Here is a 144,179-nt window from a genome sequence, read left to right as displayed (position 1 = left end):
TCAATTGCCTTTTTTAAAATGTACTTTACTTTACTTTACTTATTTCTAGAGTTTCAGAACATGTTTTTGCAGCCTAGCATTTACTCTGCGCATAAATTAGGTGTGCCAAACAATCCTACCATCAGGGCCGTACGCAGGGTTTCATTTTCACAAGTCACAAAATAGAGTTTGCCAGGGGGGTTCGGGAAAATTTAGATTCCCCTGATGTTAATATGTGCATTTTAAGATGTTTGAGGTATTGAGGGACAAAAAAATTGCATAACAATAGCTTTAAACCCATGTCAGTATAGCATTATTGTCAAGCACATCCTGATAACAGACACTTAAACTTGAGAATAATTTACAGTTATGCGTTTGGCAGACGCTTTTATCTGACTTGCATTGCATTCGAGGTACACATTTGGTCAGTTCTTGCTTTCCCTGGGAATCAAACCCATGACCTTGGCATTGCTAGCGCCATGCTCTACTGTTTGAGCAACAATACAAACTAGAAATACAGAAGAAACTGTTTAATTCTATTGATATTGGTGAAATATTGGTGAACTATAAGTTGGAAACACTTTACAATAAGGTCCCATTAGGTAATACTTGTTTATTACTAACATTAACAATGAGCAATGCATTTTTACAATAGTTATTATTCTTTGTAAATATTAGTTAATAAAAATGCAAATCTAATTTGGAGTAGCTTCTTATGAAATTGGGAACAAAAAGTTGTATTGTTATAGTATATTACGTGATATATTATGTTTAATATTCTAGTTCCCTTTCAGTCGGTCACGTTCGACGTACATCTCCGTTCCCTCCTTCAGGGAACGAGGGTTACCGTAACCGAGACGTTTTAATGTATAACCAGGTGACCCCCAAAGGTCATTTTTTGGGCCTTATGGAGGGTCCCTTAATGTTTATGTGAGGTCCAGGACCCCCCAGAGCCCCTTCATTTTCTATGGTTATCATGGAAATGGTGTTTATTCATATTGCTCTTCATTGTATCATACTATAAGTGTTAACAAGCATTCGTTGGGATGGGGAAGTGAATGAAATTGCCCAATGTGTCACATCATGCCATAATTGCAATTTCCCACCATCTCTGGAGACGTGTGTTCGTGAGGGAAAACCGATTTAAATATGGTACAATGGAGCCAAGAGACTGAAAGCATAATCAAATTAGCCAAGATATTTAATCAACAGTTTCATAAGTGGTGTTTTTCCCGCTGTCTATGTTCTGGTGTTTATCTTTGGCTTGTTCCTGATGACTCCTCTAGGATCCCGGTAATCCACACACAGCTGAATGGAGTCTGCTCAGTGTCATCCTGCCGACAAAAGCCTCCGCCGGACGTCTCGTTGCTTACTGAGGGCTGTCAGGACAGGATGGCAAAGCCCAGATCCACCATCCACACAGAAAGAGTTTGATCCTCATAACACTACTGCATATCCAGGAATATAAATATATATATATATATTTAAATTATATGTAACAATTACATTCACCAAATAATTAATTACGATGTATATTTATAAATATAATAATAACATGAATATATTTAATTATTTATTTTGATTGAATTATTACCTTTTTATCACTTCTATATAGGCCTATAGTACTTTATTGACAAAAATGTAATAATTTAATCAAAATAAATAATCATTAAATATTCATTTTATAATTAAGTTAATAATTTTATATATATATATATATATATATATATATATATATATATATATATATATATATATATATATATATATATATATATATATATATATATATATATATATATATATATATATATATATATATATATATATATATATAATAATAATAATGATAATAATTTTAACAATAAATAAGTTTCATACATATATGTGCATGTGTGTTTAATTATTTATAAAATAATATAATAATAAATTATTTATAAATAAATCAAAATAAATGAAAAGTAAATAATCTTACATTTAATAATTATATACACATCATTAAGAATTTATAAATATAATTATATAATAAAATAATAATTTATTTTCATTTAAATATTACCTTTTTAATCATTAAAGAACTTCTAAATATAGTACTTTATTGATGAAAAGGTAATAAGCAAATCAAAATAAATAATAATTTTATATTTAATTGAATAATTATATTCAAATAAAATAATTGTAATAATAAAAAAAAATTGTAATAATATATATATAATATAGTTTTATATTGAATAATTATATACACATAAGTAAAAAAAATAATTAATGATTAATTTTCATTTAATTATTACCTTTTATCAATAAAGTACTTCTATTTATAGTGCTTTATTGAAAAATAGGTAATAATTAAATCAAAACAAATAATTCATTTTATATGTGTATATTAAATGTAATAAATATGTATAATTCTAAATTAATACTAATTCATATTATTTTATTAGTACATAATTATAAAATAAAAACAATCCAAATAAAACATAAAAAAAAACGATATTTTATTTTTACGTGCATTTCATGTGATAACAAATAACAGTGATTATGCATGTTTTTAAATTATCGAAGTAATAATTATCTCAGATAAATTAAAGTATATTCAAGTAAATATTTGATGTCAAATGGGTTCAGCTGACAAAAAGAGATTGTGGGTCCCTGATCTAACAGATCATATAATGGGAACAACTAAGAGTTAAACACTGTTTGTATCCGGTGTAGACGCAACATTATACTTTTATAACGCTGATATCACATTTACACGCACTAGGGTGGACGCCAAGACCAAAACATTTAGTCACATTTCATTACAGTAATTGTAGTAATTTATTATAGTCTTTTGTGTTTCTGATCTAACCTGTGATGACTCATGGAAAATCATTGTTCCATATATGATTATTTAGTCACTCTTTACTATAATTCATCTGAGAGACCTTCACACATTCCGACCTTGATTTTTCTTTTTCTTCAGAAGCAAAACCCAGTGAAGTGACTGGATGCTGCAATATTCCTAAAACCGCAGTCATTTCCTGTGCGAGTGTATTTATTACTGCAGGTGGGCAGGTAATGGTGGTGATGGTAGTCGCGAGAAAATGGAAATCGTTTATATGATGTATAGTGGTTAGATCCTGAAATAAAGTTGACAGCATTATGAATCTTGTGCGATGCAGAAATGTTAAGAAAATTAGGTGTCTTAAAAACAGAACTGGTGTGGCATGAGATCCAAGACAAGTTCAGTTAAATCAGACGTTTAAAACTTTTTAAAACTTCAAGGTGTGCAAAGTCTGTTCTAGAGCCAGATGAAACTCCTCATACATTTACATTTATTCATTTAGCAGATGGGTATATCTAAAGTATTCTTAGGTTGGAAAACAATAGCAGTTATGGGGTTTTTATTAGGAATATTCTGTGAATCTGATCCCTCAGGGGGCGTCACTAGGCCCATTTTAGGAGGGATTTAGCCCCCCTAAATTTCCACCCAGCCCCCCTCAAAGCTTGCATTATCTCTGTAATCTGTACGCTAATTCATGATCGCCTTGATCTCCTTTAAAACTCATATGAAACCGGCGACAGGCTTCATCCCTGTATTTCAGTCTGCATTATCCAGCGTGTTCTTCAATCTGTACACACTAAAAAAAAGTGTTATATGACACTAAAAGTGGTTCTTTGGCTCGTAATCATAGGGGAATCACTTTAAGTGCTGTATAGCACCGAATCTTGGTGCGTCAGCGGTTCTTCAGCGGTTCTTTGGGATGACTGAGGTGCTATATAGCACCGCTACCCTATACAGATGTTAAGATATGGTGCTATATAGCACCAAAAGTGGTTCCCCTATGATTACGAGCCAAGAACCCCTTTTAGTCCCATATAGCACCATTTTTTGGTGGGGTTTACAGGTGTTTTACATCTATTTTGAATTACACATTGCATTAGGTTGTGTTTTAAAGGATTAGCTTACTTCAAAATGAAAATTTCCTGTTTTTTTCTCACCCCCATCTCATCCAAGATATTCATGTCTTTCTTTCTTCAGTCGAAAATAAATTCAGTTCTACTAGAAAGACTCGGCAGCCCAGATGAAGTAACAAACGTTAATGTATTGACAGATCAGCAAGTATGATATGAAGAGTTCTTTGGCCCCATCCGTAGCTCACGTCTGGGGTAATGGACTCTGCATTTCCTCCCTGAAGATGAAGGCAGGGGCGCAGCCGACCCCCGAGAGGTATGGCAGGGACCGGCCTGGTGGTGGTGGGGAGGATGGAGGTAAACGTTGGCGTCTGCATCTGAAACTCAGACATGTGTAAGTACCGATCTTTTATGCTCCCGGTATTAGACCATGATAGGTTAGATCTGACGGTAATAAGTGACGTAACATTTGAGTCTTCCTGGCAGAACTTGCGCTAGAGCTTTCATTTTTTTGAGGAAAACATTCCAGAATTTTTTTCCATATAATGGACTTCGATGGCAACCAACGGTTGAAGGTAAAAATCAATGCAGTGTCAAAATCAATTCCTTCAAAGGAAGGGCTTCAGAGGATCTGCACGATCCCAGACGAGGAATAGGGTCTTATCTAGACAAACCATCGCTCATTTAAAAAAAAGAAGAAAAAAAAACCATTTATATACTTTTTAACCTCAAATGCGCGACTCGGTGTTGACGTCTTCACTGCGTATGACGTCATGGTATGTTTTCCTCAAAAAACGTAATTTCTTTTCGACTGAAGAAAGAAAGACATGAACATCTTGGATGAGATGGGGGTGAGTAAATCATCAGGAAATTTTCATTTTGAAGTGAACTAATCCTTTAAGGCTTAACGGAAATGTCCGTAAAATTACTATCATAATTACATGTCATAGTACAGTTACTATGATAATGTCCTGGCAGACAATTACCAGTACATTTTCCGTTATTTTTTTACAATGTATTTAATAATGATATAATATGGCATTATATAATTATAATACATGGCGACATGTGTGCATTTATTAATAGGTTTTTATGATATCTGCATCTGTGTAATTCTTTGTCATTAATGCAGTTTACATAATATGATGCCGGAGCTAAATGACATGAGACTTTGTCTCCTTCTCTTGCTATACTTCTTACTTAAGTGCAATAAAATTGCTAAAAATGTGTTAGAATATTCATTTTATAATAAATCCACTTTTTTCATATTATCTCCATGAATGAAAATGACAAATGTAAATATTTAAAGTCACATGTGTTTTTACACAAATATTTCAGAAAATGACAGTAATAGAAAGGTTGTCTATATTCATAAAGGGGTGGTAAAACACAATTTCACTATTATAACTTTAGCTAGCGTGTAATGTTGCTGTTTGAGCATAAACAACATCTGCAAAGTTACTATAGGGACAGGGGAGTTTGGGATCCATGGTTAAAATTTATTTTTAACTCGGTCCCTCATAATTATTACCCAAATCTCGCTCTCTGTGCTGCACATTTCACGGAGGAAAGCTTCCACAATCTTCGCGAGTTCAATGCAGGATCCGCACAACGGCTTGTCCTGAAAGTTGGATTTAAAAACAAAAGCTGTTTACGGGCCACAACCTTTTTCGTCGATGTGTTTTCCTGTAATAGTTTGTATTGTTAATTGTACGCAAGGAAGTAAACAGATGACAACACTGTTTGGCTCTGCAAACCAGTTTGTTAAATGCTCATTCATATTTAACGTTATCCGACAAACACCTAACGTAACAAACTTTTTTTAAATCTCAACAGCGAACTTAGTGTATCAGTGTAAATTATTCTTTGATTAGAGCTTTTATGTATTGTTTATCTACGGGAATGCTAAACATGGTTCTGTGTTTGATTTGGCTACTATAGTAAAGCCAGTGTTTAGTGTTCGTTTTGGGTTAATAGTTCTCGCGACAGATATTTGGCTATAATCGTTCTAAAAATACAAAAGTAACAGTGCCATTCAGTAGCGATCACTATAGATCCGCAGTCTTTACTCTTGAGGACTGAACAGGTTGAACAGGTTCTGCTCGATCATCTTCACTAAAATTGTCTGGGTCTGATTCGGGCTCAAATTGGTATGGTTTTATTGACGCCATTGTTTCTAATACTACCAAAGCACAGTCTACTGGTAAAGGTAGGGGCGTGACGTTTCCGACAAACGTGCAGGCGGTTAGCGAATAGCCAGCGAATAGCCAGCTAACCAATCTGAGCCCATTGCGTATTTTTGAGGCACCCGCTTCATAGAACCCAGAAACTATCTGACCGTTTTTACAAGGAGGGACAGAGCAGTGTAGAATAAAGGTAAAATATATGAAAAATAATGCAATTTTCTAAAAACGAAGCATGAACACGTTACAGTGCACCCCACAAACACAATCAAGCCTTCGAAAGAATGTGTTTTACCAGCCTAATATTAGATGGTTATTTAAAATGATTCGAAATTAATTCAGTATTTAGGGATGTACTTGATAGGTAGTGTTGAACCTATACAAACAATATATTCATTGTTTATTTTATACCCTCATTGGGGGCTGAGCCCACCTAATATTGAAATCCTAGAATCGCTCCTGTGTTTAGTACAGGAAACATCCGAAAAGGGCTTTAAACCTTCGAAAGACACTCAAAATGTGTTTGAAATAAACTAAAGAATTTTCCTCAAATTTGGGTCAAATATGTACAAACCCAGCCGTTTGGTTACATTTTCCAATTAAATTTTTAACCCAATGGTTGGGTATGTCCATATTTGGGTTAAAACAACCCAGCATTTTTTAAGAGTGCAGATGCATGGAAATTCTGATCATAATTTCCATGACATATTTTGGCCTAAAATGAGCTCTAATATGGGCCAGAATTTATGTCGACAGTCAAGCGTCTGGAACTGAAATGAGAGGAAACCAGAGCACTTGTGTATATGTGATGAGTCAAACATCCTTCCACCTCGCTCTTTATTATTACAGAATTTGCCTCTGAACTGGAGCAATAACTTTGTATATCATGTTTCCTGAATGATGCTCTATAAGGAACTAAGCCAAAGGTTTTCCACATGTGCTCCTCCTGGATCTGTACATACACTCCTGCCCAGCTCAGTAGTCAGAGACAATAACCCTTTGTAAATATTTGTCTGGTTTATTACAGAGACATGAGATTAGTGGTTAATAGTTATTATGGGCCGAGAGGAAATATGCCATAAAGTGTTTATGACATAAGCCAGGATGAAGAAGGACTCCAGATGATTCAAACGTTCTGGCACAGTCGTGCTCTGATCTGAAATACAATGTTTTATTTAATGACACTTCTTACAGGTTCTTTAGAGGACCTGGTTTTCATCAATATGTACAATAATAATAATACATTTACATTTTATTTACATATATAAATAATGCATTTAAAGGTGAAGTGTGTACGTTTTGTGCCACTAGTGGTGCCAAGTGGAATTGCAAAAACAATAAAGATACTTTCAAACAAACCAGTTTATTTCAATGGTCCACTTTAGACATTCAACTTTGCAACTCTTTATTTTGATGCTCCTTAACTGACTACATGTCAACTAACTCTCATTAGAGTATTAGTAGACTGTAAGGTTAGGGTTCGAGTTAGTAGGAAAGGTTGACATGCACTTGCAAAGTTACTCATAGTCAGTTAGGGAGCATCAAAATAAACACTTCATTTTGATGCACCCTAACTGACTATAAGTAACTTGGCAAGTGCATGTCAACTTTTTCTACTAACCTGAACCCCGGTCTACTAATAGGCTACTCTAATGAGAGTTAGCCTACTTGCATGTAGCTACTGTAAAGTTACTTATAGTCAGTTACGGAGCTTCAAAATAAAGTGTTAGCAGATATTAATCAGACAGTCTACTAATACTCTAATGACTGCTAGATGACATGGAGTTGCAAAGCTACTTATAGTCAGTTAGGGAGCATCAAAATAAAGTGTTAGCATATGTATTAGTAGACTGTCTTATCTGCTAACACTTTATTTTGATGCTCCCTAACTGACTATATAAGTAACTTTGCAAGTAGTAAATCTTTCCTACTAACTCAAACCCTAACCTTACAGTCAAAAGTTATTTATAGTTTGTATAAAACTGTGTAGCCACAATTTTCCTCAAAAACTCAGGATACAATGTGTTGAATGCAGCACAAAACCAGTCTTAATCTATAGACTGGCTTATTTTTTACATCAAAAAAAGACACTTCAGCTTTAAATAAATCGGAAATAACTGTACAGAGCTTGATTTCTTAATTTCTACACTCAGAAGAAAATGTTCTATTCTATCATTTACACTCTAAAAAATCTTGGGTTATTTTTTCTACCCAAATCCTGTGTTGAGCCTCTTTTGGGTTATTTTTTCAGTAGGCTATTTAGGTAATTTTTGTGATACTCAAATCCTGGGTCAGACATAACAAACAGGTGTTTTTTGCGACCTCTTCAGGAGAGAGCAGTGCTCCGTCAAATTGGTGCATGTCTTCGGTAAAATACAGGTTTGTGTACATTTTATTTTATCTATAAACTCGTTGTTGTGCTGCATATCGTTTAATTTTATGCAAAGCAACATAGGCCTACAGGGGCGCGATGGGAGTCACCTAAACGAGTCTAAAACAGCCGTGCATAAAATTGTATGATTTTATTATATTCAAGATAGGCTCTGAATATAAAAACTTACGATGTTAAAACATGTTCTCAGAACTGTTCACTGATTACGGACAGGTTATGGAGTCAGTCGCCGCATATTTCGGCTACGAGGGAAACGCAGGGCGGCGGTCTAAATTTAGAAGTTCTCCCGCTGAACACGATACAAACTCCGGCACGAGATCCAGCGCCGTTACGGTGGAAACGGGACGACAGAGACCGGTCGATTACACTTGAATCACTTCTCTAAATGTTACATTTTTTACTTATAATATTTGTTAAACGACCTTAAATGTAGACAATATGTATTAAAAAAAGGATATAAAATATGCTATACTGTAAAACATGATCGAAAATAAAGGAATTATCATGCAAATCAGCGGTTATGTGGAGTATTTTAGAGGATTAAGTTAATCCGGAGACATTAATTCATGTATGAAGTTAAAAAAAGAAGAAGCTAGTATTATAGTAAAAAATAATCAACCCATATTATGCTAGTTTAAATCAACAACCCAATTTCCTGGGTAAGAGTTCAGTAGCCTAACATGTGTCCTGATATTTACCCAGCCCTTTGGTTAAAAACGAGCCAAATTGAGTTGTTTTTAACCCAGAGTTTTTTAGAGTGTAATTTTAACTAGCAACTTTATTCATTTTGTTTTAATGAATTCAAAATGTTATGAATTAATCAGCTCGTAAACATTATCACTAGGGGAAAAATTGCAATAACCCATTATACATTATTATACAATAATTTCTCCTTATATTGAACCATTTTGGCATAAAGCGTTCTTTAAATGTCAAGAGTCCTAGGGTTCTAAATCGAACCTCGAACAAGAGCGCATCATTTCATCATTCATTTATGTGTTGCAAGTTTTACCGCTTCCTGGACACCAAAAATGAAGAAGTTTCTGTAAAGCACTTTCAATCAAACACGTATACACAAACCATCAGAAAACCACACAGTCAGTTCCCAGACAAGCATCGCCCTCAAAAGTGTAAACCCTTCAAATATTTACGTGATAGTGTTTGAGCGCTGCTCTTCTGTTGACCTTCACATGGCTGGCGACTGTGGCTTCTTTATCCCAGTGATCAATGTCCTCATACTGCGTTCTGTTTATATTTAATAAAGTCAATGATGACAAGTTTGTTATTAGGATGACCTCACGCTATAAACACTCTAAGGAAGCTGATCCTCTGTTTGCAGACACTTAATTTTGCCCCTTTGTGTACACCATGTGTTTCACCACCGTGTTTTCCTCTTCTTACAAAGATAACACTCCACACGTTATGTTGTTTTGGCATTCCCCGTAATCTTACAAGGAAGTAGAGCAAGGTTTACCCAGTATGCATTTGTGTACAAAAAATAATTACACAGTCTGGCCTAAATAAAACTGTCGGTCAAAGTGCGTTTGAGATCTCCTGTGGTTTCGGGAGGCTGTTTTTCTCGGTTTCAGGAGGTTCCTTCTTGGAGCTCCATAGGATTTGTGGGCATTGGCACCAGAATCTACCCCAAATGCCCTTTGTCATCGTACTAAGTGTGTTTCTAACGGCCGCGGAGGTGAAGTAAAAAATAAACGGGTCCAAGCAAGCATTAAACGTGCTGAGAAGAAGGGCTTTGTCTCTCCAATCTGGGTTTTTCTTTGTTATGAAGCCAACCACGTGGGACACGTTGTAGGGTCCGAAGCAGAGCGCAAACACCAACAACGTCCCCAAAGCCAATCCGATCGCTCTCAACTTTCTCCGCCGGCCGATATTCGGTAGCCTTGAGAGGATGCGGATGAAGTTTATGTAGCAGAAGCTGCAAATTAGGAAGGGGACGCAGAAGAGGACAATGCACAACTCCAAACGCACGGGCAGGAGGATCTCGAGCTGAGCATTGGTGAAATTCTCATAGCAGACATTGCGGGATGGCGGCACCGTTCCGGACGGGTTGTAGTAGGGCACGATGTAGACGATGCTGAGGTGAATGGTGGAAAACACCCACATGAAGATGCTGGCGAACACGGCGTATATGGGTCTTCTCCGTAGAGAGTGTTGGATCGGGAACGCCACTCCGAGATAGCGCTCCATGCTCACCGCGGTCAAGACAAAGGTGCTGTTGTAGATGGTCATGTAGAAGACGAAGCCAGATAGTGGACACAGGAAGTAGTCAATATTCCATTCCATGTTATTGACGACCTCTTGCATTTTGAAGGGCAAGAAGATGAGGAAGAGCAAGTCTGAGATGGTGAGGTTGAGGAGGAGGATGTCGATGGGAGCCGGCTTCCTCCAAACTTTGCGGCTGAGCGTGTAGAAGGCCAAGACGTTGGCCGGGAAGCCGGTGATGAAGGTGAAGATGTAGACGGTGAGACACAGATGATAATCACACATTATCTCGGCTCTGTTCCATACGGCCCACAGGAGAAGGAGGCCTCAGTATAGAGCTGGATGTCTCAGTCCTGGAAATGTGATATTTTTAATATCTTTATATTTGAATAATTTCACAGTTACTCTCCAAATTTATGTAGAAACAATTTTTAATGGCATCCGATCTTTTTATCAATGAAGGCAAGTATCACTGATACTAATTCTGATGTGTCTATGAATCATTGATGAGAGACATTTAACATTACAGTATAATTGAAAGCTATATCAATTTCAACATTTATTAGGCTTTAAAAAATAACTTTTAATTTAAGTGAACTTAAAACAGTCTTCACATAAACCCATTATTTACCTGAGACATTCCTACCTGTCTAACAGAAATACTGAAATTGAATGGTTATCAAACACTTTACAGTCTTAACTGTATTAAATATAGATGAATCCTTATTAAAGCTAGTATGTCCTCTGTTCCCTTTGTTCTGTGATGAGCATTGTTGACAGACATCATTAGCGGCTGCTGTCACTTTAAGATCTGCCGCTGTCGAACATGACGTAGATCTGACGCGCTGTCACGCGCATCTCATTTCCTCAAGTTCATTTAAGACATTATTTAACTAATTTAAGACTGCTCTCATGAGGATATGATGGTCTACTATTTCTGGTAGGTTTTCGGTGTGGATCCGTGCACACTATAACGACTAATATTGCCCGAAAACCATTACACTTTGGAGGAGGATTCGGTTTACTATATTTCATCTGCAATAACAATGTGAACTTTTGTAAAGATCAGTTTGGCCATTAACTTTTAAATGCGTCGTTATCCATTAATATGAGGAGAGTATCCGCATGAAAGACCTGCGAATGCAGATCAACATGCTACTGCATTTCTCTCTGATACAGTAGGGAATTAAATGTAGAGGATTTTAACTGTGACAAGATGATTGATAGCCTAGTTTACAGTGACAGGATGCACACATCACATTATGAAATAAATGTTTTTCTCCAAAACACATTGGCCACACTTATTGGCATCCCTAAATTATTATGAGTAAAATATCTCTGAAGTATATTCCCGTTAATATTTAAAAAAAAATTTGCACACCAGGGTGACCAGGAACGTGACACTGTCCAGCTATGACTTCATGTTTCACAGGAGTAAATATGAGGAAACACAAAAGCCAAATTCCCTTAATCATTCACCACAATGAGTAAAACCACAGAATATAGTTCTGATGTGCAGCAAAAGATCATTGAGCTTCACAAAATAGAAAGTGGCTGTAGGAACATTGAAAACCATCAGGGCAATAATTAAGACGTTCCAATCAACTAAAGATGTTACGGCTCTGCCGAGGACGTGTGTGTATATCGTCCTAATGCACGAGAGCAGGAGAGTTTGAGTGGACAAAGACTCTCCAAGGAGCACAGATGGAGAATTGCAGAGATCAGTTGAGTCTTGCGGTCAGGAAGCCTTAAAAAATCAAACAACCCCTAAATCACCACAAGTCGTTTGGGAGGGTTTCAAGAAAATTCCTCCTCGCTCATCCAGAAACAAACTCCAGCATATTCAGTTGTCAGACACAACTGGAGCTTCAGACGGGACCGGATTTTATGGTCAGAAGAAACTATAAAATTTAGCCTTTTGGCAGCAAAATCAGATGGTTTGGTAAAAAGTACCCACGGTTGCCCACAGTTAAATATACCGCTGGATCTTTAATGTTGTGGGCCTATTTTTTGTTGGAGGTCCCGGACTTCTTGTTTCCGATACATGGTATCATGGATTCTAGCAAATACCAACAGATAAAAAATCAAATCCTGACGGCCTCTGCTAGAAATCTTATAATGGGCCGTGGTTGGATCTTCCATCAGGACAGCGTTCCAAAACAAACATCAAAATCAACACAAAAAGGTGTCACTGAGCACTAAATGAAGCCGTCCCAGTCCCCTGACCTGAACCCTATACACTGTAAAAAAAAAAATCAGGTCTCCAACTGAAAATGTTCTTGTGACCGATAATATCTACAATTTTTAGTTGGCCAAATTGAATTAAATTGGATCAATTCACATAAATTAAATTTGGCCAACTGAAACATTTCGTTGTGATCGGTCACTAGAAATTTTTCAATTGGAGACCTGATTTTTTTTTTACAGTGTGGAAAATGAGTGATGAACTGAAGAGAAGAGCTGGGAATCTGAAGGGTCTGGAGAGATTCAGTATGAAGGAATGATCTCTGATCTCCAAACTCATCAGGCATTATAGGAGAAGACTCAGATCTGTTATCTTGGGAAAAGGTTGCAAAAAGTATTTAATAAAAGGGTGCCAATAATGGTGGCCAACGTATTTATTTCATAATGTGATTTCCCCCTCACTTTCAAATCTTTTACTTCAATGAAAGGTTTGATTTTTTTTTTTTTTTGATCATATTTACCAGGGGTGCCAATAATTCTGACCACAACGGTATATCCAACTTTATTTAAAGATCTGTGCTGTTTAAATTAATAAGTCGGTAATATAGATCATGAGTGTTAAATCCTGCTTCTGTTGGACCAATATTATGCAGAGTTTAGCTCCAACACAGTTTCCAGTAATCCTGAAGACTTTTATTAGCAGGTTCAGGTGTGTTCACAAAACAGTGGATCTCCAGGTGCCGGACGTAGATCAAACGGAGCGTAAGAACTGTAAAACAATAACTAGACTCAATAAAACTATGATGACCAGGCCCAAAAGGAATCTGCGGCCACAGAAAACTCAGCGAAAGATCAACAAACCCCCAATTCCTTGCGTAAATATTTTGCTGAATTTGGATGATTTAAAAGGCTAGCACTATTGTCTCTGTTTAAGATGATTTGCTATGTTTAAAGTACATTGCATTACACAGATTTCCTAAAGATTATCCTCACAAATAACGACACACTGCTACCAGAATTAGTAGTTATTACTGGAATACGTCTACAGGAAGTATTCAGACATTCACTGCTTCATGAAAAAGGAAAAACAAAGTTACGCAAGCATCGAAAAGTGACAATAACGCAATAAGGGAACAACTTAAAACAATCCCTGCTTTTTATGTTGAGACAAATATACGAACTCACCGCAGAGCACAGTAGACCTCTCAGCTGTACTTTTGTATTGACTCTCTCTTGCTTTTCAATGGAGACTAGGGTCTATGTGCTGACGTCTTCCGCACCAGCTGTTTGCTTTCCATTTTCAATATTGAACACTGATAAGGGAAAATTATTAAATGAGGACTGGATCCAACCCGACGTGCTCCTCACGCAGTCTCTGGCGCTCTGTGTACATGCGAGCAAGTCAATGCAGTCTTATCGGGATTTATACTCCTTCAGGGAGTGTGGGAGATGTGTTTAGAGATGATGGGTGTGCGCTTGCATACGTGAGTGTCATTGGTAGGGTAATGAATCAGTCGGGCCTCTCCTTCACCTTAACACTCAGCTATAGCCTCTCAAAGCTAACCATGTGACTGCATTTACAATCCCAATACATCCCCAGAAATCGAAAATGATAAGGCTGGGAATAATATCTAAAGTTGGATGTGGGATATCCCTGCCTGCTTTTATTGGTTCCATGAAGGTCCTTAAACGTCCATGGAAGCTTTCTGTTTCACAAAACTACCTTCAGATTACTAAAATGTTCTTCACACTAAGAAAAACGGTTCTTTTTAAGAATTTGTTGACTGAAAGGTTGTACAGTGGCTCTTCTATACTCGTAAAAATAAAGTATCCAAAAGGCTGTTTACTCAGAGATGCCATAGAAGAACCTTTCAGTAAACAGCTCTTAGATCTTAATAATCGAAAAAACTTTTCCCCCCACTATAAAGAAACCTTTGTGCAATGTAAAAGCTTCCAGGGATTTTCCCAGGGCTTCCATCTATGTTTTTTCTTCATGAAACCATAGATGCCTCACAGCAACACATTTGGTACGTGTTGAATCCGAATGTTGCTGTCTGGGTTGATGCCAACTTTTATTTTTAAGAGTAATAGCATTTTTATTTAAACAGAGCTTTTCAAAATAGATACACTCTTGGAAGAAAAGGTTCTTTATAGAGACAGAGCGACACGCGTCATAATCTGAAGACCACTCCCACCGGATCAAACCGTCTCCATTGACTTTGTATTGGTGAAGTGGCCTCCTTGTCATTTTTGACTTATAACAAAAAACAGAACAATGTCTAAAAGCTGATATGTGACAAGGTGTACAGCAAACAAGCTAAAAAACCCAGAACCAAAAAACAAGAAATTTTTATGAGCTGTTGACCCCCAAAAATACTTGACTTACCAGTGACAACATGTTTACTGCACACATAGGCATATTGAGGCATACTGAGTGTCAGGATCCCAAAATTGACCCATTCTTCCTGCTGAAGCTTGACGTCTTATTGTCTGTATCCCCTTTTGTCTCCTTAAACGCTCGTTTTTTTGGGTCGACAGCTTATAAAAACATATTTCCGGGTTTTTTAGCTTGTTTGTTGTACACCTTGTCACATATCAGCTTTTAGACATTGTTCTGTTTTTTTTAAATAAGTCATAAATGACAAGGAGGCGCTTCACGCAATGCAAAGTCAATGGAGAGCGTTGGATTGTCCCTAGGTGTGGGCGTGGCCTAAATACGCTCTGTCTCTATAGAACCTTCAGGAACGTCATATATAGAACCTTTTATGAGTTCCCATCGTGGAATTCATTTATGGATTTAGCTTTAATCAATTAATTTTGTCATTAAATAAATGTTATGAATCAAACAGCTCATAACATATTTTATCACTAGAAAAAAAAAGTTTAAACATAAAAAATATGCAATTTCTCCTTATATAGAACCTTTTTTTTGGAATAAAGGGTTCTTTAAAATTAAGTCAAGAACATTAGGGTTCTATTTTATGGAAGAATAAACAAGGTACTTGTGACCTTTCATCATAATTCAGATTTTTTTTCTCGCAATTCTGACTTTTCAGAATTGCATGATAGAAAGTCACAATTGACCTATCGGTAAAAAAAATAATATATATATATATGATTTTTGAAAAATATAAAAAATGTATACAAAAACAAAAAACGATAAATCATCATAACGTCTGTGACACAGAAGGACCACCTCTCGTCGAGTAGCATTCAAGTGGGAGTTAACTATATAAAAGATTTTAAAATAAATATGGTGAGAGATTAATATGGAAGCGAGGGTTTACAGATCTCAGTGCAAACGGGAGACGCCTCATGTTACAGTCGTCACGATCGCAGATGACAACATCCAAACATTGAACCAGTTTAATATGGAGAGGCACTGAAATGTAGACCTTCGTGTTTTTGACCTACAGTGTTACATGACGTGAGAACAGTTAGTTATTACGGTTTGTATGTTAGCAGGGACTTTAATCGTAACTTAACGAGAGTATGACAAACAGAAAATCCTCTCAGGATCCCTGGAGTCAGTGTTACAGTACCTCAGGCATGACGTTTAACCATTTTTGTAGCATAAACACCATCAAACCGATGAGAGCTTCGGATTTTCCAATGTTTCTCAATGGCGCTGAAACCTAAAGATGTCCGAGCTCCGGTCCAAGCGCAACTGATACTCAACTGCCATTGGCTCATCTGCGTTCGAGGGGCGGGGCTTACCGACAGGTCAATTGTGAGATATAAAGCCAGGATAGTGAGATATAAACTCGCAATTCAGAATTATACTTTATAGCTCGCAATTACAAGTGTATATCTCACTACTCTGAGAAATAAAGTCAGAATTGCAATTGCAGGAAAAAAGTCAGTAATGATCTTTTAAAATGTTTTATTCTGTGGTCGAAACAAGCCTCCATACTTTTCATTGAAGAGAGTATGTTGCTTCAAATCAGCAATACATGTGACGTAAGTTTCGCAGGTGTCCGAACGTCAACAAAGACGTCTCCTAGCAATCAAACTGTGATGGATGAACGGTGCAAGCATTTATTCTACAGGTGTTCGTTTATCACCAGAGGATCATTTACAGTGTTTTACACTCCTGGCTCTGCAAACGTTTGCTAAACTGCTTTTATTATCATCTGCTTTGACTGACCGGGGTAGTTTTATTGCTTAAAAGTGAACACTTATCATCAGCTATAACAATCTCCCTGGATGCCGCCATGTTTGCATGACGTTACACTTTCCAATCTTGGTGAAATCAGCCTTTTCTGTCAGAGTTTGCAAATTGGAAGCGTTTCAATTGTACATTTCCATTAGGAAATCTCAATTGTCCATGTTGAATGGAATACAGCAGAAGTTCACTATTAACAAATATTTCAGGTCTATTCATTAATCAGCAGGCAAAATCATGGAAAATCCCTTTTGTCAGCATGGCACTCCCATAAAGTAGGAAATTCTGTCCTTTCACAATGACGTGCAATACACTTTACTACACATAACAAAGTTGCGACTCACAGCAAAAAGTTTGATTGCGTAATGATCTGAAAGCACGTGCTAGTTCCCTCATTCATTATTAGCTTTTTTGGGAAGGAATAAGTGAAAACTGAGTCAGCAAACATGAACACTAAAGTAAAAATAGCTCATCCTAGCTGGTCAGACTTTAACTAGAGAAGAGATGACAATGCATCATCATCATTTACCCCTAATGCATTAAAAACATAATCTGATTAGACACATAAATATCACCATCCACCAGATTATCATTATTCAATTGTTTAAACAACAAAAGGCATGAAACGGTATACATTAATTGCTGAAAAATTGTCAAAAATTAAGCATACCTCCATAAACCCAGGGTCGACACCGGACGCTGCCTCCACACACATACACACTTCACATTTTGGCCAGTTTCACGGGATTGCGCCTGGTCTCCTTTTCCCAGAGCAGCTCCTTGTGCTTTACTCTGTCCTAAATTCACTCTCACTTCGGCACCAAAGGATAAGTGGTCTGTCTATAAAAAAAAGTATTTGCATGCCAAAAAAAAGAGAGAGATGGATGATAATTTCACTGTACAATACAAATCAAGTTAATCGCATATTAAAAAAGCAATTGTCGTCATCGGTACGAGACAAGGAATGTTGTGACGAAAAGGGTGATGAATTATAGCCACGGCCTTGCACATGCCTGATATGCACTATATTGCCAAAAGTATTGGGATGCCCCTCCAAATGATTGAATTCAGGTGTTCAATCACTTCATGGCCACAGGTGTATAAACATTCGTGAGAGAATGTGTCGCTCTCAGGAGCTCAGAGAACTCAAGCGTGGGACCGTGATCGGTTGACACCTGTGCAAGTCCATTCGGGAAATTTCCTCACTACTAAATATTCCACGCTCAACTGGTGTTATAACAAAGTCGAAGCGATTGGGAACAACAGCAACTCAGCCACGAAGTGAAATCTCAGATCGGGGCCAGCACATGCTGAGGGTCACAGAAGTCGCCAACTTTCTGCAGAGTCAAGAGCTCCAGACCTCAAAACTTCTGTGGCCTTCAGATGAGCTCAAGAACAGTGTGTAGAGCTTCATGGAATGGGTTTCCATGGCCGAGCAGCTCATCCAAGCCTTACATCACCAAGTGCAATGGAAAGCGTGGGATGCAGTGGGGTAAAGCGCGCCACCACTGGACTCTAGAGAAGTGGAGACGTGTTCTCTGGAGTGACCAATCACGCTTCTCTGTCTGCCAATCCCATGGACGAGTCTGGGTTTGGTGGTTGCCAGGAGAACTGGACTTGCCTGACTGCATTGTGCCAAGTGTAAAGTTTAGTGGATGGGATATATTGGGCTTTTTCAGGGGTTGGGCTGGGCCCCTTAGTTCCAGTGAAAGGAATTCTTACCAAGACATTTTGGACAATTTCATGCTCCAAACTTTGTGGGAACTTTTTGGGGACGGCCCCTTCCTGTCCCAGCATGACTGACCAGTGCCCAAAGAGTCGCTCCATAAAGACATGGATGAGCGAGTTTGGTGTGGAGGAACTGGACTGGCCTGCACAGAGTCCTGACCTCGACCCGATAGAACACCTTTGGGATGAATTAGAGCGGAGACTGAGAGCCAGACCTTCTCGTCCAACATCAGTGCCTGACCTCACAAATGCACTTCTAGAAGAATAGTCAAAAAATCCCATAAACACACTCCTAAACCTCGTGGAAAGCCTTCCCAGGAGAGCCTAAGCTGTTAGAGCTGCAAAGGGTGGGCCAACTCCATATTAAACCCTACGGATTAAGAATGGGATGTCATTAAAGTTCATGTGCATGTAAAGGCAGGCGTCCCAAAACTTTTGGCAATATAGTGTACATCCACTGACAATGATATATACCAGTGAGCAACCCATTGACAACCACTTGCTGAACATGTATTTATATTATGTTGAATGTTTAGCATGATTTAGGGTTACACATATGCATGTTTAACAATGCCATGAATTGTTCTCTCCTTTAAACTGGAACAATGTAAACATAGCATGCATGGACTGTTAAAAAAACCTTATTTAAATAATTCCAGAGTTAGTACATCTGTTCAGACTTCATATTCCTGTTTAAACAGAAAATGTCAGTGTTTTTTTTTTTAAATATGTGTGTATTATTATTTTTTTACTTGATGGTTTGGTTAAAGGTGCTGCATGCATCAGTGAAACGGGTGTCTTGAGAAATCACAGAACTGGACTGAAAGTGATGATGACATCATTATTGTTTAGCCAATCAGAGGACTTTGAGGCGCTTTCTGAATGTCAGTCATGTTCGGGTGAGATTTGTAATATGGCTAACATCACTCACAGCACCTTTAATGCAACCACACACTGTAAACATTTGTGTTATTTTAAATTAAAAAGCAAGTTTTGTGCTACCTTAGAATTTCAAGCTTAGTCAAATTGAAATGTGAAGTTATAATGACAACTTGGAAATTTGAGTTGACTAAACTTAAAATTAAATTTTTTAATTGAAACAATGTTTTCTACAGCATACAGAACAAAATGCATTGCATGCATACAGAACACTCATGAATTATATTTGTAGAAAGCAAGCTTATTTATTTATTTTTTGCATATTTTTATTCAGTAGAAATGACACATGAAGGCATTTTCTAACATCTGTCTCCTACAACAGAAAAAAGTGCCTAGGCTGCAGATATAAGCTTATCTGTTCTTGCATAAAATATAGAATAACTTAATTACATATTTACATACAAATAACACTAATATAACCAAATCAAAAATATCTAGTTTCTTAACAAGAACACACATTTAAATCTTGACATGCAAAAAATAGAAAAGTATTCTCCTTGTTGAAAAATTCAAGGTGTGAACATGAAAAGAAAAAACATCAATACAATTGTACAGAATATTAACAAAACTGTTTACATGACAGTCAGAAAAAAACAATAAACTATATTTTATTAGCATCCACTGCATTTTTCAGCAACTTATTCATGCAGTGTTTATACAGAACCATTAAAATAAAACAAAAAGATGTTCATGAGTAATGTTAAAACATTCAGTTGGCTTACAATCAGACTGAACTGTCCAAATGGGCAGGATGTAACATTGGCTCAGCCAATGGTGTGAATTAGGGGGCGTGGCTACCTGCTGCAATGGAAGACATGGGCGTGTTTGAAATGTCAGTGCCACTAATGCCAAATCCCACTCTTCACATTGAATGCCCAGAAATTGCTAAAAGATAACAGAATCCCCAGAAGGTGCCTGATAATGATCCTGATCCTGACGGAAACAAGCAACCCTCTTGAGCATTTTCCATTACACCATGTCCTAACCAGACGCGTCTCAATGTTGCAAAAAGCAATAAAAGGAGTCTTTTCCATGTTAATCAGAGTTTTTGTCTTCCTAACCAGCCGCGACAGTGACTATGATCATCTCAGGTACTGATTATGTGCTTTATTTAATGTTACAAGGGTCTAATGTGAGTTTGAACATTATTTTGCGTGAAAGCGAAAATGTATAATTTATCTCAGATCTTGAGTACATTCAAACCGTGAACTCATGTGAAAAAACAAATGTATTAAGACAAAATTGTATCATTCATGCACTTTTAACAATGTTAAAATGGTGTAATATTTATGAATTGTGCGTACAAAGAGACTCCGCCCACATGCTCTTCTGATTGGCTGTGATATTTGATTAATGTCGCAAATTGCATGTCGCTGAAATCGTATCGCGTATAGTTAGGATATGGTGTCGATCTATATCGGACAGTGCATTAAAAAAAAACATGGTGCCCGTTCTAGGCTGGGAGACTTCATTGATACATTGACATTGAGACATTGACATTGGTAGTCTTCACCAGGAAGACTATACCAATGTCAACCAGCTTTTCAAGAAAGTACAAGTTAAGGGCACTTTGAACCCCAATAGATGCAAAAGTAATATTATAATACAAGTTATAAACTCAAGTCAATTGAGTGCAACAGTCAGGTTCCGAAAGTTTACAACAAAATCCTCTCATTTTCTCCATAGGGAAATTGATTTAAAACAACCTTTAAAGACAGACCTGCTGTGAGATACATGGTTGTTATATATATCGGTGGCATATGCTTTTGATGAAACCATCCGTTCACATATTTCAACATATTTTTTAAATAATTGTGTTTGACAGCTTCATTGGTGGTGAAAAACTACATTACCCATAATGCTGTACAGAACATTTCACCAATCAAAGCTAGCAAATGGTGCCAAAAGGGCTTACGGTATATACAGCATATACATATTTTGCATTGCACTTAAAACAAATTGTTTTATAGATATAATCAACAACTTTAAGTTAATAATTTTACCTATTGCTTTTAATTCGACTATATCATATTCAGTGCTTCATAGTTTCTTGTATCTTTGACTTTTTGTCTGATTTTCAAATACTTTTTTTGCTTGAAATACAAAGTTTGTAATGCTGTGATTCACCTCATAGTTTGATTCATGACATGTTGTGCTTTAACTAAGACATTTCTAAAATCCCTATTGGAAAACTTGAATGGAAAAAATTCTTCCGGAAGTATAAAAAGTGGGCGGGTACCAATGCACTCTATAATGATAGTGGTCCATTATACAAGTCCGCCGTGGCACATCAGAATTACAGTCTATTGCTTTGGACTGATCAGCATGTGCTGACATTGCTTGACTTCATTCAGAAGAAAATACTGGCCCATTTGACGCTCTACTTCACTAGATACCTCAAAGATTGAGTCTCACATTCATGCATTTAGCAGGGAAACAAAATCCTAGCTTATGGTGTTACAGGGAGCTGTCTGTCGTGCTCTGAGGTTTCTCGTCTGTACTCGAACAGCTCAAGAGAGGGCAGTAGAGAACCGAGCGGCAACAGGGCACGATCAGCCGCCTCGTCAACTCCTGCAAGACGTTCTTAAATGTTCCTCTGAGAGCCGAAGACGAGAAGTAGAATATGAAAGGATCGAGGCACGCGTTAAATGTGCTGGTGAGTAGAGCATACACCCGCCAGTCGGGGCTGTAGTTGTCTACGTATCCAACCACATGTGAGATGTTGTAAGGCATGAAACAGATAATGAAGACCACAAGCGTTCCCAACGCCATCCCGATGGCTCTATACCGCCTCTTGGCATTGATGTTGGGCAGATTGGTGAGGATGTGGATGAACCGGATGTAGCAGAAGCAGCAGATGAGGAACGGCGTGAGGAAGAGCACTGCAAAAAGCTCCAGGCGAACCGGCAGGAGTATCTTGAGCTGTTCGACACTGAATTCTTCATAACAGGTGTTACGCATGGATGGATCGGTGAAGTTGGGGTTTGAATGATCGTGGTATTGCATGATGTAGACGATGCTGCAGTGTGCCATGGAAATCACCCAGAATAGGACGCTGGCTATCAGGGCATTACGAGGGTTGCGTTTCAGCTTGTATTTAATGGGGAAAGCTACACCCAGGTATCGCTCCACGCTGATGGCTGTCAGGTGGAAGGTGCTGTTGTAGATGGTGGAGTAGAAGATGAATCCCGACAGCGGGCAGAGGAAGTACGGCATCGTCCATTTCATGTTGGCCGCCTCCACCATGCGAAATGGCAGGAAAAAGAGGAAGATCAGGTCAGAGATGGTTAAACTGAGTAACAGGACGTCCATCGGGGCGGGGCGCTGGCGGACCTTCTGGAAGAAGGTGTAAAAAGCCAAGATGTTGGCAGGAAGGCCTGTGATCAGTGTGAATCCGTAGACCGCTAACACCAGGTTACTGAGAGCCACCGTCCACACCATCGTCACTGTAGATGCCAAGTATGCAAACCTGTGCAAGAAATAGAAAGATTTAATGCAAGATAAGGATTTTAACCATGCATAAAATATCAAAAGCACACTACAATAAAAGTGTTGACCGTTTCAACTGTGCATAATTACAAAACTCCCGAGAGCCGTGCACCACTCAAATTTGCATCACCACAAAAATATTTTTATAGTAACACCTGTTGCATGCTCACGAGAAACTATTGAGTGCTCACAAGACACTATTAAGTGCTAACAAGACACTATTGAGTGCTCACGAGAAACTATTGAGTGCTCACGAGACACTATTGAGTGCTCACGAGAAACTGTGTTCACGAGAAACTATTGAGTGCTCACAAGACACTATTGAGTGCTCACAAGACACTATTGAGTGCTCACGAGACACTATTGAGTGCTCACGAGAAACTATTGAGTGCTCACAAGAAACTATTGAGTGCTCACGAGAAATTATTGCATGCTCACAAGAAACTATTGAGTGCTCACGAGACACTATTGAGTGCTCACGAGAAACTATTGAGTGCTCACAAGAAACTATTGCATGCTCACGAGAAACTATTGAGTGCTCACAAGAAACTATTGCATGCTCACGAGAAACTATTGAGTGCTCACGAGAAACTATTGAGTGCTCACAAGAAACTATTGCATGCTCACGAGAAACTAGTGAGTGCTCACGAGAAACTATTGAGTGCTCACAAGAAACTATTGCATGCTCACAAGAAACTATTGAGTGCTTACGAGAAACTATTGAGTGCTCACAAGAAACTATTGAGTGCTCACGAGAAACTATTGAGTGCTCACGAGAAACTATTGAGTGCTCACGAGAAACTATTGAGTGCTTACGAGAAACTATTGAGTGCTCACAAGAAACTATTGCATGCTCACGAGAAACTATTGAGTGCTCACGAGAAACTATTGAGTGCTCACAAGAAACTATTGCATGCTCACGAGAAACTATTGAGTGCTCACGAGAAACTATTGAGTGCTCACAAGAAACTATTGCATGCTCACAAGAAACTATTGAGTGCTTACGAGAAACTATTGAGTGCTCATGAGAAACTATTGAGTGCTCACGAGAAACTATTGAGTGCTCACGAGAAACTATTGAGTGCTCACGAGAAACTATTGAGTGCTCACGAGAAACTATTGAGTGCTCACGAGAAACTATTGAGTGCTCACGAGAAACTATTGAGTGCTCATGAGAAACTATTGAGTGCTCACAAGAAACTATTGAGTGCTCACGAGAAACTATTGAGTGCTCACGAGAAACTATTGAGTGCTCACGAGACACTATTGAGTGCTTACGAGAAACTATTGCATGCTCACAAGAAACTATTGAGTGCTTACGAGAAACTATTGAGTGCTCATGAGAAACTATTGAGTGCTCATGAGAAACTATTGAGTGCTCATGAGAAACTATTGAGTGCTCACGAGAAACTATTGAGTGCTCACGAGAAACTATTGAGTGCTCACGAGAAACTATTGAGTGCTCACGAGAAACTATTGAGTGCTCATGAGAAACTATTGAGTGCTCACGAGAAACTATTGAGTGCTCACGAGAAACTATTGAGTGCTCACGAGAAACTATTGAGTGCTCATGAGAAACTATTGAGTGCTCATGAGAAACTATTGAGTGCTCACGAGAAACTATTGAGTGCTCACGAGAAACTATTGAGTGCTCACGAGAAACTATTGAGTGCTCATGAGAAACTATTGAGTGCTCATGAGAAACTATTGAGTGCTCACGAGAAACTATTGAGTGCTCACGAGAAACTATTGAGTGCTCACGAGAAACTATTGAGTGCTCATGAGAAACTATTGAGTGCTCATGAGAAACTATTGAGTGCTCATGAGAAACTATTGAGTGCTCACGAGAAACTATTGAGTGCTCACGAGAAACTATTGAGTGCTCATGAGAAACTATTGAGTGCTCATGAGAAACTATTGAGTGCTCATGAGAAACTATTGAGTGCTCACGAGAAACTATTGAGTGCTCACGAGAAACTATTGAGTGCTCACGAGAAACTATTGAGTGCTCATGAGAAACTATTGAGTGCTCATGAGAAACTATTGAGTGCTCACGAGACACTATTGAGTGCTTACGAGAAACTATTGAGTGCTCATGAGAAACTATTGAGTGCTCATGAGAAACTATTGAGTGCTCACGAGACACTATTGAGTGCTTACGAGAAACTATTGAGTGCTCACGAGAAACTATTGAGTGCTCATGAGAAACTATTGAGTGCTCACGAGAAACTTTACACGTGCACACAGGAAATTTTTTTCCATGCTCACGCCTTCTCACACGTTTATCACACGTCTCACAAGTTAATGCACAGTGTTTATATAAGTGATAAGTCTTTAGTTGTGATAAAATATTGTTTTTGAAGAAGCAATCTCTGTTTAGTCCAACTGTCCTGTACAGGCACTGTAAATTTTACAGCAAATAAAAACCTTATGGCAGTTAAAAATTAGCCAATTTATTAATGCCAATAAAAAAGTTAATAGTACAAATATAGTGCAAAACATATGAATTTAACTAAACCAACTGTGTGTGACACATTCAGTATGCAGTACTCGGTCAGGGGTCAAATGCTAACTAGAGAAAGCAGCACAGGAAATGCATCATGGAACCTCTAGAGATATTCTTCAATCCAGAATGGTAGCAGTGTTGAAAGGTTTGTTTGAGCTGCTGTTCAGGCATGAATTTACTTCTCCTTCAGTTTGAGGCTTATAGCCTACATTTCACTTTTGGGACCAGCTTGCGCCAGCTCAAACCGTCTTTTGCCGTTAAAAAATACTCTCAGGGTTTACTAAAGACATGTAGCATAAAAATTAGCGCTGAAAAGGCGTGGACGGGGTTATTTTGCAGCTGATCTTATTGCATATACATTTGTTGAAGATTCCTTTTCAGATGCAGTATTTATTTGAGGAGAGTATTTAAATGAATCACACAAGGTGATTTACTATGGTTTGTGCTTGTCAATTTACTGGTGTTTGAGCCTTTATTTACCACTGAAAAAAGCACGTCTTAAACCAAACGCTGACTGGTATATTGTGTTGATCCTTATGGAAATAATCCGGCTACGTCAGTAGATCACGTACAGAACAGTCCACATCTGCACTTTTTTGGGATTGCGCTCTCATGCTAATTTGCTCTGTTTAGTAAATCTGGCCCCTGGTGTGAAAGGGACTTTACATGTCCCAAAAATATAACTTTTGTTTTTCAAAAAACAAACGTGCAAGCCCAGACCACATGAGAAAAAGTAACACAAAAGTAATGCAATGCATTATTTTCCATAAAAAATAGATAAGTAACGCAATTAGTTAATTTTTAGGGAGTAATGCAATATTGTAACTAGGGCTGTAATCTCCCAGTTGATTAGTCGATTATTAGTCGATACGTTCTGGCTCGACCAAAATTCTGATTGGTCGATTCCGCGTTCATTTGATCAGGTGGAAAGCACTAATTGCTAATGGGGGTGTTTTCAGGGCACCCCTGTGTCACAGGTAACAGTCTGTCTTCAGAACACCCCCCTTGTTTTCACTTATTTTGGATAAGCCCAACCCACTGGAGAAGAGAGACAGATTGAAGGAGGCTACTTGTATATTATTTATTTAATTGTGAGAGCGTTTTCCTAGTCAGTCCTCTTTTACCATGTCAACAAAGACATTGGCAGTGTGACAGCATTTTTTTAAAATAGAAAATGGGAAAAAAGTCGAATGCAAATTATGCAAGCAACAGTTTGCATTTCACAGCTCGACGACAAACATGTCAAATCACCTAAAAACGGTAAGCTAACTTGTCTGCGTTAGGTCGCCTCGTCTGCTTTGAGTTGCCCCGTCCCTTTTATTATTGTGCAAACTGCAAATTTATTTCTAGTATTATTTATTGGATTTGGGCACTTTATTATTTAATTTTTTATTTGGAGCCTAATGCGCGATGCGCTCTACCCACTGTTTGTATTAGTTTTGAGCCTATGCTTTATTTTTTAGTTATGCACTTTATTTCGTTTCTGCTCTTGATCTGGCTTGTTTAATAAATATTCCTTTTTTATTAAAGTGGACGTGCCTTTTGTGTTTAAGAGTAAAAGCTTCAAGTTAATAGTCTATTCGTGTCTCAGCCGCGAAGCTGAGCTGAGCTCCTATGTTCGAACTGCACAGAGAAATGATAGTGTCTGTCAGTTATTATAAAACATATGACAAAAACAATTGTCTAAATTATGTTGCATATTCCTCAAAAGTTCTTGTGATGATATCACTAGTTGACAACATAGTACTAGTACTATATTTTGGGAAATCATAGGCTATGATGGTGCACGTGATGCAATGCTGTCAGAGCCAACAGACTTGTGTGTCCGACTCATTTCAGTGCAAAATAATCAGGTCAAAACCGATTTAATTTACTGCAAATAGCCTACTAGTTTTTTTATGCTTATTTATAATTCATTTAGGCAGAAAACAAGGCTACCAAGTACTGTGCACAGTGCACAGCTAATTTATTTAACATTCCTAACTTAAATTTTTTCCTGATGCCATTTTTAGTCGAAAATTTCAGGACTTCAGTCGACCAAGATTTTCTTTTGTTGATTACAGCCCTAATTGTAACGCATTACTTTTAAAAGTAACTTTCACCAACACTGATTACAATGTATTTCTTATTTAATTATTATTCTTTTATGGTCAAATTAAGTGAGTAAAAAACAGTAGGAATGTGGCATATGGAAGAAAAAAATTATCTCGCTCAAAGTTTTGCACTTTAATGAATGGTTACTGAAAGAGGTTTGATATATGGTTCTTGTGAAGAGTAAACGCAAGTATGAAATTTTCAAGTTTTTCCCAAATCGTTTAGCCCTAAATGGATATCTGAAAAAGTCTACAATACTGTGCCATTTTCCCCCCAATATCATGCAGATCTAATTGAATGTAGTTGTGAAGTTTTTATAAGTGATTAAGTTAACATAACTCTAACTTCCACACTAAACCTAGCCAGACTCTTAGCTGGTCAAAATCACAATTTTGAAAGTCATAATAATGATGTGATGGGTGTTCAAAAAAGTAGTTTTTTGTCAGGAGATGAGCAATATCATATTAGACAAGCAACAGGCTTTTAACATTTATGCAGCAAAATAAAGAGCCAAGGATGCAGATTATATGTTTAACTGATGATTTATCTATGCATTTTATCCTTCCTATGAGTCCCCAGAGAATCATGGGACATGCAAACTTGAACATACAAAACGATAAAATGAATTCTAGCAGGTCCAAAACCTGACCTGGCCGCTGAACTGAACAGCTTGTATGGTTTTCATGATCTAAGCTATAGGGGCATTTTCTGTGTTTAACAGGACAAACACCCCTCTGTGAACTCTAGATGCAAATCAACATACCTTTGAACATTTAACATGTTTGTGTTAGCCGTAGAAAATTATTTCTGTTGATTATTTCAGAAGTATCATGCTACCATTTTAAAGTCGGCGAAGGAATGACAAACTACAATCTCAAACTAAACGACACAAAACAGAATATAAATATAATTCATTCATACCTTAATTCAGTCCACTACCACAGACTCAGACGTGACCGTGTCCCCTTCTCTCTCACATAATGTGTCTTATAATGAGGCCATTGTGACACACACACACACACACACACCTATAATGACACAACAGGAAAGAAGCAATGCTTCCTGTTTTATTTCAAGCAAGTGTAATCATTATACACTCACGTTTGCTTATACAAATATAAGACATCGTCATCAATTAATAATTAATAATAAGGTACTGCAAATAAAAGAGTATGTTTAGACATTATGTGTCAGAGAAACAAGCGCACAGCCATCTTTAGAATATTGTGTTTGAACTTCGCTCTGTATATTTCTAGGGCATCGCTGTTGAAGAGTAATTAGCTGGTGAAGTGAATTGACTTATTGTAGAGTTAATGAACGATATCATGTTTAAAGTGGATGTCATATGTCAGTAGACAGGGAAGATTTTATTTTTTTTTTCCAGGGAAGGAGCGGTTCATTCATAAAGCCGTAAGATCTTACCTTCATGCTGTGGAAATACAAACCGGCTGAAAAGAAGTGGGGCTATAATAACACACTATATTGCCAAAAGTATTGGGACGCCCCTCCAAATCACTGAAATCAGGTGTTCAATCACTTCATTGCCACAGGTGTATAAACATTAGTGAGAGAATGTGTCGCTCTCAGGAGCTCAGAGAACTCAAGCGTGGGACCGTGATCGGTTGACACCTGTGCAAGTCCATTCGGGAAATTTCCTCACTACTAAATATTCCACGCTCAACTGTTAGTGGTGTTATAACAAAGTGGAAGCGATTGGGAACAAAAGCAACTTAGCCATGGGATGCAGTGGGGTAAAGCGCGCCGCCACTGGACTCTAGAGCAGTGGAGACGTGTTCTCTGGAGTGACCAATCACACTTCTCTGTCTGGCAATTCCACACTCTAAAACATGCTGGGTTAAAAATAACCCAATTTGGGTTGAAAATGGACTAACCCAACAATTGGGTTGTTTTAACCCTCTCGAGTCAGCGCGACCGGCTCTCTTTTTTTCTTATCAGTGCCAAAGAGACTCAAATAACTGTCGTTTTTTATCATTCAGGCAAGTGTTATACATAATTTTAATCTGTTAAGTTTCTATTTTTTTTGTGTGTACAGTCACAATTAAAACAAACTGTTTAGCTTTTTGCAAAACAAAGAAAACAAACATGATGCGCGATCTGCAGCCTCTCTCTCAAAGACATTCATTCAGATAGTCTTCAGAAAATGACCTCTAGTTTAGTGAATACTTGTCTCACAAACATGAGACATATGTCTAACGAAACGCTGAAATGTCAGGTTTTAAACAATTTAAACCAAAGCGAAAACAAATATTCTGTGTTCATGTAATCTGTTTGAAAAGCGATACATGTCGGTCACCCACGATCCACTTCATTATCCGCTAACGCGGCCACGCCCACGGATCGCGCGCTCTATTGAGATTCAAATACTGACGATCAACGCCCACATCAACAAATACAAACGATTGGGTTGTTTTAACCCAGCAATTGGGTTGTTTTAAGCAAACATTTAACCCAACCACTGGGTTAAAACAACCCAATTGCTGGGTTAGTCCATTTTCAACCCAACTTGGGTTATTTTTAAGCCAGCATTTTTTAGAGTGTAAGATTATAGACTAGCCTCAAAACTAATGAGCTAAAGCCATAAAACTCATACTGTAAATGCCATGAGAATAATGGTAAAAAATCTTAATGCTCTTAATTTTCGTATACATTTTTTCTTTTGATTTTGGGGTGATAAAAAACGCTGGGTTAAAAACAACCCAAGTTGGGTTGAAAATGGACAAACCCAGCAATTGGGTTGTTTTAACCCAGCGGTTGGGTTAAATGTTTGCTTAAAACAACCCAATTGCTTGGTTAGTCCATTTTCAACCCAACTTGGGTTGTTTTTAACCCAGCATTTTTTTGAGTGCATGGACGAGTCTGGGTTTGGCGGTTGCCAGGAGAACGGTACTTGTCTGACTGCATTGGTTGGGCTTGGGTTCCCATAAACACACTCCTAAACCTTGTGGAAAGCCTTCCCAGAAGAGCTGAAGCTGTTAGAGCTGCAAAGGGTGGGAAAACTCCATATTAAACCATACGGATTAAGAATGGGATGTCATTAAAGTTCATGTGCATGTAAAGGCAGGCGTCCCAAAACCTTTGGCAATATAGTGTATAATATGCTGTTTTCTATTGTTTTGAGGGTTGTTAGCTGGGTTGCTATGGTTGCTAAAGTGTTTTGGTTGGTTGTTTACTTGGAAAAGAATTAAGAAATATCTATACTCTATATCTATAATACTCTTTATGTTACAGAGACAGTATTATTTATGCCTTATGGTAATAGTGCTGTAGTACTTTAGCCTATTTTTAGGTTTAATTTATCTACCAACCTAATAAATAACAATAAAAGGTGTCTGAAGTTCTCAAATATGACTATGCAGTTCCCTAATGTAGCAAGGAAGCGTTTTGAGACGTGATGGGACAATCCATTGCTTTACACATTTCCTCTTTTGCAAAACTCAAGATTGTACAATAGAGGGCAACTCAGGATTGTGTAAAAACTGTACAATGAAAAATTTTAAACTTGTACTTTCACTTTTGAAAGTACTGAGACAGTATTTTTTTAGAGAACCGACTCGCATTCAAGCTCATGTTCAAGAAGTAGTTAGACAGGCCATTATTTACTCACCCAAATGTCGCTCCAAGCCCGTATAACGTCCGTTCTTCTGCAAAACACAAAAGGAAGAGTTAGGCTGAATGATTACACTCTCCGTAGAATAAACTGAGGATTGAATCTGGACAACAAAACATCATAAACGAACCATAAAAGTGCTTCATATGACTCGTGCTCTACATTCCAAGTCTCCTCAACACATTTGATATTGCTTTATGTGAGGAACAGTTAATATTAACTTCAAATCATTCCTTCCATACAATCTCATTCCTGCATGCACATATTCCAATTTTGCAAGTGTGAAGGAGATTTTCCTTGTGAAGGAGTCTGTTATTGTTAACTAAAACAAATAAATGTACATTAAAGCTAAATAGAAATATATATTTGTTTAAAAAATATAAATAAAAAATAATACAAATTAAACTAAATTACAATGAGAAAATATAATAACAATGCCAATGGAAATTTTTATAAATACTAATAGAATATAAATAATACTAAAATAACACTGGTTCCTTAATAAAAGACGGGTGGGTAAATTGAGGTACAATATAGGCCTGTCACGATCATGAATGTTGTGCTGATGATTAATTGTTATACAAATAATTATTATATTAAAGATTTAATGTTTTTGTTTGCTTGTTTTCTGTTGTACAACATAACATATAACACGTAACATATAGCATAACATAACATGTAACATATAACATAACACATACCATACAACATATAGCATAACATAACATGTAACATATAACATAACACATACCATATAACACATAACATATAACATAACATAACATGCAACATAATATAACATATAGCATAGCATAACATGAACATAACACATAACATAGCATAACATAACATGTAACATATAACATGTAACAAATAACAACATATAACACATAACACAACATATAACACATAACATATAGCATTACATGTAACATATCACAACATATAACATATTACATAACATATAACACATAACATATAGCATGTAACATATAACAGCATATAACACATAACATAGCATAACATAACATGTAACATATAACATCATATAACACATAACATATCACATATAATATAACATACAACATAACATATAACAACATAACATAAAACATATAACATAACATATAGCATAACATATAATATAACATAACATATAATGTACCATAACATAACAACATATAACATAACATATAACAACATAACATACAACAGAACATTAAACAACATACAACATAACATTTAACATAACATATAACACATAGCATAACATAACATGTAACATATAACATAAAAAATAACATGTAACATAACATATAGCATAACATATAACATATCATATAACATACAACATAAGATAACATACAACATAACATATTACATATAATATAAAGATAACATATAACATAACGTATAGCATAACATATAATATAATATTATATAACATAACATATAATATAACATAACATAACAACTTATAACATAACATATAACATACAACATAACATTTAATATAACACATAACATAACATGTAACATATAATATAACAAATAACATGTAACATAACATATAGCATAACATTTAACACATAACATAACATATCACATATAATATAACATTTAACGGATCTTCTATCGCCCTACAATCCATAGCGCTTTTTAAGATCACTAAACTCGAGGCTTCTGGTCATTCCTAGGATATCTAAGTCCACTAAAGGAGGGAGGACTTTTTCACATTTAGCTCCTAAACTCTGGAATAGTCTTCCTGATATTGTTCGAGGTTCAGACTCGCTGTCCCAGTTTAAAACTAGATTAAGACGCATCTCTTTAGCCAAGCATTCACATTATAAATACGTTTTATACTACAGTTAAATCGGATCAAAAGCATTAATATTCTGAACATCAGCAATGCTAATTATTTCCCATCTGCTTTTCTGTTGTTATCTCGGGACACTAGTCCTGAAGGAGACTTCAGATGCCCCAACACCTGTGAAGAGACGACTCAACGCCAGCGTTATGGCCTAAATTAATACATGATTGATTAACTTTTTCTAACATTTTTCTTTAACATTCTCTTTCTAACATTTTTCAATGTACATTTATGAAATGCACTTTCTGTAAAGCTGCTTTGAAACAATGTGTATTATGAAAAGCGCAATACAAATAAATTTGAATTGAATTGAATTGAACATACAACATAAGATAACATACAACATAACATAACATATCACATATAATATAAAGATAACATATAACATAACGTATAGCATAACATATAATATAACATAACATATAACAACATAACATACAACATAACATACAACATAACATATAACTTAACATTTAACATAACACATAACATAACATATCACATATAATATAGCATACAACATAAGATAACATACAACATAACACAACGTAACATAACTTATCACATTATAATATAACATAACATACAACATAACATAACATATAGCATAACATAACATATAACAACATATAATATAATAAAACATAATATATAACAACATATAATATAAAATAACATATAACAACATAACTGTAACGCAGTTTGTTCGTGTGGGAAGAAGGAGGCGGGAACCGGCGAACAATACAACATACTTTAATAAAATAAATGAACACAAAGTGAAAGTAAAAGCAGCAGCCCCTCACGGACGACTGCTGCGCACATACATAAACAAAACGTAAACAAAATATAAATCATAATCCAGACCTGGGGCCCGTTCTTCGTACGTCGCTAACTCAGTTAGCTGGATTTGATTGTTGACGATTTGACATGATCTCGGATTGTTTGGTTCTTCGAAGCTCATCCTGGACTTGCTGTCATAGTAACAGGTCCGTAAGCTTAAACCGGCTCATGAGCAGCTTATTTCATGTAAACAGGATTAGATTGCATCTTGAGGTGATACTTAAAATCTTTTTTTTATTGTTTTTATTGTATAATTTGTCAAGTTTTTTGCCAGGTGGCTTTTTTAATTATATGATGTCATTACGTTGCTGTCTTGACGCCAGCCAATCGCTGCATTGCTGATCGTGGTTTCGAGTATCGATGCATCTGCCCTCTTCAGGGAACACAAGAACGCGCAGTGATCTTAGATCATTTAATCCAGATATTTTAATCCAATCCGCAAATTCGTTTGAAGAACCAAATTAGCCTGAGATCAGTTATCACGATTAAAAGATCTGGGATCTGTCAAATCATCTCAGATGTAATAAGCAACGTACGAAGAACGGGCCCCTGGTCCTCTCTCGTCCTTCACTGTCGTCGCTCCTCCTTTGTACTCCCGTCACTCCTCCGTGAGACACGAGGCCAATGCGGCACGCAGCTGGCGCTCATCATCATAATGACCGCGGCCTCGTCCCGCTCTCACGGTCCCTCAGCCTCGCTGCTCGCCACAATAACATACAACAGAAAATATAACATTAGATATAACTTAACATTTAACAACATTTAACATAATATATATAACACATAACATAACAACATGCCCAGGCCTGTGCCTACTGACTATATGTAAAGCATTTTACTTTTCATCTTCAATCACTAGAGAATAATGATGAATATTGTCTGAACCTGGGTCTTACTGAGAGAATATATCTAATCAGTATGTTTTGGGAAAGTTTCTTGCTCAGAGCTGCTCAACCAAAGCCAACCTCGAAGCTGTGTGTATGTGTGTATCACTGACTGTGTGTGTGTGTGTGTGTGTGTGTGTCAGCACTCTTTAGGACCTGACATTCATGAGGTGAACAACTGGCATGCAGGGGAGGTGAAATAACCATCTGTCATCCAGATAATCAATGGAGATATTCTTCTGACGAACAGCCATGTGGAAATGTTCTAAGTTTATCGGTGTCTTAACCAATCAGAATCATTCAACCTGACATGATGACGTAGCTTAGTGACCTGTGTGGAGTTTAATGGCTGTTGTTTTGAGAATGTCATAATACACTGCCTGGCCAAAAAAAAGGCCATATTCCGGGATGACCATGCCAAGACCCATCAGGCTTAAATTGTGAAAGAATGGGAGAATGAAGAATCATTTTCACACATTAAATGGCACCTCTAAGTCCAGACATTAAATTAACTGAAGCAAAAATGTATGCACCTCTTGATGGAAATAACATCACAACAAACATTGGTCCCCCTTTTGCTGCCAAAACAGCCCTGACCCATTGAAGCATGGACTCCTCTAGACCCCTGAAGGTGTGCTGTGGTATCTGGCACCAAGATGTTAGCAGCAGATCCTTTAAGTCCTGTAAGTTGCGAGGTGTGGCCTCCAGGGATCGGACTTGTTTGTTCAGCACATCCCACAGATGCTCGATTGGATTGAGATTTGGGGAATTTGGAGGCCAGGTCAACATCTCAAACTCGTGCTCCTCAAACCATTCCTGAAGCATTTGTGCTTTGTGGTGGAAAGAGCCACAGCCACCAGGGAATACCGTTTCCATGAAAGGCTGTACATGGTCTGCAACAATGCTTAGGTAGGAGGTACGTGTCAAAGGAACATCCACATGGATGGCAGGACCCAAGGTTTCCCAGCAGGACATTGGCCAAAGCATCACTGCCTCCGCCAGCTTGCCTTCTTCCCATAGTGCACCTGGTGCCATGTGTTGCCCAGGTAAGCGACACACACACCGGCCTAGAAATTACTGACGGTTTTCATTTAAAATTTTGGGTTAGTTCCCCACAAAAGGCTTTAAATACACTTTACACTTTATTTAGATGGCCCACTGTATAAATTGCAAAGTTGCAAAGTTACTTGTAGTTAGTAGGATGTCGAAAGTGGACCATCAAAATAGACAGCCATAGTCACTGTTTGTTTTCATTGCACAAGACAAAGCATGTCTTCAGAATGTCTTTTTTTGTGTGTGTGTTCTACGGAAGAAATTAAAATCACACACAGGTTTGAAATATCAGAATTCATCACCAATCATGAAAATTCCCACAGAACTTCTCTGAAGGCAAGTGATGAGACATCCAGCAGAAGCACTTCACGTCACGCAGACTGGAAAAAGCCATTGAGAGCCTCTTCAGAAACGAAGGTGAAGGTGAGAGGAAGTTAAATGTGACGGGCTCATCATGTCACAATGAATAGCTGCCTTCCGTTTAATCAGAGATGGTGGCAATCAGCACCGCCTCCTCTGACATTTCAGCCGATATGCTCTGTCCCGTGCGCTGAAAGATGGATCTATGTGATAATTAGACTGTCCTGTTCTGCATCTCACCCTATAATTACCCGGAGATCTGTTGAACGAACAGGACCGTGTTTATCAAAAAACACGTCTGAATGGCATTTACCTGCGCGCTGCGTGGACTTATGATTGATCACATGATGATTGTGCGTCAGCAAAACCGCCTCATCAATCAGGACAGCACCAATATTGTTTTTTCAACGTTTGTATTTTTTATTGATGTTTGCTTAAAGGAAACCTCCACTTTTTTTGAAAATAGGCTCGTTTTGCAACTCCCCTAGAGTTAAACAGTAAAGTTTTACCGTTTTCGAATCCATTCAGCCGATCTCAGGATCTGGCAGTAGCACTTTTAGCATAGCTTAGCATAGATCATTGAATCTGATTAGACCGTTAACATCTCGCTCAAAAATGACCAGTTTCGATATTTTTCCTATTTAAAACTTGACTCTTCTGTAGTTACATTGTGTACCAAGGCCGTTGGAAAATGAAAAGTTGTGATTTTCTGGGCCGATATGGCTAGGAACTATACTCTCATTCCTGCGTAATAATCTTTGCCGTCCCATGAGTGCAGTGGCACAATGATATTACACAGCACCTGAAAATAGGCTAAAATCCGTCAAACATAACCAACGTGACAACCTGCTTGCACAGAGAGCGCTGGGGACTATTTTCAGGCGCTGTGTAATATCATTGTGCCGCTGAAGTCATGGTACGGCAAAGATTATTACGCAGGAATGAGAGTATAGTTCCTAGCCATAACGGCCTAGAAAACCACAACTTTTCATTTTCCGTCTGTCTTAGTACACAATGTAACTACAGAAGAGTCAAGTTTTAAATAGGAAAAATATCGAAACTCTTTGGTCATTTTTGAGCGAGATGCTAACGGTCTAATCAGATTCAATGATCTATGCTAAGCTATGCTAAAAGTGCTACCGCCAGATCCGGAGATCTGTTGAATGGATTCGAAAACGGTAAAAGTCAACTGTTTAACTCTAGGCAGGGGCGGACTGGCCATCGGGAGCACCGGGAGTTTTCCCGGTGGGCCGCTGGACAATGTGGGCCGGCCCGTTGCTACATAAATATATATGATGAATGAATAATAGTAAATTTACGTAGCCTAGTCTATATCCTTTCGTCAGCCCAGACGAATGGCCCGCGCGGCCAACTGAGGGAAAAGCTCTAATTGTGCCTGATCAGTCTCAGTGGTGTAAAAGCGCTCATCAATGTCAAAATGTTTGAAATATCCAATCAAATCGAAGGAGGCAGATTTATTGTCCACAGAAACCGAGCAGCACTTGAATGCTAACCGAGGAAAGATAAACAGCTTCACTTGAGGAGTCAATACAGCAATATTTCCCGACTGTTTACGATTAACAAAATTTAAACAATGGACATTTATTTCCAGGGATGTAAACTACTGCTGACCTTTTCGATTTTCTCAGATTTTAATGCCATTTACGTTATTCGAAATGCACAAAGAAACATTAAAGGGTTAGTTCACCCAAAAATGAAAATTCTGTCATTAATGACTTACCCTCATGTCGTTGGACACCCGTCAGACCTCCGTTCATCTTCGGAACAGAAATGAAGATATTTTAGTTGAAATCTGATGGCTCTGAAAGGCCTCCATTGACACAATGGCACGGTTCACTCTCAAGACCCTTAAAAGCTACTAAAGACGTCGTTACAAAGTCCATCTCACTACAGTGGTTCTAAAATAACTTTATGAATCGGCGAGAATAGTTTTTGTGCGCAAAAAAACCCTAAATAACGACGATATAGTGATGAAGATTTCAAAACACGGCATCATGAAGCTTCGTAGCGTTATGAATCAGTGAGTCGAATCATGATTCGGATCGCGTGTAAAACCGCCAAACTGCTGAAATTTGGCGATTCAAACTGCTGAATCGACTTACTGATTCATAACGCTTTGAAGCTTCATGATAGCCTATTGATCATGCTTAAATCAATGAATACAAAGACAGTAGTTTATACTTCATGGAAACAGGCTAAATCTATACACAGTTTTTATTTAAAAAATATTAATAAATGTATAACATGTTGTAAAGTGTTTCTCATTTGACTATAGATATATTAGTATTATTTTGTTCACATTCATGTTGTTCCAAATAATACTGACAGAAAATAGCCTTAAAGATTTAATGTTAATGGACACAAACACTGTAGTTTATTGTTACTTTAACAATACTAAAACTTTTTATTTAAAAAATATATTAGGCCTAATACATTTGTAACATGTTATAAAGTGTTTCCTATTTGACTCTATAATCAATCGTATTATTTCGATTGAAAATAATAGACAGAGAATGTGACATTTCTATTTTTCAAATGTCAAATAAAAATAACCATTTAATACAAGGCCTTAAAGTGAAACGTGTTTCTCTGAAAGAAAACAAATAGGACATATATAAAATATTTCTAAAATAATAGGTTTAAAACGAATTTAAACGGCACATAATACAAAATAAAAACATGCAAAACAACTTAAAACACAAAAACTTGTGACTCTTAAGCCCATATCATGGCTGCAGAAATACTTGAAAAGATTAAAGTGTTTTCATCTCTGAAAACTAAATTTTTTTAGTTTTATTAATGAATGATTATTTAATATTAAGACAAATAATATCTTTTGACAAATGCAAAAAAGTTTTAATGATAAAACGTGAAAGACGTGAAAAGATGAAAGTCTTTTCATCCCTGAAAACAAAATTAATATGTTTTTATTAATTAATAATTATTTAATATTAAGACAACTAATATATTTTGACAAATGCAAAAAAAAAGCTTTAAAGATAAAACGTGAACAGATTCAATATTCATTCACCACCGCATGTATCATGACAGAAATATCACACACAACTCAACATATTCTCCTTCATGCTTCTGTTCACATCTTACTGGCTTAAATGCATGTTTCTCTTGCATGAAAAGTAACTTTAAAATCCACATGAAAACAACGTGGATGGTAGCGCCGCTCACTTCCGGTTCTGTGGATGGTGTTCTGAAACTGGTGTGTTGCGGGGCTGCAGCTGGATATATCTCGACGGTCCAGTTAAAGGTCATAAAGTCCGCGATGTGAGTAGTTAAACTAAAGTAAACATTTCATATTTGACAGCGGGTTTAGAATAGAAATGTTAAACGACTGACAAAAAATTTTTGAATTTAAAATAGGCCTAAATGTGATTCATGCTAATACTTAGTTAACCAATGTGAGGGGACAAGAAACATTAACGAAGTAGTCTTCATCCCTAATGAAAATATTTTTTTGGGGGCAGATTTATTACCATTTGTATAACCACATTTTTGCTACAAATACCATGGATAAACTATGGCTGGTTAATTTGTGTTTACTATGGTTTACAATAACTATGTTTTTGTTGTTGTTTTATTTGTAATAAAAACGGGGTTAATTTTCATAATGGATCATATTAGGCATGATAGTGAATGTGTACATATTGTGAATGAATTTAATAAACTTATTTTACCTAGTGTTCGTAGTCTTCAGTGAATTAACTTGTCTAAGAAAATGATTATAGGCTAAATATCAGTTGACCCTATGTTTACTTTCTTCACTGACACAGATGAAAATGAAGTCAAAGCTCAGCCTTCGGAGGGGAAGAGACCTGGCAAGATAAGGAGACTGAAAGAAAAATAAAGAGTGATGGAGACGATGGAGAGAGCAGGTATTGACAAATAATCTACTGTCCACTGAAATGGTTTTAAAGATTTTTCTTGTCCTCTTTTGGCCTTCAAACATCTTGAAACGCACATATGTATATCAGAGGAATCCAAATGTTCTCTGAGAAGCCCCTGGACCCCCTAACTACCTCAAATTTGGGACCATGGTGATTATAAATGACCCTGGGTGTGGAATCTGCAATTCTTTTACATTTAGAATGATTTTTAAAACCACAAAGTTATTGTTAAGGCTCGTTCACACCAAGAATGTTAACTATAAAGAACTATAACAATAAGTATTGTTATTATTAGTGTCCACATGACAGTTGCCCTGTCCAAATACCCACACTTGCTGTCTTTGCACTTGACCACTTGTCTACTTACATGGCGTATTTCCTATTTGGCCCAAGTGTTCAAGTGGGCATGAAGACTTGCAAGACTTGCAACTTCTGAATACCCGATGGGTAAAGTAATTTGCGCATAAAATGGACCTTTACAAAAACTCTCCTCCATATTCACAAACGCTTCGTATACCGCGGATTTGGTAGTTAAACGTGTGTATATTCATGGATTCCAAACATTCGTAAATAAGACGCGCGTACACGCTCATTCATAATTAGCATAATCCCCGCCCATGAGTTACAACTGCAAATGACGTGTCCAGGAATGCTGTGGACTTCTTCCTCAGGTTTGGCTCCAGTATTTTGCATAAATGCTAAAGAGAGTAATTGACCATATGCCTAGCAATAAATATTAAATTATCGTGTGTCCACCAAAGCATTTTTAGCCAGCTAAAAAACGCCTAGTGCTATTCTGAAAACGGCCAGCTGGTGGCGCTTGAAAGCACTTTGCAAGGGCAGCGTTTTTCCAGCTGAGATACTTTGCTTGCTATGATACAAGAATATCCATGGCAGTAATGTGTTACTAGTATCTCATTTTGAAGAATATTACTGAATACAGGGCTCGACATTAATCCTGTTCACACGCTTGTCCTTCGGACAAGTAAATCTGTCATTCACTTGTCCGAGTAAAACATTTGCTTGTCCAGATTTTTTTTATAAATATAATCTATACTGAAGCAATATTCTCACCAGTGTTTAATCAGTTTTGACATATTTAAATATGCATATTTGTCATATTTGTACCCTTTTATAAAGGGCATTTTTCCATAATCTTATTTAATATAGGGTATGCTTCGGCTTTCCTTTTATATCCTTAAATTTGATCAATAAATTAAATTAGAATAAGACACTATAGGCTGTTACCAATCAAATTAAATAATTTGCACTGAAAAATTACAAATGCATTAAATAATGTTGTGAGATTATTTTAAATATTTTTGAATATACAAATAAGAAATGTTGGAAAGATGAAACTAAACCACCAGTAGGTGGCAGCATGTGACCGTCTGAATGAGCGAGTCATTGAGTCGATTCAGTGAAACGGCTGAATCATTCAAGAATTTGGCGGTCGTTTACGAATAGGTCATTGAATCTTTGATTCATTAATTCTGATTCATTAAAACGCTGAATCATTCACTAACACACACTGTTGCTGTGAGATGCGTTACGGTTCTGCTGTTATATTTGTTTGGAACTATTTTTGCTGCTGAAATAGAACAAAAACAGTCCATATTGCTTCTAAAATGTAAGTGACTTAATGTTAAATTGTTTATGGAACTGGCGTAAGAAATCAGTGTCATTTTCAGTTGTGATGGTATTCAGGAAAACAACACTCTTGTTAGTGTAATGTTGCTTAACTGTATCATATGTTATAAATATAAAAACTGCACAATTTTAACTGTGTATGTTAACTGAGTTTCTGTGTGTGAGCGGCGCTCATTTGTTTTCGAGAGGCTGCGCGAGCCTCAACAGCTCAACCTTGTTAACGTCAGTTCGTTTTATATTATCCACTATCGATCTCCACTTACACTAACTGAATGCAGAATCATTATTGCACTTTGGTGATTCCTTAGTTATTTTTTGTTTTGACGTTTTAACCAGGATACTTGTCCGTCGGGCAAGTAAAATTGTTTTTCACTTGCCCCTTCAAAAAATCCACTTGTCCCGGACAAGCGTTAATGTCGAGCCCTGCTGAATATAAAAAATGCAGTAAAAAGCAGTATTAACTTCTCCATTATTGTTGTTCAGTCGGTGTTAAGGGTGTCACGATTTCGATTTTAAATCGAAATCGACCGAAATTAAGTCACAATCTCGAACTTCGAATTAAAAAATGGAATCGTTGACGCTGACACGCCCCCATGTCACTTCCGGTTGCTTGCCAAGCGGGAAAAAACACATGTTGAAGTGCTGCGAGTCAACCTCAGCTACAGCCACTCGAAAGATAGCATGGCAACTGCAGATGCAGGAGACCCATCGGCAAAACTAGAACCCACTCGCCAGTGTGGTATTTTGGATTTCCAGTGAGTTATCTTGACAACGTTTGCGTGTATTCATAGCCGCAGACATGCGACCAGAGATGTATAGTAACGAAGTAGAACTACTTCACTACTGTACTTAAGTACTAAAAGGCAGTATCTGTACTTTACTAGAGTATTATTTTTTTCTCCTACTTCCACTTTTACTTCAGTACATATTTTCGATGAGTTTAATACTTTTACTCCGATATTTTTTTTATGTGCAGCATCGTTACTCGTTACAATTATAAAAATGTTACGAATCATTCCATTCCAAACCCACATTACCGCGCATGAGAGAGAGAGAGAGAGAGAGAGCGCGCGCGCGAGAGTGCGAGAGAGAGACAGAGTGCGAGAGAGAGAGAGAGAGAGAGAGAGAGAGAGAGAGACAGAGTGCGCGAGAGAGAGAGAGAGAGAGAGAGAGAGAGAGAGAGAGAGAGAGAGAGAGAGACAGAGTGCGCGAGAGAGAGAGAGAGAGAGAGAGAGAGAGAGAGAGAGAGAGAGAGAGAGAGAGAGAGCGCGAGAGAGAGACAGAGTGCGCGAGAGAGAGAGAGAGAGAGCGAGCCCCGCGAGCGTGCATTCACTGTCTTTAAAACAACACGAGCGTCTTGCGCTCAAATTGCTCTCTATTTGTTTACATAGTTAATGTGCATTGTGAAGTAACATATACAAACAATGAACAGCTGTATTTTTATTAACTAAGATTAACAAAGATTAATAAATACAGTAACAAATGTATTGATCATGGTAAGTTCATGTTAGTTATTAGTCTAATACATTAACTAATGTAATGTTAACAAATCAGACCATATTGTAAAGTGTTACAAACAAATAATTTACTCAGAACACCTCTTGAAATGAGAATATAAGTGTGCTTACCCCATTTTTTTTTAGTAAGAGTGGTTATAGTAAGATTTAATCTTAATAAACTACAGTATTTTCAGGTTATTTATATGACAATATGTAGAAAAATTACCTACCAACATTGTGATTGTCCTTTAGCTTAATCATTTGAAATAATAAAAACAATATGATGTTCAAACTTTTGACTACTTTCTTAAATAACTTCATAACACAATACTTGTACTTTTACTTTCAGTACTTGAGTAGTACATTTTAAAATAAACTACTTGCAATACTTAAGTACAAAATTTTTTGAATACTTTAGTACTTCTACTTAAGTGTGGTGCTTAAAGAGCACTTCAACTTCTACTCAAGTCACTTTTTTGATAAGGAACTTGTACTTTTACTCAAGTATGTGTCTCTAGTACTTTATACATCTCTGCATGCGACCTTATTCGGTGGTGGAAAATTCCGGTTTTAGGCATTTAATTTGCATGCTAGAACCACGCTACGAAATCCCAAGTAGAACGCATCTCACAGCTACGGTGATTCCCTCCATGTCCAATAATGTAAAGGAGAAAGTTATTGAAGGTCTGATCACATTTAGTTGCCTTGACTACAGTATTTTAGCAATAGTTTAGCAGTTCTCTTTCCAAGTTCCTCTTGAAACTGCAAAATTGTTACAGTTGTCTTGTTCTATTATAAAAAAAGTTTGACAACTCAAAGAGCAGCTCTAAACAACATATCCGTCTTTAGGAAGAACATGAAAGAATGAAAAAAATACAGCCATCATTCTCAGGGGATAAAAAGTAGTTATCAGTGTGGTATATGTTCAACTGTTCGGAAATAGTCGTGACACCCCTAGTCGGTGTACAAGTAGGATGCTTGCTCGGTGTAGTATTTGTCCTGCCCCTCCTCCACTGTGATTGGACAGCTTGGTAAAAAGTTACAGTGACGAGTGCTCAAAAAAAAAGAAAAAAAAGAAAGATGGGGCAAATCAACTCTTGAAATATTATTATTATAAATCTAGACGCACCCTAGTGGCAGCAAATGTAATACACAGCCAGGGTCGTCTAGCAACTCTCCGTTGGCTTGGGAGCTGGAAAAACCAAACTCTGGTCAGGCCGATCACATTGTGTAAAGAGTCGGTGGGCGGGCTTAACATAAGGATGGCAGAGTTGCGGCGACCATCAAGCTACTTGAAAACAAAGCTGGAGAACAGAGGTCTTTCAAATCGGCTTTGGCTGCGACTCTGGAAGATGAAGCTTTTCTTTGAGAGAAGAACAAAGAACGGCACTGAAGTCATTCTTAAGAAAGGGAGATGTGTTCTGAGTTTTGCCGACCGGATACGGCAAAAGTTGAATCTATCTAGCTCCGCTTCACCTTCTTCATTGCTCTGGTTGGTTGTAGCGCTATCCTATTGCATGCAGAGGGAATTCTACAACCGTTTATCCCGCCCCTCGGATTGAGCCCTGCTGATGGTGTGTTCCCAGACCCAACATCTCATGACCCATGATGTGGGTCTGGCTTGTCAGGCTATTATTATGCATAGTGCATCAAAATTATTAGGGATGCACCGAATATTCGGCCACCGAAAATTTTCGGCCGAAAATGCCCCAAAAGTGCATTTTCGGTTTTCGGCCGAAAGACTTTTATCACCGAAACAACATGGCCGAAATGTTGTGATGACGCAAACAGAAACCGCGACCTGCACGTGCTTGTCTGAAGCCACATGTCTGCGGTGTGGACGTGTTTCAGTATATCTGAGAAACACCCACGTCTGCTCCATGCACAAGCACTGACAGCGAGAGCTCAGAGCTGTTCATGTTCTCGATGAGAAGAGGACCAGACTTCACTGTGAAACCGAACGCAATCTTTAACAGTGGGCATGTTTTAAGCGCGGAACACACTTCAATCTGGCGGCAGCGCGCGCGCGTGAACGCGATCATCTGTGAGCGCGATCGATCATCTCTTCCTAAAGAATAAACATGAATGAACATCTAAGGTGTGTTGAGGATACATTACAACTTACTGTCATGTGTATATATGTGGTGTAATCGCTCAATCAGTGTTTCAACGGCGGAAAGACCTCAATATAACTGCTGTAAACTAAACAGCCATGTAGCATCACATTTACCTCAGGCACCTCAGTGTCCACAGCTGTTAGTTCACTAGAAAAATCAACTCTTTCACTAAATATATGACCTATATTAGTCGTTATATTCATTATATTCTACTTAACCTGTTAATGATATCTTGATTATTTCATGTTTGTTTAAATAAAATGACAGACACTGTGTATAAATGATTGTATTTCAACAACGAATTGGTTAAAAAACTATTTTATAATTAGATTTAAAAGTTATTGCAAAAACTGCCTTATGTGAAGTGTACCTGTTTGTGTACGATGTTATTTGAGTGTTGATTATTAGACCTAAAAATACATAGCAACTGAATTTAGGCTAATAGTTTGGGCTCTGTTTTTAACCTTTAATATTAATGTGCAAGTAAGGGCTCCCTATATAGTTTAGAGCAATATATTCAATAAAATTTGTTATAATTTAATTCATTTAAGGACAGACTTTTTTTTTCAGTTAACCAATAAAAATAAATAAAAAGCCATTTTGTAAAACTGCTGTACCGAACCGTCAGTTTTGTGTACCGCTACACCCCTATTCTACAGTTAACATATGGGCTATGGCAGTCTTTGCTTTGATACACTATTATGTTAAAGGCCTACAGAGAAAATAAATGTATCTTTAAGCAGTTGCACTTATTCTGAATGCACTTTCTTGTAGTAGTCCTACAGAGAACAATTTTAAATGCACTAGACCTAAATGCACTTTGTTTTTATGAGAGAACATTTAATTTAAAAACCTTTCTGTAGGCCTGTACATTATTATTTAATGCACAAATGAGTGGGGTCAAGTTAAACATTTTAGTTTGAATTTTATTTTATACTGTGCATTGTTGCAATGTGCTAAATAAATATTGGCATAACTTATAATTGATTTATTCTTTGAAACTTTAATATTAATGTATGCAATTGCAATGCCTTGATTTTAGTAAAGTTAGTACACAGTCATAGCCATAAATGCAATGGTACTAATATTTGGCATAATTTCTTTCGGTGTTTCGGCTTTCGGCCTTGGTTTCCTCTTTTTCGGTTTTCGGTTTCGGCCAAGAATTTTCATTTCGGTGCATCCCTAATAAACAATGTTTACTTTTAAACAGCACTTAGCCTTTAAATGTTTGTATTATTTACTTATAATGATTATCATAAATAATAAACTTAATAGATTTTTTTTAAATAGTAAAAAAACAACAACATTTAGCTGTGGTACCGAAATTGGTACAGAGTACCGTACAATTTTAATGGTATTGGTACAGACTACTGGAATTTTGGTACCGTGACATCCCTAGTGTATAAACAAGGCTTAAAGAAGGCTTTAAAGTGTCCGATGCAGAAATGGCCGTTTGCAGACTCTGTTCTGCTGAATTGTCTAAGGACCCTCAAATGCAAGCAAGAGCAACCTCAGATGATACTGTAATAATATATTGGCAAATGCTCCAGTGCATATTTGTGTCTTTAGAACGTCAAATGTATCCATTTACAGCGTGTTTCTGCAGCGGTGACATAGTTGTTGAGCTCTTGAAAGCAATGGCCAATGTGTTTTAAGTTAGTCAGACTCCACTCACTGCTCAAACCGCCAGAGTTTTTATTCAGTGCTGAGTTATACAGGCTTGCAAAAACCTCTCATGAACAAACAAACAAAATTTGATTATGATACCTGTAGACATTATAGGTCAAAGATAAGATAAGATGGCCAAATACAAATATTTGTATGTTTTGTTTTTTAAGTTATATTGTGCTTTGTTTGTATGTCTGCTGGAATGCTAAAAATGTTCTGTGTTAAAGAAATCATTTTAAATTGTAGTTTTGTAATTGTTTTTTTAAAAGCAAGACAAAATAGTAAAAAAAAAAAAAAAATGTATGCACATTTATGCAACAGTGAAAAAATTGGCAAAATAAATGGAAAACATTTGAAAAACCGCGTTCTGTATTCGCTTCGGCCAAGTGTTTTATTAATATTCGGCTTCGGCCAAGAATTTTCATTTCGGTGCATCCCTACTTTGCACTTTAAAATAAACTTTTAAATGTCCGTTCAATAGTCCAACAGAAGTTCTAATTTAGCAGCAGAAGTGTTTCTAATTAAGTGATAAAAAGCATCATCTTTGCACCAATAAAATGTGCAACACTTTGCTACGAAGTGACGTTCGAGAGTGTGGGTTTAGTGTGCATTAGGGGCACTGCTCTTTTAAGACGTGTGCCAGTCTTGTGCACTTCCTGTTGCGTGCACACGCTCTCAAGTGGCCAAGACCACAAGTGTTGATATTTGGACAGGGCAATTGTTCTGTGTATTCTAAGTATGCGCTGCGACTTTAAATGCTCGAGCCATTTAAAGCATGATGGATTATGATTGGCTGTCAATGTTTTATCGTTCATTAGCTGGAAAAAAACATCGTTCAGAAACTGATTCCAACTATATCGCTCCTCTGTGCAGTTACAGTAAGTTGTAGTGTGGACTCATATTCTTTTACATATAGAATGATGTTTAATGTCTTTGTTATAGTCAAGTGCTGTTCATAACAATGATAACTATATTCGTTGACACACCTGCATTAAAGCAGATACTGAACCATCCAGAACACCCTAGCAACCACTCTAAACACTCTAGCAATCCACAACCACCAAGAAACATCTTAACAAACACCCATTGCAACTGCATAGCAATGTTCTTGCAACCACTCAAAACAACATAGCAACTGCTTAGCAAAAAACACCTTATATGTCCTAGCAACCTGCCTAATAAACACTTATAACCCCTTAATAGTTGCCAAGCACATTTAGCTTGGGAAAGCACCACTCTTAGCATCTAGTTCTTTCTGTTTACTCTTTCGAAACAAAACCATTTTTCCTCACTAGATGAGTAGATAACATGTCATTGAGCTCATGCTGAGCTGTTAGAGGACATAATAACACATCTACTGAAAAAGATACAAACCCTAAACTCTAATGGTCTGAATGAAGAGTGTCACAAATTCATCTGATATTGTGTGGACAATGTAAAGGTTTTTATTCACAATAACTTATATATGGCACCATCTTGTGGCCTCTTTTGATATATATCAGAAGGTTAAAACCATGCAATTTTTCTCTTCAAGGCATAGTGGGACTATGTCCCAGTTTATTAGTCACTCCTGGAAATGTCTCTCTATATGAGTTTGAGGAAGCATTTAAGTGTAATATCTGTATTGTGCAGTGGAGATCTTTATCTTTATGCCTCTGAAACATACTTTCAAATGCCAATGAAAAATGATCAGAAAGTTTCATACGACAGGAAAGCGTGTTGTTTCAGACGCCTCTGCTACAGGAAAGACAGATGAGCTCTTTATAGATATTGTCACAAACAGCACGGGCTAAAAAGAGATGCAGCTTTTGCTGAAGTGGAAGTAGGGCAGAAACGACATGTTTAAAGTTGACAGTGGTACTCAGGGCATCACAGTAGCAGCAATAAATAGATCTAATGTTTACACTCACTATCTAGGAAACTCTCAGGGTGTGATCTCAATGCACCAAAAGATGCAAACCATCTGACTAAGCAAAACAGTGTGCAATCTTTAGACTTGTTAAAGGTACACTAATGTAACTTTTGGCCCTGTAGAGTTTAAAAAACAAAAAATGGTCTCTCAACATTGCGTCACAGCTGATGCTATGGGGAAACTCCTTTTCTCCGAAAATTAATAATAGACAATGGCGCTCGAGCGAAGAGTTTCAGAATAGAGGAATAAAGAATGGAAGCATAATCACAAATTTTAACAAACGGTTTCACAAAGTTGTCAAAACATCTTTGTCTAATTGACGTTTATAGAAATGCTGAATATTAATTTGAATGTTAGTTTGCACTAGGGATGCCACAATTCTCAATATAATATTGAACCGTTCGGTACAGCCTTCACGGTTCAATACGCGCATGTGAATTGCGTTTTTTCGGTTTTGCATTTAATTAAGTATTTTTCTACAAATTCTATAATTTGCCTCCATCCCAATATACTGAACAACGCGACATACATTCACATCACACGTTAGTGGTAGAGTTATACTCACGGAACACTATAGTTATTCACAATCACCAAAGTTCATTATTTGCATGCGTTTTAAAGCCTTGCCGGCGTGTGCGCGGTTTAAACATGAGCGCGCGCACTAAACGCTTGTCAAACACGTGATTACTGGACTCAGTAGTAGTTTTACTGCGCTAATACTGTCAAATACACACAAGGTTTACATAAACACAGTCGGTTATGTCTAAAGTGAAAGTAAAATCGGCGCGTGTCTATTAGATGCACGCAGGTCTTACATTGACAGCAGCAGCCTAGTGAACACGCGGTCCTTAAAGGGACAGTTCACCTCTAAAATTATGTCATTATTTACTCACTCTAATATTGTTCCCAACCTGTATTAATTTCTCATTTTTGAGTGAACTATCCATTTAATGTTAATACAACAACAAAAGACAAAGAGAAAATCAGTGAAGAATCAGTGTATATTTTATAGTGAAGTCTATGTAGTGTTTTATTTTTACATTTATTCATTCAATTTCATACTTAAATGCTGCTGTACAGCTCTGAGCTGCCAGTGTAAATCTTTATATATATATATATTTTTTATATGATACAATACACTAGGAATGTGTTCAAGGGTTTTTTTTAAGTAAAGTTTTAAGTTTAAGTAAGGGTTTTCCAATTCTTTTAAGTAAAATAAAGAAAGAGTTTTGCAATTAAAAAAATAGTCTTTTTTCTCCTTAACTTCTTGCTGTTCCTGTCGCTTAAGAGTAGGATAGCAAAATACTTATGTGACAAGCCATCAGAACCGAACCGAACCAAAAACCGTGGTTAAAAACCGAGGTATGTATTGAACCGTGGACTAACTGTATTGTTGCATCCCTAGTTTGCACTGTAATTTGTCCACTAACTGGTAAAGCTCTTCATTTCATTGTGAATAAAATAATATAGATATAATATCTGAATAAAGATTTAAGTAAAATATTAGTGCAATCAGAATGTGCACGCTTGATTTTCTCTTCCGAAAACCATTTTTAAGCTGCTCCTCTTCGGTCCATCCATAAAGCATTGGGTCACGGTGGCGTAATAGCATTGAAGACGCATATGCAGGCAATACAAAGCACATCAATCAATGCAGAACCAGGCATGATGTGTTAGCGGATGCTGTCATCAGAGCTCTGTGTTCTCTCCTCTGGTTTCCTGCGGTTGAATAAAGGGCAGAGGAGAGCCGAGCGGTAACTAGGAGGGAACAGACGCCTCACCAGCTCCTGCAACACGTTCTTGAAATTCTCTCTGAGCGCCGAAGAAGAGAAGTAGAAAACGAAAGGGTCGAGACATGCATTCAGCGTGCTGGTGAGCAGAGCATGTGTTCTCCATTCACTGCTGTAGCCGCGCACAAATCCCTCCACATGAGAGATGCTGAAGGGCATGAAGCAGATGACAAAGACCAGAAGCGTTCCCAACGCCATCCCGATGGCTCTATAGCGCTTCTTGGCGTGAACTTTGGATAGACGGGAAAGTATGCAGATGCACTTGATGTAGCAGAAGCAGCAGATGAGGAAAGGAATGAAGAAGAAAACAACAGAAAGCTACACCCAGGTATCGCTCCACGCTGATAGCCATCAGGTGGAGGGTGCTGTTGGCGATGACGGAGTAGAAGATGAATCCCGACAGCGGGCAGAGGAAGTACGGCATCGTCCATTTCATGTTGGCCGCCTCCACCATGCAAAATGGCAGGAAAAAGAGGAAGAGCAGGTCAGAGATGGTTAAACTGAGTAACAGGACGTCCATTGGGGCGGGGCGCTGGTGGACCTTCTGGATGAAGGTGTAAAAAGCCAAAATATTGGCAGGAAGGCCTACGATCAGTGTGAATCCGTAGACCGCTAACACCAGGTTACTGAGAGCCTCCGTCCACGCCATTGTCACTAGATTCCATGAACGCTCTGTAAGAAAAGACATTGATCATCAAAAAAATGCAAGTATTTTATTGTTAAGTTGCATGGATCACTATGGAAGCCCATTTCCACCACATAATGAAAATAATTATTTGGTAAATCATAATTATGACATCTGAATGATGTCAGAATTATGAAAAATGTCTTTTATAAAATAAACATTCAATTATGAGATTTAAATAGTCAAAATGATGGCATATTAGTCATAAATAATTATGAGAAAGAAAGTCCCATCACATAAAAAGTCAATAATGAAATAAGAAGTCTTATGACAACTCAATTATGAAAAATAGAAAATTACAGGGTCATAATTACATAAAAATAAAAATGATTGCATACTAAATCATAACTGAGATAAAACGTAAATTATGAGATAAGTAAAAAATTACAACATACTATCATAATTGAGATGGCTATAATTATTACAACAAATTTATGATATACTAAAAAAATGCACATACTAAATCATAATTATGAGATAAAAAGTCTTAAAATGCTAAAATAAAATGCCAATTATGATAAAAAAAGGTCAAAAATATTAGTCGACAAGATTAAGTCGGCATAAAATACATACTTATAAGTTAAATAGGAAAAAATATGATATATTTAATTGTTTCAAAATTATGAAATGAGAAGTCTGAATTGACAGTCAATTATGAGATTAAAACGTCAAAATTGACATACTAAGTCATAATTATGAAATAAAATTTTTTTTATGAGATTAAAACGTCAAAATTATGAGGAAAAAAGTCATAATTATGACATACTATGCCTTAACTAATTCCAAATTTTCCTGTCATGTAATTAGTCATAATGTAATAATTATGACTTATGTGGTAATTACGACTTAAAGCAAGAGCAATACATGCGCTACAGAATTCAAACTGGCTGATGGTTAGACACTTTAACAATGTGTTTACTGTCACTGTTAAGATTCTCACCCTTGGCTCCTCACAAAAATAACAACATCCTTTAGACATGGCAGGAAGTTGATAAGCATCTTCTCATTACTAAAATTTGGCAAGTAAGGGTTTTGCACAGTATTAAGCTGTCGACCAATCTCAGAAGCGTCTCTCAGCCCCCCACTGTCACACATGCAGCACGCATCCTTTCTATTTCCAAGTAACTATAATGAAACAGCCAGAATCTCAGTCAGAAGTGCCCCTCGTGTCCGGTGCAGGCTTAGTGTTAATTGATGCACTTTAACCATTTCCGTTATTCTTTCTAATTTTATGTCAGGGGAATGTCCTTAAACGCTAATCAAATAATTATACCTTTTTGCTCTTCTTTTTAAAGAACGTCTGATGTACATGTGAAATTGAAATTTACATTTTTAATTTGCATGATGAGTTTTACATGATAAACAACATTGTTAAACTATATGATAAGGGGTGGATAGTTGCCTTTACAGATGCAATGCTTTTGTCATTTTTTCAACATCCCCGCTCAAGCCCTGGTCTTATCCCCCGTTTTATTGCATTAAGTATTTGAGAAATATTGTTTACAAGGAGTTATTCTCATTAATGTAATAGTCCTCTATAGGCACTGGTATCTAATCAATTAAGGTGAAGAATTAAGGGTGAAACCATCAGGAACCCTTTAGTCTCCAGCGCCACCATTTTCCAGAGCTGCAACCTACCTGGAGTCTCCAGAAGTGCAAGGTGTCAGGATCTCAGAAACTTCAGTTAGGTAAAGAATCCTAAAAAATGACCCCCACTAGATAAGAATCACAAGCTGAAGTGTTGTAAAATACATGAAGAAGGTTTTTTTATAGGCTTTATGGACAGATAGGTTGAGAATGACTCTTGAAGGACCAGCACCACATCCTCTAGTACCACTGTTTGAAGAATTCATCTTCCAGAATCTGGCAGTACGTTTTGGGAGTTCATTTTTAGTCCATCCTGAAGTCCGTTTTGCAGAGATGGACTAAAAATGAACTCCCAAAACGTACTGCCAGATTCTGGAAGATGAATTAAATTTTGTTTTTGCTTGTGGTTTTGCTTGTGGTTTATGAAGGTAGGCGTGTGTTTGTGTGCGTCTTGCAGACTGTCGACGTCACGTAGAGGATACAAAATAGACAAAATGTTAGATTCAAACCCTAGAAGTAACACATTCTTCCTAAAAATCACAAGATTTGAGACCAATTCAGGGCAGAAACCCTTTTCACTACATTCATTGCAGTACAAAACTTGAATTTAGCTGCTGCAGAGCATGCCGGATCATTGTTTAGGAAGAGGTTTCCCGATAGGAAAACTGTATTGTTTTCTTCACAACCAATTTAGATGTTGAAAAATTTAAGAATATATGAACCCCCCCAAACCCTGTGTCCCACCCCGTCCCATCACACTGATCCCAGGTTGGCAGGTCTGAATATATGTTTGTGTGTGTATATAGTAGTACATTGTAATAATTCTTGTTACTTAAAACTGGGTTCCACATAAATGTAATGTTTTTTCTATAGCCTATAGATCAGAAAAGGTCGTCATTTTCTAACCAAAACTGACCAAAAAAAAAAAAATATTGAAGCATTAGAACCTTCAAAATAAATCATCACCACAAACCAATCAAACCAAAAACCAATTTTTTTTTAAACAAAATATTGTATACCTTACTAACTCAGTCCAGTATCACAGAAGTGCCAATGCGATGCTCCTACAGTCTTTAGAGCTTTGTCTCATTATGTCATTTTGACATATGCTGCATCTATGATGACAAAACAGGAAAGAAGCAACACATTTTTAATTTCACTGTTAAAAGAGTGTTTTGGAATGTGTTTGCGTTCACACAGAAGGCACTCTGGCAATTTTACAGCAATTCAAAGCGCCGTGTGAAAGGGGGTATAGTGTACCTTTAATTTAAGGAATGCAGGTATATTTGTGAGCATTTCTATTCATCTTGCAAATGCAGCTACTAAAAGATGGACACAGGTACAACATAGCTGTCATTTAATAAGGTGAATAACAAAACGGACATTAACCAAAGTAATAACCTAAATCTGATATCCAAGTTAAAAAACTACATGCAACTGAACAGGCAGCCTCGAATGGCAACCTCGTTGTGGTAGGGCTGTACGATTAATAGAAAAATAACCGAAACCGACATTCAGAATCTCTAACCGACGTATTTTTCCCATGTCGGTTATTTCGGTTTTCACGTGACTCCGCCCCGTCAGTCACATCAAGTGCAGTTTGCAGGCACACAGAGATGCAGGAGCAGTTATCTGTGTTTATAGATGCCCAGAATCACTATAGTAACTGCATGTTTTACACAGTTTATACAGGTCAGTTAATTGCTGTTCTTATAGCCTACGCGCTGACACACACACACACACACACACAAACGGCAAGCCCCGAAGCCGCTTTCACTTTCGTGCTCATAAAGTTTGTCAAGTATGCGTTTAAGGCTTGCCATTTTCAACATTTAAAGCGATTGTGCACTAGTCAAAAACAACAATACGTATCCGTTCAGTGCTCAGCTTCTTTCTGGGACACAGAGAGCCGAGCCGTGTCTCTGATAACACGCGCGCGCGCCCTGAAGGCAGATCTTTCACCTGCGTCACGTGAAGATCGCGCGCAGAGGAGCAGCAGAAACGCAGTGTAAACGCTGTCCTGTGACTAAAGTAAAGTCACTAAAGTAGCTTAGAAACTCAACCGTTATAGGCATACATTTGAATACCTTTGCAGTACACACCACAGCTTAATAATGAATAGAGACGGTATGAGTAATTCACACACACACCATCACTCTCTCATTGATGCATTCAGATAAATGTAATGTAGGCCTACTGTGTTCATTTATCTGTATCTGATGTACAACAAACAGAAATCATAGACAATAACTGCTGAAAGTGAACCGTTTCCTTCAAGTATACCACCTTTTAATAGTAGAAAATATTTACAGTACAAACCTTATCAGGAACTTACTCCAAAACCTTATGAGGGCAAAAAAAAAAAAAAAGAGCAAAATAATCGTTCATTAATCGTAATCGAGGTCAGATGTTCAATTAATCGAGGTTTTTATTTTTGGTCAAATCGTTACAGCCCTACGTTGTGGTGCTCTCTAATTCTTCTTTTGTTTTTGTTTGTTTGTTCTGTGTAAAGTCCAGTGGTTCTCAGTGTGGGGCGCGCCCTAGAAGAAAAAATAAATAAAAGAAACCCGCAGTTACATCAGTGTTCAAATGCGTAAATAGTGTTTGCTGCTCTGCCTTTAGAATATTTAATAATATAATACACGTGAAAATCGCGCGCAGAGAGGAGCACAGAAATGCATTGTCAATGCGGTCTTGTGAGTGACTGAAGTAAAGTCACTAAAATGAAACTCAACTGTTATAGCATATATTTGAATACCTTTGAAGTACAAACCACAGCTTCATAATGAATAGAGATGGTATGAGTAATTCACACACACAATCACTCTCATTGATGCATTCAAATAAATGTAATGTAGGCCTACTGTGTTAATTTATCTGTATCTGATGTACAACAAGCAGAAATCTGCTCCATAGACAATAACTGCTGAAAGTGAACCGTTTCCTTCAAGTGTTTTAAAATCACAAAGAAATGCACTTTTTCATTAGAAAAAAAAAATTCCACCTTTAGTAGAAAATATTTACAGTACAAACCTAATCAGGAACTTAATCAAAAACCTTACGAGGGCAAAAAAAAAAGCAAAATATTTGTTCATTAATCGTAATCGAGGTAAAATGTTCAATTAATCAAGGTTTTTATTTTTGGTAAAATCGTTACAGCCCTAGTGTATATAGTTACTATATAATGTGTATCTGATGTGAATAAAACACGTAGTCAAATTATAACTGTCTGAAAGAATTGTTATTGCCGCTTCCAGATACATCAGTGTGTATTTTTTGCTAGTAGGCTACTTATGAGCATTTAAATGTCTGAAACCTAAAATAAACCTTATGTGGTTAAAAACACTGAATTGTTGTGAGGAGCGCTGAGCATGTCTGTCTCTGGCTCGGCGCCAGCCAAAGCGCGAACGCACGTTTGAATTTAAGAATCACCGAAATGAGGCACCGAAATCTGCGTTCTGATTCGGTCCGGTACATACAGGCTATATAGGTTTCGGTACCCAACCCTACTTTTGACTGTATCACTGAGCACAGCGTTTCTTGTTTGTTTGACATTTGTGAGACATTTGTGTTTTCCGTTGAATGCACGCGCGTCTCACTGGATCTCACAGTGTTGTTTAGTGGTCGTGTGACCGATCAGAGTAAACGGATCTGCTGTAGTGAGCTTGTGCTGATGTTTGGACTTTGACCCAAGCCGTCTGTGTGACACGGTTCAAATGAGTAACAATTCGTGCTACCTTTTATCAACAAATTCGTAACTCAAGGTTAGTTTCACTTTTGATTTAACGTTTGTCGCCGCTTCCACTAATTTTTTCCTTCCCGTGTCGAGTTTTCTTTGCCAGTAGAGCGTGTACTTTTGATTTGCAGGTTGAAACCTGCACGCAGACTGGCTGTTGTCACGTTTATTTCTGCTGTGTGAGTGGGTGTAATCTATATCGAGTAAAAATGTCCAGAGCTTATCATCGTTATCAACATAAATATTATCGTGATTTGATATGATATAGTTTATCAGCCCAGCACTAATCCGATCCCTTCCTAACAAATGGACACCCGCATTAACAAGGACTTTTCAAACTGCTGCATTGTGCTTCACTGAAACCTGTCTGAATGAAGCTATTCGAGACAACGCGCTACATCTGTAGGGCATCCAGCTGTTCAGAGCGGATCACATCACGGAGGTAAACAAGAGGTGGTGGATTGCATTTCTACATTAATGAAAGTTGGTGTTCAGATGTAACAACTCTAAAGATGATGTGCTCTGGGGCAGTCGTGGCCTAATGGTTAGAGAGTCGGACTTGTAACCGGAAGGTTGCGGGTTGGAGTCTCAGGTCCGGCAGGAATTGTCGGTGGGGTGAGTGAATAACCAGCGCCCTCCTCCACCCTCAATACCACGACTGAGGTGAGACCCTTGATCAAGGCACCGAACCCCCAACTGCTCCCCGGGCACTGCAGCAATATGGCTGCCCACTGCTCCGGGTGTGTGTTCACTACGGTGTGTGTGCACTTGGATTGGTTAAATGCAGAACACAAATTCGAAGTATGGGTCACCATACTTGGCCACACGTCACTTCACCTCACCTTCACTTCACCTCACCTCTACTAATTTAGAGGCGCTCTTCATAAAAAAGCAGGCTTCATGTATTTTACAACACTTCAGCTTATGATTCTTATCTAGTGGGGGTCATTTTTTAGGATTCTTTACCTAACTGAAGTCTCTGAGATCCTGACACCTTGCACTTCTGGAGACTCCAGGTAGGTTGCAGCTCTGGAAAATGGTGGCGCTGGAGACTAAAGGGTTCCTGATGGTTTCACCCTTAATTCTTCACCTTAATTCTTAATTCTTTTGCGGTTAACAGGTGTCTTTTCTCCGCCACCTGTTTTTGTCTGACCCTGCTGACCCAACGAGCATTTCACTGTCCAATGGTCATGCCTTAACTGCAATGTCTAGTATTGCATTAGTATTGCATCCTTCTCATGGGCATTTAATACTTTTTGACTTTTCAGTCTGAGTTAAATCTCTTTTTTGGCTCAATTTATCTGTAAAAGAAAACATGCCTAATAATTCTGCACACCTGAATATAAGGTGTTTTTCATTTCCAGCCTTCATGAACAATTATATATCACTTATACATTATTAAATACTAAATCAATAGTAGTTATTAGGATTACTGTGGTTTGGAATTGGTCAAATGTGCCTGGAAAAAAAATATGATCAGAAAATCAACGTGCCTAATAATTCTGCACTCCCTGTAAAGACCAAGGCTCCTATGAACTGCATGTTGAAATTATACTAGCACTTAACCATGAACACAAAAGCCACACCACACAAATGGCTTTTAATTGGTTTATTTCATTAGCAAACATGTTAAGTTCTTTCAATCGATCTGTTTTTCATTTGTTTTTTACTTTCACATTTAAATGATTTCATGAGGTTAACTAATACGGTTATGCCCTACCTGTGGTCCGCACAAAGGCCGAACAACATGATTGTTTGCTTTGCAGTCCCTTTAAATAAAGTACAAAAAAGACCAAGCATTCAATCTACGTCAGCGCGTCCACAAAACTTTCTACAGCGTCGTTGGCAGTGCGGAGCAAAGTTTGACGCTCTCTCCGGCGGCGGTGTGAACGCACAGTAATGATAAAATATGGTTTACTGGGAAACTCAAACAGATTTGTTATGACAAAGAGGATGCTTACAGAAGTGGGGATAACATCTCATAACCAGGCCAGAAACAGACTAACAAAGGAGATCAGAGTGGCTAAAAGAAGCTACTCTGAAAATCTGAAAACAGTTTTCAGCCAATGATCTTGCATCCGTCTAAACTGGTCTGAGGAATCAACAACTGGCTGAGGATCTGAAGGCATTTTACTGCTGGGTTTGAAAAGTGCAGACTCACACCCCACACCCACTCTGATCTGTACTTCACACATCCTTTAAGGTCTGTGTGGAGGATGTGAGCTGGGTCTTCAAAAGAAAAATAGAAGACTAAGAAAGCTTCAGGCCCAGACGACGTCTCACCTGCTTGGTTAACAGCCTGCGCTAACCAACTGGCCACAATCTTCACACAGATGTTGAATACAGGAACAGTGTGAAGTCCCTTGCTGCTTCAAATGCGCCACCATCATCCCGGGCCCCCAAAAACCACAACTCACTCGACTTCATTGACTACAGACCTGTTGCTTTCTTGTCTGTGGTCATGAAGTCATTTGAGAGCATTGAAGAACATCACTGGACCCATATTATGGAAACAAAATATTCCAAGGGACTGTATTATATACTGCAACATCTCAGTAGACCTGGGACTTACGCCAGGATCTTATTTGTGAACTTCAGTTCGGCCTTCAATACCATCATGCCTGATCTTCTAACAGCCAAACTCGCAGCTCTCTATGCCAACCTCAATCTGTCTGTGGATCACCAGCTTCCTGACAGACAGACAACAGCTTGTAAGACTGGGGAAACTCCCATTCAGGACTCTCACTATCAGCACTGGCGCTCCTCAGGGGTGTGTGCTCTCCCCACTGTTCTTCTCCCTGTACACGAACAACTGCACTGCAAAAGACCCGTCTGTCAAGCTGCTGACATTTGCAGATGACACAATAGTCATTGGTCTTATCCAAAACGGTGACAAGTCTGCTTACAGACTGGAGGTTGAACAGCTGGCTGTCTGGTTCATTTGTCATAACCTTGAGCTGAAGATGCTCAAAATAGTGGAGATGACAGTGGACTTCAGGTGAAACACCACTACACTCTTTCACCGTCATGAGCAGCACTGTGGAAGCAGTGGAGTCATTCAGGTTCCTGGGCACCGCCATCTCTCAGAACCTGAAGTGGGACAATCACATAAGCCTCATTTCCACCGAAATTACCCAGAACAATTTGTTCCAGGAACATTTTTCCCCCAGACGTGTTGCTGTCTGCATTTCCATCGCAGTATAAAGTACCATGAAGATTAATCCAGTGATGTTGGACTGCGTACGACTTTGCAGTTCCCACTGGATTTAGAGCATGAAATTGTCCAAAATGTCTTGGTACGCTCAAGGCAAGGCAAGTTTATTTGTATGGCACATTTCATACACAAAGGCAATTCAAAGTGCTTTACATAAGAAATAAGAATAGCATGTGTAAGAATTAAAAATAAAAACAAGGATAATTAAAACTGTTGTAAAGAGAATTTAAAAGATACAAATAAAATGGTGACAGATGCATAAGAAATAGAAATATACAGTTGTAAAGAGAACTGAAAAGAATAAAATGATGAACAATGAACAAAGGAAAATAAAACCGTTAATAAAATAATAAAAAGATGATGCATAGATAAGATAAGGTGCAATCAGTCGGACGTACAGTGGCACAGTGCTCATTCAGTAAATGCATAGCTAAACTGTTTTGAGTCTGGATTTGAAAGTGGCTACTGTTGGAGCACATCTGATCTGTTCAGGAAGCTGGTTCCAGCTACAGCTGGCATAATAGCTAAACGCAGACTCTCCTTGCTTTGAGTGAACCCTTGGTATTTCTAACTGACTTGATCTTGATGATCTGAGTGATCTGCTGGGTTTGTATTTAAACAGCATATCTGCAATGTATTGAGGTCCTAGGTAGAGATGCTCTGATCAGCATTTTTGGGGCCGATCACCGATTACCGATCACCAAGATCATGATCTGCCGATTGCCGATCACTGCCGATCACAGAATGGCAGGGGAATGGCAATCTTTTATTTATAATCTTGCAGAGTTTGCACTATTTGTAGAAATGAAACTAACTCTAAATTAACTGAGTCAAGATCTTGAAGAACCACCAAGTGTTTATTTTAGAAAATGAGATAACTTAAGGCTACTGTAGGCCATCTTTCCCAAATAAATGTATATACCAGTTTTGATTTCAGTTTTGTCTTTGTTTAACTGAAGAAAGTTTTGGCACATCCAACTGTTAACTTCATCAATGCATTTACATAGAGAGTCAATGGGGCTGTAGTCATTAGGTGATAGGGCTAAGTAGATCTGGGTGTCGTCAGCATAGGTGTGGTAAGCAATTTTGTTATTTTTAATTATTTGGCTGAGTGGCAGCGTATACAGGTTGAATGTGGTGCAAGAATTGACCCTTGTGGGACTCCGCATGTCATGGATGTCCACTCAGACTTATGGTCACCTATACTCACATAATAACCTCTCCCTTCTAAGTATGACCTGAACCATTTGAGGACCATCCCAGAAAGCCCAACCCAATTTTCTAGCCTGTCAAGAAGTATGTTGTGGTCAGCAGTGTCGAATGCAGCACTGAAGCATTAAGAGTTCCTTTCGCTGGAACTAAGGGGCCAAGCCCAACCCCTGAAAAACAACCCCACACCATAATCCCTCCTCCACCAAACTTTACATTTGGCACAATGCAGTCAGGCAAGTCCCGTTCTCCTGGCAACCGCCAAACCCAGACTCGTCCATCGGATTGCCAGACAGAGAAGCGTGATTGGTCACTCTAGAGAACACGTCTCCACTGCTCTGGAGTCAAGTGGCAGCGTGCTTTACCCCACTGCATCCCACACTTTGCATTGCACTTGGTGGTGTAAGGCTTGGATGAGCTGTAGGGATGGGGCCGATCCGATCCAGTATCGGTATCGGGACCGATACCAGCTTAATTCACCGATCCAACCTGCGGAGAAATCCGATACCCATGAGCCACGTCTGCGCTTTCCAAAAGTGATTCCCGCCGGCTTGTCTGCTAGCTGGCTGCAAACTATGGAATGGATTTCCTGAACGGAGGCGCGGCTCAATGAGACACAGAGTTATGAGACTCGCCCCCGCTCAGGAAATCCATTCCGCAGTTTGCAGCAGGATAGCATTGAGCAGCATTGTGGCTAGATAACATTAGATTAGATTAGATTAGATTCAACTTTATTGTCATTACACAAGTACAAGTACAAGGCAACGAAATGCAGTTTAGGTCTAACCAGAAGTGCAATAGCAGCAAGTGCAGGATATACAACGTTTGCATAAGTGCAGGACATGGATATGTACTGAGTGTATATAAATATATCTATAAATAGAGAGATGGTTATTACTATAAACAGAATTTACAGGTGAATATGTACAGTGAATAATATACAGATGGTTATTACTATAAACAGAATTTACAGGTGGATATGTAATATAACATACAGATGGCTATTAATATAAACAGAATTTTACAGAGAGAGGTATACAATGATAAGTTAGGCTAAAATGAGGAATATGGCAGTGGATTAAGGTAGTGCAATAAATTATGGACAGAAGCTATCCGAAAAAAAGTGTAAAAGTGCAGTGGAAAGTAATTGCATATTACGGTTAGAAGTACGGTGCAAAATGCAAATGTAAACAGTAGGTACTGTAAATAACAGTCGGCAGTGCAAATGAGCATAATACAGTTAAGTTATGGTAGTGCAAAATGAATAAGTAAACAGTTGTGACTGTAATAAACAGTCGGTAGTGCAAATAACAAAGTGAAGGCGGATGTGAGGTAGGAGAGTTATCAGTATATGAGGGGAGTGGATCAGCGGGGGTTTGAGTTCAGTAAAGAGACAGCTCTGGGGAAAAAACTGTTCTTTAGTCTGCTGGTCCTGGTCCGGTGGATCCTGAAACGCCTGCCGGAGGGCAGGAGAGAAAACAGTCTGTGGGCTGGGTGAGAGGAGTCCTTGAGGATGCTGCGAGCTCGATGCAGGCAGCGTTTCCTCTGGATGTGTTCGATGGCAGGCAGTGGAGTCCCTGTGATGCGCTGGGCAGTTTTCACCACCCGCTGCAGTGCCTTGCGCTCCGCAACAGAGCAGCTCCCATACCACACTGCCACACAGTTGGTCAGGATGCTTTCTATTGCGCAGCGGTAGAAGTTCACCAGGATAGCCGAGGAGAGCTGATTCTTCCTCAGTGTCCTCAGGAAGAAGAGGCGCTGGTGAGCCTTCTTGACCAGTCTGGAGGTGTTGGTCGTCCACGACATGTCCGCCGAGATGTGGATCCCCAGGAACTTGAAACTGGAGACACGTTCAACAGCCATTCCATTGATGTGGATGGTGTCGTGTGTGCCTCTTGACTCCTTCCTGAAGTCCACGATGAGCTCCTTCGTTTTGGTGGTGTTGAGGAGCAGGTTATTTTCGGTGCACCATGTGGCCAGGTGCTGGATCTCCTCCCTATAGGCAGTCTCATCGTTGTTGCTGATGAGACCAATCACCGTTGTGTCGTCCGCAAACTTGACGATAGAATTAGATCCAAACACAGGCTTGCAGTCGGCGGTGAAGAGGGAGTAGAGAAACGGGCTTAGCACACAGCCCTGTGGTACACCAGAGTTAAGAGTGATGGATGTGGAGCAGGTGAATCCTGAACGAACATTCTGGGGTCTGTCAGTTAGGAAGTCCAAAATCCAGTTACACGTTGAAGTGTTGATGCCCAGGTCTCCAAGTTTGGCTATTAACTTGGTTGGGATGACAGTGTTGAATGCTGAGCTGAAGTCAACAAACAGCATGCGTGCGTAAGTGTTTTTATTGTCCAGGTGAGTGAGCACAGAGTGCAGTGCCATGGAAACTGCATCCTCTGTGCTCCTATTGCTGCGGTAGGCAACCTGGTGTGAGTCCAGTGTGGATGGTAGAGAGTCTTTTAGGTGTTCCAGGACCAGCCGCTCAAAGCACTTCATAACGATGGGTGTGAGTGCTACAGGGCGGTAGTCATTAGGGCACCTCGGGTTAGAGTGTTTTGGCACTGGCACAATGGAAGTGCGTTTAAAGCATGAAGGTACAGCTGCTTGGGCAAGAGACAGGTTGAAAATGTCTGTAAAAACCCCAGCGAGCTGCACCGCACATGCCCTGAGAACACGACCAGGGATGTTTCTGGTCCAGCAGCCTTGTGCGCGCTGATCCGGCTCAGTGCCTTGCAGACATCTGTGGAGGAGAGTGTGATTGGTGGGTCAGCTGAGGGTTTGAGCTTGGTGGCAGTTTCTCTGTTGTCTCTTTCAAAGCAAGCATAAAAGTAATTTAGCTCGTTCAGGAAGTTAACATCAGTGGCTGCGGGGGTGGAGTGGGTGGGTTTGTAGTCACTGATGGCCTGAATGCCCTGCCACATGCGTCGAGGGTCAGAGTTGGAAAAGTGTCCCTCTATCTTTAGCTTGTAGCAGTGCTTGGCCTTTTTGATCCCCCTCTTCAGGTTTGCTCTGGACGTACTGTAGGCTTGTGCATCTCCTGATCTGAAGGCAGTATTGCGTGACTTCAGCAGGAGTCGCACTTCCCTGTTCATCCATGGCTTCTGATTTGGGTATGTGGTGATCTGTTTCTGGGTTGTAACACTGTCAATGGTGGTATTGATATGATCCAATACAGAGGAGGTGTAGAAGTCAATGTCTGTGTGAGCACCACTGGTGGCTTGAGAAGCAAACACACTCCAGTCTGTGTGTAGAAACCTTTCCTGGAGTGTGGAATCAACCCCCGCAGGCCACACCTTGATGGTCTTCACTGATGGCTTCACACGGTTGATGAGGGGTGCATATTTGGGGATGAGGAACAAAGAAAGGTGATCTGACTGTCCCAAGTGGGGGAGGGGTGTCGCAACGTAAGCACCAGCCATGTTTGTGTAAACATGGTCTAAGGTTTTGTTTCCTCTGGTGTGGCAGGAAACATGCTGGTGAAACTTGGGTAGCACTGACTTTTAGTTTGAATGATTAAAGTCACCTGCAACAATAAAAGCAGCTTCCGGGTGATCAGTCTGTTGTTTACTGATGGCTGCATGAATTTCTTTCATAGCAAGCTTGGCATCAGCATCCGGGGGAATATAGGCTGCAGTTATAATGGTGGAAGTGAACTCCCGCGGTAGATAAAACGGTCTACATTTAACCATGAGAAACTCGAGGTTAGCTGAACAATGACTCCCAACAATAGCAGAGTTTGTGCACCAGGCTTTGTTAATGTAAATGCACAATCCACCACCTCTGGTCTTACCGGAGCCATCTAATGTTCTATCCGCCCGGAGCTCAATAGCGGTGTCCGGTATTCCGCCGTTTAGCCAGGTTTCCGTGAAGATTAGGACGTTACAGTTCAAAAGTTTCTTGCTGTGTGTGATGCTGAGTCGAATCTCCTCCATTTTGTTCACTAGCGACCGTACATTGGCAAGGAAAATACTGGGTAAAGTATTTTGTCAGCTGTGTGGAAATACTTCACACTGGAAACACCGCAGAGCAAGAAAATGCTTGCAAAACATTCTGTCACTCTCGCTGAAATCTACACTTAAAGCAGAGATAAACGTGCGATGCACGCAGGAGATTCATTCATCATACAGTGATTGACAGTTAAATAGTTTAAATAGTTTAACCGAAAATAGTTTCAAACAAAACACAGCAGAACCACAGCGCATCTGACATGACTGGCATTAGGTTGGCTTGACGTTCGCGAATCTATTCTAGGGACCGTCTCTAAAGTTACATACAACATTGGTAGGCTATACACGTTTCTAACTTAAATGGCATTTGAAGAGAATGACTTAGTCATAAAACTGACTGTAAAGTGTTCATCTAGGTGTCCGGTAAGATGCACACCTTTTGGATTTTTGATATTTAATGAAATAAACTGTTAAATCATATGAAAATATGCTTTATTTCACTAGAATACTGTATGGGCTCTTACACAAAATATGCTAGATTTAAATGTGTCATAGCTGATAGAACACTGATGAGAATATTGCTTGAGAATATATTTACAGATATAATATTAGAGATTTATGCATTATGCGTTGCCATTGACTACGGCCATTATAAGGAAGGAAATCCCACAGAATCTAGCTTAAAAAAGTGCTTAGAGCTGCTTGATTTATTTTTTGTTTATTGATTTTCAAATCTAAATTGATAACCGTGATAATTTGGGTCACTATTATGTTCATATCATACTTGCCTGTTGAGTGGAGTGTCAGCATCATATAAAATAATGATAATAATAATATTAAAGCAAACACAGCTCTGGTATCGGAATAGTATCGGCCGATATCCAAATTCAGGTATCGGGATCGGAAGTGAAAAAATGTGGATCGGTGCATCCCTAATGAGCTGCTTGGCCATGGAAACCCATTCCATGAAGCTCTACACACTGTTATTGAGCTCATCTGAAGGCCACAGGAAGTTTGGAGGTCTGGAGCTCTTGACTCTGCAGAAAGTTGGTGACTTCTGCGCACTGTGACCCTCAGCATGTGCTGAACCCACTCTGGGATTTTACATGGCTGTTAGTTGCTGTTGCTCCCAATTGCTTCCACTTTGTTATAACACCACTAACAGTTGAGCGTGGAATATGGAAATTTCACAAATAGACTTATTGCACAGGTGGCAAACGGTACCACGCTTGAATTCACTGAGCTCCTGAGAGCGACCCATTCCTTCACAAATGTTTGTACATAACTATGCAATGTCTATCATAACTGTCCATTTGTACATAACATCATCTTTCAACATTACTATTCTGCACCTGAAACTTCTGTCACCAAGAAAAATTCCTAGTGTTTAAACATACTTGGCCTTAAACTTGTACCTCCACACGCTGTATAACTCCAAACTGGGAAGGAAGTGACGTCACAGGAACAAGTTCATATTCGAGTGCAGCGTAGAAAATAAATAAACAGCATTCATGCGCAGTGAGTGAATGGATGAATAAAGAACGAAAGCATAATCACACATTTTATTGAAAGATTAGGAACAAACAGTTTCACAAAGTTATCAAAATATCTTTGTTTAATTGACATTTATTGCAATGCTGAATATTAATTTGAATGTTAGTTTGCACTGTAATTTGTCCACTAACTGGTCAAGCTCTTAATTTCATTGTGAATAAAATTGCGCTGCTGCAAATATTAAAGTAAAATATTAGTGCAATCAGAATGTGCACGCTTGATTTTCTCTTCCGAAAACCATTTTTAAGCTGCTCCTCTTCGGTCCATCCATAAAGCATTGGGTCACGGTGGTGTAATAGCATTGAAGACGCATATGCAGGCAATACAAAGCACATCAATCAATGCAGAACCAGGCGTGATATGTTAGAGGATGCTGTCATCAGAGCTCTGTGTTCTCTCCTCTGGTTTCCTGCGGTTGAATAAAGGGCAGAGGAGAGCCGAGCGGTAACTAGGAGGGAACAGACGCCTCACCAGCTCCTGCAACACGTTCTTGAAATTCTCTCTGAGCGCCGAAGAAGAGAAGTAGAAAACGAAAGGGTCGAGACATGCATTCAGCGTGCTGGTGAGCAGAGCATGTGTTCTCCATTCACTGCTGTAGCCGCGCACAAATCCCTCCACATGTGAGATGTTGTAGGGCATGAAGCAGATGACAAAGACCAGAAGCGTTCCCAACGCCATCCCGATGGCTCTATAGCGCTTCTTGGCGTGAACTTTGGATAGACGGGAAAGTATGCAGATGCACTTGATGTAGCAGAAGCAGCAGATGAGGAAAGGAATGAAGAAGAAAACAACAGAAAGCTCCAGGCGAACCGGCAGGAGGATCTTGAGCTGTTCGGCGGTGAATTCTTCATAACAGGTGTTACGCATGGATGGATCGGTGACGTTGGGGTTAAAATAGTTGTGGTATTGCATGATGTAGACGACGCTGCAGTTCGCCATGGAAATCACCCAGAATAGGACGCTGGCTATCACGGCATTACGAGGGTTGCGTTTCAGCTTGTATTCAATGGGGAAAGCTACACCCAGGTATCGCTCCACGCTGATAGCCATCAGGTGGAGGGTGCTGTTGTAGATGGTGGAGTAGAAGATGAATCCCGACAGCGGGCAGAGGAAGTACGGCATTGTCCATTTCATGTTGGCCGCCTCCACCATGCGAAATGGCAGGAAAAAGAGGAAGAGCAGGTCAGAGATGTTTAAACTGAGTAACAGGACGTCCATTGGGGCGGGGCGCTTGCGGACCTTCTGGATGAAGGTGTAAAAAGCCAAAATATTGGCGGGAAGGCCTATGATCAGTGTGAATCCGTAGACCGCTAACACCAGGTTACTGAGAGCCACCGTCCACGCCATCGTCACTGTAGATGCCAAACCTGTTCGAGAAATAGAAATGTCATAATTTTTACTTCAAGCAAGAGCAACACATACATTCCAGAAACCTAATTGGTTCATGGTTAAACACTTAACCCTCTCAAGTCGGCGATCGCGCCAGTGCGATCGGCTCGCTTTTTTTCTTATCAGTGCCAAAGAGACTCAAATAACTCTGTCGTTTTGTATCATTCAAGCAAGTGTTATACATCATTATAATCTTATAAGTTTCTTTTTTTTTTTAGTACAGTCACAATAATTTTTTTTTTTGCTTTTTTCAAAATAAAGAAATCAAACATGATGCACGATCTGCAGCCTCTCTCTCAAAAATGTTCATTCGGATAGTTTTCAGAAAATGACCTCTAGCTTAGTGAATACTTGTCTCACAAACACGAGACATATGTCTAAAGAAACGCTGAAATGTCATGTTTTAAACACTGTAAACCAAATCAAAAACAAATATTCTGTGTTTATGTTATCCGTTTGATAGCAGAGAGATATTAGTTGTTCCTGAGCGGCTCGTTATACACTAATGCGACCATGCCCACGAAGTGCACGTTCTATTGAGATTCAAATACTGAGGCTCCGGAGGCGACGCCCACACACACATCAACTCAAACAAACACATCAAGTACTGCATTCCTACTTCAACTACATCGTTTTGAGACATGTTTAAAAATCCTGGAATAATTCTCCATGAAAAGCTGTTCATTTCTGAAAGCAACGTATTCCCCCGCTGTGTGTAAGTAGACAAAGTTTACTCTGTAAGCATCTGTGAATATTAAACGCAAAAACCTGCGCGAGGACGCACTGAAGCATTTTTTTTTAAATTAGCTCAAAATTACATGTCAGATGTAAGTAATTACCTTGACAAACTATACATCATTTAAAAGATCTAAGACTCAAGCTTCCATTTTTCTTCACAAAAGGTTATTTAAAACATTTAACTTGTGATATAAAGTAAGTTTGGAGTAAAAACATGATTTTAATCTCATTAATTGTTGTGTTTTAATAAATTGGTGTAATAAATCATAAATTATGGTTTAATAAATCATAAATTGTTGTGGCAGATAATATACACTCACCTAAAGGATTATTAGGAACACCTGTTCAATTTCTCATTAATGCAATTATCTAATCAACCAATCACATGGCAGTTGCTTCAATGCATTTAGGGGTGTGGTCCTGGTCAAGACAATCTCCTGAACTCCAAACTGAATGTCAGAATGGGAAAGAAAGGTGATTTAAGCAATTTTGAGCGTGGCATGGTTGTTGGTGCCAGACGGGCCGGTCTGAGTATTTCACAATCTGCTCAGTTACTGGGATTTTCACGCACAACCGTTTCTAGGGTTTCAGAGGAGAATGGGCCGACTGATTCAAGCTGATAGAAGAGCAACTTTGACTGAAATAACCACTCGTTACAACCGAGGTATGCAGCAAAGCATTTGTGAAGCCACAACACACACAACCTTGAGGCGGATGGGCTACAACAGCAGAAGACCCCACTGGGTACCACTCATCTCCACTACAAATAGGAAAAAGAGGCTACAATTTGCACGAGCTCACCAAAATTGGACAGTTGAAGACTGGGAAAATGTTGGCTGGTCTGATGAGTCTCGATTTCTGTTGAGATATTCAGATGGTAGAGTCAGAATTTGGCGTAAACAGAATGAGAACATGGATCCATCATGCCTTGTTACCACTGTGCAGGCTGCTGGTGGTGGTGTAATGGTGTGGGGGATGTTTTCTTGGCACACTTTAGGCCCCTTAGTGCCAATTGGGCATCGTTTAAATGCCACGGCCTACCTGAGCATTGTTTCTGACCATGTCCATCCCTTTATGACCACCATGTCCCCATCCTCTGATGGCTACTTCCAGCAGGATAATGCACCATGTCACAAAGCTCCAATCATTTCAAATTGGTTTCTTGAACATGACAATGAGTTCACTGGACTAAAATGGCCCTCACAGTCACCAGATCTCAACCCAATAGAGCGTCTTTGGGATGTGGTGGAATGGGAGCTTCGTGCCCTGGATGTGCATCCCACAAATCTCCATCAACTGCAAGATGCTCTCCTATCAATATGGGCCAACATTTCTAAAGAATGCTTTCAGCACCTTGTTGAATCAATGCCACGTAGAATTAAGGCAGTTCTGAAGGCGAAAGGGGGTCAAACACAGTATTAGTATGGTGTTCCTAATAATCCTTTAGGTGAGGGTAGATTGTTTTAAGTTATCTGGTCCACCTTTATGAAGCAACTCTGCACTGTGCCCAAGCATAATTTCCCCCTGGGGACAATAAAGTTAACTAAGCAAAAATTCACTTAATTTTGATTTTCCCCCCAGAAATTTTTACTCATCTAGTAAATTAATCTTGATTTAAGAATTTTAAATATTTGGGCTGGAAACAAGAAAAAATATCAAATAAGAAGAGCATTTTTTGCAGTGTAGTCAAATCTTTTGATCATTTAAAATATAATAGGCCTTTTTTGACTACATTCCAAATAAAATAAACTACAAAAAATATATATTTCCTTTGCTCTGTTGCTCTCTGTCACATAGCCTACCTGAGCTCATTCATTATGCAGCTCATTATGCAAACTATGTTCTTTTGTCATCTCCGGTGTTATCTCATCATTATTCACTAGCTATCACGCCTCCTCGCATATTGGCTTTGTGAAGAGAAACTGTCTCACAAATTGTAAATGAATATATTGTTTTATATGAATGAGTAGGCTCAATGATTCTCACATCAGTTTAAAGAAAAAACTCTCGGCAAATACACACAGGAGTCAAAGGTCTTGTGAACACATATCTATTGTGTGTTTTGCGGCCTTAATATTAAAACACTTTTTCTTTTTTTTTTTCAAAAACCATGCATAAACATTTTTCTCTCAAAAATACAAGCATGTACATGTCGCTCACATATCCTGGTAGTCCAGTTTGTGCTGAATACAGTGTAATTACACTTTTGCCATTAATGTGTTTATAAGCAACTGAAAAAAACACAAATGTCAGAGCATGTCAAAACTTCTAAAGGGCCCCAAAAGAGCTCAGACTCCAGAGGGTTAAACAGGGTGTTTAACCTCCTTAGCTCTGGGACCATTTTTGGGGATTTCCGCCTGGATTTGGCCTCCCCAAATTTAAAAGCTTCCCAAACCCACATTCAGTGGTCTAAATACACAATTTTGGTTTTATTTTACAGGAAAACCCTGTAAAACACAGCTTAACATGTTGTCTGAGCTGTGATAAACCTGCCAAAAAAGAGGCGCTTTTTGAATTTTTCATTATAAATTAATTTTTGACAGTGTATAACTCAGGCCCTGTGTGCTCTAGCACCCTGCAGACAGCTGCATCATGACTGGATATAGTCTTTTCAGCTCTGGAAAAAATTTGGGGCGGCTTTCACACCTACCTCATTTAGTTGGGTTGAATCGTACTAGAGTTGGTTTTCCCCTTTGGTGCGGTTCGTTTGGTCAGGTGTGAAAGCAGCAATCGCACTCGGGGTGCGCACCAAAAGCGGACCAAACAAGTGGACCGAGAGCTCCTTGAAGAGGTGGTGTCTGTACGCTTTCAAACGGGAGAACGTGATCCGACCTCGAACAGACCCAACTGCAAAAAGTACTGATAATTTTTGGACTAAACCAGCTGCCGTAGTCAGCTGCGCTGTGCATTATGGGATGAGGAAGTGTTTGTTGACAGTTTGCACTTAAGCAGCTCGCGGACAAACTTGGAATAGTGAGGAGGTGCGGAGCCTCATGGAAATTTGGTCTGATGACCATATTAGGTCCCAACTTTCGAAAGCTCACAAGAACAGCGCGATCTTCGCTTGAAGTGAGGAGCGATGCGCGCTCTCCGTTTGCAGGGCATTAGAACGTTGTTTTCAAGCCGCATCTGCGCTTCATTATAGAAATGTATTGTTTACATATTGTGGTGTATACAAATAATGTAATAGATTATGGCCAGGGACAAAACCAGCCCGCGCAGTCGCAGTTTAGGAAATACGCCATGGCCAATGAGTGATGTGGCTGTTGTCATGTGACTGCATTTTGGTTTGTTTCAACTGGTTCTGACCAAAGCAATCAGTGTGGTGTGAAAAGGAACCAAAAAGGCTGAAACATGCTACAATGTATAATTGTTTGCCCTTGGCTCGGTCCAAATGAACCGAACTAGAGATGTGAAAGCACCCTTAATTTTTTCGAGAGCTGAATGTATAAATCAATGTTTTAATTTTCAGTTTGCATAACTAGTCAAAGATGGAAAACTTGTTAAAGGGAAATACCAGACTGTGCAATGGAAAATGTAGGCTACAAGTGAAGTGACATTTATGACAGTTCAAATATAAACATTATTAGAAAATTAACTTGCACTAACATTTTAAAGACTGAAACAAAAACATATATTGTGTTTAACAACTTTAGCAACATCTGTTTCAGAACAATTTAGATTTTAGATATGTAGATGTAAAAGTAAATAAAAAATGATCTCCTTCACACCAGCAATGAAAAATATGCCCTTAAAATAATTAAATCATAAATACAGTCTATACTGTAAATATCAATACACAGGAGGAACCCATATTTATATGATTTTAGTTCATGTAATAATGAATTAAGATGAAATACAATATATGTGTGTGTATATATAGTATTACAATCTAATAATCCTTATTACATAAAACTCCATACAGAAAATTACATTTAGAAATATCGGTTCATTTTGATTGGCATTTTCTGGCCAAACCTGCAAAAAAAAAAGACCTGTTGAAGCATTAGAGCTTTCAAAAGAATCATTATCATAATCATTATATTATATATATATATATACCGAAGCAAAATATTGTATACCTTACTAAATCAGTCCAGTATCACAGAAGTGACAATGCGATGCTCCTACAGTCTTTAGAGCTTTGTCTCAACATGTCATTTTGACACATGCTGCATCTATGATGACAAAACAGGAAAGAAGCAACACTTTTTTCATTTCACTGAAAGAGGTGAGGTTTATTTTAATAGCACAGCCCCAGAATGCCCTTTCTGTACATTGCAGACAACTGTTATTAATTTTACTCAGTGCTTGAAATTACAAGATGGGCTGTTGTTGAAAGTCAAAGAGGGAAGTTTCTTCTTCTACAAACATCTTAATGAGAATTTGCTGTGAAAGTTAGTTGACTTCGCATGCATGTGCACAATAGATCATGCTTACAATGAACTCTGTTAGAGAGCTACATATGGCAACTTTATCTGTTCAATAAAGCTGTCGCCATCTCCGAAAAGCCAAGCCAATGTTGATTCTTGTTTTATTACGAGCTCTGTCGCGTTCTCTTCCAGCAGACTCTCCTCTGTTCGCCGTTTGTTTAAAACTGGTGACCCTTCCGGAGGTTGGAGATTAAGCGGCTCCATGTCAACCTTCGACAATGTGTGATTGTCATCACTACGACACACCTCTTACGGCATTGATTACAGCTTTTGTTCACACAGGACGGGTTCCAGGACTGATCACGGCAATATTACTAGATCAATCCCGGAATGTGTTTGCGTTCACACAGAAGGCACTCTGGCAATTTTACAGCAATTCAAAGCGCCGTGTGAAAAGGGCTATAGTGTACCTTTAATTTAAGGAATGCAGGTATATTTGTGAGCATTTCTATTCATCTTGCAAAAGCAGCTGCTAAAAGATAGACACAGATACAACATAGCTGTCATTTAATAAGGTGAATAACAAAACTGACATTAACCAAAGTAATAACCTAAATCTGATATCCAAGTTAAAAAACTACATGCAACTGAACAGGCAGCCCCGAATGGCAACCTCTGTGTGGTGCTCTCTAATTCTTCTTTTGTTTTTGTTTGTTTGATCTGTGTTTAGTCCAGTGGTTCTCAAAGTGTGGGGCGCGCCCTAGAAGAAAAAAAAACAGAAAATCTGACATCTCATTGAGCCCAATGTTAAAATGCCCAACTTTATAGCATAAAAAAACCTGTTTACAGTCTGGGACAAACAGTGGTTTTGGTCTATACGGCTAATTTTGCCCTTTATGACGACTGTGAGGGGGGTGAATTTTTTTATAACTCATTCGTTTACATTATATAAAGCTTTAAAGTCCTGCATAATTAAGGGGCACTTTGAGTGATAGGTGGAATTGTCGTTTGTCTGCTGTCTGTTAGTCACCTCAGCTCCGCCCACGTCCCGCCTCTTTGCCCATTTTCTGTTATCCAGGAGTGACGGACGATGACGCGCTGCCAAGATGGCAACGGCTAGCTTGACCCTACTTTACGCTTCAAAACTGCTCTTCAGAATCCTATGGGTGACGTCACGGACACTACGTCCATATTTTTTTTAGTCTATGGGTCAGACGCAGATGGGGGAAACGGGTTTCGAACCATGCTCGCAAGTATTCATCCGATCCCTTCCTAACAAATGGACACCCGCATTAACAAGGACTTTTCAAACTGCTGCATTGTGCTTCACTGAAACCTGTCTGAGCGAAGCTATTCGAGACAACGCGCTACATCTGTATGGCATCCAGCTGTTCAGAGCGGATCACATCACGGAGGTAACGAGGAAAACAAGAGGTGGTGGATTCCATTTCTACATTAATGAAAGTTGGTGTTCAGATGTAACAACTCTGAAGAAGATGTGCTCTACTAATTTAGAGGCGCTCTTCATAAACTGTAAACCTTTCTACCTGCCACAGGAGTTTTCTCTTTCATTCTCATAAATGTTTACATCCCTCCAGACACGTGTGTGAGTGTGGCGCTGCAACAGCTGGCTGAACAGATCACAGACACGGAGCAATGATATCCGGACTCTCTTATAATCATTCTTGGGGATTTTAACAAAGCAAATCTCTCCTGTGAAATGTCAAAACTCAGACAGCACGTGTCCCACCAGAGACAGTAACATACTGGACCACTGTTACACCTCAATAGAGGATGCATATCACAGCTTTGTGACTCTCTAATCGCTGTCTAGTTCGTTTTATACTGATCTACAGACAGAAACTGAAATCAGCTAAACCTGGAACAAGGACTGTAAAAAAATGGACTAATGAAGCAGAGCGGGATTTACAAGCCTGCTTCGATTGCACTGATTGACTGTTTTTGAAGCTGCATCCACAGATCTGGGCGAGCTCACAGAGACCGTTACATCAAACATTAGTTTCTGTGAGGATGCATGCATTCCTACCAGGACATTCTTATCATTCACTAATGATAAAACATTGTTTACTGGGAAACTCAAACAGATTTGTTACGGCAAAGAGGATGCTTACAGAAATGGGGATAAAATCTTGTATAACCAGGCCAAAGGAGATCAGAGTGGCTAAAAGAAGCTACTCTGAAAAGAAGCTACTCTAAACTGGTTTGAGGAATCAACAACTGGCGGAGGATCTGAATGCATTTTACTGCTGGGTTTGAAAGTGCAGACTCACACCTGCTCTAATCTGCACTTCACACATACACCAACACATCCTGCCACCTCCCTCCTCCACTTTTGCCATTCAACCTGTGTGTGGAGGATGTGAGCTGGGTCTACAAAAGAAAAATAGAAGACTAAGAAAGCTTCAGGTCCAGACGACATCTCACCTGCTTGGTTAACAGCCTGCGCTAACCAACTGGCCACAATCTTCACGCAGATCTTTAACAGATCACTGGAGCAGTGTGAAGTCCCTAGCTGCTTCAAATGCGCCACCATCATCCCGGTCCCCACAAAAAACCAAATCACTAGACTACCTGACTACAGACCTGTCACTTTCTGTGGTCATGAAGTCATTTGAGAGACTGGTGCTGGGCTACATGAAGAACATCACTGGACCCTTATTATAGAAACAAAATATTCCAAGGCACTCTCATGGTGAAGTAAACAGCCTTTAACATACTGGGCTAAATCATTAAAAACTGTTAAAAGTAGATCTACGCATTTAGGCAACAAAGCCTTCTTCAGGACACATCAATTGCTCAAACAGGTATTCTTAAATTAGTGATTAGTGGGTCATCAAAGACAGCTGTTGGTATGGGTGTGAGAGAAAAATCAATGAGAGAATTTTTTTTTTTTCAGTTTGCAGTTTGCATACAGAGCTGTGGATGATGCAGTCAACATGGGAATATCCTGCAACATCTCAATAGACCAGGATCTTATTTGTGAACTTCAGTTCAGCCTTCAATACCATCATGCCTGATCTTCTAACAGCCAAACTCGCAGCTCTCTATGCCAACCTCAATCTGTCTGTGGATCACCAGCTTCCTGACAGACAGGCAACAGCTTGTAAGACTGGGGAAACTCCCATTCAGGACTCTCACTATCAGCACTGGCGCTCCTCAGGGGTGTGTGCTCTCCCCACTGTTCTTCTCCCTGTACACGAACAACTGCACTGCAAAAGACCCGTCTGTCAAGCTGCTGACATTTGCAGATGACACAATAGTCATTGGTCTTATCCAAAACGGTGACAAGTCTGCTTACAGACTGGAGGTTGAACAGCTGGCTGTCTGGTTCATTCGTCATAACCTTTACACTTGGCACAATGCAGTCAGGCAAGTCCCGTTCTCCTCGCATCCGCCAAACCCAGACTCATCCATGCGATTGGCAGACAGAGAAGTGTGATTGGTCACTCTAGAGAACACGTCTCCACTGCTCTAGAGTCCAGTGGTGGCGCGCTTTACCCCACTGCATCCCACACTTTGCATTGCACTTGGTGGTGCAAGGCTTGGATGAGCTGCTCGGCCATGGAAACCCATTCCATGAAGCTCTACACACTGTTCTTGAGCTCATCTGAAGGCCACAGAAGTTTGGAGGTCTGGAGCTCTTGACTCTGCAGAAAGTTGGTGACTTCTGTGCACTGTGACCCTCAGCATGTGCTGACCCCACTCTGGGATTTTACATGGCCTACCACTTCGTCGGATGAGTTGCTGTTGTTCCCAATTGATTCCACTTTGTTATAACACCACTAACAGTTGAGCGTGGAATTTTGAAATTTCACAAATGGACTTATTGCACAGATGGCAAACGGTACCACGCTTGAATTCACTGAGCTCCTGAGAGCGACCCATTCCTTCACAAATGTTTGTACACCTGTGGCCATGAAGTGATTGGTTAACCTGAAATTTGGAGGGGTGTCCCAATACTTTTGGCAATATAGTGTACCAAGTCAGACATCAGGAGACAACAAGGTAGGCTACAGTCAGGACAGCTGAGAAGTTTAAGTAAGTTAGTAAGATTATTGGATCCCCCGTGCCCAACCGCTAAGATATTTACACATTTAGATTGAGAAAAGGGGCTAAGGAAACCACTTTGGAACCCACACACCCAGCCCATTTTGCCCTTGGGCTAAAACTCTCATAACTATGCAATGTTTATCATAACTGTCCATTTGCACAAAACACCTTCTTTCTACATTTCTATTACATTTATTATATTGCATTTATTCAATAAAAAAAAAAATATTATAGTGTTATTTCATTTTTATTGTGTAATTTCCATGTATGTCTGCACTATGTCTGTACTTTCCTTCTGCACTGGAAACTTCTGTCACCAAGACAAATTCCTTGTGTGTAAACATACTTGGCCTTAAAGCTCCTTCTGATTAGAAATCAAACTTGTACCTCCACACGCTGTATAACTCCAAACTGGGAAGGAAGTGACGTCACAGGAACAAGTTTTGTGTTGGTCTATCTAAAGAGATGGCAAGATAAAAATATAAAAGTTCATATTCGAGTGCAGCGAGTGAATGGATGAATAAAGAACGAAAGCATAATCAAACATTTTATTGAAAGATTAGTAACAAACAGTTTCACAAAGTTGTCAAAACATCTTTGTCTAATTAACGGCAAAAGCAATGCTGAATATTAATTTGAATGTTAGTTTGCACTGTAATTTGTCCACTAACTGGTCAAGCTCTTAATTTAATTGTGAATAAAATTGCGTTGCTGCAAAGATTTAAGTAAAATATTAGTGCAATCAGAATGTGCACGCTTGATTTTCTCCTCCGAAAACCATTTTTAAGCTGCTCCTCTTCGGTCCATCCATAAAGCATTGGGTCACAGTGGCGTAATAGCATTGAAGACGCATATGCAGGCAATACAAAGCACATCAATCAATGCAGAACCAGGCATGATGTGTTAGCGGATGCTGTCATCAGAGCTCTGTGTTCTCTCCTCTGGTTTCCTGCGGTTGAATAAAGGGCAGAGGAGAGCCGAGCGGTAACTAGGAGGGAACAGACGCCTCACCAGCTCCTGCAACACGTTCTTGAAATTCTCTCTGAGCGCCGAAGAAGAGAAGTAGAAAACGAAAGGGTCGAGACATGCATTCAGCGTGCTGGTGAGCAGAGCATGTGTTCTCCATTCACTGCTGTAGCCGCGCACAAATCCCTCCACATGAGAGATGCTGAAGGGCATGAAGCAGATGACAAAGACCAGAAGCGTTCCCAACGCCATCCCGATGGCTCTATAGCGCTTCTTGGCGTGAACTTTGGATAGACGGGAAAGTATGCAGATGCACTTGATGTAGCAGAAGCAGCAGGTGAGGAAAGGAATGAGGAAGAAAACAACAGAAAGCTCCAGGCGAACCGGCAGGAGGATCTTGAGCTGTTCGGCTGTGAATTCTTCATAACAGGTGTTACGCATGGATGGATCGGTGACGTTGGGGTTAAAATAGTTGTGGTATTGCATGATGTAGACGACGCTGCAGTTCGCCATGGAAATCACCCAGAATAGGACGCTGGCTATCACGGCATTACGAGGGTTGCGTTTCAGCTTGTATTCAATGGGGAAAGCTACACCCAGGTATCGCTCCACGCTGATAGCCATCAGGTGGAGGGTGCTGTTGGCGATGACGGAGTAGAAGATGAATCCCGACAGCGGGCAGAGGAAGTACGGCATCGTCCATTTCATGTTGGCCGCCTCCACCATGCGAAATGGCAGGAAAAAGAGGAAGAGCAGGTCAGAGATGTTTAAACTGAGTAACAGCACATCCATCGGGGCGGGGCGCTTGCGGACCTTCTGGATGAAGGTGTAAAAAGCCAAAATATTGGCAGGAAGGCCTACGATCAGTGTGAATCCGTAGACCGCTAACACCAGGTTACTGAGAGCCACCGTCCACGCCATCGTCACTGTAGATGCCAAACCTGTTCGAGAAATAGAAATTCAAATGTCATTATTTTTACTTCAAGCAAGAGCAATACATACAGGTGCTGGTCATATAATTAGAATATAATCAAAAAGTTGATTCACTTCACCAATTCCATTCAAAAAGTGAAACTTGTATATTATATTCATTCATTACACACAGACTGATATATTTTAAATGTTTATTTCTTTTAATTTTTATGATTATAACCGACAACTAAGGAACACTCCTTTCAGGTGTTATGAGAGCCCAGGTTGCTCTGATAGTGACCTTCAGCTTCTTCTGCATTGTTGGGTCTGGCATATCGCATCTTCCTCTTCACAATACCCCATAGATTTTCTATGGAGTTAAGGTCAGGCGAGTTTGCTGGCCAATTAAGAACAGGGATACCATGGTCCTTAAACCAGGTACTGGTTGCTTTGGCACTGTGTGCAGGTGCCAAGTCCTGTTGGAAAATGAAATCCGCATCTCCATAAAGTTGGTCAGCAGCAGGAAACATGAAGTGCTCTAAAACTTCCTGTTATACGGCTGGGTTGACCTTGGACCTCAGAAAACACAGTGGACCAACACCAGCAGATGACATGGCACCCCAAACCATCACTGACTGTGGAAACTTTACACTAGACCTCAAGCAACGTGGATTGTGTGCCTCTCCTCTTTTCCTCCAGACTCTGGGACCCTGATTTCCAAAGGAAATGCAAAATGTACTTTCATCAGAGAACATAACTTTGGACCACTTTTTTTCCTTTTTGTCTTTAGCCCAGGCGACGCTTCTGACGCTGTCTGTTGTTCAAGAGTGGCTTGACACAAGGAATGCGACAGCTGAAACCCATGTCTTGCATACGTCTGTGCGTAGTGGTTCTTGAAGCACTGACTCCAGCTGCAGTCCACTCTTTGTGCATCTCCCCCACATTTTTGAATGGGTTTTGTTTCACAATCCTCTCCAGGGTGCGGTTATCCCCATTGCTTGTACACTTTTTTCTACCACATCTTTTCCTTCCCTTCGCCTCACTATTAATGTGCTTGGACACAGAGCTCTGTGAACAGCCAGCCTCTTTTGCAATGACCTTTTGTGTCTTGCCCTCCTTGTGCAAGCTCTCAATTGTCGTCTTTTGGACAACTGTCAAGTCAGCAGTCTTCCCCATGATTAGCCTACAGAACTAGACTGAGAGACCATTTAAAGCCTTTGCAGGGGTTTTGAGTTAATCAGCTCATTAGAGTGTGGACCAGGTGTCTTCAATATTTCTTTTCACAATATTCTAACTTTCTGAGATACAGAATTTGGGATTTTCCTTAGTTGTCTGTTATAATCATCAACATTAAAAGAAATAAACATTTGAAATATATCAGTCTGTGTGTAATGAATTAATATAATATACAAATTTCACTTTTTGAATGGAATTAGTGAAATAAATCAACTTTTTGATGATATTCTAATTATATGACCAGCACCTGTACATTCCAGAAACCTAATTGGTTCATGGTTAAACACTTCAACAGGGTGTTTAACTGATATATGTTCCTCACCACAAAAATAACATACTTTAGACATGACAGGAAGTTGATAAGCATCTCCTCAATAAAAAAAAACGGCAAGTCAAGTCACCTTTATTTATATAGCGCTTTATACATAACAGGTTATTTCAAAGCTGGAGTCAGTTCAGTGTTGATTCAGTTCTGTTGTAAAGATCAGCAATTATTAAATTCATTTCATCTATAAAGCAGTTCTGCAGAAAAAGGCGATGTCATTGTCCAGCTCTGTTCAGTTCTCATACAACAGCATCAGTGCAGTCAGATCAATATTATTGTTGAATATTAAGTGTCCCCAACTAAGCAAGCCAGAGGCAACAGTGGCAAGGAACCCAAACTCCCTCAGGTGACAGAGCAAGCAAAAGCGTTGCATAGTTTTATCCCCTGTTGTATTGCATTTAGTATCAGTAAAATTACTTTACCAGGAGTTAGTCTCATACCCTAAATTACCACACAATGGAGCTTTAGGGTAGTAAAGAATACTATTTTTGTCTGACTTATTAATGGCAGTAAAAACAGTTCAACACAGATGGGACTGACTAAACTAAACAACTGTGCTAAATATGCATCTATGCGTGCAATATAAAATAAACATGCAGTACATTTGAGGACATTATTAAATACATTTTGAATATATAATAACATAGGAAGTGAACATGTCACACGTTTAAGTTATTACTGAGAATAAAATAAAACCACAATGCACATGCAGAGATAAAAATGCATGATTAGTTGATCCATTTTCACACCAGGGTATCTGGAGTATCTACACAACAACTAATGTTATACTACTATAGTTATAATACACTACAAGCTACTGACATCATATTATTACTCAAAATGCATTTCCTGGAATACTTCCAGACTGGTCAGCTGCAGATTTCTGCTGTCAAATATTTCAGCTGCATCATAGTGATATTTAGTCTATATGTATTTCAGTTTGCATAACTAGTCAAAGATGGAAAATTTGTTAAAGGGACATCAGATGGAAATACCAATGGAAAGTATATATAGGCTACAAGTGAAGTGACACTTATAACAAACATTATTAGAAAATTAACTAGCACTAACATTTTCAAGACTGAAACAAATATATATATATATATATATATATATATATATATATATATATATATATATATATATATATAGTATATAATATATATATATATATATAGTATATTTAGCAACATCTGTTTCAGAACTATTTAGATTTTAAATATGTAAATGTAAAAGTACATTTAAAAAATATGCCCTTAAAATATCCATCAATACTATCAAAACACAGGAGGAACCCATATTTATGTGATTTTCTTTACTGAGTTCATGTAATAATGAATTATTAGGATGAAATACAATATATGTGTGTGTGCATTAGAGCTTTCAAAAGAATCATTATCATATTCATTATATTATATATATATATATACTGTATACAGAAGTAAAATATTGTATACCTTATTAAATCAGTCCAGTATCACAGAAGTGCCAATGCGATGCTCCTACAGTCTTTAGAGCTTTGTCTCATTATGTCATTTTGACAACATGCTGCATCTATGATGACAAAACAGGAAAGAAGCAACACTTTTTTCATTTCACTGAAAGAGGTGAGGTTTTTTGAACAGCACAGCCCAGAATGCCCTTTCTGTACATTGCAGACATCTATAAATGCATGCACTTCGAACTGATATTAATTTTACTCAGTGCTTAGAATTACAAGATGGGCTGTTGTTGAAAGTCAAAGAGGGAAGTTTCTTCTTCTACAAACATCTTAATGAGAATTCGCACTCATTCACACAAAGCGTTACAAATAGAAGAATAAATGAGTACAATTAAAATTGATTCCTGGACTTGCATTAAAGATGTAATGAAGAACAAAGCTAATCAAATTGGAAGAATTTATTTGTACATCTGATCAAACATTTGCTTAGTTTTCATCATGTTTTTTTTTGCATGGCCTGTCAACACAACCTATTTTACTTAAAGTCATTAGCGTTTTCCACATCATTAACATAAACATTAAAGAGCTTAATTAATTGCACGTCCGTTAGGTGGGTCTCCTTCATACTAAAATGCGCAATCCATCCACAAAAGCACCGCGGCGGATCGCAGTAATTAAACAGCGTTACAAGAAGCATCTGTGAGCAGAAAGCTGAATAAATAGTTGCGAGAGGACAAATAGTGGCAGTCCATTATTTATCATTTAGTAGTTCAGCTCTGCCAGTCATCCTAATTCGTTTGGATTGTGCTCGAGTCTTCCTGTCTGTGGAAAAACACTGCATTGTGTTTTATTTTCAGATACTTGAGCACAAGAAAAATCCCATAGCAGCATTGTTCCGACGGATAAAACTCAACAGCCACGGCCTTCTCATGCCTACGTGACAGTTGTGCCAGAGAAACAAAAAGATCAGTCGTTTTATCAATAATGTGGTCGCTCCGACAAAATACAAAGATTTGTTCGGCACAATAAGCGGAGGGCCGGAGGAATGGCTGAGCATTTGTTTCTGTCCACCAGAGAGACATTGTGCTTTGTAGGAACGTTCCAGCCAGACGAGCGCTGCATTTTCTCAGCGTCTGGGTCTGCCTCTGTGGACCTGGGGGAGACAAGAAGGGGAAAAGAAAGAACAAAATGCTTCATTTGATATAAATCATGTCCAAAGGCCCTTTCACATCACCCGAGTCAGCGTTGCCCAATGAACTGAGCTCAGCATCAGCTACAGTGTTACCTCAGTTTAAAGTTCAACACGTTTCTTTGTTTGTTCCTCATTTTGCAGTGTCTTCAGATCACCTCAAAGTAGCATGGGAAAATGATACTGGAATTAATATCTCAAACGGGATTTGGGAAGATGGACTGAAACAAATCCATACCTGCTCTATTAATGCTAGATTATACAGTTTAAAGTATTGCATAGGTTACACTAAACTCAATAAAGGGTTCCCACGCTTCTTGAATTTCAGACACATGGATTCAAGGCCTGGAAAGTACTTGAAAACAAACATAGGTCCTTGTAAGTGCTTGTTAGAGTAGCATGGTGCTATTGCAAAAATGGGCCTTCATGTGCTACCAAAGCCAGAGCAAAACAGCGCTACGGGAGGAAGCTATTTCAATATATTTCTGCTGTTCCATAAGTGCCATCTACTGTCAAAATCCCTATTCGGACAGTAATTGTTTCTCGTGGGGTCGTAAAGTATTTTCATCATTGAGTGATTTTATTGCCGCCCGAATCCACAATGTCTGTGTTTTTCTCGCTCCACCTGCGTAAAAATCCCCGGCCGAATTACCTACTGTTTTTAGACAAACACCAAGGACGTGTGGTGATTTAATTGCCGCCCGAATCCACATCTCTGAGTTTTCAAGAATATATCACTTCAAAATTCACTGTTTATATCCCTTTTGACCCCTGCAGGCCAGTATTTACAAGAGCAATATTTCATCACCGCTCAAAAATTCAAAAGAAGAAAAGCACGTAAACATTTGAAATGGGCCGTTATAACGACAGTGTTAAATATATGTGCAGGTCTTAAAAGCCTTCAAATTGATTTTTAAAAAGGTACATGAACAGGTGATTTAATAAATAATTTTGCATATTTTTAATGCCTAACAATGAACTTTTCCATATCTTTTCATTTAATTGAAAAATAAATGTATACAATATTATCTCTATATGTTGATGTTTTAATTAAGTAATGATTTATAAAAAAAGAAAACTAGTGTGAAATAAATGTTAAAAGCAAGAATAAGAGAGCTGCAAACTGAATCTCTCATTAAAACTCGCTCGCTCTTGTACACCAGCCTCTTTCCTCATTGGATTTTGTAAAAAATTGTATTTTGTATTTTAGTTGTCAGTATATGCCTTAGCGTTACTGCATTAATGATAGACACAGGTACAGTAGGTATTTGATATTGATATTGGCAGTAACACACCCTCCTTTATCGTATTTATTGTGCTTGATTTAAAATAAAAGGTGCTTTAAAAAGTCCTTGAATCTGCTGTTCATGAAAGAGTGGGAACCCTGTCAATAAAATGCACCCTTCAGTTTCCTCATTATGTGAGAGACGCAAGAGCTCAGACCGCTCATACTTTTTGGTTTTGACCTGGGATTTCTGAGTTTTGGAAGAATATTTTTCGGTGGTATTCAAATGTTTTTGGAGAAGAGATTAGTCCAGATCTTGAATTAGCTTTGCTTGGATGTTCTGACCCAACATTAGCATGAACACATTTTCAGCAATGATCTCTTGTGTTTGGTATGGCGGTAGCTATCCACTAAGTCCACTTTAACACCCAGTTTTCATAAATGGTTGGTGGAGATGGTTGAAAGGATTCGTTTCACCAAGATTGATGCTTCTAAAAAATGTCCTTAGGTATCTTTTTCATGAGCATTCATGTAATATGGATAACTTTACTGTTTTATTCCTTCACTCCATCTTTAATGTTTAATGTTTAAGGTGTATATTTTTCAGTGCTTGTTAGTGGGGGGTGGGTGGGTTGGTTTTCTCTTGTTTTGTTTTGTTTTGTTTTCTTTGAGTGCATATTTTTTTAATACATTTTTTAAGATTTTCATGTTTTATGTTTATATGAAAACTGTTATAAATAAAAATATATATCAAGTTCAACACCATTTGCCTCTAATGATTATTAGACAATTTGCATGATGTATGCAAAGTCTTTCTGTGCATTGAGTCTAACTTTACACACAGTTAATCATTTACAGTAAAATTGTGACTGTCTGTATCACAATGTATTTTTACCGTATTTTCTTGTATATTTTGAACACTTTCACATCCACTTTTCACATTTATTTTTCGGTGTGCGTGGTACTCCATTGCTCATTGCTGACCCATACACCGACGCAGAATTGTATCGTCATGATTAAATTACGTAATGGGGTCTAATTTTGCCATTAGACCTATGTTAGGGTGATTTTCATTTGTTTTATTTTTTTATTTACACCATTTAGACATGTTTGAGCACGTAACCCAACCCCTAAACCTACCCATTTGTATATCATATAATATAAAAGACAGATACAACTACAGTCAAAATGTATTCAAAACGTACAAATGTTCTAAGTGTTCTGGAGCCAAACAATTGATTTGTGAGTAACAGACCCAAAAGCAAATCATCGTCTCCATCTGCCATCAAGCTCAGATCATGTGCACACACATAAAAAATAGCCGCCAGAAGCAACATTACGTCAGCTTTGATTGTGAAATGGCATTGGCTCTCATGTTTCTTGTGACCGACTGCATCATGCTAGCATTTGGGTGTATCTTTTGAATGAGATACGACTGTGTGCGTTCACGGAGAGGGGATTATTTTCACTTATTAAAACCTTTAGTTCTACTCTGTTCTTCATATTAAGATAACGTATGGCTTCAGAAGTCTTGGAACGCAGCACAAGTTGTTTGGAATACCGTTTTTTGGCCAGATATTGAAATAAATAGATGTGACTGTACTTTTATTTGCTTGTTCAGCGTTTTATATTATTTACGTTTGGGGTGGGGTTAGGTGCTCCAAAATATCAATGAAAGTATACGTGTTTATAAAATCATTTCTACTTTTACAAAAGTATAGTGCAAAGAATTAAATGCATCTTAAGCAGAAGGCAAACAACCATCAAAAAAATGGCACTAAAGGGCCACCCTGTGCGTTAAAAAGTGACGCTTAGAGGTCCTGACCAAGCGTTAATATGTGACGAGTTGGGAGTGAGAACATTACGTCACTTTCCTGCCTGAACAGGGACTGAGTGGCAGAAGAGCTGCTGCATGACTGGATTTAATAGGGAGAAAACAAACAATTATCAGTTTAAACTAAATATTTGACTCAATAGTGTTACCAAAGATCCAGTGCTTCATGGATATTGGCATGCAGCCAGGAATCGTGTTTCCTGATGTTTATATGTGCCCGATTTCAAATCCGGGGAAATACATAAAGCAAATTTACCTGTGACTGCTTTATTTAAATACAATACAGGTAGGTCTAAATCCAGGTGATCACTTATATCATTGTTATATATATATATATATAATCTCGTCATATCGTCCAGCCCTAAAACTTGTGTAGTTTTTGCCAGTGTTTATTTAAAAACATCCAATTATGCAGAATATAAGATGGTAAAAAAATTAACTGATGAGCAGGGACTTTTTTTGTGATTTCTGCGCTGAATTTTTGGTTAAAATCATGCGGAACGGTTTTAAATATGTTAAAAAGATCTAAGAGTAATGGAACAGAAAACATTACAAATAAAATATTAAATATTCTTAACTTTAATTTAAGGTTTACAATCCAAATCCAAATAGAACATCTCGTTTTTTTAAACAAAGCTATCTCTCATAAAATATAGTAGGCCTACATCCACTAAAAGACGGAGAACATATTGCTCTATCAATTGTATTGTACACAAATCATTAAATAAACAATTTCATATCATTCAACATAGAGCAAAATAAATAAACACCTACCCACGTAAATAAATCAACTACTGTTAATAGCTATAAATAAGTAATCTTTGCAGACTTGTGACATTTCCTTAACTCCTCCAGGGTCAATTTAATTTGAATAGTTTTAATTTAATTTTAATAATTAATTTTAATTTTAGTCTGCTGATTATATGTGGGCCTGCTGATGAGATGTCAATAACAATACAATGTATAGGGTATGATTTCACACTAAAATTCAACATATTGACACAAAATAATAATTGCAAATGCAAATCCACGGTTCGCCGCCTAGTTGTTTCTGTGCATAGTGAACATAGTGAAGTTTGTTTCTTTTTCTCGTACAATTGCTTTTCAGAGATGCTGTCTGCAGCGTTTTTCACATGGAGCGTGCACTGAAGCCTTGATGCGAGTCGTGGGAAAGAGCCTTTAACATATTCACACCCTCATAAATGACTGATTTAGAACGCACTACATTGGTGGAACACAAATAGCATACAGCTGAGCTGGCACTGTGATATTTTAATACGCATTTACATATATAGCACATTCAAATACTGAGTAAAATATTTATAGAATTATGAATTTCTCATGATTTCGGATTCATTTACTCACTGATCATTGCATGGTGGGATTGCATGCATTGCACCATAAAGGATACCATGAAGGAATTAGCATAATGATAAAATGCATTATAAATCTTTACATCAAACGCTGACTGGGTTTTGGAACAGAGCGTCACTAAAACATGGATTTATAAAAACAGCACTTTATCCATTACAGATTATCTCAAATGGCTTCACAGTAATAAACAATTTCATGTTAATGTAGAAAAGTGAAAAAAATTAAGTTAAAACTGGTTAAATTATTTTGGCCGAGGTAAAGAAATGGAAAAACGTGTTGCCAGGTTACTAACCTGTTGCATGTGCATTGGGTGTCCATGCATGGGATGCATTCCTGGCAATCGTTGAGGGCTCGTATGCCCCACTTGAGTCCGTCTTTGCATGTTTGGAGATCTGTGTCTGCGTTGCACGTTCACAGGCTGGATGTTGCGCGCCTGTGGCATGCGCTCACGTGGAAGCGCCTGGAACTGATCCGGCCTCAACACCGGAGGCGGAGTAGGAGGTCTCTGACCTGCTTTGTTGTGTTGCTGGACGGGTTGAGAAGGTCCAGGGTTCTGCAGGGCAGCTTGAGTCTGTTGGATCCGGTTGTCGAATGGGTTATCGGTCTGGGTGGTGTGTTGGCGTAGTGCAGCCTGAGTGAGAGGAATGGACGGCTGAGCCACAGTCTGATGTGGTCTGGTGGCAGTTTGCGTCTGAGGATGTGTCGTTCCCAAAGGTAGACCAACCTGGTTTGGATTCTGACTATTAGAGGTTTGGATTTGAGGTACTGTAGGCTGTATTCGCGGCTGTGTGCTGATGCTCTGTGGTATCACTTGCCTCTGCAGAGTTGGGTCCATTTGAGAGTGGCTGTGCACGTTTTGAGCGATTGGTCTTTGGAGGTCTCCACTTTGGGAAGCAGAAGGAGCTTGGGTCATCCTGGCTTCAGGTTCAGTCTCCCGGTGTCTCCCACCAGAACGACCAACGTGGTTTGGATTCGGCCCCTGAGAGGTTTGGATTTGAGGTACTGTAGGCTGTATTCTCGGCTGTGTGCTGATGCTCTGTGGTATCACTTGCCTCTGCACAGTTGGGTCCATTTGAGAGTGGCTGAGTATGTTTTGAGCGATTTGTCTTTGGAGGTCTCGTCTTTGGGAAGCAGAAGGAGCTTGGATCATCCTGGCCTCAGGTTCAGTCTCCCGGTGTCTCCCATCAGAACGGCCCCGCCTTGCATTTCGTTGTGGAGATCTCGACCGCCAATCCGAGGATCCACCGCTGTCCGAGCTGTCGACTTCACGGTTGGGGTAGGCCGGCGTTCCCTGCAAACGGTCCCAAGGCCGCTGGTGGTGCAGGTTGGTGCGGGTGTCGCTTAACTGGTTGTTGGACTGAACGGGGTTTGAATGTCGAGTCTGCTCCTCTGCTGAAGATTGTGAGTTGGCACTTCGGGGGTGTGCATTGGTTTGGTTGGTAGGGTGCGAGTGACCCGTCTGAATGAGGCCGTTGGGTTGGCGAGATCCATTTATCGTAGCATTATTTAGCATCGTCCGTGTTTGATTACTCAAACTCAAAGGCTCAGAGTTTAAAAAACTATTTTGATGGCTGGCGTTCGTATGCTGACTCTGTAGTGCACTTTCTCTCTGGTCTGCATGTTGCCGGATTGCCTGACTTGGCTGGTTTGCTTCTGGAGGGTATGTGTTCAAGTTGACATGCACTGTTTGAGGTTGTGCATTGTTAAGCTGGTCGGTACGTGGCAATGTGTTGAGGTTTACATGAACTGTATGGGCAAGTGCCCCAGGCTGAGAACTACCCGTTTGTATGAGAATATTAGGATTGTGCTGGACAGGCTGTGGGAACGACCTCTGAGGGTCATTGTTTGGATATGAATTGTTGTTTTGATGCCCATTGTCTGGGATTGCACTGAAGTTGTGGTTCAGATGGCCATTATGATGGAGTGGGTTGGAGCTGCTGGGAATGTTTTGTGACATTGTGTTGATGTTCCCACTGTTGTTACTGGGAATGGCGGTGAAGTTCTGTGGCAGTGAGTTGTGTAATGTTTGATCAGGGTGGTTTCCATTGACAAGAGCACTGTTTGCAATCTGGAAAAAAAAAAGCGGTATTGTTGTAAATTGAAAAAGATGTTGCAATCTCATGAACTTTGCAATGATTACAAGGTACTTTTATGTGGTCATAAGGTTTTCTAAAATACATTAGACTAGTTTTGTTACCCTTATCTTGTAACTAGTGAGTATGAGAGTCTTAAAGGTGCCATGCTACACGTATTTCATTGCTTTTGTGGTAATGTCTATAGTTCTACCATTGACTCTGTAACCTTTTTTGTGGAAAAAGTGCCTTGGTTACCTTGTTTCAAGCCATTTTAGCGTGGTATAGAAAGCCTGCAGGAAGACTCAGCTCGATTTGCGCTAGTTCTTATTAATATTGAACGAGCTACACTGCAAAAAATGCTCTTCTTACTTAGTATTTTTGTCTCGTTTCTAGTCTAAATGTCTAAAAATTCTGAAATCAAGATGTAATTACTAGATAAGTAAAATGACATAAGATATTTTTTCTTGTTTTCTGGGGAAAAAAATTTAAATGAAGTGAGTTTTTGCTTAAAACAAGCTAAATTATCTGGCAATGGAGTGAGAAAAATAATCTTATTTCTGTTTGGGACAGAAACAAGAAACAAGATTTCAATCAGAAACAAGATTATTTTTCTCACCCCATTGGCAGATCATTTTGCTTGTTTTAAGCAAAAACTCACTTCATTTAGATTTTTTTCCCCCAGAAAACAAGAAAAAATATCTTATGTCATTTTACTTATCTAGTAATTGCATCTTGATTTAAGAATTTTTAGATATTTAGACTAGAAACGAGACAAAAATACTAAGTAAGAAGAGCATTTTTTGCAGTGTGGCAACACATTGATGTCTTAAGACAAGAAACGATCGGTTTCTGCGAGTTATTTTTTTACCTCTTATCAGACGAATGTCATCTAGTATTCCCAGCACCATAACTTCCGGCGAATAAGGTCAAAATACTGGTGAAATCAAATATATATATCCGTAGATGCCTCATTCGACCGATCCGCGCCGGCACTAATGAGGACTCTATGTATACATCTAGGATCGCGCCGGTATTTTGCATGTATTTTGACCTTATTCGCCGGAAGTGAAATACATTTTTAAATATGGATATTTTTCTTTATTAAGGCCTTAATTAACACCCCAGAGCCGCATGGAGCACTTTATTTGACGGACAGATGCATTTTTTATGGACTTCAAAAACAGAGCAACTATTACTGCTATTATAATGCTTGGATTAGCCTGAACATTTTTAATATAACTCAGATTTTATTCATCTGAAAGAAGAATGTCATATACACCTCGGATGACTTGAGGGTGAGTAAATCATGGGCTAATTTTCATTTTTGAGTGAACTATCCCTTTAATATTGACGCGGAACTCTCATTTCACGGTAAAACGCAATGAATGTGTGTCATTCTTTAACTTTCGTTATCAGCTCATTTTGAGATCAGAGACTGCAATGCGAGAGAGATCGGCATCAGCACTGGTGACATCATTTAGTCTCGCTATTTAAATGAAGAAAGCTGTGAGTCGAGCTTCAGGATTCTCAAAGCTAAGCGCTACAAATAGCAGAATGAGCTGTAACGGTTGTGTGCACGTGATGCGCAGCGCTCGTGCTTTCAGAGTTGCGTGCTTTCATTGGTCTCACACTTTAATCACAGGCTATTTATAGCTCCTAACTTAATAAAACAAGCTGTGTTACTATGATAATTGATTAGCTCAAAATGTAACCTAGATCTGTGCAACGAACTTTATCTGAATTAAACACAAACACATCTCTCGTGTTTCCTCACGCTCCAGCGGTTACTCCTCTGTGTGCTGCATAGGTTGTCGACCCTGGTTTAGGTTATTTAAGAAATGTAACTTCGCCAAAGAAGGTTTTTTTTTTTAAAGCAACCTACTTCAGTGTAGCTTATATGTTGCGATAGCATTGTGCTTAACACTGAAAATGTGAATAATTGTAATGTGACGATGTGGTGCGGAGATCTAAATTAGAAAATCACAGGTGCGGGTGGATGGTTTGTTTTTTACAGCGGATTCGGTGACGTTAGAGCTGATCTGCGCATCTCTAGTCTTGTTCTTGTGCCAAGTTTCCTTCCTGTCCAGTATTTTTTGCTTCTTACAAAAACCACAAAGCCTTCAGAAGACAGTAAAGGCTTGTGTCATACCAGACTTTAAAGTTAAGTTGCACAATATAAATGCAATGTTTAGGCATTTATATTAATATTATTTTGATTTATAGTAAATAAAATAGTTAATAGTAGTTTTAAATGTATTTTTTATTTATATATTTGCATTTTGAATGTAATATGGCAATTGAATGCACTAAATTGGTTTAGTTTGCACAGATTCGGGCTGCACGATTTGGGGAAAATATCTAATTGTGATTATTCTGGTTAATATTGCGATTGCGATTTAAAATGTGATTTTTATTTTATTTTTAATTTTTACATATGAAAAGTGTGTATATAACATTTTGTGTTTATATATTAATATGACTAATAATAATTATTATTATGATTATTATTATTGCTAAATGAAAATATTTAAAGGGTTAGTTGTGCCTCCATTGGCACAATGCACGGTTCACTCTCAAAACCCTTAAAAGGCACTAAAGACGTCGTTACAAAGTCCATCTCACTACAGTGGTTCTAAAATAACTTTATGAATCGGCGACAATAGTTTTTGTGCGCAAAAAAACCCTAAATAACGATTTCAAAACAAAGCATCATGAAGCTTCGAAGCGTTATGAATCAGTGAGCCGAATGATGATTCAGATCGCGTGTCAAACCGCCAAACTGCTGAAATTTGGCGATTGAAACCGCTGAATCGACTCACTGATTCATATTGCTTCGAAGCTTCATGATGCTTTGTTTTGAAATCGTCATCACTATGTAAGTCGTTATTTAGGGGTTTTTTTGCGCACAAAAACTATTGTCGCCGATTCATAGAGTTATTTTAGAACCACTGTAGTGAGATGGACTTTGTAACGACGTCTTTAGTACCTTTTAAGGGTCTTGAGAGTGTAGAGTACCATTGAGCCAATGGAGGACTTTCAGAGCCATCAGATTTACACTAAAATATCTTAATTTCTGTTCCGAAGATGAACGGAGGTCTGACGGGTGTTGAACGACATGAGGGTAAGTAATTAATGACAGAATTTTCATTTTTGGGTGAACTAACCCTTTAACAAAAGAAATATTACTATTACAATATCATTAATATTACTATTACAATAACAAAAAGAGTATTTTAGTTTTACAATATTTATATTTAACAGAAAACTTTTTACAAAAAAAATGCTGGGTTACCTGTTAATATGCAGACAGCCTATGACTAAAAATCATTAGAAAGGTCTAAGGATTTATTGTAAAAAACTATATTATTATTATAAAAATCTGTACTTTTTATCTGTGATATAAATTTCTTAAAGTCTATGACTTTAATATGAAATATGAGCCTCTTTTGCATCCACTGTGGGGATAAAATCTCCTGTACATTGAAGAAAAACATATAGATTGTCATATACATTTATTTAGAGAGAAGTATTATTTGTTACCAAAAAGTTTAATTCATACTGGAGCCCAGAGGGCGCCCTCGAGCTTAAACTCCACATTTCCCTCAGAGAAGTAATAGCTGTTAGGAAATCCATATCCCTAATGTGTGTGAAGCTAGCGCTGTGTAAGTTAGCAGAGCTGAATAAAAAGAAGATGGCTACGCTTTGATTAAATATGACGACAATAAACACGACTGCATCAAGATATGGTGTATTTGATTTCTTCAAGCCTTCTCGGGTATTTTCATAATAATAAAGTATGCAGTGCTGATTTTCTGCCTCATTCTGTGACGAGAAGCCACATCAGCTCACAAATACTCGACTGACGATATGAAGTGAGTTAAAACGGGTTATTAAACGTATTTTGTTGGACAACATATTACTAGTTTGTGAAGATGTTTGACAGGTGTTGCTTTTTCAAACGCACATTATAATCGACTCAAACTCGCAGTGCTTTCAGACAGAGCAGCGTTTACTCCTGATCACAGACAGGTGATGGGCATTTATTTATTTAATTTTAAAAAACGAAGCCTTTGCGCTTTCATAATCGCACATAAACCAAATCGCGGTTCGATTTCGATTAATCGTGCAGCCCTAGCACAGATATTAATGTATGCAATTTCAGCAATTAAACTTACAATTTTTCTAAAAAGGAAACAAATTAGTTGTTCACTTTAAGATACCCGTCTTATTTTCTCTTGTATATTTAGTATTGCTCTTTAATAAAGAAAAAGTACTTCTTATGCGATTACTCAATTAATCGATGGAAAAAAATGTGGTAGAATTCTCGATTACTAATATAATCGATAGCTACAGCCCTAGTTAAATCTAATAAGGTGTTTTGAAAAATGTGTTTACTTTATTTTAACAACAATATTAATAATAATAATAATTTTGGTTATTATTACAAATAAACATTATTATTGTTATTAGGAATAAAAATTGGTATTATTATTTGTAAAATAAAATATATATTGCAAATTATTTTGATTTTTTTTTTTGCCATCATGTCAAAAAAATCTAAATATTTTACAATATATATTTTCTTTTACAAATAATAACATGGCTGAAAAAAATCTAAATAATTTACAGCCCAAAGAGGTATTATTCCACATTACACAGAACACAATAGGAGAAAGTGTGTCGTACTGTGGTGCCTTCATTCTGGTTTGTCTTCTGAAGTCCAATAGCATCTTTGAGTCTCCGATCAACTGTGAATATGAGCATATGAGCATGTCAGAGCCTTGGCGTCAAAAAGCAAAACAGCAGACAGAAGCGTTCAGGAGGGACGTACCGTTTCTTTGTCGCAGGAGCAAAATAATGACAATGATAATAATGATGAGTGCAACAACACATGCAACGACAATCCCTGCTACGGCCCCTGCACTGAGACATGTACCTGTGAAGCAGGAGGGAGAGATTTTTACATTTCAAGGCTTAGATTAGCAAGAAGAAGACATAGATTGAGCCGGGGCATAAAGGGCAAGGAAAAAAACCACATCACAGAAACATCAATAACGGAGCTAGCAAATAAGTGAAAGTATCCTGCAGAGGAAATGCATTGTAGGCGGATGGAAATTATGACTCCTTCCAGTATGGTGACACATGAATTTATCAATCTTGTAGTTGATTACTCTCTCCGGTCAAGAAAATGAATGTCAGGCCGAAGAATGAACTGACAGATGCATCCGTCACTGTAGTGCCACAGAGAGTCATTAACTCACCCACAATGGCCAGATCTATCTGCTGCTTTGGTGCCCCTCCTGTGATGTCATTCCGTGCGGTGCAGGCATAAGTGCCACTCTGATTGGTGGAGAAGATCTGCAGACTCAGCACGCCACTCCCTGATTGGCCGCCAGTCACCGGCTGGCCATTAAGTTCCCATGAGAAGGAGGCAGGAGGTAGAGAGGTCGATGTACAGGTGAGACGCACCGTCTGCCCCAGCGTTGCATCTCCACCGCCGACACACTCACTTGAGGTCTTAGTCAACTGTGGGGCGTCTGGACCATCTGAGGAACCAACAATATTAAAGATTAAAATGCTTAAAGGGTTAGTTCACCCAAAAATGAAAATTCTGTCATTAATTACTTACCCTCATGTTGTTGGACACCCGTCAGACCTCCGTTCATCTTCAGAACACGAAGATATTTTAGTTGAAATCTGATGGCTCTGAAAGGCCTCCATTGGCACAATGCACTTTACACTCTCAAGACCCTTAAAAGGTACTAAAGACGTCGTTACAAAGTCCATCTCACTACAGTGGTTCTACAATAACTTTATGGAGTGACGAGAATAGTTTTTGTGAGCAAAAAAACCCTAAATAACGACTTATATAGTGATGACGATTTCAAAACACGGCCTCATGAAGCTTCGAAGCGTTATGAATCAGTGAGTCGAATCATGATTCGGATCGCGTGTCAAACTGCTGAAATTTGGCGATTCAAACCGCTGATTCGACTCACTGATTCATAACGCTTCGAAGCTTCATGATGCCGTGTTTTGAAATCGTCATCACTATATAAGTCGTTATTTAGGTTTTTTTGCGCACAAAAACTTTTGTCGCCGATTCATAGAGTTATTTTAGAACCACTGTAGTGAGATGGACTTTGTAACGACGTCTTTAGTACCTTTTAAGGGTCTTGAGAGTGAACCGTGCATTGTGCCAATGGAGGCCTTTCAGAACCATCAGATTTCAACTAAAATATCTTCATTTCTGTTCTGAAGATGAACGGAGGTCTGACGGGTGTCGAACGACATGAGGGTAAGTAATTAATGACAGAATTTTCATTTTTGGGTGAACTAACCCTTTAAAGGATTAGTTCACTTCAGAATTAAAATGTGCTTATAATTTACTCCCCCACCTATGTCATTTAAGATGTTCACGTCTTTCATAAGTCGAAAAGAAATTAAGGTTTTACAGGAAAACATTCCAGGATTTTTCTCCATATAGTGACTTCAATGGGGACCAACAGGTTGAAGGTCCAAATTGCCATTTCAATGCAGCTTAAAAGAGCTCTACATGATCCTAGCCGAGGAATAAGGGTCTTAACTAGCAAAACCATCTGTCATTTTCCAAAAAATTAAAAAAATTATATACTTTTTAACCACAAATGCTCTCTTGCTCTGCGCCACTCATTACGGAATCACGTTGGAAAGGTCATATATTGATAGATCAATATATTAAAATGATTTAACATTTATCAAACAATACATTTTGTAAATTTCTCATTTGAATTTGTTTCATTCATATTTCTTAAATTTTTCCTTTAACAACTGTCTTTTTCCATTTAAGAATGAAATAAAACCTAGTGTCATTGAGATACTATTATAGATTTTATTAATATTTTGAATTCGCTTTTTATATATTTTTTATTTCTGTTTTTCGCTGCTATTATTTTAGTACATGCGAACTAAATGAAAAGCACTCTTTGTGCATCTCCCCCACATTTTTGAATGGGTTTTGTTTCACAATCCTCTGCAGGGCGCGGTTATCCCTATTGCTTGTACACTTTTTTCTACCACATCTTTTCCTTCTCTTCGCCTCACTATTGATGTGCTTGGACACAGAGCTCTGTGAACAGCCAGCCTCTTTTGCAATGACCTTTTGTGTCTTGCCCTCCTTGTGCAAGTTGTCAATGGTCGTCTTTTGGACAACTGTCAGGTCAGCAGTCTTCCCCATGATTAGCCTACAGAACTAGACTGAGAGACCATTTAAAGCCTTTGCAGGGGTTTTGAGTTCATTAGCTCATTAGAGTGTGGACCAGGTGTCTTCAGTATTTCTTTTCACAATATTCTAAATTTCTGAGATACAGAATTTGGCTTAGTTGTCTGTTATAAACATCAAAATTAAAAGAAATAAACATTTGAAATATATCAGTCTGTGTGTAATGAATGAATATAATATACAAGTTTCACTTTTTGAATGGAATTAGTGAAATAAATCAACTTTTTGATGATATTCTAATTATATGACCAGCAGCTATATATATATATATATATATATATCTTTATAACATTTTATAGGGAATTTTAAAAGTGTGATTTCTGCACCTAGAAATGTTAATTTAATAAAAATCTTAAAGTTATGGGAATTTCTATGAGTATACATTTTTTTGTAGAATTCACTGAGAAATTGCTTTTTTTAGAAAGCGTATCCCGGAAAAACTGTAAAAAGTTAATTGATTAAAATTCTCTGGGCATAAAAAGTGTGAATTCTGGAGAACAATCTTTTTTATTATTACATTATTTTAATATATTGTTTCTTTATATAGAACCGTTTGAAAACAGCAGAAGTGCTGAATATATCTGTCTTGGACTAGATTATCCAAAAACAGCAATATTATCATGATTATGTACCATATATACCATTTTGGAGTTGCATTTCCAGCCGAAAACTGTAATATACACAGTTACTATGATTAAAAAACATGTACAGTGATATATAGTTACTGTAAAATTCACCAAAAGGTGACTAGTTTCTGCACCAATGACTCAAGATGAGTTGTTAATGACTCACAGTACACGCTGAGGGTGGCCTTGGCTGTTTGGGCACTGATGGTGTTGCTGGCGGTGCATGTGTACTCCCCTGCATCATCTCTTCTGGCTGGCTTGATGATCAGAGATCCAGCGCTGATGGTGATGCGGGTGTCAGACGACAGAGCAGCGCCACCTTTACCCCAAACCACACTGACCTCTGTCCCTGCAGACCAGCTGCAACTCAGCGACACATTCCCACCCTCCAGAGGCAGAGGAGGCGGAGACAAACTCACTCCGGTCACAGCATCTGGAGATCAACAAAGACAGGGTAAGGAAGCTTGTTTACGCCACAACTTTTTCTCTCACAATTCTGACTATTTTTCTCACAAATGCTAAATTATCTTGCAGGTTTTTTTTTTGTTGTTGTTTTTTTACATCTCACAATTCTGAGTTTTTACTTAGAATTCTGTTTAAATCTTCTTTTTTTCTCTCAGAATTCATCTCAGAATTCATCTCAGAATTCTGATTTTCTTTCTTAAAATTCTAAGTTTCCATCTCAAAATTCTGATTTTCTTTCTTAAAATTCTAAGTTTACATTTCACAATTCTGACTTTCTTTCTCAGAATTCTAAGTTTCCATCTCAGAATTCTGACTTTCTTTCTTAAAATTCTAAGTTTACATTTCACAATTCTGACTTTCTTTCTCAGAATTCTAAGTTTCCATCTCACAATTCTGACTTTCTTTCTTAAAATTCTAAGTTTACATCTCAGAATTCTGACTTTCTTTCTCAGAATTCTAAGTTTACATCTCAGAATTTTAAGAAAGAAAATCAGAATTCTAAGATTACATGTCACAATTCTGACTAACAAAATAAAAAAGGTAATAGCAACTTTTTATCTCACAATTCAGACTTTTCAGAATTGACCATATGCACAGAACATTCTTAAGAATGCAATAATATGAGCCAGCAGCAAAATTTCCGGTGAAATGTCACTTGTTGGTGTGGTGGTACCTTCAATGTCCTGAGGTAGCTTAAACAGCAGCAATAGTGTAATACTTAGTTTATAATCAGAATATAGTCACTTAAATAGTCAGGCCTAGCACTAATTTAGTTATTCAAATGTAGGACGCAACCCAGTGTTCCTCAGCAAAATTTGACAATCAGTTTCAACATTTTCGTATGAAAAAAGTGTCAATCGTGTGAAATAAAGATGTATTGTGCACTGTAGTTCGATTCATAAAACAAAAAGGCAGTCTTCACAAGTGTGCCAAACTCAGTGAGCCTCTGCTAAAGGGAGAGCTTCTTGCTTTCTGTGCAATTCAAGACTTTGTGAGTACTTCACATTTCACCTTGACAAAAATTATTTTAAACCTTATGATTTTATAATGTTTAATATTTATTTAAAAGAAAAACGTGAACATTTATTTTACAGGAAATGGCTAATATGAGCCAATAAATGCTCCTCTGCCGCCCTCTGCTGGTTATAGTGGTAATTCATGTCTTTTTTATTTTTTATCAAATAAATGCTGTATTTCCTACAAACGTTCAGTTATACAAATGGGCAGTCTCAGAAGAATAAATAAATGTTTTCGGTCATCACATTAAAAATAACATTTGAAGTGCTGGAAAAATGTCCAATTACAGACGTAACGTGTTTATTATTCTAACGTTCCCATTGGCTTCAAGTCTTTATTGCAATCGATAAAACTGGTTTAGTGGCAAATTCTGCAAGTGTGATAACTGCATTAAAATATAAATACAACATTTAAAAGTCAAGCAATGTTGGCAGCTAACGGTTCACCAGAAATGCCCAAAGCTGGCTTTTCTAAAACCAGGAAGTAACCGTGCATATGGTCAATTGCAATTCTGAGAGAAAAAAAGTCTGAATGGAAAGATAAAACGTTGAAGTTACTTTTTTTGGCAAAAAATAAGCTTCCATAACAGGGTGAGTAAAAAATCTATTGTTTTGATTCAGCATTGTGGTGATGTGTAGCATCATACCAAACACCTTGAGCTGCACTGAACGGGTGTTCACTCCCAGTCCAGTGGTGGAAGAGGGTTCGACAGAGACGCTGTAGTTTCCAGAATCACGGAGCTGGCTGTTTGTGATTTTGAGCTGAGTGGCAGTGACAGAGACTCTGCCCTGAAACTGCGGGACGGCAATTAAAACAGGGCTACCGTTTGCCCACATCGCCAGTGTGTTCCCTCCACTATCAGTCCATCTGATGAGGGACACATCAGGCACAGTCTGTACTGTAAAGACGGCATCTTTCCCTGATGCCACCAACACTGGTGTCTTCTCAATCTGAACTGGAACAGGGTCCAGACACACAGTGACCAAAGGCAAACCTATGGAGAGTTAGTGAAAGTTACTACAGCAGTTCATACTCAACTGTGCACTTGCAGGCTTAAAAATGTATTTGCATTAGAAGAAAAAAAATCTGTTCAAATGCTGCATCTTAAAAGCTGCAGTCCGTAAGTTTCGCCTCTTTATCGCCATCTCTGTTTGAAACCTGCAATTGCAGTTATTTGTGGAATTATCATCTTTACGTGTGTTGTGCATCGGCACGGCTCCTCAGCGCGGATGAATCTAATGTTTTGAGGAGTGTGTGTGGCTGTTAATCACTCACCGCACCGCTGTGGATACTGTACTTCAGGATCACAGATTCTACGTCTTGGAAGAACGACCAAAATAAGAATTTTCACTGGAAAATGTCAACTTAACACGTAAAAGGTCTGCCACTTTTGTTCTGACCGACTGAGAAACAAAAGCATTACAATAAATTGTGCTACCAATGGTGATTCAATCTAACGATCGCTTAGCTCACATCACATCAAACCGTGCAAATTATTATTATTGTAATACTTTGTTCTCAAATTGTTAAAGGTACACTATGTAACTTTTCCGTCCACTAGAGGTCGCCTGTTCAAAACAAAGGCATAGTTTAATGACGCCACGTTTGAGCGCAGAATCTTGGGACATGTGGTCTTCACCTCACAACCGGTGGGAAAGAATCGGGATAGGACTCGGGCAGAAATCATGTTGATGGATGTGATTATTAACGTTACTGTAGTGAAGCAGAGCAGGAGCGAGTGTTGTGGAGCTGAGGAACCGCTGGAGCGATTGTTAATAAGATGAACGCAACATACGCCTCGTGAACAGCGGGACTTTTATTATGACACAGTCGCCGGTCATGAGTGTGAGGTAACGCAGCTCTGTTGATCATATTAGACACATCTGAGTGTGTTGATGATGTGATGGCGTTACTCTGTGTGTTCTCTCGGCGGCTGCTATGACACTTGTTCACACTGCAGTGAGAGTAAAGCGTTTCTGCAAAATAAAACCAGAAACCGAGGGGAACGCAGATATGATGTCATCGACAAGCCACGCCCTCACACGTCCCGGTTCCTCGGGTAAAATAGCAATTTCTCACGATTACGAATAGTTGGAAACATTTGGGATATTGTAAGTACTCAACTGAACAAACTATACAACACTGCCCTAGTGGTTTTTGGATATTTTACAGCAAAAATGTTACATAGTGCACCTTTAATGTTAACAACATCAGCATACGTGTATTAAGTGTGTATTAGCGTTACCTGTAGATTTCAGTTTCTGTAAGTCTAATCTTTTGCTTTTGACTACGGGTGATCTCCAGTTGTCACTGATGATTGTCGTTTGGATCTTTCTGGATTACAATCCGCCATCAAAATGATACGTTTAATTATTCCATCTGCTGTGAGAAAAGACTATAAATGATCCGCCACCTGCAGCATCCTCACATGCGATACGACTACTAGCCGGACTCCTTCTTTATCTATACAGACGTGACGTAATGACGAAAAGACGAACAACGCCATGCTCGAATTTCCAGCGAAAACCCACCAGTACCACTCAAATTATAACACATTATTACAAGTTTACCGTTGTGAATCGGGCTAAGGTAAGGAGATCGTTTTGAACACTGGCTGGTTATGTACTTGCTCCAAAATTGATTTAGAATTTTTTTTAACTACCAAAAAAAAAAAAGTTACAAACTGCAGCTTTAAGTTCACAAAAATGCCCTTGCAGAGTAAACACAGATGTAGTTCATCACATTACCAATGGAAATGTTCTACAACCACACAATACAAACACAAATAAAGAAAGATAGTCTGCATCTGAAAGAAATGCATTCATGCCACAGATGATCAAACTAAATGCAGATGATCCTGTAAAACGGGTATAACTCAACTATTTGTGACACACACTACAGTGTTCGCACGTCAGACCTATAAATATATCTTGCATCTGTCTGTGATTTTCGGCATCTGTGTTTTGAAGTGATCGCCTTATAATCCAGAAGTTCCCTAAGGTGTCATATTAACTCATTTTTTTTACTGACACTTCTAGTCAAATGTTTTCCCATTTTGCATCAGTTATCTATTGCATTTGCAAGTGTTGTAGTTCTTCATGTTTGATGATGATGTATATCAATCAAATCTATTTTCAGTGAAATAAAGAGCTCTACAAATGAAGTATATTATTGTTGTTGTCTAATTTAGATGGAGCACTGTATGTGTATCTTCTACAGAACCACATCTGACACTCATGAGACAGATTGAAGAGACAAAACTCACTTATCAATGAGAGAAACACAACAGGATGCAGCAGTATGTTCATGTCAATCTGGAGGAACTGGGCAAAAACATTCAATTAGTTTCCAGATGTTTCATTCAATCACATATTAAAGCATATGAATCATAATAGCATTCTGTCACATTAAAAGAGATACTGATTTCAATCACTGTCTCATTGCTACGACAGTGCATGCCACTGTTATATCATTAAAATTAGGAATTAAAGCTGTTATATAGACTCACTAAGCAGTCCTCGTTTGGTTTTCATTTTCGTGTCTTTAAATCCGTGTGTGTTTTCGGCAACGCTTTCACTTCCTGATCACCTGTCGACGCCTCACCTCTCGACACCGTCACAACAACTGACAAAGAGGGAAATAAACGTCTTTGCTAATTTAGAAAATAAATAAGTTCGAGGTAAACACGAGTTGTTTCGCTCCCGAGTGATTTACACAAAGTTCTGTAATTTATTCCTAAATAAAAATCACCCTTGACCAGACGTCTCCTGTATGTTGTGTCTCGACAGCCTTAGCCACGCCCACCCGTCAATCATCGTTAGAAGGAAAAACATTAGACATTTAATAAATAAATAATTAATTAATACAAATGAACTAAAAAGTATCTGATTCAAATTTGTACATATTTAAAAAAGGAATTTTTTTGAGCATGGATATGTTTTTGTACTTGTAATTTTTTTTTCTCCATTACAATATATGTAGTGTATCATTAAAATACAGTACAAATACTGTATTTTCGATAGAACAAAGGTTTAATAGGACTTCTTTAAAAAAAAAGCTTTTAAATAAGTTAACCTAAGTCAGCTGACGTAAGTGGGCGTGGTTATGATAGCTGTGTCCCGTTCACCTGTTTGATGATACCTGTTTGAGGCAAGCAAGGAGAAACAGTAAAAAAAAAATTCTTAAAACTAATTTCGTTTATAGCAACAAGGGCAATACGATCTCAATACAACAGAACGGCAGTTAACACGGAGTTTAAGTCGAGGTAAGATTGTTTATTAATCGATATTTAACCACTAACCAGTCAGTCTCACCTGAATTAATAATTTCATCTCTCTGATGTTTTGTCAGGTGTCATCATGGGATCTTGGGTTTGGATTCTGTTCTCCACAGTCATTCTGAGTGAGTTAGGTGTTATTAAATGAAATATAATGATATAAAACCTGTTTGGGCATGTAATATTACTTCAAAGACATGTCTAATCTCTGTTGTTGTTTTTAAGTCATTTTCTGGGCGGCAAAGAACAGTCATATCCACAAACATACATCTAATTAAAATGATAAAATATGGATATTACATCAAAATAAACAATGCCAGTAAAAATGCTATTTCAATATTAGAATGCATTTGGAAAAAATACTGTACTATTGTTTTCACCATGTATTGAGTCATTTTAAATGTGAGAGAAAATCAATTTCTAAGCTTCTATATGAGAAATGCTTCGACATGAACCAAATAAGGCTTTGTCATGCTATTTTTCATGATTTGTCATGATTCTCGCGCATGCGTCGTGGAGGCACACACGGAAGACAATAACAAGTTGGACCAAGGACCATGCTGGAAATAAGTATTTTTACTTTAGCATGTTATCCTTTTGGATTACTGTTTCTTTCTTTTTGTACCGGTTTGATCCAGAAAAAAAATCAATCAATCAATCAAACGTGTTATTTTGATTTTTTTTTGCGCACAAAAACTATTGTCGTCGCATCGTAAAATTATTGTAGAGCCACTGTGGTGAGATGGACTTTGTAACAACGTTTTAAGTGCTTTTTATGGGTCTTGGGAGTATAAATGTTCTGAATGCCAATGGAGGCCTATCTGAAGCCTTTCTCAGCATCAGCTTTCAACTAAAATATCTTCATTTGTGTTCCGTATATGGTCTTACGGGTGTAGAACGACATGAGGGTGAGTAATTAATGACAGAATTTTCATTTTTGTGTGAACTAACCCTTTAAAGCATAACCGACTGCGTTTACATGAACACTCGTCAAGACAGCCATTTTGACATAACTGTGTGTGTATTTGACAGTTTGAGTGTGTAATAAGGCACGAAACAGAACTGAAGGGATCACACGCTTTCAGAGAGGTCACGTTTCGGTGTGTGTGTCAGACAGCACAAGACTGCAAGGAGTTGTTTTTCGCATGTTATTGCCGTTTCATAACTCTTTTTAATGTCAAGCAAGCCACATAAGTAACAGTCGTGAGCCCAGTCTATTCTCTGCTATATGCGTCGACCTAAAACGGACACTTTTCACAATGTTGAAGTAGCCTATTAAAATCATAAAGATATTGCGTACCTTTGCAATATGCATATCGCGATATGAACATTTGCGATATTTCGATAATTTCGATATATTGCGCAGCCCTAATCATTAGGATATTAAGATCATGTTCCATGAAGATATTTTGTAAATTTCCTACCATAATATATATTTTTTATTAGTAGTAGTAGTAATATGCACTGCTAAGAACTTAATTTGGACAACTTTAAAGTTGATTTTCTCAATATTTTGATTTTTTTTTGCATCTTTTTTGTATCTCGGCCAACTATTGTCCTATCCTAACAAACCATACATCAATTATTCATCTTTCAGATGATATATACATCTCAATTTTAAAAAAATTACCCTTATGAGTATGACCCTTATGTTTTGTGGTCCAGGGTCACATACAAAACTACATAAAAGATTCTTATGAACTGACCAAAGTATTACAAATGTGAGAAGGGTACATACAAACTTTAAATATTGATGTTAATTCCACTATTGTATTATATATATATATATATATATATAATTGTTCTACAGTCTCTACAAAGTATTTAGTTCAATTACATCAGATGTAACTAATTAAATGACAGAAAAAATAAGAGTAATTCCTTACTTTACTTTTTCAAGGGGAAAGTCATTCGATTACAGTAATTAATTAGTCAAGTCAGTCAACTTTATTTATATAGTGCTTTTAACAATGCAGATAGTTTCAAAGCAGCTTTACAGTGTTCTATAGGAAAATAATGCAACATAATTTTATTCAGCCGTACAGCCGTTCTGGAGAAAACGGTGATGTCATCAGTTCATTTCAATTATCATACAGTGACAGTGTGGGCTTTAGATCAATAATTAGATCAGTAATTTAGTTTATATGGTTAATTTAGTTTAATAATTCGTTTTATTTGGATATTTAGTTGAACAATTTAGAAAAAAACACTGTTTGGAAGAGTGAAAGTATTACCTCCTACAACTATTGCTTTACAATTATGCTGCATGCATTTCTCATACAAAGTGTTGAATATGTAAAATATTGGGCATAGGGACCAGGAACCCTATCACATGCAATAACATACTAATCCTGTCCCCAGTGCCTGTGTGTCTGCATGGAGCAATATCAGTACACTTAAAGACTGGAGGCCCTCTCTATGTTGCTCTTGGCCAAACGCTCGTTTTGGAAGCCGAATTCAAGAAGAACCCAAATGAAGTGGTAGACATGGTGACGTGGGACCGAGAGACAAGCAGGGACAATATCAGACTCTCAGGGGCTCCTGGAAGCAGAATCTCTTTGGAGAAAGGCGATGCGCTTCTGCGGATCACTGGTGTTGCTGAAGAGGACTTTGGGCTCTACAAGGTCACCGTTACAGACAGTAATGGGTATCAGCAGCAGGATTCTGTAGAAGTGCGAAAGACAGGTAAACGTGACCAGTTTATATATGATTAACTATGACTCGTGCACCAGATGTTTGGAATATTTTCTTGTCATGCACAGCTATATTTACAGAACACACACGCACACAAACTAGTTGAACAAGTTACATCTCTCCTTTCAGAGGAACCTCCAAAGGCGTCGATTGCACGTGTGCTGGAGTGTGTGGTGGATAAACATGACATGACGCAGTGGGACACTCCTCAGTTCTCATGGCTGGTTGACGACGTTCCAGTAACCAGTCAAACCGCACTGTTAGACGGTGGCAGTAGACTCAATTTCTCTGCGGTTAAGGGAGTTAACTACACCTGTGTCATCAAGAGCAGCCTGGGGACGCGCACCACGCATTATGAAGCACCACAAGGTAACTTCCAATGTCAAGAATGTATGGTATTTTTGAGTATTTAGGGGTAAATGTCACGGTAACAGTCAGGGTAGTTAACGTGGTGTCATGTCTCCAAATCAGCCGTAATGTAGGACTGGGTGGTTGACGTGTCTAGAATTAGATTTGATGCATCAAATCTGAGCTTTTGATTTGCATCAAGTTCCAAAAGATAAAGAAAAATGATAACACATTCAACAAGGTCCCATTAGTTAATGTTAGTTAAATGTGCACTATGTAACTTTTCAGCCCGCTAGAGGTCACCTGCTCAAAACAAAGGCGTAGTTTGATGACCTTTGAGAATCTTGGGACATCACCTCACAGCCGGTGGGAAAGAATCAGGATAGGACTCGGGCAGAAATCATGTTGATGGATGTGATTATTAACGTTACTGTAGTCGGAAGCAGAAGCAGGAACGAGTGTTGTGGGATTGTTAAAGGTCCCGTTTTTCCTGTTTTTTTGAAGCTTTGATTATGTTTACAGTGTGCAATATAACATGTGTTCATGTTTCGCGTGTAAAAAAACTGTATTTTTCACACAATTTACTGATCTGTATACTGCTGTTTTCACTGTCCTCAAAACGCCTCGATGATTTCCTTATTCTATGAAGTCCCTCCTTCAGAAATACGTAACGAGTTCTGATTGTGCCAGCGGTTCCCGTGTTGTGATTGGACAGCAGCTTAGCGCACGTTGCCCGGAAAGGTCACGCCTCTTACCATAACGGGGAGATGCATGTGCTCAATGTTATTGTAAACATGTCTATATTACCGTATCAATTTGAGCCACAAAGGTGATTTGACTCCGGGATGAAAATAACAGCGTCTCGACGACATGGCGACAAACGCAACCGAACGCATCACTTCCTCTTCTCCAAGTGGGAGAACAACAAGACCACGCCCCCTTTTTTGCGTATTCTTGTGGGCGTAGGTTAGTCAACAAACTGTTCTACTGACGTCATTAAAGCAGGAAGTACAGGGATGTAGTCCAAACCGGCCGTTCGCTGTAGGCTTTGAAAGGGAACTTCTGTTAAATAAAATATCTCACTTGGCATTGAACTTTGAGCTTTATCATTTTACAGGTATTATTTATGCTCTTACAGCAACATTACACACTAACTAAAGTTTGAAAAATGGGATCACGAAGAACAGGACCTTTAATAAGATGAACGCAACACACGCCTCGCGAGCAGCGGGACTTTTATTATGACACAGGTCATGAGGTAACGCAGCTCTGTTGATCATATTAGACACATCTGAGTGTGTTGATGATGTGATGATGTAACTCTGTGTGTTCTCTCAGCGGCTGCTATGACACTTGTTCACACTGCAGTGAGAGTAAAGCGCTTCTGCCAGGGCTTAAAAACGGAAAAAAATATAAATCGGTTCACTCCGAGCAGAATCGATATTATAGCGTTTCCGTTTTTGCGTTCCTCAATAAACATTACTGTTCCGAAAACGGTTTGATTTGAAAAAATACCGGTTAATAACGTTATTTTAATTTAGCCTATACAAATATGTATAAATAGACTTATTTTTCACTCAATAATAATAATACGCATGGTAATTAAACTTGAATATTTATTTCATAACATTTTTAAAACCACAACAGAAATACCTGCATTAATTACAAAGCATAAACAGCGGGACAAATATTGACCTGTTTTAATGGAGCGGAAAGTGGCCGTCTATATGCCTAATTCTTTTCAGAAGAGTGATAACATTCTTTGTACATAACTTTTTTTCAACACGACTTGTTTTAAAAATTGCATGAATAAAGAATAAATAAACTGGATAACTATTGCTCTTTTAATGCACCGTCAACTGGTAATTTCAAAGCAAACACTGCGCAACACGTCCTTGCATCACATAATCAAATTCAGTCGGCTAATAAAGCTTGATCATTTAATGCAATATAACATACCATTTAATACGAAGCATCAACCGTCTATATAGAAAACATTGACCTGTCCTGTATTGGCAATCTGAAAGACTATAGGAAAAATGTTTGATAGATGCTATAGCCTACTTGGATAGGCTTAAATGGAATCCATAAACTAGCCTAAATCAGACTATTTGAGCTTAAAGTCCGTACTGCTTATTTAAACGTTCGAAAAGAATGTCCTCCAATAGCTGCGCTTTCATTGTAGACCTCAGCGGGGAAAGAAATGTACTTGAGGCATGAAAATGCACGCTCTGCACTGACTTGCGTTACCGGTAGATTCATAGACGACTGCTGCGCGGGCATTTCACTCACGCTTGATCCGTCAACGTCACATGCCATACTACTCAATTCATGATTGGTCACTGCCAAATTAAAATATTAAAGATAACGATAAAATAACGTTATTAACCGGTTAATGGCCATTTCAAATTAACGTTTCTGTTCAGAACGATTCAAATTGATTTTGATTTCATTTTCGTTTTTGTTCCTCTTAAAATTTAGTTTGTTTCCGGTTTTCGTTTTCGTTCCTTGAACCGGTTCAGAGCCCTGGTTTCTGCAGAATAAAACCCTCGGAAACCGAGGGTAACGCAGATATGATGTCATCGACAGGCGACGCCCTCACACGTCCCGGTTCCTCGGGTAAAATAGCAATTTTCAAACATTTGGGATATTGTAAGTACTCAACTGAACAAAATATATAACACTGGCCTAGTGGTTTTTGGATATTTTACTGCAAAAATATTACATAGTGCACCTTTAATGCATGAACTAAAAGTAACTTACAATGACTATTTGTGACCCTGGACCTAGTCATATGAGTAATTTTTTGGAAATTGAGATTTATACATCATCTGAAAGCTGAATAAATAAGCTTTCCTTTGATGTGTTTGTTAGGATAGGACAATATTTGGCAGAGAAAATCTCCTTTAAAGTTGTCCAAATGAAGTCCTTAGCAATGCATATTACTACTAATAATAAATGTTTGATATATGTACAGTAAGAAATTTACAAAATATCTTCATGTAACATGATCTTAATATCCTAATGATTTTTGGCATAACAGAAAAATTAATACTTTTGACCGATACAATGCCTATTGCCACAAATATACCCGTGAGGCTTATGACCGGATTTGTGCTCCAGGGTCACATTTATTAATTTTTGTTAATGCTAGTTAATAACAATACAACTGTCCATTTGCTCAGGTCCATTAAATGATATTAGAGATACATTTTTTATTTTAATAATGCATTAATAAACGTTTAAATGAACTAAGATTAGTTAACTACATTAGTTCAGATGAAGTTATACTTTTAGTTCATGTTAATCTTAAAACAGTTGTATATATTAACACTAGTTAATGCACACATTTACAAAGATGGATAAATGCTGTAAAATAGTTTGCTCTTTGTTAATTCATGTTAGTTCATGCATTAAATAATGTTAACAAAAGAGACCTTAGTGTAAAGTGCTGCCATAAATGTTTTGTTAGCTTATGCTAGCTAATTTAGTTCATGTTAACAAATGGAACCTTACTGTAAAGTGTTACCAAATATTATATATATATATGTGTGTGTTTTTTTGTAAGAGCTGTTATTCATCAAGTTTTGTGAAAATTGTGCTTAACCTAATTCATATTCATGAGATAAGACTTGGTTATTTCATTACACACACATTACAATCAGCTCATCCATGCAAACTGTCCTCACCATTAAGATACCAGTTCATAGAACTAAACTGTCAAACTATATATATATATATATATATATATATATATATATATATATATATAAATATACAGTATGTATATATCTATATACCGTAACAGTAGCGGTCAAAATTTTGAACACAATACTATTTTTTATGTTTTTGAAAGAAGTCTCTTCTGCTCATCACAGATGAATATTTGTATTTATTTCTTTCAAAAAAAGAAGGAAAATTACTGACCCCAAACTTATGTCACAAAAGATTTTTCTTTTTTAAATCAATGCTGTTCTTTTTGAACTTTTTATTCATCAAAGAAACCTGAAAAAAGTATCATAGTTAATAAAAAAAAATATTAAGCAGCACAACCGTTTCCAACATTGATGATAAATAAAGTATATTAATATATAAAGTATATTAAATAGGAAACCATTATTTTAAATTGTAATATTTCACAATATTAAAGTTTTTTCCCTGTATTTTTGATCAAATAAATGCAGCCTTGATGAGCAGAAACTTTCAAAAATAAAAAAAAAGTAATGTTTCTAAACTTTTGACGGCTACTGTATGTATACACAGATCAGGCATAACATTATGACCACCTTCCTAATACCCCTGAAGTTTGTAACGAAAACGAACTACAACGCCCACAATGCAATGCAACAAGTAGGAGGAGTCAGTAATCAGAAGAAAATGGCAGTCCATTTAAACGTGCGTGTGTGCGTGCGTGCGTGCGTCCGTCCGTCCGTCCATGGTTGTGACCAACGAGAGCAACAGAACAGAAAGGTTGAACTGCCTGAAGTCTTTAGAGGTTAAATAGTGACCAAAATAGACAAGCTTGAAGACTGTGCAAGATATGCTTCGTGTGCTAAGACTGTTACAGCACTCTGCACCTAAAGCCTAGTTCAGACTGCACGGTTTTCAAACTCGTCGGATCACTGCTCTTTTCACACTGCAAGACTATTTTGGGTAGCATTCAGTCACTGTTGTGTTCACACTGCACGACTGTACAAGAGGAAAAATCGCCGACAGCTCTGTCCCGTCCGTGAACTACGTTTCACAACAAAACACACGCAAGAAGTGAGAAGGAAACAACGCGAGATCACACGTGCGTCAGATCGGACAATCCAACGTGAGGCTGCCTCATTGTCATTTCGGACTTATAACAGAAAACAGAACAATGTCTAAGCTGATATGTGACAAGGTGTACAGCAAACAAGCTAAAAAAAAACACAGAAATACGTTTTTATAAGCTGTCGACCCAAAAAACGAGCGTTTAAGAAGATAAAAGTGGATACAGGCAATACGAAGTGAAGCTTCAGCAGGAAGAATGGGTACATTTTGGGATCCTGACACTCAGTATGCCTCAATATGTCTGTGTGCAGTAAATATGTTGTTACTGTTAAGTCAAATATCCAAATGTCCGTTTTATATATTATATTTACTGTCGCTGATTACGTTCCCCTGTTACGTTCGCCGTAGTTCTCAGTGTAATATGACCCGCGCGCGCTGTCTCAATGGCCTGAATCCACTTTTTTGTCCTTAAACGCTCGTTTTTTGGGTCAACAGCTTATAAAAACGTCTGAGTTTTTGCTTCTGGGTTTTGTTTAGCTTGTTTGCAGTACACTTTGTCACATATCAGCTTTATACATTGTTCAGTTTTTTGTTATATGTCCGAAATGACAAAAAGGCCGCTTCACGCAATGCAAAGTCAATGGAGAGCGTTTGATTGTGTCCTGATGTGTTGATTGAGTTTTGTCCTGGATAGACTGAAATCCTCTGGTGCACGTTGGACTTCAGGTAGGCCTTGACCTGTTAACCTTGCTACTCAAGAGGCCTTCTAAATCACCATTGACTCTGAGAACATTTCACCTGAACTATAACACACACACTTACACGAGCACACATCACCTTTTTCCATAAATCATTGTGTATTGTGAGAGATAATCGTGATACACTGATGCTTATGGGATGGTTTATTTCATGAGATGATTTTGTTTTGTTCTTTGAGATACTTTGAAAAACAAGGGACAGTAGGGCCAGGTTAGCAAAAATATATCCAGGGACGGACGAGATGTTGTCTCTCTCCAGCTGATTTAACACACACTTTTTGGTTGTGCCCCCGTCTAGATCAATACTGGGCATCTGTCTTTCAAACTTTATCCGAAGTCATAAAAATACAAATTAAGCCCTGTCCACTGATTGCAATATTTGGTATTCCAAATGAGAGCTTAATACGGCTCGGCTCTCTGTGTCACAGAAAGAAGCTGAGCACTGAACGGATACGTATTGTTGTTTTTGAATAGTGCACAATCGCTTTAAATGTTGAAACTGGTAAGCCTTTAAACGCATTTACTTGACAAACTTTATGAGCACGACAGTGAAAGCGATCTGGCTTCGGGGCTTGCGCGCGCTGTGTGTGTGTCGGTGGCAGCGCGTATAGGCTATAAGAATGGCGATTAACTGACCTTTATATAAACTGTGTAAAACATGCAGTTACTATAGTGATTAATTTCTGGGCATCTATAAACACAGATAACTGCTCCTGCATCTCTGTGTGTGCCTGCAAACTGCACTTGATGTGACTGACGGGGCGGAGTCACGTGAAAACCGAAATAACCGACATGGGAAAAATACGTCGGTTAGAGATTCTGAATGTCGGTTTCGGTTATTTTTCGATTAATCGTACAGCCCTACTTGCTGCCTAATATATCCCACCCACTAACAGGTGATGAAGAGATGATCAGTGTTATTCACTTCACCTGTCATAATGTTATGCCTGTATAATATACACAGCATGTCAGTCAGTCAGCTTGTCTAGAGCTGGTTTCAGTGTTGTATGTTTTCCTCAGGATCTTGGAATCGCTGCTGTACGGGAATCATCATAACTGTAGTGACAGCAGTAGCACTTTGTGTGGCCGGGTAAGACATTTTCATCTGTTTCTCATTATTTGTCTGTTTTAAGGCGGAGCCATACACACTATTGAATATTCACTGAAAAAACAGGAAAACACATGTCCAATTTACTTAATTTTATTATTTGTGATCTACGCAACAAATTTGTGTTTCTCTTCTAAACATGATTTCTTTGCTTTCGATTAATGTAATTCTCTAAAATGTGCAATCTACTAGATTAAATAATTTGGGGTGAATGTGAACCAATTAAGTACTCGAAAATGATTTTTGCTGAAACTGTAGTTCCCAGCATGCTTTGCTTGGGACTTGACGACTAGAGTAAAATTGTTGAAATTAAGTGTTATTTTATGTGTTTTTGGGCAAAATGAGAAAAAGGGGGAGACTTTATATTGTTTATTAGTGTTTAATGTTTAATTATGTTGGAATTATTCGAACCATTTAAATGACACTGGGTTACCGTAGTGGAGAAGAGCGGAGCGATTGCTTAGGCTGTGGACTGACTCAGCACATGTCATTAAAGAGCGTTTCACACTTGCTGGCAAATATAATGAAAGCTACTGAGTACTCCATTAAAGATCAGTCAAGTGACTACAAAAATATACAAAAATAAACATGTGTTTAGATTAAAGAGGCAGGGTCTCAAGCCCCCGTGTGCACTACTGTTGTTAGGGAGCCATATTAAAATCATTGTGAGACTACTCAATTTGGTTACTTAAAAATTACATAATTCCATTATGTTGAAATTATGTGTGTTTAACTTAATTGATTCATGTGGAACCGATGTACATGATTAAATCATGTAAATCCAACACACCATTTTTTTCAGTGTTCACAATAGATCTGTAAATATTCTGATCCTTTGGGCCCTATCACACACCCGGTGCAATGCAACGCCAGGAACAACGCAAATGTTTTTTTTTTGCTAGTTTCAGCCCGACGCAGTTCTCATGTTCACGTCCAGCATCACGTTGTTTAAATAGTAAATGCACTGGCGCATCTGTTCACCCATGGGCGTCTGGTCTGAAAACCAGGTGTGTTCAGGAGCATTGTTGGCGCTGCTTATTACACACACAGGGACACAGCAGAACACACAAGATATATCCAACTGCAGCCCCGCAGAACACCAGTTTCAGGACCCTGTCACGTTTTATCATTAAAGCTTTTTTGCATTTGTCAAAAGATATTATTTGTCTTAAAATTAAATAATTATTCATTAATAAAACGTATACATTTAGTTTTCAGGGATGAAAAGACTTTCATCTTTCAAGTATTGCTGCAGAAATGCCACAATATGGGCTTAAGAGTCAGAAGTGTTTGTGTTTTAAGAACTTTTTTGCATGTTTTTATTTTTTATGTGCCGTTTAAATTAGTTTTAAACCTATTCTTTTAGATTTGTTTTCTTTCAGAGAAACACGTTTCACTTTAAGGCCTTGTATTAAATGGTTATTTTTATTTGACATTTGAAAAATAGAAATGTCACATTCTCTGTCTATTATTTTCAAAATAATACGATTGAATATAGAGTCAAATGGGAAACACTTTATAACATGTTACAAATGTATTAGGCCTAATATATTTTTAAAATAATAAAAGTTGTAGTATTGTTAAAGTAACAATAAACTACAGTGTTTGTTTGTGTCCATTAACATTACATCTCATAGGCTATTTTCTGTCAGTATTATTTGGAACAACATGAATGTGAATGAAATGATACTAATATATCTATAGTCAAATGGGAAACACTTTACAACATGTTATACATTTATAAATATTTTTTAAATAAAAACTGTGTATAGATTTAGCCTGTTTCCATGAAGTATAAACTACTGTCTTTGTATTCATTGATTTAAGCATGATCAATAGGCTATGTTTTAAAATGTTGACCATTGTACATCATGACATGCATATTATATGAACAGAAAAGTGACTTTATTTAAAAGTATTGTTGTTAAATATTGTAGACATCGATCTGATCGAAATCCATGTGAAAACCGCTTATATTTAACAAAAGAAAATTGCATAGCACAACTATGACTGTTTAAGCCCCGCCCCTCACTTCCGGTTCTGTGGATGGGGTTCTGAAACTGGTGTGCTGCGGGGCTGCAGATGGATACTATTGGAACACACACACGCCAAATATTAAAAAATAAAAGGATTACAAAGATTATTATTGTGTACATAAAGGTAAAAATGCCTACATGTCATAATGGATAGTCAACGCATGTCTCAGAATGACCTATTTGCAGTAATGACGAAAGAAATTGGCAAATTATTTGACCAATCGTGGCAATACACACATGTATTTAAACTGAATCGTCAGGTTGAGGGTGTCTATAGTCCTCCATGTAAATAGCGAATCTGCCATAGTGCAAGCACAACTGGCTTTTAAAGGGAATGGGAGATGAGCAGGGCTCCGAACCGGTTCAAGGAACGAAAACCGGAAACAAACGAAATTTTAAGAGGAACAAAAACGAAATCAAAATCAATTTGAATCGTTCTGAACAGAAACGTTAATTTGAAATGACCATTAACCGGTTAATAACGTTATTTTATCGTTCTCTTTAATATTTTAATTTGGCAGTGACCAATCATGAATTGAGTAGTACAGCATGTGACGTTGACGGATCAAGCGTGAGTGAAATGCCCGCGCAGCAGTCGTCTATGAATCTACCGGTAACGCAAGTCAGTAAAGAGCGCGCATTTCATGCCTCAAGTACATTTCTTTCCCCGCTGAGGTCTACAATGAATGTGCAGGTATTGGAGGACATTCTTTTCGTACGTTTAAATAAGTAGTATGGACTTTAAGCTCAAATAGTCTGATTTAGGCTAGTTTATGGATTCCGTTTAAGCCTATCCAAGTAGGCTATAGCATCTATCAAACATTTTTCCTATAGTCTTTCAGATTGCCAATACAGGTCAATGTTTTCTATATAGACGGTTGATGCTTCGTATTAAATGGTATGTTATATTGCATTAAATGATCAAGCTTTATTAGCCGACTGAATTTGATTATGTGATGCAAGGACGTGTTGCGCAGTGTTTGCTTTGAAATTAGCAGTTGACAGTGCATTAAAAGAGCAGTAGTTATCCAGTTTATTTATTCTTTATTTATACATTTTTTAAAACAAGTCGTGTTGAAAAAAAGTTATGTAACGTTACAAAGAATGTTATCACTCTTCTGAAAAGAATTAGGCATAAGAGGCCACTTTCGATTGTCTAACGCTCCAAAACAGGTCCGCTGTTTATGCTTTGTAATTAATGCATGTATTTCTGTTGTGGTTTTAAAAATGTTATGAAATAAATATTCAAGTTTATTTACCATGCGTTATATTATCATTGAGTGAAAAGTCTATTTATACATATTTGTTTAAAGTATAGGCTAAATTAGGGGTGCACCGATCCGATATTAGGATCGGATATCGGCCGCGATACTGACAAAATAGCTGGATCGGGGATCGGAAAAATTAACAGATCCACAAGCCGATCCAGGTGTTTTTTTCCGTCGCAGCAGAACCTACGTCATTCGTCAACTTCACGTGTGTCGCATGCTAGAAGGGAGCGAGCCAGAGAGTCGGCTGTGTGGAGAAGATATTTCACGCTTGCCACGCCAAATAGTTCGTCGCTGTTTCGAGGGTATTACTGCAAAGTCAGGGTCTTTCCTGCATTGACATTTTTTTGACGGCCAAAGCCTAATTTGATGAGTTATTGTGATTTACGAGTGATGTAGAACAGATGCTGCGCTTGTGACTGAGTGACAGAGAGACCGATCTGAGAGCTCCTCCCCCGCGCGCGCTCTCTGGGTCTTCAAAATAATCAGTGTTCGCTCTCATATTTCACATATTAATCCAAATCAAAAGCTCGGAAGACCGAAACCATGTTGCACGTGACACATTCGGACAATTTTGTCCTTGAATTATCACTGGGTGTGAATTGCGCTCAAAAAACATTTGACTCTTCTCTGACCAGCTGACATAAAGCATACTTTCAATAAGCGGGAGACAAATTATATCCAGTTATGAAGTGTTTTCTGTGTGTTGACATCTTTCGCGATGTTCTAACAGACGGGATTCGCACACAACGCGTCTGCTAATGTCCGATTCGTGACCTAATGACTCCTTTGAACCGAATCATTTTAACGACTGGCCAGAACAACTGATCTGTCCAACACTGAACTCATGAACTCAGTTTATTAATTTACTCAGAACGCAACTGAAATGAGAACACAAGTGTGCTTACCCATTTTAGCAAGAGTGGGTAGTAAGAATTATTTTTAATTATCAACAGTATTTCATCTTATTTCTGTTGACAATGTGTAGTAAAATAAATAGGCCTAGCCTACAATCATTTAATCTGGAGTGAGGTGAAACCAGAACAAAGTTGTTATTAGCTAGCTGAAAATTTTTATTAAATTGCATATGGTAGAAAATTAGACTATTTGTTAATTTGTAATGCTACTTTTTAATATTGATATGATTATATACCAAAACAATTATCTGTAGTGTAAAAAATGTTTGGTAACTGTCAGATTACTATTGTATGTTTGACCAATACACTGTTTTTTGTTTCCACTGCTACATTTTATTTATTTAAAGAAGTTAGATTACATTCTATTTTAGATTTGAATGCACAATTGTTTTTTAAATAAATAAGAATTCAACACCTTACATACATCTGTTATTTTGTCTTAGTTATGTTTAGTTAGTAAAGTCTGGTGCCTTTAGTCTCTTCAAGGAAGGTATAAGGTGGAAGATGTACAGTTTATTATTAATTCAACAATATATCGGATCGGTATCGGGTATCGACAGATACACAAAGCCCAGGCATCGGTATCGGTATCGGGACTGAAAAAGTCGGATCGGTGCACCCCTAGGCTAAATTAAAATAACGTTATTAACCGGTATTTTTTCAAATCAAACCGTTTTCGGAACAGTAATTTTTATTGAGGAACGCAAAAACGGAAACGCTATAATGTCAATTCTGCTCGGAGTGAACCGATTTATATTTTTTTCCGTTTTTAAGCCCTGGAGATGAGACTCTGATTGGTTTATTGCATGTTACTCCCAAAACACACCCATGACTCATTAAGAGATGAGGGACAACCCTTTTGGACCATGCGCCTGGCACGCCGACCATTTTTTCAGTCGTTAAACTAGCAAAAGTGGCTTCGGACACGCTCTCAGTGCACCTGCGCTTCATGCACTCAGATCATTAAAATAGGGCCCTTTAAATGCACTTTTTATTTTTCAATAGACTAGTTTCACGACTCTTCTGTTAAGCCGAAGATGTTTTAACTGTCAGTCTCTAGGGATGCCACAACTCTCAATATAACTTTGAACCGTTCGGTACGGCAATCACGGTTGTGAATAGTGTTTTTTTCGCGATTTTTTGCATTTAATTAATTATTTTTATTTCTCTCCGAATCGGCTCTGTTTGAGTGTGCCTGAGAGTCTACACGCTGATATGAGCAAATATCCAATCACTATACACTAAAGTTAGGGGTGTTTAGCCAGGCGTGCAATGCTGTAACAGAGCGGTGAAGTGAGGAATCACGAAAGTTCATTATTTGCGTGCGTTTTAAAGGGCACCTATTATGCCCCTTTTTATAAGATGTCATATTGGTCTTGGGTGTCCCCAAAATGTGTCTGTGAAGTTTCAGCACAAAATACCCCACAGATAATTTATTATAATGTGTTGAAAATGTCATTTTGAGGCCGGTCTATAAAAAGCGCTGTTTTGGTGTGTACCGCTTAAAATATAAATGAGCTGCATATACCCGTCCCATCTTTAGAAGAGGGCGTAGCATATACATCTCTCCTGTGCATGGCAGATTGCATTAGGGCTGTCATTTTTGAGAAAAATCTAATTCGAACGGATATCAAATATCAAGCAATGTATTCGAATATATTCGAATTCAAGCAATGTATTCGAATATCTACGAGCGCCCCTAACAAAACAACAAAAACAAAACAACACCTGCACCCGCAATAAAATCCGTTTACATTATTACATTACAGACACACTTGCAAAAATGTTTATTGCCAGCATACAGAAGTTATTACACGACCATTAACACAAGGACAACTTCAGCCGGGACATTCTAAAACGCTTAACGTGGCTTAATGTACTGTTATTAAGAGACCAAACTCAATAAACATAATACTAATAACGTATACTATGTAGGGCTGTGCAATTAATCGAATTTCGATTTCGATTTTGCCTCCCAACGATCACCAAAATAGTACAATCGAGAAAAAAACGATTATTTTGCCATGTTCAGTTTTGCAAGAACGCTCTTATTTTGTCTTGCGTTCTGAATGAAACGCGCACGCGCACATCCGCCCCTCCCGAAGCCACAAATATTGAGTTCTCTTTCAAGTCTTGCTCTTGAACGGACAAACTCACACAAAACGTATGTCAACATGTCCGTCTTAATGAGTATCCTAGCAGACATAGTCTGTATATGCCTTAAGTGAACTTTATACAGTCGAGAAAGACGACGCATATCCGAGCTTTAGGTCTTAAAGGGGCAGTATCATTAGGTCTTAAAGGGGCAGTAGCATTTACTTCCGTCTGTTTAATGTCAAACAACAAAAGACAAGGACATCACTCACCGCTCTTGATTGAATAGCTTTTGTAAGTTTAATAGGATTAATCTTTAATTTATGAACTTAAATATGCAATGTTATTTTACATTTGATACATTTCTGTACCTGAAAACTAATGTTAGACGTACCTGAAAAGCATATCTAGCCGAACCATATTGTTTATCTTATTTATTTGTGGTTATCATTTTTTACGTGAATACTTTTATACTTTGATTTGAATATGTTATACTATTTATTTTAATAGTTCAAAAAGTACAACAAATGTTACAATTTCAATTGAATTGTTGAAAGGTGTATTTTAATAAATGCAACACATTCCCAAAGTCATGTGAAATAATCGTGTTACATAATCGTGATTTCAATATTGACCAAAATAATCGTGATTATGATTTTTTCCATAATCGAGCAGCCCTAATACTATGTACAAAAAATCAGATGAGCCCAGAATATGAACGCAACACGTTTAATTCCACGTTAAGCAAACTGTACTAAGACAGTGTTATTAAGCGGCCAAACTCAGGAAACAACAAAAATACTGTTCGATAGAACTGCGTGTGCTTGGTTTGTTACCACAGTTATCTGCGTGCTTCCTCAGCGATGAACTTCCACATTTACGGCTATATTTTCTTCAACTCCTCAGGATCCATCTTGACGATTGATGGCAGATCGCGTGCGCGGTTGTGATTCTCCTGGGAGGGCGCGCGCTGAGCGGGCACAAATAAACTAATTTGGATTTGAAATTATTTTATCATCTTGAAATACAGGCAAGGCATATGTATTGTAGATGATTTTGTACATCTACAATATACATGCATATATTTTTGATATATATTCGTTTGCACATGACTGTTTAAAACCCGTGTTTAGACCCGTGTTCTCCCTTGTCCGACCCGCACCCGTATCCGACACAGTTAGGATGTTTTTCATCGACTCTGCATGGCACTTTAAAAAACAGATTGTTTATTTATAGTTCGATTACGGATATTTCACGTCATGTTCGATTATCGAATAAAAAGTGACAGCCCTAGATTGCATACAGGTCTCACAGGGCGGGTCTATGTTAAAATGGCAGTGTCAGTCAAACCTTGCGGGCGGGCCTTTGCATTGTAGGATGTCACAATGCAGAGAATCTGAGAACAGCTTGTTCTGAAACACTGCTTATGATTTTTGGGGATAAAAAAAAAATACTGGGTGGATTTTTATCGTTATAGGGTGGTTGTTTACACACACTGTCAACACACATTTATGTTCAAACATCATGTAAAAGTGGATTTTGCATAATAGGTGCCCTTTAAAGCCTTGCCGTTTAAACATTTCATTCGTGTGCTCATGCACTGTTTTAACATGCGCTGAGCGCCTGTCAAACGCCCATAAAACACGTGATTACTGGACTAAGTAGTTTTACTGCGCTAATACTGTCAAATACACACAAGGTTTACATAAACACAGTCGGTAATGTCTAAAGTGAAAGTATCTGTATATTAGATGCGTGCAGGTCTTAAAGTGACAGCAGCGCAGCCTATAGTGAACACGCTGTCCTTAAAGGGACAGTTCACCTTTAAAATGATGTCATTATTTCCTCACTCTAATATTGTTCCAAACCTGTATTCATTTCTTCTGTTGAACACAGACAGTTTAATACCAGACAACTGATGCTAGCCATTGACTTACATATTATTTCCTACAATGGGGACCAGCAACTGTTTGGTTTCCCACATTCTTCAACTTTATTCAGGTCTAAAACCAATTGAGAGTGAATAATCGATGACAGAATTTTAATTTTTGAGTGAACTATCCCTTTAATGGTTAATAAAACAACAAAAGACAAAGAGAAAATCACTCACTGCTCTTAACTGAAAAACTTCAACACCGTAGCTTTAATAAGAATCAATGTATATTTTATAGTGAAGTCTATGTAGAGTTTTAATTTTACATTTAATCATTCAATCTCATACTTAAATGCTGCTGTACAGCTCTGAGCTGACAAATCTTTATATATATATTTATTTTATACTATACAAGACACTAGGAATGTGTACAAGTGTTTTTGAAGTAAAGTTTAAGTCTTTTAAGTAAAATAAAGAGAGTATTGCAATAACAAAAATAGTTTTTTTGCTGTTCCTGTCGGCTAAGAATAGAATTGCAAAAAACTGACGTGACCGGCCATCAGAACGGAACCGGAAACCGTGGACTGACTGTATTGTTGCATCCCTAATTGTCTCTGATGTATCAGAAGGATAGATCGTGTTCGAAACTCGTGTTCCTGTGTCATCCCTTAAAAATGTTCCTTGTATGGCAGTTTAATATTAAAACATTTTAGCTAAATATACATAGTAGTTCAGTTTTGTGAAAATGATTAGATAAATATTGATACATATATTAGATAATCTTTGTAGCTGTATTGCCTTACTCTATTTGCTTCCTTTACACATAAACTTTTTATTTCAGGTTCATTTACCTGAAGAGACAGGGACATCAAGCCAGAAGCCACACAAGTCAATGACCGATAGAACATTTTATTTTATTTATTTACATGTGAACATACTTTTATTTTGATCATTTTGTGATTATTTATTTGACTTGTACTGCATCACTGGGATCACAGGGATCATATGATCTGCTTTTTTTCCTCCTTTTATCCTTTATTTGAAATCCATCTCCATGATTACTATACTTGAAAAGTTTTACATTTATGTTGTGACTGTGCTCTCGGTTCTCAGGGAACACATTTTCTTGATCTGATATAAATGTTGACTTGTTCTACTGCAGTTGATTTGCAGTTCATTTGATTAATTTCTCTGTTTTATGACCAAATAAAGTGCTTCTGTTCATTGTAAAGAAGGATTAGTACTGTGATTAGTCCTGTTCATCTGCTGAAGTCTACCTCAGTTGTTCTTCTGTTGAAGCATTTGTAATTACTGCTGTTCAAGTTTGAGAATAAAAGTGAGCGTTTGACTGTGTGGAAGATCTGCTGGTTGAAATAGAGAATAGTGGCTTTACTCCACAGGAAAGGGAAAAAGGAAACGGCTCGCTTTGCAAACACGGTGACGCCTAAAGACCTTTGACTTGGTGAAGTCCACACAAGTCTAGTGCACGGATTCACATCAGACACATCAGTCCCGCTCCCCAACATGCCAGCAGCTCGGCTCTAGTGCTTCTATGGGACAGAAGGAAGTTATGAGAGGTGAGTCCTGTAATCTCACTCATAAAGCCTGTAATGTGTCCCAACTTTGGTCACATGTTCCTGCCTCTCTCCTCCACACAGGCGACATGGAGCCACGACTACAGCCGCTCGTTCGGACCGTCCTGCTTCTGCAAGTCTGTGAGTTATGTCTGATGTCTGTATATGTTTATATGGAGTGTGTTTCACGGCTCGCTGGAATACTTGAATTTGATTGGCCAACTGCAGCATTCTGCGGCCAAACATTACGTTTGTGTCCATTTCAAATAAATGCTGTTCTTTAGAACTTTCTATTCATCAACGAATCCTGAAAAATGACCGGTTTCCACAAAAATGGATGATAAAAATGTTTCTTGAGCAGCAAATGCTCTGTTGATATTATGGGGGGTGTAATGACTGCAATATTCAGATCAATCATTTTTTAACATTTAGATTTCTTGCCATGAACAAACACCGTAAACAGTTTATGAACTGTTATTATTTCAATTAATACTATATAAAATAATTGAACTTTTATTGAACATTTGTCTAAGTTTAGTTTTTATTTGTGTTTCAAAAATAAATGCTTTTATTTTGAACTTTCTATTAATCAAAGAATCCAGAAAAAATTATCAGTTTCCATAATAATATTAATCAGCACAACTTTATTATTGCAGCAAATTATCTATTGATATTATGGGTAAGTAATGACATGTTTTACATTTCTTGCCATAAACAAACACCATGAACAGTCTACAGTTAGATTAATGAACTGTATTATTAAATATAATAAATGTAACTTTAATTGAATGTTGATGTCTTTTTAAATTAGCTTTTTATGTCTATTTCAAATAAATGCTGCTATTTTGAGCTTTCTATTAAAAAAAAAAAAAAAATTTAGCCGCACTACTTTATTCAAAATTAATAATAATAATGAGAAATGTTTCTTTTTGATATTATGGGAGACATAACGCCTCCAATTCAGATTAGTCGATTTGTTGTTTTTGTTTGATTGCTTTTAAATAAATAATTACACTATAAAACATTATATGATCAATAAGTTATGACAACATATGCTTTTACATTGCTTTAACTCTTTAAAAATAATAAAAAAATGTATAAGTTATACAAGATTAATCAACTAATTTTTCAGTTTAATGTAATATAAGTTAAATTTACTTAAACATACTTAAATTTTAAGGGAGCAACTTACATTTCTTGGCATAAACAAACACCATAAACAGTCTACGATTAGATTTATGAACTATATTATTTCAATATTTACTATATCAAAGAATACTCCAATATTCAGATTAATAAATTTTGTTTTTTACATTTCTTGTAAAAAATAAACAAACCCCATGAACAGTCTACAGTTAGATTAATGAACTATATTATTAAATATAATAAATGTAACTTTTGTTGAATGTTGGCGTCTTTTTTTAAATTATCTTTTAATTCCTATTTCAAATAAATGCTGTTATTTTGAACTTTCTATTCATAAAAAAGTGAGAAATTTCGTTTTCCACAAAAATATTATTCAAAATTGATAATAATGAGAAATGTTTATTTTTGATATTATGGGAGACATAACGCCTCCAATATTCAGATTAGTAGTCAATCATTATATTTTTGTTTTTAAAATAAATAATTAACATTTTCCCTTTTGTTTTAACATTTCCATTAACAGTCTACAGTTATTATTGACCTGTATTATTGAAATAATTAAATAAATATAAATAAATAAATAAATAAACTTTTATTGAATTCATCAAAGAATCCTGAAAAAAAATATCAATTTCCACAAAAATATGAGGCAGTTTTCAACATTTATGATGATGATAAATGTTTCTCGTGCAGCAGATGACCAATATTCAGATTAGTAGTCAATTGTTATTTTATTTATTTATTTAAATTAATACCTCACATTTTTGGCAACCATAAACATGATCTACTACAGTTAGATTGATGAACTACATTATTTTAATTATATATATATATATATATATAATGAACTGCTTTACCCGTTACCAAAGCTCATGTAATCATAATTTAGAGATATTAGTATGTTTTATGATGTATGTGTTGTATCCGCAGGGCTCTGGATCGGCCAGTGTTTGTCCGTCCACTTCCCAAACCAGCAGTCCGTGTATGTCATCAAAGGCCAGGACTTGACCCTACAGGCACAGATTGAGCTGCTGGATGGTGAACGGGTGGCTAAAGTGACATGGGGCCGCACCGCAAAGACTTCTGGGGAGAGTTTAACCGTGGCTGAGTTTCCTCATGGAGCTTCCTCTGATGGGAGAGTGGCTGTGGAGCAGCAGGGAGCCGTGCTGAAGATCAGGGGTTATCAGGCCGAGGACGGCGGCATTTACACCGTCACAGTCACAGACCAATCAGGACAGAGACGTTCTGCACAGCGAACCGTTCAGGAGTACCGTAAGCTCAGCTGACGCCTCTCATTCATTCATGTGCTGTTGTGCTTTCTATACAGTATTTAAACCAGAGAATGCACACCTCAATGCATTTAATATAAAAAAAGTGACCGCAAACCTGGAGTGTCAGCTGAAAAATCATGCCATGCAAAACATACAAAAAATTTACGATGAAAGTTTGAAACTCAATATTTCTAAAAAGCACACTTTTATGCAAGCATATTCAGATCTTTACGGTCTTTTCCAGATTTGTAACAATCTTTTGTGTATACACATATACACATATACACATATACATGTACATATACATATACATAAACACATATATATTTATATATATATGTGTGTACGTACGCACGCACGCACGCACGCACACACACACACACACGATATCGATCACAAATTGTGAGTTTAATGTTACCCAATATGGTGAAAAAATGCACTCCATCATGAGCGACCCAATTCGTTCTTCATTATGTCCTTGTACATTATTTCTCCAGTAATTTATTGTGTGTTTTTTTGTGTGTGTGTCAGTGGCAGTGAATCACGTGTCAGTGATGGTGAATGTGTCTCACGGCGTTCTTCACTGTATGGAGGCCTGGGGAACTGAACCCTCCTTCTCGTGGCTTCATGAGAAAGTGGCCGTGACGGAGAAAGTGGGGCAGGTTTCAGCAGATGGAGCGTCTCTGCACGTCTCCGGCCTCTTCTGCGGACACTTCAGCTGCGTGGTGAGCAACAGACTGGGCCACAGCTCGGCCACATACACCGCAGGTACAGCATCAGCGCCATGCATGACACGGAAATATGCACTATCATCAAGTGACATCTGTAAGGTTGATGAATGACCTGAGGTGTGTGTGTGTGTGTGTGTGTGTTTCAGAGCCGTGTGAAAGCACAAACAGGAGCACGAGCGTTGTCATTGTGTTTCTGCTGCTGTTGCTGGTGCTGGTAGCCGCATCTCTGGCCTTTCTACTGTGGAGGTGCGTTTAAACACTAGTCATGATTTAGTTACTAAACATTATTAAACGTCACGGGTACAGTAACACACTTACAGTGGGCATCTGTGAGCCTTAACAGCAGAAATATGAAGCTTGAGTTTGATAAAGCATTAATGTCATCGTCAGGGGTTCAAGCTCGTAGAACTGAAACCTTAATGTCATTTTCCAAGTATCAGCATTCTCCCCAAACTTTGAGGGATGGTAGTACCCATCCCGTCTATAACGCAGGGTTCCTACGGGGTTTGGAAAAGTATGGAATTTGATTTGAGTAATTTCCAGGTCTGGAAAAGTATGGAAAAAATAAATCAGAGTATGGAAAAATATTTGTTTCCAGACTATTGTCCCCATTTCATTTTCTAAATATAAAATTAAGAATTTCTAAATGTATATAATAAATATATACACAATCGTTTTTTTCAATGAATGAAAAACTTGTAGCCTAGCTATGGCAGTAAAGGTCAGACCTGTGTGTTCCTTCCTTTCCACAGTTCAACAGTGGTTAACACAGCACTTTGTAGTTTGAGAAAGCAAGTTGGGTTTGAGGATAAAACAGAGTCGATGGTGGAGTTCTTAAAGGAATAGTACACCCAAAATGAAAATTTGTCATTTATTCACCCCCATGTCTTTCAAAACCATAAGACTTTTTTATATTAACATTTTTTATATTTTAAATCTGAGAGATTTCAGTCCCTTTATTAAAGGACTTGTTCACCCCAAAATGAAAATGTCCTAATCATTTACTCACCTCAATGCCATCCAAGATATCCATGACTTACTTTCTTCAGTGAAAGATAAATTAAGTTTTTGAGCAACCAACTGAGTTGGTTGCCATTTTGGATGGCATTGGGGTGAGTAAATGATTAGGACATTTTCATTTTGAGGTGAACTAATCCTTTAAATATCTTCATGTGTCCAAGATTTCCAAGATTAACAAAAGTCTTATTAGTTTAGAATGACATGAGGGTAAGTAAATTATGATAGAAATTAAATTTTTGGGTAAATTAATAACCCTTTAAAAAAAATTGTGACTGATTTAGCATTTTGATCGTTAAGGCCACAAAAGGCAATATTTTAATATAGGATTTCTAAATATTAGATAGCTTACATAGAGGTTTTGACTCAGAGTGTAACAGACTTGTCGGTGCCGATGGCATTGTGGGTAAGTGGTTCGCCATGTAGTGCTGTTGTGCTTCGGGAGACCCGAGTTCGAGTCCTGTCTCATGGACTTTTCCCAATCCCGCCCCCTCTCTCTCCCTCCTTACTTCCTGTCTAGCTACTTTCCTATCGTAATAAAAGGCAAAAACGGCAATACTAAATCTTTAGAATGTAACACTTGTTAGCAGTTGAATTTGAAAACATTTTATCAGAACAAGTTAAATATGGTCAGAAAACTCTGTAGGAAGTCTGGAAATTCGAGTCTGGAAAAGTATGGAATTTTGAAATGAAAATTGTGTAGGAACCCTGATAACGTCACCAAGGCTCGCCCCAAATGGCCTGATGGTGGCGCTACAGCAATCAAAAGTACTCATCTCCTAAACCGTTTGTCGCAGGCTCATGTCTTATATCAGTGGGATCCTTGGCTCAAAGCGCATGTCTTGGATTTGATCAACATTTTGGGGTATTTGGGATTTTTCGGAAAACCTAGGAAAAGTATGCAAAAAGTAGGTTTTCTCGCCCGATCGGGATCAAGATTCTCTGGAGTCTGATTGTCAGTTAATATTAAAAAAAAAAGTTGACATTTCGATTCAAACGTAAAATTGTAAAATTTGATTTCATGCCGCCTTTAACCTGCTTTCTGTCGGCTTATTGAAATGCATATTTTAATGTAATGTGTTCTTAAATTTAGTCCATAGCAAATAACTTTCATAAAACATCAGATTTATATTTAAATCAGGTTTATTTTTTAATTGCAAGCAAAAATAATCAGTGGTGAAAATTGTGAGTTTCTCGATTCTGATTGAAGTATATTCTTTTTACAAAGAAAACATCCATTGAAATTAAAGCAGTACATGCGTCTTGGAGAGAAATAACGTAAAACTATTAATGTACAACGCTTTGCATCCTCTTTTAATTAACCGCAAAACCTCTACTGAATGGTTGTCATAAGTGTTACAGATTATTGGTTGCTTTCTCAAATATTGCATGGCTGTATTTTTAGTGCTAGCAGTCAAAAATAAACTTGGAGAAATATCGAAATACTGTTTGCTGAGAATCATCCATAAAAGAGTAAGCTACATTTTTTATTTGATGGGTATAAGGTGGAATAATATTCATAGCGTAATACTCACTACTCGAGTACTTTTCAAGGGCTACTCTTTTGAGTAGTATTTAGGGCAGGTACTTTTACTCTACTAGCTCTACATTTTTTGACAAGTAACAGTACTTTTACTTGAGTACGTTTTTTTAGTAATCTTTCCACCACTGGTGATACGCGACTCATTTTGAGCAACTTTGTCTCTAGGGTCAATAAAACCGCTCATTAAATAATGGAGATTATTATTTTAACCCTCTGGTGATCTTCATTTAGGGGTTGCATTGGTTGTCATAAGTGACCGGACACCTAAAAATTAAACTTCCTCCACCCCAGTAAAACCAATGCAATTTATTTTTCTTCAATAATATTTTTTCTTTTTAATTTTGTATTTTGAGATTTGATGGTATATGTTTAATATTTATGCAATAATTATGGTCTATTTTTTGCCATTGAAAATTATACAATTTTCTTTTGACATTTTTATTTGTATTGCAGTATTTCAGGTTAAAATGGAGACTAGGCCTTCAAAATACATTTATTTGAAGGCAGATTAGCGCCCTCTTTTGGAATTATTTAAGAAATCATGCAACCATGGGGTGTAATCACTAGAGGTCTCTATGGAGAGGCTTGAGAATTCCCTTGTTCTATTTTGAACACAGCTGGGTTTTTTATGGATTTGAATATATATATAAAAAAAAATCTCAAAGACTATTTATTATAAAGTTTTAGATATTTTTTTTGTTGTTGTTAGAAATATAGATTTTATTCTGTGAATTTGTGTTTTTGCAGATTTCCCATTAATTTCCTATGGTGGTCATTTTTGACTGAAGAGCACAAGTGGGAGTATTTTTTTACGACCACTTGGCATGCTCGAATCATGACCCCAATTTGTTTGTGTTTTTACACACCTAATGCTAGAAAAGTCACCAAGTTTCATATCATTCTGATGAAGCTGTGATTTTAAAAATTAAAAATGAGGTTCATAGGTTCAGTTTTCATAGGTGTGTGTGTATAAGTGTGTGTGTGAGTGGGTCCGTGTAACGCTTCACAATTCAATTTTCAGACCATATAGTGCAAATGCAAAAAATAAAATATTGAAACAAACGTCCATTTTTTTCCTTTTTCTCGGTAACTTCATCAGTGGATTTTTGCCATTTTCTCTCCTTTTTTCAAATTTCCTTTTGCTAAATTATGACTTAAGAAATTATCTTTTGAATAAATTGAAATCTAACCGATTTTATTTTCCTTCTATTTTTTCCCCCAATTTACGTGGACTGTGCCATATAGCGGGGGAGTTCGCGGACTGTTTTACATCGTTTATGTAGGCTATAGCCTGCGTGCACGTTGAGAAGTAACTTATAGTTTAACACAGAGGACGATATAGTTTTTATTGTTAATAACTGCTAAATGTAGAATTCAGGTCTGGCCATCGGGAGCAGCGCTGGCTACTTATTTCACCCACTGCTTTGTATTTATCTATACTTATTTGTTATTAGTGCACACACACACGTGCATGCATGCGCACACACACACACACACACATCTACTTTATTATATTGATGCATGCCTCGATGTACCCGAATGATTTAAGGACTCGCCGTTTGATAATTAACCGATACAAATTATGAATCCGCTACTCTTGACTTGCAGCATATCATTATATACATAGGCATATCAAAGCCTATCATTCTCGGCTAACGGCTTGTAATGAACTGCTAATCGAGTTAATGACTGCTAAATTTAAGGGCAAGAGAAGATGTGAGAAGCAGTATATTCACTCTCAGAAAAAAAGGTACAGCGCTGTCACTGGGGCGGTACCCTAAGGTACAAAAGTCACCCCTAAAAGGTACATATTAGTACTTTAAGAGTGTGTATTAGTACCTTAAAGGTACATATTAGTAGGGCTGTACGATTAATCGAAAAATAACCGAAACCGACATTCAGAACCTCTAACCGACAAATTTCTCCCATGTCGGTTATTTCGGTTTTCACGTGACTCCGCCCCGTCAGTCACATCAAGTGTAGTTTGCAGGCACACACAGAGATGCAGGAGCAGTTATCTGTGTTTATAGATGCCCAGAATCACTATAGTAACTGCATGTTTTACACAGTTTATACAGGTCAGTTAATTGCTGTTCTTATAGCCTACGTGCTGACACACACACACACACACACACACACACGGCGCGCGCAAGCCCCGAAGCCGCTTTCACTTTCGTGCTCATAAAGTTTGTCAAGTAAATGCGTCTAAAGGCTTGCCAGTTTCAACATTTAAAGCGATTGTGAACTATTCAAAAACAACAACATGGAAAACTTCTCCGTTCAGTGCTCAGCTTTTTTCTGTGACACAGAGCCGAGCCGTGTCACGTCTCTGAAAACGCGCGCGCCCTGAAGGCAGACCGGTCACCTGCGTCCTCACAAAGCTTTTCATTTGTATGTGGTTTAAACCCTGCCAGTTTGAACATTAAAGCGAGTTTCGACCATCAGATGTGTATTATGTTGAACTAATGCCTGATATATTTTGACAAACGAACACTCAGACAGAAGCTGTGACTAAAGTAAAGTCACTAAAGTAGCTTAGAAACTCAACCGTTATAGGCATACATTTTAATAGTAAGTACAAACCACAGCTTCATAATGAATAGAGACGGTATGAGTAATTCACACACACAATCACTCTCTCATTAATGCATTCAGATAAATGTAATGTAGGCCTACTGTGCTAATGTATCTGTATCTGATGTAGAACAAACAGAAATCTGCCCTATAGACAATAACTGCTGAAAGTTTCCTTCAAGTATTTTAAAATCACAATGCACTTTTTCATTAGAAAAAAAAAAATCCACCTTTAATAGTAGAAAATATTTACAGTACAAACCTTATCAGTGAACTTACTCAAAACCTTATGAGGGCAAAAAAAAGAAGCAAAATAACCGTTCAATAATCGTAATCGAGGCCAAAAGTTTTTATTTTTGGTCAAATCGTTACAGCCCTACATATTAGTACCTTTTCGGTTTTGTACCTTATGGTACCACCCCAGTGACAGCACTGTACCTTTTTTCTGACAGTGTTCAATGAAAAGTTCAATGTTGCCGTGGAAACGAAGAATGATGATCACTAAGTGAAAACATCAGCAAAAGAGTTTATTTAGGCCCAAATATTTTGTATGTTTGCATGTAGGCTAGGCTAAGATGTGAATAAAAGCTAACAAAAATTTGCTGAACTTTACAGCTTTAACAAAATTATAAAGAAAGAAAAAGTGAAAAGACTGTCACAGACATAGGCTACCAATTCAGATAGATTTGAAACATTTTGCCTCGGTGACGCATTGCTGCCACATACATATTATTTTTTTCACTCAATTATGTTGTAATAACGAGATCTTATGTCGTTAAAACAACATTTTTCTCATTAAAACGACATGTATTTTCTCCTAATAAGGTGTTGTATAGTGATGTGTGTGTATATATGTCTGTATCCACATTAGAGAATTTATTTAGCCCATGCCTTTGTCACACTTGTTTGAAAGCAGAAAAATAGGCTCTTCCGCTGCCAGTATCAGTGGCAGTGCCCATAGCACGAAATTGTTGTAATTTATTGATTGAAGCCTGCAGTTCATAACAGCCATGGGTAGCAGGTGCCATGGATCACTAATGATAAGCGTGTAACTTTAACCTAGTAATGATGGACCCCGGTGCAGCCACAAATATCATAACTGTCTATAATAGGCCTACTGTAATTAAGACATATATTCAAAAAATGTATTATAAACAGAAAGACGCTATTTCAGCATTAGGCTACCCAAAGGCCGCGGAAACATGGCCAGTGGGTTCGTTGCGCATGTCAATCCATTCCCGGCGTTCTTGGTTTGCTTCTTATGTATTAAATATACAGGCAATTAGATGAAACCTTGATCAAAATTAAAATACAATTTATAGAAAACGAAATTCACTTTAAAGAAATGATTTCTGCAAAACAACACTCAACAAAAATCATGTCTGACCCCATTCCATGTTTCCAGACATATTACGTGTCTTATAGCTTATTATCTTGCTCATGCCCATCTTACTCATGCCGACGAAAGCGCCCGCGAATTCTTTAATTTTTGCAGTTTTTTTTTTATTTTGGCTCGGAATTTCGTTTGTTGGAAATATGAACTGAATTTAGAAATTAAATTTGAAATTAAAAACTTTGCGTTAATAAACAAAATACATTTTTAAAGCGTTTGGAGTGGAGTAGGCTAAATGCAAAACGTAGCCTATTTAGATTCATAGTTAGGCTATATGTTTAAATATTAGCCTATTGTATTATTGTTTTAATTTAATATGTTGATGATGAAAAGTGAGCAGCATGAGTAAGATATAGGCTATAAGACGCGCAATATGTCTGGAGTCATGGAGTGGGGTCAGACATGATTTTTATTGAGTGTTGTTTTTAATTTTAATTTTGATCATTAACTATGTTCATAAACTAATGGCCTGTATATTTAATACATAAGAAGCAAAATAAGAATGCTGGGAATGGATTGCATAACGAACCCACTGGCCATGTTTCCGCGGCCTTTGAGTAAGGCTGAAAGCGTCTTTCTTTTTAATACATTTCTAGAATATATCTATTACAGTATAACATACAATATATTACAGTAGGCCTATTATAGATAGTTATGATATTTGTGCATCGGGGTCTGTAATTTCAAGGTTAAAGTTATGCCACTGATGCGAACATGAGCGGTCCATGGCACCTGTTACCTGTGGCTGTTAAGAACTGCAGGCTACATCAATAAATTACAATACTTTCGTGCTATGGGCACTGCCACTGATACTGGCAGCGGAAGAGTCTATTTTACACTGAGCTTGCTTCTGCTTTTCAGACATGGAAGTGTGACAAATGCACAGTGCCGCCGCTCCCATTACGCGCATTACGTGCTGCGCCACAAGAAAATGCTCTCTCTTTTCTTTTTCTTCTTGTAGAGTAGAAGTTATTATTAATGTTTAAAATCTATCTGAATTGGTAGCCTATGTCTGTGACAGTCTTTTCACTTTTTCTTTCTTTATAATTTTGTTAAAGTTATAAAGTTCAGCAAATTTTTGTTAGCTTTTATTCACATCTTAGCCTAGCCTACATGCAAACATACAAAATATTTGGGCCTAAATAAACTCTTTTGCTGATGTTTTCACTTAGTGATCATCATTCTTCGTTTCCACGGCAACATTGAACTTTTCATTGAATATACTGCTTCTCACATCTTCTCTTGCCCTTAAATTTAGCAGTCATTAACTCGGTTCATTACAAGCCGTTAGCCGAGAATGATAGGCTTTGATATGCCTATGTTTATAATGATATGCTGCAAGTCAAGAGTAGCGGATTCATAATTTGTATCGGTTAATTGAGAATGAGGAGATACGTCATGGTCGCTTGCTGTCACGTGACAAATTGGGCGGAGTCTGAGCCCGTCCACCATTCTGGGATCCGACGCTATGGGTTGCCAGGGACAACATTGTAAGAGCGATACAGAGATCAGAGCAGGAAAGACGGCTCGAGGAATTATCATCGCGGTGTTTAAGCGGATAAATTACGAGAAAACTTAGAAGAAATGGAGAAGAAGAGGTCTCTTACAGGGAGAAACTTACAACCAGCGCCAAGCTGAGGTATTTAGAGAAGCTGATATCAAAAACGTTGACCTACGAGCTGCCACGGCGGAACTCCGAACTCTTTACCACCTTTCACTGAAATGTTTCTATAAATATATTTCCTGTGCATTTTGAATAATAAATAAATATCTCCCCACTATCCTGCAGCAGTCCAGTGCTCGTCCTCATTGGCAGTGTTTTTCACTTACTGATCATATTTTATACCTGTTGAGTTTACATTTTTAAACGAATCTGACTAAAAATGAAAATGATCGTTTGTGCGCTGGTGCTTTTATTCCAGCCTTCTTAAGGAGAATAAATGCTCGGTACGCGCCTTAAATGAATGTAATGTTAACAATGTTAAATATTGAATTAATCTTAAACAGTAATGCACACAGTAGAGGAAAATGACTAGGCCTATAATTAAGCGTTTTGGGCATAAACATGTTTACAACATACAGTAAAATGACTGACAATGAAAAATGACAGAAAAGTAATCAACATGTTTAATACAAATAAATAAAGGTTCGTTTTGATCAAGTGTCTCACACTTCAGCATCGCGATCATTAGTTTAGACCATGACTGACACCCTGGGGTGAAATAATGGCGTACGTTTACCAGCCGCTGCTTTCTCAGATCGGCTTGGGTGGATTAAAACTTCATGTTCAGTTGAGTTTGGAAAACTATGTACATAATAATCATCAGAATATCTCTTCTCCAGTCTCTGTCCGAATCCATTATCTGGCGGGCAGACCCCCAAAATGGCGGAAGGGGGAGGATGGGCTGTGTCGTGACGACATCTCATTCTCAATTATCAAATAGCGAGTCCTTAAATCATTCGGGTACATCGAGGCATGCATCAATATAATAAAGTAGGTGGTATATAATAAGTAGCCAGGCCATCGTTTTGCCCGCTGCTCCCGATGGCCAGACCTGAATTCTACATTTAGCAGTTATTAACAATAAAAACTATATCGTCCTCTGTGTTAGCCTTTTAAACTATAAGTTACTTCTCAACGTGCTCGCAGGCTATAGCCTACATAAACGATGTAAAACAGTCCGCGACCTCCCCCGCTATATGGCACAGTCCACGTAAATTGGGGAAAAAATAAAATCGGTTAGATTTCAATTTATTCAAAAGATAATTTCTTAAGTCATAATTTAGCAAAAGGAAATTTGACAAAAGGAGAGAAAATGGCAAAAATCCACTGATGAAGTTACCGAGAAAAAGGAAAAAATGGACGTTTGTTTCAATATTTAATTTTTTGCATTTGCACTATATGGTCTGAAAATTGAATTGTGAAGCGTTACACGGACTGAGAGTGCATGTGTCAATATCACACTCTTGATGAGTGTCACCCCTTTACTCATGGGCGTCGGAAGCAAAAAAAATGTGGGTGGGTCCTCAGAAATGTTTTACTGGAGTAGATGCCAATTACATTAAGTACAAATATACCGCTTTACTTGGTAAACGTATAGGTCAGAAAGACAAAACTACGTAAATCGCCACATCATTGAGAGTGGCAGTAGTGTAGGGGTAAGACGTACGGCATCTAGTTTTGACACAAATCGACCCGCGGTTCAAGTCCGGCTTTCGCCGATATCAATCTTCTCCGTTTTCCCATCACATATCAAATCGGAAAGGCATTTATTTTCAATACAAATTAAGAAAATATTAGAAAAGTGTAAATAAAGCGTCTAATATGTGTTTAATAATACGTGTTTATCGATTAGGGGTAGGTAAACAGACATGTGCTGAATGTTAGAGACAATAAAAGTGAGTGGGTCCAATATCATTGATCGTAAAAAACCACATACAATGGTTCCGACGCCCATGCCTTTACTGCTGTGTACTTTTTTTCAGCACTGTGGCTGATTTGTAGATTGTACACAAATATTCAGAGAATTTGTATTTTTTTGCCCATTTCCCATTCATTTCCTATGGTCGGTCATTTATGACCGAAGACAATGAACGCTACTTTTTTTTTTTACGACCAATTAGCATGCTCGAATCATGACCCCACTTTTTTTGTGTGTTAACATACCTAATGCTAGAAAAGTCACCAAGTTTCATATCATTCCGATGAAGCTGTGATTTTTAACATTTCAAAACAGAAAATGTTCCTGTCAGAAATGAGCGAAGAGCACCAGAGGGTTAATTAAACTACTTTCGCCAACTAGTCCTAGGTTTATGGCGCAACCTTGATAACTGTTAAAAAGCTTTAAAATAAATATGTCCTTTTGTCTATAAATGGTCTTTTCCATCTTTGATCTGGGTGGTTACAGGCTTGCTGAATAAAACACAACACCTTCTTACACACGTGCTCAGAGGCTTTAAAGCGCTTGAACCCCGTTGAACTATAATTTAGAGTCAGAACTATTTTGTGGTTTTTGCAAATGAAGTGACTTCTTCTCGTCAGTTTTCTCACAAATGTCCCATTTCCTCCATTGCAGGAGACGCTGGCATGGCCACAACCGAAGGCAGAGACTGAGAGAGCCGTATGAAGACGATCTGTGAGACACACACACACTGGCCACAGCTGAGGGTCACTTCAAGCTTTCAGAAAACCCTTTATACTTTAGAGATGGTTTTGTTTAATATTAGATATTTATTGACAGACACGTTTATATAACCACATTAGCCTAACATTACCAGGTCTCGTTAATAAGCTCTTTTCTGAAATGTGTATATATTCTTGAAATACTTGTGACATTCTGATATTGATATGATGGCCACTAAATTATATAATTGGCCATTGTCTCTTATTAATAAATTGAGAAACAAACCAACTAACCCCACAAAACATCAGAGAATTCATGAGTACCATTAATGACACGCTGATGTCCGTGCTGTTGATTTCCCTCCAAAATGATGCCACTTCCTGGAGGATGATGTCATGATGTTTTGTCTGAAAATTGCTGGAAATATTTAAAATTCACTTATCTTAAATATATATATTTTTGTTCTTTTTTTTTTACACATGTACTTAAAGGCATATATATATTTACAGTGTATATATTGTAGTTTTGGTTTTTATACACTTTATATTTTTAAGCCTAAAATACATAGCTAATTATACACATAGCTTTATATAAAACTAAATAGCAAACAGATATTGATCACATTTTGTCAGTCTTAAACTGTCAATTTTAGACTTTATAACCATTGATTTATGGTTTATAAAGTTATAAATATGGATGTTTCCTACAAAAATGCATGGCTTCGCTTCAGAAGGCCTTTATTAGAGCACTTTTATAATGGATATGTATGTGCTTTTTTGGAGCTCTAGGGCTCTATTCAATGTCATTATAAAGCTTGGAAGAGCCAGAATATTTTTTAATATAACTCCGATTGTGTGAAAGTCATATACGCTATATTGACAAAAGTTTTGGGACGCTTGCCTTTACATGCACATGAACTTTAATGCCATCCCATTCTTAATCCGTAGGGTTTAATATGGAGTTGGCCCACCCTTTGCAGCTCTAACAGCTTCAGCTCTGTGCAGGCCAGTCCAGTTCCTCCACACCAAACTCGCTCATCCATGTCTTTATGGAGCGACTCTTTGTGCACTGGTCAGTCATGTTGGGACAGGAAGGGGCCGTCCCAAAACTGTTCCCACAAAGTTTGGAGCATGAAATTGTCCAAAATGTCTTGGTAAGAATTCCTTTCACTGGAACTACGGGACCAAGCCCAACCCCTGAAAAAACCCAATATACCCCATCCACTAAACTTTACACTTGGCACAATGCAGTCAGGCAAGTCCAGTTCTCCTGTCAACCGCCAAACCCAGACTCGTCCATGGGATTGGCAGACAGAGAAGCGTGATTGGTCACTCCAGAGAACACGTCTCCACTTCTCTAGAGTCCAGTGGTGGCGCGCTTTACCCTTAAGGCTTGGATGAGCTGCTCGGCCATGGAAACCCATTCCCTGAAGCTCTACACACTTCTTGAGCTCATCTGAAGGAAACAGAAGTTTGGAGGTCTGGAGCTCTTGACTCTGCAGAAAGTTGGCGACTTCTGTGACCCTCAGCATGCGCTGACCCCGCTCTGAGATTTCACTTCGTGGCTGAGTTGCTTCCACTTTGTTATAAAACCACTAACAGTTGAGCGTGGAATATTTAGTAGTGAGGAAATTTCCCGAATGACTTATTGCACAGGTGTCAACCGATAACGGTACCACGCTTGAGTTCTCTGAGCTCCTGAGAGCGACACATTCTCTCACTAATGTTTATACACCTGTGGCCATGAAGTGATTGAACACCTGAATTCAATCATTTGGAGGGGCGTCCCAATACTTTTGGCAATATAGTGCACCTAGGATGGCTTGAGGATGAGTAAATTATGGGATCATTTTCATTTTTGGGTGAACTTTTCCTTTAATTTCCGCTTTTATCGTATTGTTCTTGTTCTGTATCATTATTGTTAGATTAAACTCACTTGTTTATGTTCTATATGGAGAACATTATCCTTATCCAGCTTATCCATCACTGCAATCGGATTTTAAAGTCCCCCCATAGTCGATCATTTTATCCCTTAAAACTCACCTTTGATCACCAAATGACAAATTTAAAACCATCAGCATTAGTATACGCGGGTCTATGAATATGCAAATTAGCCCCGCTTCCACTCACTCACACCAGCTCAGATCCACTCCTTAGCGTGATTGGTACAAGGTAGTTTGTGACGTCAGTAACACCAGCGGTTTCAAACCGAGGTTTTTGAGACTGTAGTCTTAAAGGGTTAGTTCACCCAAAAATGTAAATTCTGTCATCAATTCCTCACCCTCATGTCGTTCCAAACTAGTGTTAATTTCGTCAGACGAGACGAGACTAAATATGTTCGTCAACGACCTTTTTTTCCATGACGAAGACGAGACTGCACTAATGTCCAAAAACACTGACTAAGACTAAATTAACAGGCATTATTGTTGACGAAAAAGGACGAGACTAAAATGTTTTGCATAAAATAAAAACTAAGATAAAATCTCTCTTCATTTTCGTCTACAATTGTCTCTACTTTTTCATCATGAGATGAATATTCAGCTGTTCAAAATATTCCGAAAGAGTTCCCGCGGTTGCTCGAGTAGGTTACAGGTCTCTCATACTCCTCCTGTCATCTCGCGGCCGCGCGCGTGTGGTCACGTGGTTCCCGGAGCGCTCAACACCTCTAGCGCTGTGTCCGTATATTTGAATGGCTTAAGCCGCGCAAGTTACACAACAGCTTCACTATACAGGTGTTTGCAGCAATTTTTGTCAAACCCGTACAGCATAGTGTGCATGCATAAATACACATGTAGTCTAGTTGCTCAAAGTATTGCAGATCATAACTGCTGACTTATTTGTGAAATTTTGAAATGTTAATAATAGTGAATAGTAAAGAATGCAAGCAAATATAATATAACCCCAAAAAAGTGTAAAAAACTTTTTTCCTTATATGTACAGTAGCTATATACATATGAATTCATACTGAATCAAGATCGAAATCAATATTTGTGCTCATCGTCTCATAAGCTAATGCTGATTTTAGGCATCTACGCTGTAAATCAACCAGTTAGCTATGGTGTTGTTGCACAAACATTATGCAGGTTATATGTACTTTATGTAACTTATTTTGCCACACAATATATTGAGTTTTCCTTTGACTAAAGCTAGACTAAAATGACTAGACTTTTGGTCGACTAAAACTTGACTAAGATACCTTGAGTTGTCTTTTGACTAAAACTAGACTAAAATGATGAGACTTTTAGTCGACTAAAACTTGACTAACAAAAAAAGATTTGTGAATGACTAAATATGACTAAAACTAACAAGGACATTTGGCACAAGACTAAGACTAAGACTAAATTAAAAATAGGTGACAAAATTAACACTATTCCAAACCCGTGAGACCTTCGTTCATCTTTGAAGATATTTCTGATGAAATCTGAGAGATTTCTGACCCTCCATAGCAATTTAACACTTTCAAGGTCCAGAAAGGTAGCCTGACGTCGTCATACTCAACTCTAGTCAGAATATGAGTCTGATCTGCTCTGTTGGGCTGTGATTATGGTGCGTGTTTCAACCGAACCAGGAAAGACCTCAATTAGCTAGACCTACAACCAATCAGAGCGACGCATAACGTTAGTTGTCAAATGTCAACAGAACTCAACTGCACTGTGTTGCCAATGTTTTCCACGTCCGCAGGTTGAAGCGACCCCAATTATGTGATATTTAGACCCAGGAATGTGAATTTTAGCTGGCAGCCCTGCCAAAATAACACATTTTACCCCCCAAACGGCATTTTTTAGCTATTGGGCTAGTTTTGAGTAGCAATTGGGCGGGTTTTGTTGTGAAAACTTGGTAATCCTGTCTGCACGCACGCTGATATTTGCCGGTGTTGTAAAAAATAATTTAAGGATATACGAGTACTTACCAACACCACCATCATTTCTGAGAGAAATAGTAAAGGTGAATGCATATACCAACAAGTTCGTGATGATTAAGTCACTGTTGATCATCTGTCCATCATCATATAAATCCCGCCCTGATGATTAGATTGGTCCGAACAGCTTTTGTTCGGGCATAGTTGCTCCACAACTTCCCAACGTCAAATGTTGTGGGCGGGGCTAAGTTCGGCTGGCATCCAGGCTACCAGAAAGGTAAAGACATGGTTAAAATAGTCCATGTGACTCCAGTATTTCAACCTTAATGTTATGAAGTGATGAGAATACTTTTTGTGTGCAAAAACAAACAAAAATAACGAATTAATTCAATGTTTTCACGTCTGTGCCAGACTCCTACGCAGTTACATCGGTCAGCTCCAGCGTCAGCATCACACGCATGCCCCGTGGTGTTCACGTGAACAGCTTCGGCCAATCGTAAGCCGGCGTTCTGGTGTTTGACGCAACGCGGAAGCACTGCACAGTATTTACTACGTCAACAACATAGGAGACTGACACAAACGTGAAGAAATTGTTGAATTAAGTATTCTTAGTATTCAAGTATTCTTGTCTCTTCGTAACATTAAGGTTGAACCACTGGAGTCACATGGACCGTTTTAACAATGTCTTTGCTACCTTTCTGGACCTTGAAAGTGTTAAATTGCTGTCTGTGGAGGGTCCGAGAGCTCTCCGATTTCATCAGAAATATCCCTAGATTGATTTTTCCAAAGATGAATGAAGGTCTTACGGGTTTGTAACAACATGAGGGTGAGGAATTAATGACAGAATTTACATTTTTGGGATAACTAACCCTTTAAGGCACTTAACGATTCGATCCAATTCCGATTCTGGGAGTAACGATCCGATGTACTCCGCAATGGTGTTGACTTATGAATTTGCACATTGTTGGTCTGTAAGCATATTCAAAACACCACAGAGTGAAAATCAAGCTTTTAATGTTTGACTAATATCTGCTGCTTATGTTCAGATTATTTCTCAGTATCTTCAGTGATTTACACAGCTTTCATTTGGCATTTTTCACAATAGTTTTATTTTGTACTGTTATTATTAGTGTTGTTCTTGATAAATTAAACTATTATAAATTGCTTTCAGTAACTGAAAAAGCGGAGATTAAATCAAATATAAATAATAGGTGAAAAACAGGTGTTTCCAGGCAAGTGCTAAAACTCAAATTAAAGCTATATATACACTATTTAAATGATTTAAAACACACATGTATAACCGACCTTCCATTGTTATTTTAATGCATTGAGTCATTACTCAAAGCGATTGCCAGAAGATAAAATTAATATTCTATCCAATTTTTTTTACAACATAAGTTAACTGGAAACACTCGCACTCATGTGATAAGGTTGCATGCTACTCTGTTTAACACACAAAAGGTAGAATTTAGTGCAGTATGCATCTGAACAGACAGCCCAGAGTGAAGACATTTCACACTCATTAGAAACCGCCTGAGGTCGCGTTAAAGGGATAGTTCACCCAAAAATGAAAATTAGCCCATGATTTACTGACCCTCAAGTCATCCGAGGTGTATATGACATTCTTCTTTCAGACGAATAAAATCTGAGTTATATTACAAAAGTCCAGGCTAATCCAAGCATTATAACTGCAGTAATAGTTGCTCTGTTTTTGAAGTCCATAAAAAATGCATCTGTCCGTCAAATAAAGTGCTCCATGCGGCTCTGGGGTGTTAATAAAGGCCTTCTGAAGCGAATCGATGCGTTTGTGTAAGAAAAATATCCATATTTTAAAAATGTATTTAATTTTTTTTCTATGCATCAGCCGTCCCCGTGCCATCACTTCTGGCGAATAAGGTCAAAATACATGCAAAATACCGGCACGATCACAGATATATACATAGTCCTCATTAGTGCCTGCGCGGATCGGTCGAATGAGGCATCTACGTGTATATATTTCTATGATCACGCCAGTATTTTGACCTTATTCGCCGGAAGTTGTGGCGCTGGGAATACTAGATGCCATTCGTCTTATAAGAGGTAAAAAAAACAACATAAATACTGTTGGGTTTCTCCCAGAAACCGATCGTTTCGTGTCTTAAGACATCAATGTGTCGCCACGAGCCACATGGTTTAATAAGGATTCGTATGTCTATGTGTTTTACTCTCATTGCTCTCATCCTCTAAAATATACCCATTGACATCATTATACGACTATCACACTGCAACGGTTGGAGGTAAAAATCTTCATTTGTGTTCTACTGAAGAAACAAAGACACCTATATCTTGGATGCCCTGGGGGTAAGCAGATAAACATAAAAAGTTTGTTTTTGGGTGAACTATCCTTTTAAGGCATATTTAGGGTTTAATTTGGTCCATTCTGTTGATGCAGAAGAGGTGAAGCTCACGTAATCCTAAATCGACAGACATTACATCCAAAAATCAATGTGGCGATTCAATCCCCGATGCAACGGAGGAACTGGACGAAGCCAACGTGTTTCAAAAGCAAAGCTTTTTATTGCAAGTATTAGTGAAAGATACACTCCAAACTGAAGCAAAGCAACACTAAAAGGCCATTGATCTACAAAGAGAGTATTATTAAACAAAGAAAAGACATTTCAAAGTAAAAGAAAGATCCCTTGGTACATTAGAGAGACTCTTTGCAAACACGGAGAGAGGAGAGACGGGAGGACAGAGCCACGGAGATCCCGACGCGCACGGAAAGGAACGGCAGAACTTTGGCTCTTTCGCAAGCAATGGAAATCGGCGACCTCTAGTACCAAGAGACACGAGACGTGAAGTGACAGAAGACGGAGGATGGACAGACTCGCCGTACGTTTGCATCCGATGGTTCACAGTCTTTGTTTTGGAATGCTGGAGCTTTTGCGTTGCAGTAAACCGTTTTGTAAACATGTTTTTTTTTTTCTTTTCTTTTTTCTTCAGGAAATCGACACTCTCGCCGTTCAGCGATTTCAGAGCAACTTGGTCCGGATCTCCGAGTCTCTGTCCTCCTGGAAAATGACAACATGACCGTTTGAAAATACAGACTCCGAATCTCGAAGCCGTGAGATTACGCTTTCGTCGGCGCAGTTAGTGGTTTAAAAGAGAACCGAGATGCCACACAAGAGGTTAGTACGCTTCTCTACGCACGACTAATGCGTTTGACAGACGTGTCGAGTCGGAAAAACAAAAGAGTACAGTTAAGGCTGAGGCTCACATATATATATATATATATATATATATATATATATATATCTGAGTGGAATGGGACCCCCTCTCTGGCACGAAGACAATTGAACTCAAGCAAATGATGAAGGACAAATAGCAGTATCTGCTTCTCGACTCCACTTAAAGCACCGGATG

The 144,179-nt window shown here is 38.1% G+C and overlaps 7 protein-coding genes and 1 pseudogene across 8 annotated transcripts; 2 read left to right on the top strand and 6 right to left on the bottom strand.

Annotated features, from left to right (window-relative positions):
* Positions 1-9,981: 9,981 nt before the first annotated feature.
* LOC307138919 (free fatty acid receptor 3) lies at positions 9,982-10,953 on the bottom strand (the record flags this gene model as incomplete). Its single annotated transcript, XM_079837613.1, has 1 exon — positions 9,982-10,953. The coding sequence occupies one exon, from the start codon at positions 10,951-10,953 to the stop codon at positions 9,982-9,984; it is 972 nt and encodes a 323-aa protein (XP_079693739.1).
* An 8,959-nt stretch (positions 10,954-19,912) lies between these two features.
* Positions 19,913-28,757, bottom strand: LOC307138916 (free fatty acid receptor 2-like). The gene is made up of 2 exons (XM_079837610.1): positions 28,695-28,757; positions 19,913-23,153 (listed from the first exon to the last, which is right to left on the bottom strand). Exon 2 carries the CDS (start codon positions 23,123-23,125, stop codon positions 22,142-22,144), a length of 984 nt encoding a protein of 327 aa, XP_079693736.1. The 5' UTR covers positions 23,126-23,153; positions 28,695-28,757; the 3' UTR covers positions 19,913-22,141.
* Positions 28,758-50,850: 22,093 nt separating this feature from the next.
* LOC307139254 (free fatty acid receptor 3-like) lies at positions 50,851-51,616 on the bottom strand (annotated as a pseudogene). The gene has a single exon. The product of its transcript is annotated as a free fatty acid receptor 3-like (transcript).
* A 15,646-nt stretch (positions 51,617-67,262) lies between these two features.
* LOC307138917 (free fatty acid receptor 3-like) lies at positions 67,263-68,246 on the bottom strand (the record flags this gene model as incomplete). Its single annotated transcript, XM_079837611.1, has 1 exon — positions 67,263-68,246. One exon carries the CDS (start codon positions 68,244-68,246, stop codon positions 67,263-67,265), a length of 984 nt encoding a protein of 327 aa, XP_079693737.1.
* Positions 68,247-72,565: 4,319 nt separating this feature from the next.
* LOC307138918 (free fatty acid receptor 3-like) lies at positions 72,566-82,438 on the bottom strand. The gene is made up of 4 exons (XM_079837612.1): positions 82,367-82,438; positions 77,858-79,377; positions 73,109-73,204; positions 72,566-73,004 (listed from the first exon to the last, which is right to left on the bottom strand). Exon 2 carries the CDS (start codon positions 79,355-79,357, stop codon positions 78,374-78,376), a length of 984 nt encoding a protein of 327 aa, XP_079693738.1. The 5' UTR covers positions 79,358-79,377; positions 82,367-82,438; the 3' UTR covers positions 72,566-73,004; positions 73,109-73,204; positions 77,858-78,373.
* Positions 82,439-82,794: 356 nt separating this feature from the next.
* LOC307138915 (uncharacterized protein) lies at positions 82,795-103,240 on the bottom strand. Its single transcript, XM_079837609.1, has 9 exons — positions 102,925-103,240; positions 102,682-102,739; positions 100,063-100,410; positions 98,101-98,367; positions 95,309-95,593; positions 94,879-94,983; positions 94,734-94,795; positions 88,265-90,040; positions 82,795-83,503 (listed from the first exon to the last, which is right to left on the bottom strand). The coding sequence occupies exons 2-9, from the start codon at positions 102,722-102,724 to the stop codon at positions 83,477-83,479; spliced, it is 2,913 nt and encodes a 970-aa protein (XP_079693735.1). The 5' UTR covers positions 102,725-102,739; positions 102,925-103,240; the 3' UTR covers positions 82,795-83,476.
* Positions 103,241-103,551: 311 nt separating this feature from the next.
* Positions 103,552-122,899, top strand: LOC307138914 (uncharacterized protein). The gene is made up of 6 exons (XM_079837608.1): positions 103,552-103,680; positions 103,767-103,817; positions 106,054-106,377; positions 106,516-106,755; positions 113,271-113,340; positions 122,388-122,899. The coding sequence occupies exons 2-6, from the start codon at positions 103,775-103,777 to the stop codon at positions 122,440-122,442; spliced, it is 732 nt and encodes a 243-aa protein (XP_079693734.1). The 5' UTR covers positions 103,552-103,680; positions 103,767-103,774; the 3' UTR covers positions 122,443-122,899.
* Positions 122,811-139,409, top strand: LOC307138913 (uncharacterized protein). Its single transcript, XM_079837607.1, has 6 exons — positions 122,811-123,123; positions 123,205-123,261; positions 125,197-125,538; positions 126,069-126,305; positions 126,415-126,514; positions 136,872-139,409. Exons 1-6 carry the CDS (start codon positions 123,099-123,101, stop codon positions 136,933-136,935), a joined length of 825 nt encoding a protein of 274 aa, XP_079693733.1. The 5' UTR covers positions 122,811-123,098; the 3' UTR covers positions 136,936-139,409.
* Positions 139,410-144,179: the final 4,770 nt, after the last annotated feature.

Source organism: Gobio gobio, assembly GCF_949357685.1.
Source record: "Gobio gobio genome assembly, chromosome: 15".
In the NCBI taxonomy this organism is placed as follows: domain Eukaryota; kingdom Metazoa; phylum Chordata; class Actinopteri; order Cypriniformes; family Gobionidae; genus Gobio; species Gobio gobio.
This window is presented reverse-complemented; position numbering and strand designations above follow the sequence as displayed.

What these genes read in the sequence shown, in the direction of transcription:
- LOC307138916 (XM_079837610.1), bottom strand. Translation starts at nt 23,125, where the DNA reads ATGGTGTGGACGGTGGCTCTCAGTAACCTGGTGTTAGCGGTCTACGGA.
- LOC307138918 (XM_079837612.1), bottom strand. Translation starts at nt 79,357, where the DNA reads ATGGCGTGGACGGTGGCTCTCAGTAACCTGGTGTTAGCGGTCTACGGA.
- LOC307138915 (XM_079837609.1), bottom strand. Translation starts at nt 102,724, where the DNA reads ATGAACATACTGCTGCATCCTGTTGTGTTTCTCTCATTGATAA. An exon ending in GCTCCTGCGACAAAGAAACG is followed by an intron (nt 94,796 to 94,878) that starts GTACGTCCCTCC and finishes TCATATTCACAG; the next exon opens with TTGATCGGAGACTCAAAGAT. An exon ending in ACCCAATGCACATGCAACAG is followed by an intron (nt 83,504 to 88,264) that starts GTTAGTAACCTG and finishes TGTCTCCCCCAG; the next exon opens with GTCCACAGAGGCAGACCCAG.
- LOC307138914 (XM_079837608.1), top strand. Translation starts at nt 103,775, where the DNA reads ATGGGATCTTGGGTTTGGATTCTGTTCTCCACAGTCATTCTGA. An exon ending in GTTCTCCACAGTCATTCTGA is followed by an intron (nt 103,818 to 106,053) that starts GTGAGTTAGGTG and finishes TCCTGTCCCCAG; the next exon opens with TGCCTGTGTGTCTGCATGGA. An exon ending in GTAGCACTTTGTGTGGCCGG is followed by an intron (nt 113,341 to 122,387) that starts GTAAGACATTTT and finishes TTTTTATTTCAG; the next exon opens with GTTCATTTACCTGAAGAGAC.
- LOC307138913 (XM_079837607.1), top strand. Translation starts at nt 123,099, where the DNA reads ATGGGACAGAAGGAAGTTATGAGAG. An exon ending in CGTCCTGCTTCTGCAAGTCT is followed by an intron (nt 123,262 to 125,196) that starts GTGAGTTATGTC and finishes TTGTATCCGCAG; the next exon opens with GGCTCTGGATCGGCCAGTGT. An exon ending in GCGAACCGTTCAGGAGTACC is followed by an intron (nt 125,539 to 126,068) that starts GTAAGCTCAGCT and finishes TGTGTGTGTCAG; the next exon opens with TGGCAGTGAATCACGTGTCA.